The sequence below is a fragment of the Haliotis rubra genome, unplaced genomic scaffold (genome assembly GCF_003918875.1).
Source record: "Haliotis rubra isolate DU_JTF1 unplaced genomic scaffold, ASM391887v1 Scf88, whole genome shotgun sequence".
Lineage (NCBI taxonomy): Eukaryota > Metazoa > Mollusca > Gastropoda > Lepetellida > Haliotidae > Haliotis > Haliotis rubra.
In genome coordinates, this window is record NW_025767612.1 from 2,083,374 (window position 1) to 2,227,552 (window position 144,179).

Here is a 144,179-nt window from a genome sequence, read left to right on the forward strand (position 1 = left end):
AAATTCAATTGATTCAAACAAAATTACATGATCCTTCAAGGTGGTAATGCATGTTTGTCCTGAAGTATTTGAGGTAACATAGTCTATCTTCAGCATTCCCTGCAAAGATCCCTTGGTTTAATGTATTTTGTTGTAAGCAGAGGTGAACCAGAACCATCTTTTACCCAGCAAACAAAGCACAACGTCATGTGTAAAATGTGGTTCCAGGTTCTTTAGTGAAGTTTCTGTGTTGCTATGATACTAAGCAATATTGTATGTTGCCCAGAGAAATATGAACATTATGGCAATAATGGTTACAAGCTGTCTGTCTAAATATTATTCTGAACATTTATGTTAAAATTTCAGGTGGTATGTTTAGAAGCAAAGTTGTAGCTGCAAAGATTTAGTTGGTTACTGCAAATGGTAAACTGCAACTAGTTCCACAGTATTTGATTGGCTCAAAAAGCACATACTGTGTTAAAAACCACACGCCTATTTGAAAACTTTTTGCACACTACTGTTTCTTGACTGCCTGAACATAAAATGCCAGAATCATGTACAATATTTTGTGTTTGATGATAAAGGCAATCTATGAAGTTATTGTTATCCATAAACTGCAAAATACGGTTATAGCAAACTGAAAGGGACAACTAATTTCAGTTTGCTATAACTTACTTAGTTCTACGCATTTCAACTAAAACATACTTCATGTGGCTGGTACAAGAAAATCAATTTGTTATAGGTATCAGTTTGTTATATAAGCGTGTTCATAATGAACATCGTATACTGTATATAAGAACCAGCTTATGGAGGTATAACAAAAAATAGTGAGGCCAAATCATTATTAGCTCTGCTTGTTTTTAATGTATATGACAGTTACATGGGACAACCCAAGCATGTTATCTCAATGGAAGCAAACATGTACACATAAAGATGTTTTGAAAACACAGAAACATCATGATGCACGTAACTACGGCAACAACACAAAGCAGCATACAACGCTAGCAAACACATTCTGAGAGGAATATTTCCACTGGAAGGTAAATACTGTACTCATTTGATAACGCCCTTTTTTCATTTATCCTCATTGATTAAAAACAAACAAAACAAAGTCAATCCGAATCCCATAGCAAGAATCGAACAGGTCATCTTGGTATATTATGATACAAATCTCTCACACTGTAGTTTCTTGTCAATGTCTACTCCATCTTCCACAGGTACATCCTTCAGCCGTTGAACTGACCGTCATTCACACAATCCCATACACACGAGCGCCTGCTGGTATGATAGACACCAGCCCAGGCCCAGAATGCAATCACTATCCATGGAAAGGTATTTGGTCATCATTGGTTCGATCATCACACAAAAGAATTTTTTCTTTTCTTTGGACGGGTGACCACTTTTATTATTGGCGGCTGCATTATCTGGGCCAGGATTGGCCGACCGTGTGTAGCCCGCACTCACACTTCCTGTCGATCACAAGGGGCAGATAACTCTGCAGCACTTTCAGGTTATGGTTTCTCGTTTGTGTGTCATATCACAGATCATCAGCTAGCCCCCTCCTCCTCTTTTTTCTTCAATTCCAAAATCAAATCACGGATTTCATCTCTTTTTTTCAACACTATTTCATCCTTGAACCAGTTTTTTTAAACTTTTCATGGGCAATGAGAAGTCCATGATTGGATCCTGAAAAAGGAATAATTACAAATGATTTAATGGTCATTCATAACTATCATTAAATAGTCACGCAAATCCACAAATATTATCAACTGCACATCGTTCTGTTTCATTAACTGTATGGCTGAAACAATGCCTAAGGGATGTTACATGTTAACTCACTTAACCCACCCATTATTTGTGCTCTGTTGTCACCAGGAACTTTGGCCATATCATTGGCTCTCAAAAGCCAGGAATTAAATACTGTAATCTTGGAGTGCCCATGACTGATATAAGGTGAAACATCGAATGCAATCAGGGCGCTATGATATTCAACAAACGAAATCACTGAGGCTGATCTAATCCATATACTCACATCACACACAAATAGAGACTGTTTGTTTGTTTGTTTGTCGTTTAACACTGCACTTAGCAATATTCCAGCATTATGGCAGCAGTCTGGAGCACCTGGACCAAAGAATCCAGTGGTCAACATCATGAGCATCGATCTACGCAACTGGGATACGATGACATGTGTCAACCAAGTCAGTGAGCCTGATCACCAGACCCTGTTAGTCGCCTCTTACGACTAGCATGGTTGCTGAAGACCATTCTAACCCAGATCTTCACGGTTCCAAAAAAGGCTGCCACAGACATATTCTAACCCAGAATCCCTAATGTTATTTCTATAAAGGACCTGACCTTGAAGAAACTCTCGACATACTGCAGGAGGTAGACACCACAATCAGAGTAGTTGGTCTGTTGAGGCACTTTGACGAACCCTCCCTTCAACTTGTCCTTCACTTGCCGCTTGTCTTTCTTCTTTGTATCCCACTCCACCTGTAGGTAGCTGGAAGAAAACCATCTCAAATATTAGTAAACTAAACTGGGGAACTGCACCAGTGAAATCTGCCATTAAACTGATGCAGAGGAAAACCAACTAAAACATTAGCAAACTAAACTGAGCAATGGATGACAATATTTTAGACACTGAATCTTATAATCGTCTCTCCCATATTTTCAGTCAGGAGGGAAAACAATCCCTGAAAGCCTATGAAAGTATATATCTCATTTAAACTGACAAGAGAATCTTTGTAAAAGACTTACTCTTTTAAAATGCGCACGATAGCACTCCTTGAAGGTCCAGCCAAGGAATCATAAATTAGCACACATGCTCTGAAAAACATAAAAACAGAATCACTCAAGCCTTTACATTTAAAGACATGTTTCACACTGTAAAATAGGATCACTCTGTTGAGCACAGGGCAAGGTAAGATGGACTCAAGTCATTCATATTGATCACACTGATTACACATTCAGTTATTCATGGTCCACTTAATGGCACTTCTCTACATAATGATACTGTTTTGTAATACTAAATAATACACACAAAACATTGCTATTTAACAAACTTTTGTCTCAACAGTACACTGGTGAGTACACAAGTCTCTCCGACAAACTGGAAAGTGTCAGGTAATTACTGTATTGCCAAATTGTATTACTTCTAAGAAAGCAAGATTTGTCTTTTGGAAAATATTCTACACTTGTTGGGTGTTAATATACACTGAAAAGCCTATGGAAGTATCACTACTTCCCCTTATTTAGACAGTATCTAGTGATGTGACAGTTAGTTGTACTGATTGTAGTACATCTTGATCATTGTTACCATGGTTACTTACTGTTTGACTCCAAGACTGTACTCTTTAGTTTCATCTCCGTTGTTCAACACTTCACTGGGATCTAATGAAGTTCCCCGGATCTCCTTCAACACAGCAACATGCACCATGAACCTCTGTGTGACTAAAGCGACCTGTCAAATAACTGCTGGAAAAGCTTTTCCAATCAAACAAATCGTGAGAAAGCTTTCCTATGAAACAAATCCTGAAAAAGCCTTTACTATCAACAATTCGTGAGAAAGCTCTTCCTATCAATCAAATCCTGAGAAAGTTTTCCCTAACATACAAATTCTGTGAGATTTTTCCTATCAAACAAATCCTGAAAAAGCCTTTACTATCAAACAAATACTAAGAAAGCTTTCCCTATCAACCAAATCCAGAGAAAGCTTTCCCTATCAACCAAATCCAGAGAAAGCTTTCAATATCAAACAAATCCTGAGAAAGCTTTCCCTATCAACCAAATCCAGAGAGAGCTTTCAATATCAAACAAATCCGGAGAAAGCTTTCCATATCATTTGTTTCCTAGTTCTTAGATGCTGTATTAAGCAATATTCCAGCTGTATTATGATGTAGGAAGCAAACAAATCTGGACCAGAAGAACCAGTGATTGTTATCATCATGATAATGAGCAACAATTCGTCCCTTTAGAGTGCATTGACTCAACCAAGTCTTCAAACCTGATCAGTTGATACAACAAGACACCACATACAACTCGCACAGGTTGTATGGGTCCTAACAGTCTGTTTGGAGGCAGTACCTTGTTTGGACTGGTGTTGACGGAGGTTTGGCCATCATCTGCATCCATACTTGTTTCCTCTTTCTGTTCCCCCTCCTCAGGCTCCTCCCCCTCCTCCTGCAACAGTCAGTGTCACACTTATTGAAACAATGAAGACTTGTTTGATGTTGCCATCAGCAATATTCAAGCTGTTATAGCACAACACCACCATACACCACACATAATCCACCTCGAAGACCACCTTACTGAGGTCCTATAACATGATCCAAATTATTAAGATCCTCTGACATGACCCACCTTTTACTGAAGCCTTTTGATTTGATGTATTTTCATGGAATCCTCTGAAATGACCCCACTTACGCAAGCCCTTTCATGTGACCCCACTTAAACAAGCCCTTTGACATGACCCACCTCATGCAGGCCCTTTGGCATGACCCATCTAATGCAGGCCCTTTGACATGACCCACCTAATACAGGCTCTTTGACATGACCCACCTAATACAGGCTCTTTGACGTGATCCACCTTATGCAGGCCCTTTGACGTGACCCCACTTATGCATGCCCTTTGACATGACCCACCTTATGCATGCCCGTTGACATGACCCACCTTATGCAGGCCCTTTGACCTGACCCACGTTATGCAGGCCCTTTGACGTGACCCACGTTATGCAGGCCCTTTGACAGGACCCACCTAATGCAGGCCCTTTGACGTGATCCATCTAATGCAGGCCCTTTGACGTGACCCACCTTATGCAGGCCCTTTGACGTGACCAAGCTGAGATCCTCTGACAAGACCCACCTTATTGAGTTCCTCTGAAGCCTCTTCAGTGTTGGGACTCGGGGTTTCTGGATCCGGGGTGCGGGGAATGTACGGAATATGTTCCTCCTCATTCATGTTGGGGAAACAGATGATTGCAAGGAACCAATGAGAACTGAAATACAGATATGTGAATGATGGAGAATGTTTGGAACTCTAACTGGAAACCTGCACTAACAAGATGCTAAAATCACTAACAGCAATGTTCGGGCACAAATTCAAATACACAGTCACCAAACACACTGAACTCCTTTTAGTTCATTACTTTTTTCTGGTGAAGAGTGTCTTTTAACCACACTCCCCCTCACAATATTGCTTGCAATCATGATCATATAGGTATCTTTAACAACCTGACTGAATATAAGCAGATGCACATACTGTTCATTAATTGGCACAATGATGAAGTCCTTCTCGAACAGATCAACATGGCGAGTCCAGGTTTTCACTCGGGTGTGTCGCCGTATCATTGCCCTGTACAAAACACAACCAGATTTCTGTCAGATACCAGGAAGTGGAAAACCATATTTCCTACATAATGTTTGTTTGTTTATTGCTTATCACCATAGCAATATTCCAGATGTACGACATCAACCAGTACATAACTGAGTCTCGACCAGACACCTCAGAAACTGATACGTTGGACAACAATTCACTGTGCCAACAATTCAGGGTATGATCCAAAAAGTCACAGAGCTACCTAAAACATTTGGTTATCCCTTATGACCAGCCTTCTATTCTAGCGCAGAATTACCATATGGCTCCTAGTTTAAGACACATGTGTGGGGTAAGGTTTCAAAATAAGGAAATGGCATGTAGTACTTTCTAATTTCCTTCAGACCCATGACAGAAAGGAGCTGTCAGATCTATCAGTTTCACTAGGAGCAGGAGACTGACTACACAGCAATCAAAACCAATATCGGTATGGCATCGTACTGCTTGCTCTAGCTCAGTAGAGATCTAGGTTATAACTGTTCTCCAACAAACCCTGCTTGTCATATGAGGCCACTAATGGAATCCAAATTGCATATCCTGCAACGGGCTAATGGGCACAACACTGTATGCCCCGAGGAACAGGATTTTATCTTCCCAGTCTCCATAGTCCATACCAATCATTCTACATTCCCTGCCTAACTTGAATGAAAGTTTGAATTGAAAATCTTCAAAGCTGTAAATTGTTCCTGGACAGTCACAAAATGATTTAGTGATGAGGATAACTCACGGTAACTTGGCAACATCTTCTGGCATACTGTTGCGGGCCTGTTTCTGGGTGAGTCTCTTGTAGAAGAAGGAGCTGAATATGTGAGTCCTGCTTCGATCTTCCTCACTCAGCTTCTCAATGAATAAATACCTGAAATGATGCACCATCCACCTTACAGTAAGGCTGAATACAACAATGCACCAGTGAGATATTCAACACATGGCACATTTGTTTCTGGATCTCAAGAAGTGTTTTGTAATCTGCACATCAAACTGATCATGTTGAATGGATCTATCATGTTCACAAGTCATCATTCAAACTCATTTAACATTTGTATTATTTTAAGGTGGCCCCTTTCATTTTTGTTATAAAAAGCTCAAGCTTCTTCGGATGTATTCAACTTAAAATACATCCATGGATATGCTGGGATTCATAATTGAGTGGTCAGTCAGTGGTATTTGGCCCCTGTTGACATACAGATCTTGTTTAAAAGACTCCTTGCAACTATAGTATGACCAGAAATTATTGAGAATTTTAGGAATATGTTTAATTGGATTTTTAATATAAAAAACCTTGACCAGCTATCAAGTGCTTGGTTTCATTCAAGAGAGACAACTCTGTTAATCCTTTTTCATTAGTTTGTGAAGAGTTATCCCCCTTTGTTTACTTGCTAGCAGACGACATTTTCAGTGATCCTCAGTATGGATGATTTAGAGAAGAGGAAGTTGATTTTAGAGTATTATAACAAGGACATCAGATCAGCTAAAGTGATTTCAAGTAGGACAGGCATCCCTTTGTCCACTGTTTATTGTGTTTTGAAAAATATTGCAAATGGATATGGCATTGAGCACCAGGGAGGCGCAGGTAGGCCCAGAAAATTGACTGTCGGTGACAGGAGGCGGCTTGGTATTCTTGTTTCTAAAAACAAACGAAGGAGTTTAGAAAACTTAAGGCTGGATGTGATTGATAGAGGAACTGTGGATGTCTGTAAGGAGACAATTAGAACTGAACTGCATGCAATGGGTTGGCAAAAAAGTCGAGGAATTCCATCACCGATCATGAAACCTGAACAAAAGGAGCGAAGGTTGAACTGGTGCTTACAGCATAGTAATTTTTACTGGGACAATGTGATTTTCTCAGATGAAAGTTCTGTGTGGCTGTTTCCTAATACACTGAAATTCTGGACCAAACAAACTGAAAAACCTTTGTATCAGCGCCCAAAGTACAGACTGAAATTTAACGTGTGGGGTGGCATATCTGTGTTAGGGGCAACGCCCCTCTGTTTTTTTAAGGGAATATGAAGAGTGAGCGGTACACAGATATTCTCGAGGGACATTTACTTCCATCTGCTCACGACCAAAAAACATCGTTCAAAGCATTCACAGGCCTGGTTTCAGACCCAAAATATGACATTATAGATTGGCCAAGCTATAGCCTTGACCAAAATCCAATAGAATATGTTTGGGGACTTATGAAGGAAAGTGTCAATGAGAAAAATCTGACAAATATTGCTGAAATGAAAGAAGAGGTGGTCCGATATTGGGACAGCATGGACCAAGACTTTCTAACTTCTTTGATCAGTAGTATTCCCCGCCGCATTGAAGCCTGCATTGCTGCCCATGGTGACTTGGCAAAATACTAACTGTTCACCTGTCTTTGAATCTCGAGTTATGTTCTGCTAATATTCACATTTAATACGTGAGTAATGGGTGAAAAAAATATCAAAAATTACAATCACTAAATTCTCAGTAATTTCTGGTTGTACTGTATGTTCAGTTTTAGAACTTTTTTGTTACTTGCTTAACCTACTTGAGATAAAAGTCAATGATGACATCATTGAGGAACTCTCCCTCGTTGAGACAGTAGAGGTCTTCATTGGTGATTGTGATTCCACCTTTGGTTGGTGGAGGGGGATAGGTCAGCAATCTGGAAGTACCAGCAACAATGTTACACTTGCTGCACAACTACTGTTGGTATATAAGTGACATGGAGGTGTCAGCAACAATGTTACACTTGCTGCACAACTGTTGGTATGTAAGTGACATGGAGGTACCAGCAACAATGATACACTTGCTGCACACCTGTTGGGATATAAGTAACATGGAGGTACAAGCAACAATGTTAGACTTGCTGCACAACTACTGTTGGTATATACATGATATAAGTATCATGGAGGTGCCAGCAACAATGATACACTTGCTGCACAACTCCTGTTGGTATATAAGTATCATGGAGGTGTCAGCAACAATGTTACACTTGCTGCACAACTACTGTTGGTATAAAGCGACATGGAGGTACCAGCGACAATGTTACACTTGCCACACAACTACTGTTAGTATATAAGTGACATGGAGGTACCAGCAACAATGTTACACTTGCTGCACAACTACTGTTGGTATAAAAGCAACATGGAGGTACCAGCGACAATGTTACACTTGCCGCACAACTATTGTTGGTATAAAAGCAACACGGAGGTACCAGCGACAATGGAGTACCAACAACAATGTTACACTTGCTGCACAAATGTTGGTATAAAAGCAATATGGAGGTACCAACAACAATGTTACACTTGCTGCACAACTACTGTTGGTATACAGCGACATGGGAGTGCTAGCGGCAATGATACACTTGCTGCACAACTACTGTTTGTATAAAGCAACATGGAGGTACCAGCGACAATGTTACACTTGCCACACAACTACTGTTGGTATAAAGCAACATGGAGGTACCAGCAACAATGTTACACTTGCTGCACAACTACTGTTGATATAAAAGCAACATGGAGGTACCAGCGACAATGTTACACTTGCCGCACAACTATTATTGGTATAAAAGCAACATGGAGGTACCAGCGACAATGTTACATGGAGGTACCAACAACAATGTTACACTTGCTGCACAACTACTGTTGGTATAAAGCAACATGGAGGTACCAGCAACAATGTTACACTTGCTGCACAACTACTGTTGGTATAAAAGCAACATGGAGGTACCAGCGACAATGTTACACTTGCCGCACAACTATTGTTGGTATAAAAGTAACATGGAGGTACCAGCGACAATGTTACATGGAGGTACCAACAACAATGTTACACTTGCTGCACAACTACTGTTGGTATAAAAGCAACATGGAGGTACCAGCAACAAAGTTACACTTACTGCACAACTACTGTTGGTATACTGTTGAAAGCAACATGGAGGTACCAGCAACAATGTTACACTTGCTGCACAACTACTGTTGGTATACAGCGACATGGGATTGCTAGCGATAATGATACACTTGCCGCACAACTACTGTTGGTATAAAGCAGTATGGAGGTACCAGCGACAATGTTACATGGAGGTACCAACAACAATGTTACACTTGCTGCACAACTACTGTTGGTATAAAGCAACATGAAGATACCAGCAACAATGTTACACTTGCTGCACAACTACTGTTGGTATAAAAGCAACATGGAGGTACCAGCGACAATGTTACATGGAGGTACCAACAACAATGTTACACTTGCTGCACAACTACTGTTGGTATAAAGCAACATGGAGGTACCAGCAACAATGTTACACTTGCTGCACAACTACTGTTGGTATAAAAGCAACATGGAGGTACCAGCGACAATGTTACACTTGTCGCACAACTATTGTTGGTATAAAAGCAACATGGAGGTACCAGCAACAATGTTACACTTGCTGCACAACTACTGTTGGTATAAAAGCAACATGGAGGTACCAGCAACAATGTTACACTTGCAGCACAACTATTGCTGGTATAAAAGCAACATGGAGGTACCAGCAACAATGTTACACTTGCTGCACAACTACTGTTGGTATGTAAGTGTCATGAAGATACCAGCAACAATGTTACACTTGCTGCACAACTACTGCTGGTATGTAAGTAACATGGAGATACCAGCAACAGTATTACACCTCATGCACAACTACTGTTGGTGTAGAAGTGACATGGAAGTACTGCTCACATATTTTCTTAATTAAATCAGCTGTTCTATGTCAGCAAATAATATGAGTCAGGATAAGGAAAATTATTAAACATTAAACTATTGATTAAAATGAAATCTCCCATAGCCATGGATGTACTCACTTTTCTATTGGCCCGCTAAATCCAATCTTTGGTGGTGGTGAAGGTGACCTTGACCCTGCTGAGTTCTCCTTGTCCTCGTGTTTGGACGATTCTCCAGACATGGAGGCCATTGACTTCTCCTTCAGAGAAGACATGGCTTTATCACAGAGTTTAGATATCTTATCGTTTTTCTTGGGCGTGGTTTCCACAAGAAGCATGTTGGCTTTATCACTGCTGAGGTCCGTGAGGAGGGGAACCTTGCTTGCAGTCAGACGCTGATAGTGCTGAAACAATATGCGAATGTCCTGTCTCTCGCACTCCTCGATCTTGTTGATGATGATCACAATGTATTTCTGAGTTAGATCTGTGGAAAGACAGCATCAAAACAGTGAATGTTGTGTTGAGCAAAACTCAGAAATAACTGAAAAGCTTTCCCCACGTAATTAGTTATCCACCTCCATGTCAGAGTGCTCAGATCTGGCTCATTCACATCATAAATTCCTTATACACTGCTAGGAAGCAAGAAGCTGAAATTATTTTACAAGTCATTTGAGCTAACCTCATCTAAATCGAACAGGGTGGGCTGTTCTAATAAATCCATGACATGATGTTTTGTTTGTTTGTTGTTTAACGCCACAATTTTCCAGCTGTATGTCAACATTCTGTAAATAATTAAGTCTGAACTACACAATCCAGTGATCAACAGCATGAGCATCAATCTGAGCAATTGGGATACAATGACATGTGTTTGACCAAGTCAGCGAGCCTGACCACCCAATTCCGTTGGTGTCAAATACATCAACATGAGTAACAGAGTTGAAAACTCTCAAGCTTACAGAGGAGTTTTAAACTTTTCTTAAAGAGTGTTAAGAAAAATGGGTGAGATTCTGGGCCCTTATTCTCGAAACGTTCGTAGCCCTAAGAATTCTTATCTTTGATCTTAGCCAATGTGTTAAGAATGGGCTTAAGAAGTTCGTAGGGCTATGAACATTTCGAGAATAGCTAGCCAGATTACTAATAACTATTCTCTCAACTTTTAGTGATTAGCGACGATACACGATTGTGATTGTTTGCAGACCATTGTAATGGATTTTCATTGATCTTAACCTCAACCAAGCAATCACGCCTGAAGCAGTCAAAAATGTTTGGATGACAAACTGTGACAAAGCTTGAAACATGTATGGTTAGGAAGATGAATGCATAGCCAGATTGTTATTAGTGTTAACACAATAGAAATGCACAAACCTTCGCTGTCAGGAAAGTAGCCCTTCTGATTGGGCTCCTCCATGCTGAGTTCCTGTCGCAGCCTCTCGACGCACTCCTCGTAGGTGTGGAGGAACATTAGTGGCTGGGTCTGCTTCAAGATCGCCTGACAGGACTGTATTTCATCCACATTCACCTCGAACTGGAACTCTGTCTCGCGGTCATCACCTGCAGCAGACAAACTCTCATCAACTCTTGCAAAAAAAAAGGAATCTTGTGGCTAGACTGAGTGAGGGAAGTGGGATAGTTGTACACCAGTCAACAATATGAGGTGTAAGTTAGAAAGTGGGTTGTGGATCCTTTTGATCCTTGCTTTCGACTGTAACCTGTTGATTTGTTTTCAACACTATCACTGTCATTGCAACAACATGGACGCCTGACTTTTACTCCAAATTTCAAACACTATTCTAGTTCCACCAAGTTGCCCCTAATGGCCAACACCGGTTGCTAGGGACCAGTTCTAATTATGAATCCCCACGGGTGTCCACATTAGCTGCTTCTTATAACCAACATTAGTTGCTAGGGACCAGTCCTAACTCTGAATCCCCATAAGTTTCCAAATTAGCTGCCCCTTATGACCAACATCGGTTACTAGGGACCAGTTCTAACTCTGAATCCCCATGGGTGTCCATATTAGCTGCCCCTTATGACCAACATCGGTTGCTAGGGATCAGTTCTAACTCTGAATCCCCAAGGGTTTCCAAATTAGCTGCCCCTAATAACCAACATCCCAACATTACCCTATGGAACTAGAGCATGGGGTACTGGGCCAGTATTCTAGAAGAGTATTCCCCACTTTGGGCTGAGCATGGACAGATGGAATGTTTATGAGGTAAGTGGTACTCACAGATGACATGGAACTGGAATCCATCCCTGTTGATGGTGACATGCTCCAGTGGCGTGGACTTCATGCAGCCGATGCGGACACTCCTCACGTTCAGCTCCACCGAGATGTCTCGCTTCATCTTGCCGCCGGCAGTAGGCTGGGTCATCTGTCTTATCTTGGGCTTCCTGCCACGCTTCCTGCCAGGTACCTTGCCAGTCTGCAATGTCATTAGCTGCACTTGTGGGTGGACGTGTTAAAAAATGCATCGGCAATGTTTCAGACACCTATTTAAGAAAATACAGTTTGCTCTACCACCGTGTATAGTGTAATAAAGCACACTTTTGCCCTGATCTATTATAGTTAATGCATGAGGATGCTTGCATTTATGTGTCAATATGAACGTCGCATTTGTACATCCAGATGAAGCTGACTGGTCAAGCGACATTCCACGATTGCATTATGGGAATGAAAACATTGCGAACGTTACCGTTTTGTTGTAAATTTGTGAGTCAAACTGAGACATTTTATTTGTCGGAAAACATAAACGTAATGTTTCTACCCCTGATGTTAGCTGAGTGAAGCAACTACAAACCAAGAAACGGGATGCAACGGAGTAGTTTACTTGCGAGGCTGTATGAGGCGATGACAACTGACATGCATCGTGACGTCGGTTACATTGTGACGTCATGCAAAAGTGTTTGATTACGAGGGGGCAGACTAGAATGGCGCAGTGACGCCAATACATTGCGACGTAATGCAAAAAGTGTACATTATCGTCTGATAAAGTACTGTCGGCTGCTTTGATCTTTCACCGAAGCATCTTAGAATTAGTATTCATATTGAAGTGACTTACACATATTATACAGTTGGAAGCGTCAGTTTGCTATTATTTTCATACATCACAAAGTTCAAACCTTCCTGCCCAACATTTGTTAACAAAAGTTTCCATCTAAATGAAAGAGGTCGGTAAATAATCAAGCCTGGACCAGACAAACCTGTGATTCATATTATGAGTACTGATCCATGTAAACTGGATACAACAGTTGATCAAACAAGATACCATATTGTAATAATATTAATGAAGAATATTGGCATTTTGATGTATTTTGTACTCGGTAAATAGCAAAGCAAATTTTGATGACAGCATGAATGACATACAGCATCCTCCATCTTTTCCCGACGACTGGCTGGTCTTCCTGTGGAGTATTTGAAGGGGCTGGAACAAGGGCTGGTGTTGGGGCTATTGCTTCCACTGTTCTGATGGGGCGTGGTGCCTGGGGTGTAGGGCGGCGTTAGAGCCACAGCACGAGTCAGAGATTGGTCTTGGATGAGCGATGAGTTTGCAGCCATCATGGCTCTGGCAGAGGCATCTTCCTCATCGGATGATGAAATGGTCACTGTTTCTGGAATAGTGTGACCAAGGCATTATTCTCTGTTATGTCAGTCAAATGAGGGAGTAAGTGAATAAGCAACGCATGCAACAGTAGTTAAGTAATATTTAGGCATATCACTTTACATGAGAGGACTCTCCAAAGTAATAAAGGTCTCTGACCCGATGGTTGTACACCAGTCAACAAAATGAGGTGTTAGTTAGAATATGGGTTGTGGATCCTTATGATATTTGCTATTCACTGTAACAGTAAGTCAGTCATATTATGCAGAGGTGGAAATAACCCATTGCCCGAAGTCCGAGTCCAGTGTTTTTTTCTGTCGGGCAAGCAAATTTGTATATATATCACACTGTACCGGTGTCCAGTTGACTTTCCAACGTTAATTATGTTGTTTATTTAAAGAATCAACAAGAACACGGACGGTATAGTGGAAAAATTGTCAGGGCAAGTGATTTTACATGTGCCACTGTACCGGAGTACACTACCAATTTTATAAAGTTATTTCTACCCCTGTTATGGCATATCACCTTTACCTGACGTTTACCACTGTTATGAAACTAATGAGGACACGTATACTGCTGACAAGTCAAGACACATAATTGGTGCAAATCTTACATTTAAACCAACAATCATGTGTTTCCACCCAGCTCAGTGATGCAATAGTGATTGAGTGAGTTGAGTCTTTTAGACTAATATTCCAATATCTCAGTTGGGGACAACAGAAACAGGATTCACACTTTGAACCCACCCGGGTAATCGAACCCGAATCGAAGCCGACGCTTTAACCACTAGGCTACCCCACTGTAGATTTCATGACCAATTGTTATGCATGCCATGTCAGCGTGTGAGCTCTGAAGACTTAGCCTTCAGACATGTTCATGCCAGTGAACATGGTCAACCTATGACAATTTTCTACCATAAACAATCATATAGTGGGGAGTAACTTAGTTTTAATGCCACTTTGAACAGTGTTCCACATCACCACATAGCATCATCTTAGTGCACGACACCCATTTCATTACAGGTTAAGTTAGACAGCTTTCATCTGACAAGAGCATCGTTTATCAGATCGGGAAAGTGCAATCGGAAAGTGTTCGCTTACTCTGCAACCTCAAAATGGTTAACATGGTTAACAGCAGTTAGGGTGTATGACTAATTCTGTCTTAATTATCTCATCTCTCTTGCTTGAATGGTATAAAGTTTTCAAAGAGACTTTCCATAGCCTGTGGTATTTACTGTCCTACATCCTCAGCTTCAAGCATCAGGGTCAATAGTAAGTAATATCCATCTACGCAATTGGGAACCGATGACATGGGTCAACCAAGTCAGCGAGCCTGACCACCCGATCCCGTTAGTTGTCTCTTACCACAAGCATGGGTTACTGAAGATCAATTCGACCCCGGACACAATTCAGCACCATGCTGGAAACTGCTTCAAGCAATAGACAATGTTATTACCTGGCTCATGTACTCGAGACATCCGCTGAGCTCTTGGCGTTAGCCTGGCGTATGAACCGTACGTGTTGTTCACTCCCCTGCACATTGAAGTCCACCGGGGACGAACACTTCCGAGTGTTCCCCACATGATAGGGTGGGTGCTTTTTAACATATGGTTTGCTTTGTTCATTGAGTCGGGCTCCATAGAAGGACTTCTTGTCTATAGTCTTGCCGCCATCTTGGTGCTTCTTCATGATCTTGACATCTGTGGGCAGCTTCCTGTGGCATCGCTCACACTTCTCTATGTCCCCACTGGTGTAGCCGCAGAACTTGCAGACTGCAAATCCATCCGCCTGTGAAACAGTGATACCATACAAATAGATAGAAGTTGAAGACATAGAAATTCAAAACATGAGCAAACATCAGTACATGAGTCAAGGCTATTACTCAACCCTATATCTCATATATAATAAAAGCGGGACCAAAACTTCAGTTAGCCAATATGAGTTTAGTTTTAACATTATGCCACTGTGGCCCGGGACACCAGGGCTTCACACATTGTACCCATTTGGGAAATCAAACCTGGGTCTTCAGTGTGACGAGCGAACGCTTTAACCACTAGGCTCCCCCATTGCTCCTAAGCACTTAATAAGCCTGCCTACCCCTGATTGCTTCTTTGGCTTTGGTGGGTCCTGAGGACGCATCATCAGCTGGTCGTCTGTCAGGATTTTGGGTTCCGTCTTTGGAAGATCTGTGCAACAAACAGTGAATGAGTATGGTTTAACAATATTCCAGCAACATCATAGCAGGAGACACCAGAAATGGGTGTCACAAGCTATAAATAAAATATGACCAATCAGGTCAGTGGATTTTTTCCACTCGAAAAAACTCGAAATGGCAGTGTGAGATCAAGTTGATACTGACCGCCATGCTGGACCAGTGGTAGATCTTGGGGCTCCCCTGCCATGTCTGCATTGCTGTGGCTGCCGGGAGTCAACTGCATCTCGGGATGGAGAGGTGGGCTGCTCACAGAAACAGGCGGGAATGAATACAGGCTGGGTGACATATGCATTCATCAACTCATCCAAAATGAGTACTAAGTGACCAATGTTAAAATTGTTTCAAATAATATTTCGTTTCTTTATAATATTCTACACGAGACAATGTACTACTTCATATTTGACAAAAACTGGAATTTGCAAAAGCGCTACAAAATGTGGACAACAGAGTTTAGAATCAGCTTCCATTGCAGTGTCAAATACTTTTTGTATGACATAACTTCCAAACAATCTCATCTCATTCAGCCTCAAACTGGATGCTCAGAATATACCTATCAAACACTGAGTAGTGTATAGGACTCAACTCAAAAACACTCCATTGCATAAAGCACTGTGAGAGTAAAAAGTAACATCCTTGGATTCCATTAGAGCAATGGTATCTCTTGACAACTCTGGGATAGAATGACATGCCATCAGTGAGGTTGAGAAGCAATGACACCAAGTCGAGAAGTGTGAGACCACTGGGATACGAGATGAAATCAACCAAGTCGAGAAAAGTCTGAGACCACTGGGATACGAGACACGGTCAACCAAAGCAGGAAGCTTAACTACATAGGACCACATCGACATACGATCAACCAGGGCAAGAAGACTCACACTATATGGTCACATGAACATGCAATCAACCGAGGTGAGAAGCCTTACACCATAGGGCCACATCGAAATGTGATCAACCAAGGCAAGAAGATTGACATTTTATGGTCACACTGACACACGATCAACCAAGGCAAGTAGCCTGACACCATAAGGCCACATTGAAATGCGATCAACCAAGGCAAGAAGATCGACATTATATTGTAACACTGACACACGATCAACCAAGGCAAGAAGACGGACACCATAAGGCCTCATTGAAATGCGATCAACCAAGGCAAGAAGATCGACACTATATGGTCACACTGACACACGATGAACAAAGGCAAGAAGACGGACACCATAGGGCCACATCGAAATGCGATCAACCAAGGCAAGAATCCTGACACCATAAGACCTCATCGAAATGCGATCAACCAAGGCAAGAAGCCTGACATCATTAGACCTCATCGAAATGTGATCAACCAAGGCAAGAAGACCGACATTATATTGTAACACTGACACACGATCAACCAAGGCAAGAAGACGGGCACCATAGGGCCTCATCAAAATGTGATCAACCAAGGCAAGAAGATCAACATTATATTGTCACACTGACACACGATCAACCAAGGCAAGAAGACGGGCACCATAGTGCCACATCGAAATGCGATCAACCAAGGCAAGAAGATTGACATTATATTGTCACACTGACACACGATCAACCAAGGCAAGAAGATGGACATTATATGGTCAACCAAGGCAAGAAGATTGAATGGTCATCACACTGGCACACAATCAACCAAGGCATCGACATTATATCACGATCAACCAAGGCAAGAAGATCGACATTATATGGTCACACTGACACACGATCAACCAAGGCAAGAAGATCGACATTATATGGTCACACTGACACACGATCAACCAAGGCAAGAAGATCGACATTATATGGTCACACTGACACACGATCAACCAAGGCAAGAAGACTGGACACCATCGGATCACACCATAAGATACAATGTACACAGGCACATGGATCAATCACCACATTGTCTTGGGCAGAATGTACACAGGCACATGGATCAATCACCACATTGTCTTGGCCAGAATGTGTACAAGCTGCCCTCATAAAAGTAGAATACTGTTTGGCATCAACAACAAACTGACCGTGCAAGCTGTGATGTATCCAGACTAGTGTGGCGCCAGATCCTTCCATTGGGCAGGATGTTCTGGGCGTTGTTCTGGGAATACTTTCTCCAAGCATGCTGGCACTGGCCACATTGCCAAGCAAGGAGCTGTGAATAGATGAGGTGAGGTGAGGTGAAATTGGGTTTTACGTCGAGCTTGAGAATATTTCGTTCATATGACGACGTGCATGCGTGTGTATGTGCGGCTGCTTGTACTAGCCCAGACTGAAGCTTGTTTTATAGTGCTAGTCCACTGAGATACCATGCCGCAGTGAAGCATGAATACCCCACTCAGACACATTATACTGACTCCAAGTCGACCAGTCCTTGCTGTACCCATTAATGCCGAGAGCCAGGCAGGGACCAACAAGTACCATATTTTAATGTCTTTTGGTATGACGCGGTCGGGGATCAAACCTGCAACCTTCCGCTCTCCGGGCGGACGCTCTAACCACACTACACCACGGAGGCGGTCTGTGAATAGATGAGTGGAACATCAATCTAGCACTGTGGAAAACCAGTCACAGTTTCACACGTTGAGGAAAAGGGACTAACCGATTGGCTGAGATGAACTGATTGCCTAACATCTTGTTGGAAGCAATTAATGTCTAATCAACTTGGTTTTGTTTTAAATGTCTTAATCTGCCAGAGTTGTATTCAAAGGCTATCTAATTATAATCAGGTCTTATACACAGATATGATACCCCTGTGTGAAGATCTAAGGACTCTTCCATAGAATTAGGAGTCAGACAAGCTTTCTAATCAGTGTCAAGGCTTCTAAATTCTCAAAATAAGTGAAGCAAAAAAGAAGAAAGCTGCGCTATTACAGGGTGTTCAATAAGTATGCCTGACTATCATTGTATGACTTAACTTTAAGCGAGGCAGTTCTGACTTTCGTAAACAGGTCAATCCAGTCTCATTAAAATCTGATCTTGGTCCTGTCTAGTGCTACACATAGATCTATGGACACTGTGTTACAGGTCATGTCAGAATGACATTTAGTGAACTTTGACTAACCAATGAAATGACAAACAAGAAGTCAACTCGAACCAATCAGAAAGCAGTTTTCTGAAGTAGTACAGCACTAGATTCAAACTGATGACTAGAATACCATTAAAAGTATTTAAATAAAGTTCCTCATTTAAAATCGGAAAACTGAATAAAAGAAAATTCTGGAATGTCTAATATATTGGTCGGGATTGCATGGAAGTACTTTGTTTGATGATTGTTTTGAGATAATCAGCCGTACAATCTGTAAATATCATCCATAAAATCCTGCTTTAACCGAAGTGTGCAAGTTATTAGAGGACACATTCCAACAATCACCTTCCAAATTGACACTCTGATGGGTCACAAGAACGGTTTTGCTCAACATGACCAATAATGGGATGATGTCCTAAGTTCTATGTTTGACCGCAGTGAGCACTAAGATACGATTTAAATCTTGTATAAGTGTGTCCAGGAAAATCCTAACATTACAGATTCAACATTCAACAAATCTTACCGTCCTTTCATCACAGTCATGGAGTTGCCATCAGCAGCAGACATGTGTAGCCCTGTAGCATTGCCCTTGAGAGGCCGCCCCTGCATTTGACCTTGACCTCTTCCCCTGCCCTGACCCCGACCACGCCCCCTAGATGTGCTCCCCCTACCCCCTCCAATAATGTTGCCACCACTTGCATTTAATTTGCCCTGAAAGTTGACTGGAAAGAAAAAAGAGGAAAATGTTAAAAAGCACCATTAGGATGCCGTAGGATAAACAGTGACAACATTAACCAATAACCTCATCAGTCACTGACATTTTCAAAGTCATAAAACCACTGAATAAGAATAACAAAACCTGAAAACAATCATTACATTTTTGTTGTTGTTTAACGTTACACTCAGCAATATTCAAGCTATATGACAGCAGTCTGTAAATAATTGACAAGAAAATCCAGTGATTAACAGCATGAACATCATTCTCCGCAGTTGGGTGAGTAAGTGAGTTTAGTTTTACGCCGCACCCAGCAATATTCCAGCTATATGGCGGCGGTTTGTAAATAATCGAGTCTGGACCAGACAATCCAGTGATCAACAGCATGAGCATTGATCTGCACAATTGGGAACCGATGACATGTGTCAACCAAGTCAGCGAGCCTGACCACCCGATCCCAATAGTCACCTCTTATGACGAGCATGGGTTGATGAAGAACACTTCTAACCCAGAACTTTACAGGTCCCATTACAATTAATCAAAATTGCTAACATGACCATTGTTTAAAATAGTTACCTGTTTCCTTCATTGGTTCCAGCCCATTTGCTGTGTACTTAGCTAGGAAACCTCCAGTGCCATTGGACTTTTTGACAAGGTAAACATATCCTTTCTGAAAATTCTGTCCCCTGACAGACAAAGTTTGTTGCGCATCATTTGAGAATGTCTGTTGTCCATCAGAGCTCTCAATCTGATGGGCGATGTTCAAACCCCGCTGTGTCTGGTTCATCAATCCCTGATGCTGCAGAGATGCACTGGACAGATCCTGCTGTTGGTGCGTCGCCGTCTTCATTTGTTGCTGTGAACTGTTCAACGTCTGATGCTGATGATTCACTGAATTGAACATCTGTGATGCATTCAGGCCTTGTTGATGCTGTGAGGTATTCAACAGCTGATGCTGTGATGTGTTCATAATATGCTGCTGTGGGGATCCACTGGTCATGTCCTGCTGCTGATGCGTGTTCATCAAGTTCGGAGAATGCTGTTGTCCGTAATTCTGACCTATATCGCGTTGATCAAAATTTGAGGGGGCGGACACATTGTACCGGACATCTTGAGGTGACTGCTGAGGATAGGGACTGCCCCTGTATACCTGATTAGGAGTTCCAATCACAGGGCTAGATCTAGCCTCTTCACTAGACATTGTCAGTGCCACCTCACCCACATTCTCACCAAAATGAGGAGAGGCAGATTCATATTCTCGTATCATGGACATTCCTGAACTCTGAACTGTGTTTTTGGAATATTTTGTCTTTGGTGGAGTTGCTATCCGGTTAATGAAGCTTTCTGAAGACGCTTGACTAGATGAGCTGTAGATTTCTGGACTCAAAGAAGATGTTTGGTCTGAGATATTTGAGGGGGTAAAATTGCTGAAGCTTGATGGAACAGGGGAACCTGAGAAGCTGTTCTCGCTGGAGGGGTACTGCTGATGGGTGAACTGATTGTGTTGATACTGTGTGGTAGAAGCCTGTTGCTGAGCATGTGCTGTCGGGGAGAGCTGGACTGACGTCTGCTGCAAATGCTGAGCATTAAGTGACGTCTGCTTAATGTGTGATTGCTGGATTGACTGCTGATCACGCTGAACAGTCACCTGCTGAACGGGGGGACTGCTGAAGTGATGGAGTGAAGGCATGCTGAATGGTAGTCGATGGAGCAGAACTTTGCTGTAAAGAATACTGGACATTCGGACTTGTGGCAGCATGGAGAAAGTTCCCTGACTGTTCCTGTGGTGATGGGATATAGTCCATGGGCGTCTCAGTTTGGTATGCAGCTGGCTGGGTAGGGCTGGGGGTGAAGTCAGAGGGTACAAGGTACTGACTGCTTGAGGAGCTAGGGATCGAGTAGATTTCTTCCCCTAACTGAAGCTGGATGGTATTTTCAGTAGTTCCAAGCTGTTCCAGTAAGTTCACTGCCTGATTCTGGCTTGTTGGATCAACTAGCATCACTTCTCTGAAAAAAAATAGACGGTTCAGAGTAGTGAAATGCTGAAACTAATGCAGTCACTAGTCACTAATGTATATCAACAGACTTACAGGTTTACTGGACAATGTATGTACAAGTGTATGTTAGTTTTTTCTGAGGGGGCAAGTTAAAGTAAACATGGTAAAATAAGAAAATTTATTACCCATATGGTGAAACATAACCATCACATTTGCCTAATAACCATTATTTCTGCATTTTGTCGTCTGTGACGTCAATAAACAATTGAACGTGACGTGAATGAAGAGGGCCGTCAGACTTGCTTACCATGTTTTACTCCACAAATGTACGTGAATAAAACGGAAAATAAAGAAATCATTACACTTGAGTAAGTGTATCATATGACATATACAAAACTCACGCACAATTGTGCCAGGGCAATAGATAATTTTGCATGAGTTTCGTATAAGTCTGTTGACACACTCGCTCACGTAATAACCTCTATGTATGGTTTTATGTGGGAGTTTGGATGATGACACAGATTATATTTGATTAGAATTTATAGGTATAATCAGGTATAGAAATCAGACCTGGCCCACAGGACTAGACTATTTTGTGAAAAGACACAGACACACAAGCACCCACACACACATGCACGCACACAACATAGTCCCTTCAAATGTTTAGTAGGATCACTTAACATAGCAACATTTTGGTCTGCTGGGACTTGGGGACAAGAACGAGAAAATGCTTCAAAAACGTACTCTGGCCCATCAGCTGCTTCTGTCTTCATATCCTCCATGGGCTGCGGCAACAGACCCTCAAGTCTTTGGGACTCCCCCCAACTGCCACTGCCAGCCCCGGAGCTGGGGCTTGTCATTCTGCTGACCGAGGACTGAGACTGGAAACTGGTGAACTGATTAGCACTTGTCCATCCTCGATCTGGAGATAATTCCTGCTCTTCTAAAGCTAAGTTAAAGAAAAGGCACAGCATCATACAGCTTGTCGATTTGCACTTTTCTACCATCCATAAGGAAATAATTCTGCTCACTCAAAATTAAAATAAAGAATATGCATAGCATCAAGATAAATATGACAGAAGTCAGTACACTGTAGTGCATTGGCAATCTTCAGACTTCAGCACTACTACAACTTGTTATGAGATCAGACTGTAATTGTATTTCATTAACTTCAACAGGGTTCTAACCTAAGCCTCACAATGCTTGCACCTGTAATTCCTTCACAGAAAAGGTATGCAGAAACTCTTCTCTTAAATTAACAGTCTGCCAGATGGGAATCATAAGGTATAGTTTGTTAGGTTTGGCAAATGTCTTCTGTGTGCAACTTACTCTAAAGTGATATATTCACACTCTTCTCAAAACAGTGGCTGCCTGCCATTACAGTGCATACAGGACTGGTGACAGTGGCTATCAACTTCCTGGTGTTAAATTCTTAAAGAAGGCCATGACTGGTCTATATGTTTAAATTGTTTTGTGTTCATCTGGGAGAAAAATCTTGCACAATTCACACAAAGCAAAAATAACCCAACAAAAGTCCAATAAGCAGAGTTCAAAATTGAGCAGGACCCTTGAGCAAGTTGAGGTTTGCTATCATATTTGAATCAACAATAAGGTAAGGACCCTGTAATGTAACGATGTGGAACCTGTGATTGCCATGCTTAATTCTGAACAATGTAAAATACAGTGTGTACTGAGTGTGATTGGAATATCATGATTATCATCTTAACCATGATCCAAACATTCATCAAGACGCCCACCATAGGGATCCCATTATCACTGATAATCCAGAAAGGTTCCATCCTATTCATAATTGGGTAATAAACATGATAGATAAGACACACTGTCCCATGCTGTGTTTATTTATGTGTGCTGCAGTGATTAATCTACCTGAATGGAACTCACAGTAGAATGAGAGTGAGCATGCCAATTTTGGCAGAACTTTTGTTTCTTAATAAATTTCTTACAAACTGATTAATATCCCTCCAAGCACTAATGAACAGTAGGGCTGGCTATCGATACTGATCATATAGAACAATAATAGGAAGCTAAATATCGATCAATTATTCATAACTATCACAGAAGTAAAAGAGCAAAAATGCTGAAAACATCTTAGAGAAATCAACATATTTTGCATCACTGGTGCATGGATTACTAACAAATTACTAGCGCCTCAACATGATCTAGAAGTAGGTAATGAATAAAGGCCTAACTTTGTGCATTGCTTGAGTGAATTAAAAACATTTGTTACCAACAGCTTATTATGATATTATTGTTGATACAATTTTCATATTGATAATCATAACTAATTCTTTTTGTCAGCCCTAATGAACAGACATTTTGTTCTTGCCACAATCCATATTTTGAAGGACCCAAAATACTTCATGCATTCTACAGAAAATAATTATGGCAGAATGCATTTGGGTTGTCTTACTTTGGGATTATTTGGGTCTTGTTCTCTGTAAAAGCTTGATAAGATGAGAGTTACCATCGTCAATATGTCAATTTTGTTCATAAGTAAGCCCTTCCAGATTAATCTGGACACTGAATGACAGCATTTGTTCACTGACAGCAGTGTACTTTGATATCATGGTCAGGCAGACTTTGGTATAGTTTATTGTCATGACAGGGTGCGACATTTGAAGTACTGTTTGTCCGGCAAACATATTATAAGCCAAACAAATTTTCCAAAGTTTATTCTAATGTTAACTTTTGCATTTCAAGTAATGATCAGTTGCAGTCATAAAATCTTAATTCGCTCTGAAATGCCATGCTTCAACTGTGCATAACACATTCTATTAGTAAACATGGTGAAAATTATCATGAAAATGGCAAATGTGCCGCCATGGTTAGGACACAATTTCCCTTTCTTTCCTTAAATATTGATGAAATACATTTACAAATGCAATCGATTCGATTATTGAGCACTTACCTGTTAAAAGAGACATTGCAGTATATTCATCCTGACTAAGCGCGAAGAAGAAAGACGAATTACAAATGTAAATATTTCACAGTCTAAGAATCATTTCTCGCCACCATAACACGACTCGTTTGTGTGATGTCGCAACACCCATTCCATGGTATTGTAGATATATATTTATAATTTTGTATAATTACAGGCATATTTATTAGATACTCACATTACAAGTTGTGTTCATGTTGTTATATACTTACGAAAAATGTATTTTACGACATATTAAAAAGCTATCCAAACGTTCCCGCCAAATATGAAAAGGCTTGATGCGCACTGACTGCCCAATGAGATTGTGCAGCGCGTTTACCTGCTCTCAAATGCATGGAAAATATGATCTGCCGCTTCACGACTTTCTTTAGTGATTTACATATTGTTTTTTTACTCGAGTTTTCATAGATTGGGAACAATTGGTAGGGGCTGTTGTGTTGTACAGAATGATATTGCATAATATGTTACCGTGCTGTACATAATGTATTTGCTCTCGGTATGTGCCCAATCACCTGTAAAAGTCGGAATGTACAAATGTTAAAGGGTTAATGTCTGGCCTTTTCGCCGCCGTCTTAACGGGTGTCTTAAACCGGAAATTATCATTCCGGGAAATCTAAACCGAGGGTTGAAAGGCCTACTTCTCGGTTGATGTTATCATATGCTTAATTTTCACGAGACTAATGCTAATTAAATATCTGAAAAGACATAATTTTGATATAAACAAATAATTGAATTGAATTTGTAAAGGAATGCCTGTGAATTTGAGATTCGCAACCTGAAGAAATCTAGACTTGTTTCTTCTAGGGCTTCAGCTGGGAGCGGAAGGGAAAATAATGTGGTTCAGGGACTGTGAGACAGGCTAGAATTTCAGTTGGAACAATTTAAAGTCATCGACACTGTCGCTTCGTCAGCCTTGAAACAATACTTCTACATGGTTTTAATGTTTATACAAGAAATATTTAATAATAAGGCTTATACCACGTGGATGATGTATTACTCTCTCTGAACTAAGTTCTTCAAACATTATGTGGCTTTCGAATATATATAACAGTAATGTATGTGTGTGTACGTTTGTCTCACAGTCCCTGAACCACATTATTTTCCCTACTGCCAAGCCCTATCTGCAGTGCTAAAGCCCTAAATAAAGCAAGTGTAGATTTCCCCAGGTTCTGAGTATGGAATTTTTGTTACTATGAAAGTTATATATATTCAGAAACTAAGCGTTAGTCGTGTACGTGTGTGTGTGCGTGCGTGAGAATCTGGAGTAAACATCAGCAACAAAGACAAATAAAAACAAAAGACCCACACAGACATTCTAATGACATAGTATACCATGAGCCACGAAGTCAACGTGGCTGACCAAACACTCGGATTCCGAATAGTTATATATGCGCTACACTGAAGTGAGTGAGTGTGCTTTAGCAATATCACGGCGGGGGTCACCAGAAATGGGCTTCACACACTGTACCCTGGTAGGGAATCGAACCCGGGTCTATGGCGTGACCAGCGAACACTTTAACCCCTAGGCTACCCCACCGCCTCGGTAGACTCGAGACAGTCTCAGGTTTCAGTATAAGGACACCGGTGGAGCGTAACTGTATATTGCTAGTAAACATTCGATTATAATCAAGGAAGTATGGTTTTACTGTTGTAGTATTTTTATTATTGGCTGTTTGTTTTACCCAATATAAGGAAACTATTAAGTATATTTCAAATACCAATAAAGTTTACCGAAAATATACATACCTACTTTCAATCAAAACGTCTATAGTTGGTTGGCTGGTTGGTTAACGCCAGACGCAGCTATATTCCAGCTATATGGCGACGGTCTGTAAATAATGGAGTCTAGACCAGACAATCGAGTGATCAACAGCATGAGCATCGATCAACACAACTGGGATACGATGACATGTGTCAACCAAGTCAGCGAACCACCCGCTCCCGTTTGTCGCCTTTTACGACAAGCATGGGTTACTGAAGACAAATTCTAACCCGGATCTTCGCGGGTCCCAAAACGTCTAAAAGCAGTGTTGAAAACTCGTACATTTCGCTGCCTTCCGGCAAACACTTTAACCACCGCCCCGATCGATAAATGAAATGGGTTTGTATGTTTTTTATGTGACCCACCACGTGAATTTCAGTTGTTTCCGTTCAAGAACGTGCGGTAATGATACCTGATATTTCGAGTCAGCTTGTATATGGTGAGTGAAAATTGTCTTACGCGACGTTTGGTGGGGACACCAGAAATGGGCTCCAGACATTGTATCCATCTGGGGAATCAAACCAGGGTCAACGGCGTGACGTTTGAACGCTTTACCCACTTATTCACCATACCCTCCCTATTTGACGGGATACAGTATCAGAGGACGAGCGTGTGTATAGAGGACTTGTGAACATAGTGAGTTGAGATTATCAATATTACAATTATATTTGGACGTCGCAGCTTAATGTGAGTGAGTTTAGTTTTACACCGCTTTTAGCAATATTCCAGCAATATTACGGCGGGGGACACCAGAAATGGGCTTCACACATTGTGCACATGTGGGGAATCGAACCCGGTTATTAGGTGTGACGAGCGAACGCTTTAACCACAAGGCTACCCGACCACTTTAAGTGGTGAAACCTTCGACCAATGGGATGGTGCTGACAAACCTAGAAATTAATTGGATTAACCCACACTAATTCGAACCCACACTAGGTTTCCGTTGTGTTTAGTCTAAGGGACGCAACTCTGTGCAACGCCTTAGACAACTGTCCCCCACCCGCCGTTCCCCAAGAAATGGTAAATACAGATTCGTATATACAGCGAGTAGAAGATTAGCTATACAACCCAGAATTTTTGTTGCATCTTCGATCATGCAAGGTTAAGGACATCTAATGCACGATCGACACAACCTATTTGTTCTCAACGCCAGAATTCATTAGTCCAAAATGGTTAATTGTTTCAGTGCGAGTCAGCAAAATCTTTTCAGCAAACAATCGGCATGTCCCTTGTAATTATCGGCTATACCAGGGCTGGCAGCCTTAAACTCCGTTTGCTGTTTACACAGTAAGACCCCATATTTCGTTGTTGGATCTTTCACATGTGAAGGTACGTGGGTCAGTGACTACACCGCCAAACCCCGCCAACAAAACAGTACACCGCTTTTAGCAATATTACAGCAATGTCACGGCGGGAACGCCTCAAATGGGCTTCGCACGTTGCTCCCATTTAGGGAATCGAACCCGGGTCATTCGGACACGAGCGAACGCTTTAATCACTAGGCGCGTGTTCTGGGGAATTGGTAGGGAATCCACGCAAACGCGGAGCAAGTGGCCATTGGCTGTTCTTGTCTACTTCTCGTCATCTGGTTTGGTGGGATGTACGTCTACTTTCTGCTGTCTGTTTTGGTGGGATGTACGTCTACTTTCTGCTGTCTGTTTTGGTGGGATGCACGTCTACTGTCTGCTGTCTGTTTTGGTGGGATGTACGTCTACTTTCTGCTGTCTGTTTTGGTGGGATGTACGTCTACTTTCTGCTGTCTGTTTTGGTGGGATGTGCGTCTACTTTCTGCTGTCTGTTTTGGTGGGATGTACGTCTACTTTCTGCTATCTGTATTTGGTGGGATGTACGTCTACTTTCTGCTGTCTGTTTTGGTGGGATGTACGTCTACTTTCTGTTATCTGTTTTGGTGGGATGTGCGTCTACTTTCTGCTGTCTGTTTTTGGTGGGATGTACGTCTACTTTCTGTTATCTGTTTTGGTGGGATGTACGTCTACTTTCTGCTGTCTGTTTTGGTGGGATGTACGTCTACTTTCTGTTATCTGTTGTGGTGTACGGATGTGCGTCTACTTTCTTCTATCTGTCTGGGATTGGTTTGGTGGGATGTACGTCTACTTTCTGCTATCTGGTTTGGTGGGATGTACGTCCACTTGCGTCTACTTGGTGGGATGTACGTCTACTTTCTTTGGTGTGGGATGTACGTCTACTTTCTGCTATCTGGTTTGGTGGGGGATGTACGTCTACTTTCTGTTATCTGGTCTGGTAGGATGTACGTCTACTTTCTGCTATCTGACTTGGTTGGATGTACGTCTATCTGTTTTGGTGGGATGCACGTCTACTTTCTGCTATCTGTTTTGGTGGGATGTGCGTCTACTTTCTGCTATCTGTTTTGGTGGGATGTACGTCTACTTTCTGCTATCTGTTTTGGTGGGATGGATGCACTCTTCTAACCCAGTTTTGTTTGGCAGGATGCATTGCCTACTTTCTAGTTTCTCTTGTCATTGTGAAATTCCTATGTACCTTCTATTTATTTTTAATGACTGTTAAATATGGTGTTGGGTCCACTGATAACACTGTTTCAGAAGCTGTGGATCTTTGTGATGAATCGGACCATAGCCAGTAACCAATATTGAAATGGTGTCTGGTGTATTAATGACAATGTTCTTCGTTACAGTTCTTTTCATTTGCCAGGACACCCAAGCGTATTTTGATATCAGATAAACACAAATATTTGCACATATGCCCATTCAATTTCATTAGTCCAAGTTGTAAGTGAATGTAATGATTGGTTGATTGGTACATAATGCTACTGCAATAGTCCAGTTAAGTCACAGAATAGACAGACGGTTGTTCCTGAGCCACTGCTTACGCTGCCTATGCATGGTGACATGCATTAAGCTTAGTTGACCACAGAATAAACATCAGTTGGGTCTTATGACAAGCATGTTTTTCTGGTTGGTTAGTTGGTTGTTTGACGCCACACTCAGCAATATTCCAGCTATATGGCGGCAGTCTGTAAATAATCCAGTCTGGACCAGACAATCCAGTGATCAACAGCATGAGCATAGATCTACACAAATGGGATACGATGACATGTGTCAACCCAGTCAGCGAGAATAACCACCCTCTCCCATTAGACACCTCTTAGGACAAGCATGGTTAACTGAAGATCAATTCTAACCTGGATCTTCATGGGTATGTTTTTCTGGATTGCTGTGTACAAGAACATCTTTACCTGCTGTACTGATTACTAATGGAACCTAAGATATTCTCTTGAGTTTGGAGTTATTGGTATGTACTTATTATCTGTGATATGGTCACCACTCTATCATCGTAACTTTATCTTTTGATATCTGAATGAGTGTTGTTAAACACTGCACCTCCAATTCCAATGACTTCAGTTCACAAGCTGTAAATCATTGAATCTGGACCAGATAAACCAGTGATTAATCCCACGAGCCATTATCACTATTCCCTCAATGACTTCAGTTCAAAAGCTGTAAATCATTCAATCTGGACCAGATAAGCCAGTGATTAATTGCAAGAGCCATTATCAGCAGGTTACGATGATACCCAATCAACCAAGTGACTGGGCCTGACCAACCAATCATTCAAGTATGGGAAGTCTCAACTTCATCAATTTCGGAGATGATTTATGATCCTGTGGGGGAGTGATTGAGTAGTTACGTTTGACACTGCTTTAACAATATTCCAGTAATATCACGGTCAGCTTCATATGGAAGGAAATCCTGAAGTGACGCAGGACTCAGAAGTTCCCACTTTGGTGAAACCAATGTGCATGAGAATGGGGCTGACAACCCTAGAAACATAATAAGGGCCAACTGGGGTTCGAACCGACTATTACGGACACGGGTAGCCTTGTGGTTAAAGTGTTCGCTTGTCACGCGGAAGGCCCAGGTTCAATGCCCACTTGGGCACAATGTGTTAAGCCCATTTCTGGTGTCCCACTCTCCCCTCCCTATTATAAGCTTGAGTGAGTATGGTTTTACACCACTTTTAGCAATATCACTGCGGGGGACACCAGAAATGGGCTTCACATATTATACCCATGTGGGGAATTGAACCCGGGTCTTCAGTGTGACGAGCGGACGCTTCAACCATTAGGTTACCCCACCACCCTGACTGATGATGGAGTTGCTGGTGCTGATATAAGCTCACACGGCTCCACTGTCCAGGTGAACGAACTAGTGGTGGTCCGATTAATTGAAATAATCGAAGATTGGTCGCAATGACAAAACGACCAAGCAATCGATCATGTTTTCTCATAATCGAACACAAACAATTCTGCAGCACTTGTTTTCATTAACAATATGTTTCACAAGGTTGGTTTTGTCTGTTACATTTCATAAGCACTACAAGCTCGTTCCAAGGCATGATTGAATTTATCTTAAAGACCCCAAGAATTTATGTTCCTAACATACTAGTCATCCTTTAAAGATGTGAAATTTTGCCCCAAACCCCCCAAAGAACTGTTTTCTTTCCTTATTTTTTTGTGCCGTAACAAATTTCATAAATGAAGCTAGCCAATTATTTTCGATGATTGATTGGTTGTAATGAACCAACCATCAATTATGAGATTTTAACCAATTCCCAACACTAGAACTAACACGAGGCATAATGTCTGTATGGAAATATCTACTTTATTCAGGAAACAGTCTCATAATATGTGATTATAGTCTTACAAGGAAACATGTTAATGGCAATACAAACAGGTCTAAACATTTAGTTTCGTGTCACTGTATCAGGCAGTTAAGATGAAAACTTGACATACGTGACTAGGACACAATCAATCATAGAGACAGACCATTTGAAATTCTGTAGGGATGAGAGGGTCAGCTGCTGAGTTCTAGCTCAGGATTCATAATAGTTAATCATGACATTATTATTAAAAAGTGGTTTTCTTATTTTAGAAAACCATAAGTGACAGAAAACCTACTTTGTCTCCAATATTCCATGACCTACCTCAACCTGCCTCTCTCCACTCAGATATCAAATGGTTGGTCAAATATGTGACTTCCAAGAAAACATAAAATCACTTACAAACTTTATTTTTATATGACTTACTTATTGAAAAAAAATAGTTTTAGATATGCTTCATTAAAGAAATGTTCAGTTCAGCCATTAGATATAAATACACAACTAAAAAGCATGGACGGAATGTTGAATGAAATCATTCTCTGTACAATGGATGAACATGGATGAGAAATATATCCATAAATGCAACTTCACAATAAATCACAAAGAATAACAGTATTCACACAATTCAATAATGTGGTTTGATTCTGAAATTTTGCACAGAGTGATGTTCTTGGATGTGACAATACCTCCGAAGTATAAACCATAATTTCATGTCAATATAGGTTGATGTCATTTAAAATGTCAATCTTGGCATTCAAATTTCAAACTTCTTTCCTCAAACATCAGGTGCACATTATTGTATTTTCACAATGTTAATTTACACAGACAAGATGATGGAACTATTCGTACATTACCCAAAGATGTCCTTTCATCCATCGCTGCCAACATGAATGTCAGCCTGTAAATAATTGAACCTGGAGACCAATTCTGACCCAGAATTCCCACATGACTAAAAATTGAGGGTGAGTGAGAGAATGAAGTAAGGGTTGTAGACAGAATAATCAAGCTATATCATAATAAGTTAATGGCCTTATTGTGTTATAAACAAACAAGTGGTTGAGAGAGTAATTTTCCAAGCTTTATGATAAAAATACATTCAAGGATAGTCTTCCATGCATCACCATCCTACTTCTTGCCATAGTGACAACCTGATTCTCTTGATAATCTTTAGAACAGAATACTTTCTACATCAATACTGGGTCCAGTATGCCATTTAGTCTGCATCAAGCCTTTGAGACCTGGGTTGATAATACGGCCATCTTGATTTTTATTTTGGGGTCTCAGCTCAGCGTTCTTTTCAAAACTGGCTAGAAGAATGTTTGCTGTGAAATATACCCATTTTATAATATGCGAATAATTAATGCAGATATATTCATGTCAATAATAAGAATTGTCAGCAGATAATGAATAGGGGACCAGTCATGTATGCAGTCAGGGGGACTGACTACCAAACTACGAGAATACCTTTCAGAATTTTATATACCGTATATCTCACTGGTTTATATAAATACAAAACAAATTAAAACTGAAGAACAACAAAGTGTGTATTTTTCAAGTAATCTTTTATAGCTCCCACCAATGACTGGTCCCTTAGCAGGCACTTAATATAGGGACGAGATGCAGCTGTGGACATGTCTATAGGCACTGTTGAGTCCTTCGTGTTGCAGGTGCTTGGAACATTTGATGAGTAACAATGAGTAACACAGCTAAACACACTCACAAACTCACTATCTCAACTACATCATCATTTTTTTCAAAAACATTGAAATTCAGCAAAGTAAACACAATTTTCAAACAATTAAAAGTTGATAAATATTAACAGATTTTCGTTGTATATTAAGAACAAACACTTAATAACATATTTCTATGTATAGTTGTATCTATGCTACACAGACAGCTACTACTATCAAGACATAGTCTGTAATACCTACAAAGAACTCTCCTTTTCATACATGCAGGAATGTTGCAATATGTTTGACAAAGATGATAATGGTAGGAGAGCGGGTATCTCCATGGATAATGGAGGTGTGTGTGGGGTGGGCTCAGAATACGTCAGTGGATAGTGATGGTGGATTCTGGAGTGGGTGGGGGTGGGGAGTGGGTGGCGACACCTCAATATGTGGAGTGAAAGTATAGGTTGGGTTACATGTGGTTGTGTGGGGCTCTATGGATTCATAAAGACGGAGAGAGAGTTGGGTAGGATGGGTACCTCTCCACAGGTTGGATGAGGGTGATGGAATACTCATATAAGATGGATCACATACCTTAAATAACTTATCCCCCCAAAAAGGGCAACCAACTCCCCACCACTGTTCAACACACACAATGATTACACTGCGAACATTTAAACTGGAATCAGTTCGTCTCAAGGTGAACCATATTATCTGCAGGTGATATGAGATGGCAGCTTACAACCCTGGATTCCAGTCCACAAGGCAATCTCTGGGATCATCTTAGTGGTAAGATCACTCTGTAGAACAAGGACCCGGTATAGTACAAGTCTCATGCATGTATAAAGGGTGGAAGAATACAGCTAGGACACACTGGAAGCACAGTTGGTCTACAGGTGTGTACAGGTGTGTACAGGTGTGCAGGTCCTAATGAAGTAATCAAAACAAGACACTTTACCATAAGCACCACAGTCGGCAAATGATAGCAAAACACATGAATCCAAACACCTCATCAACAATTCATGTTTCCATGGCAACACACAACAGGAACTAAAGGTATAAAATATTAATGCATGTATTTTTATGTGGAAATGTAATATCATTTGATGGTGTTGAATGTTAGATGACAACAGTCTTGTTTTCCTTAGTGTCAACCTGTCTCAGTCACACATACAGAAACATGCTATCTACCACAGTATTCACATCAGGTAGATCCTGTGAACGATCTCTTGGATATTGGAAATAAACATCTTATCCCTTAACAATCAGGGGATTTATTCTGATATACATGATCACAATTCTGAGTACAGAGTTAGGATAACTGATTTTTTTTCTATTTTCATATGGAATTTTCCAGAGTTTCTTGACTTATATCAAACATGTGTCATAAACAATAATAAAAATATTTAGGATATTCTTCCAGCTCTCAACAGACTAATCATTTGTTGTCGAAAACAACTTGGAATTTCTAAAATAAATATAAAAATTGCTTACAATTGTAGGTTCAAGATACCATTTCAGTTAAGGCTGAATACAACTATTGATTTAAAACACTCTTTATTGATGGAAACCACTATATAAGCCCCTGGTAATCCATGATATTTAAAAAACATTTCTCAGAGGAATATATCTTTCTGCCCTCCCAAAATTAATGTTGACATAACAAATATACAGAAAAAATGTTTCTTTTCATCATTCATCAAATAGAAGATAACTGGAGGAACAAATGACTCATGTGGATGCATCATTGAAAAAACACATCTACAAAATAAGTCTCCAAAACTGTTAAATCAAATGTACATTGCAAACAATGAAACAATAATAATTGACTTTAAGATTATGCAAATGTAACAATAATTAATAGCAGAGAGACAGAATTACAAGGTTGACTGATAATTTTAAAAACAAACAATTATCCTTTATGCACATGTTTTACTAATCTAATTGACAAAAACTATTTTGATTGTCAACATAAAGAAAGGAATTCCACCACTGCACACTCTTCATATCCTACTGGTTTCTTGACAGGAACACTTAGGAGTTACATCAAAGGGTATTCTCTGTGGAAATTTCATTCTGTCCTGTATGGTATAACAACGAAACCTTGTTAATCTGGACAGTACTTAAACCTTGTTAATCTGGACAGTACTTAAACCTTGTTAATCTGGACAGAAGTACACCCAATGAAATCAACATACAAGGCCCAGAGTCACAGGATATGTGTTATTTGAGAGGCTAGTCAAATTTAACTGTTGTAATCAGTGTATGAAATATGGCCCGTCCGACAGCCCGAGACTTTCCCGAGGTTAGATTTCAGACAGACGGTCTAGATTTACAGCTAGCCAGCCGGATGGTCTGGTAACTTTTTTTTAGATGTTATATACATGTGTGTCATATCTTGGTGTCTGGTCTGGTTAAATCCATTTTGGACTGGTAACAGCACTGATGTCTGGCTGGGGTTTTGGCTTATTTCATACACTGTTGTAATATGATACTGTGAATTATATTGTAGGTAGTTTAAGATTCAGAAATAATAGCTTCTCAGATTTTTTGGGGTGCCTTTGAAATCAATAATTGGGTAAGAAGAAATCACTAACCTCTTATGAAGATTTTTGTCCTTAATTTTTCAAACCTGTACGAAATACCCATCACTTCTTGTGATAAACAACAGGCCATCAAAACAAGGAACAACAATTTGATGATGTACTACATGTCCAAATACATCCAGGTTATGTATCCTCTATATTTCAAGGGCTTTCATTTCGGTAACCCACACTAAATCCTGGATTCATTCCCATGGTTCTTGATTCTTGACTTTCATCAGCCCCACTGACTGAGTTTGGTTTCACGCCGCTTTTAGCAATATTTGCAGGAGACACCTTCACACATTATACTCATGTGGGGATTCGAACCCGTGTCTTCGGCGTTCATCAGCCACACTACTCACTCTAATGGACCAATGAAAATAAGAGTTACAAATCAATGTTGGATTGATGATAACAACATGGCATCCAATCGCACTGATTTTGAAGGTTTGCAAGAAATTCAACGTCGAAAAAGACTCTATTGATGGAAAGGATGTCTTCAAAATAACAAAATGGAGTTGGCAAGTCCTCGGTTTCCCATTTTCTTTTCTTTTTTTATCATGACATTTGATTGGTTAGTGATATGTTAATGAAATCAAGGGCAGGTAATCAGAAATCACAAGACCCATGGTTATGAACGCAGTTGTTAGATGAATTACATCAAGCTTGATTGCAAAATAACGACAGGCTCATCCAAAGAAACAACCAGACTGCAATAAACACTCAACAGTACCTATATAATATCAGGTCAAGGAAACAAGAAATACATGTTACATATTCTAACATGTAGGGAACATCTCTTCGAATTACATTCTTTACAGCTCGTATGAAACAGTATTTGGAAGCAGCAGAGTAAGCAAGGCAACAGAATGAAGACTCCAGCCCAATATCTCAGTACTATCTATTACAGATTTTACAGATTGAACAGCAATAATATTTTGACAAAAGATACCACATACTGAAACTTCCATATATCATATGATTGTAAAATTTGTACCTTTGACCAGGATGACACAATCGTATATACAGTGATGTTTAGTGATGTTAACTTGTTCTGTTACAATTCACTTGCATGTTCAGTGAATCGAAGCATATCAATTCCTGAATTCAATTAAATATTCCTGATCACAAGAAACGAATATTCATGAATATTTTTTTAATTCAAAAAGGAAGGTTTTCACTTGAATTTGGGTGTTTATTTATCAAAAACGATGTATGCAAAATGGATCTTTCCAAGCCAGGCTGAATAAGAGCCAACGCTCTTATATTTAATGTGACAGTAATGTGGTCACTGGTCATTGAAGTGATAAATTGTGTCAACATTGTCAAACTATGTGAATTAATTATTTTGTTATTATTTCACAGAATATCATGAAATGGCATCATAGTGGATTAGTTGCGGCCTTAATGTTTACCAATAGTACCATTGTCAAAATAATGTGGTTGAATGAAAATTTCTTGAAAAGGATGGTTTCTTGAAAGAAATATGAATCTTTTTGATAGTCAATCCAAGAGTTATCTCCCTTCCTCTACAGACATACTTTGTACCTTTGTTAACAGATATCTAAAGAAATGTTTCATTTCATAACTGCAGAATGGGTCCACAGATCAAGCGATGAAAAACAATGCTTTACAAAATACTCTCTCCAGCAACAATAAGAAAATTCACATATCTGTCACACCTCTCACAAGAAGGCATATCGTTCAGCATCACAATATCACAGATTGGAAGTTGCTACTCTAGTCACCAGTCTACCCCAGTCCCAACACAGCAGCGACTATCTAGTAACACAGCTAGTTCACAAATAAAAATATTCTCCAATCAGAATCATAAACATACAGCAATACCATCCCATTCAGGATTTTTTACAAAACATTCCTTCTATTTTATCACCACAATATCACTGATTTCCCATCAGCTCCTTGGTTTCATGCCTCAGAACCTGACATGTGTTATCAAACCCATGAAGCTTGTGTATTGACAAGCTGAATGTTCACATTTAAATATACCATTCTCATTTTACTAGTGGGACATAAATCACCTCTGGTATTTAACATGTATTTGTCCAAACATTTGTTCAAGACTTCATATAAAATATTAAAATCTCAGGTATTTGGAAATGGTCAAGTTCAAAAACTGTATTATCAAGAGGGAGAAATAGTTTTAGTGAGGGGGTAGAAATAAAAAAAATTCATTTAGCAGGTTTATATACCTTTCCTTGTCAATAATTTAGTCTGTGCTCAAACAAGTTCAATGGCTTGCTCAGCTGAAGGAACAAGCCCTGAGGAGGGTGCTGACCTCTAGCTGATGATTAAAGTGGGTTGTGCGTGGGATATATTATATGCACACTATTCATCAAGTAACAGTGCTTCCCAGACCTTCATGATAAACTGTCAGTGTGTGTCTGAACAAAAAACAAATTCAAAGGGAGGCAACTGTGCAGGTGAGTGTTATTGTACCTGTAATTTGACAACTGCATATGCAAATTTGTTTCTTGCTCCACAATAAATTCTGAATTTGCTACAGTTGGAGAATAATTTTATTCAATAAACATGACCTTATGAAATACAAATATACAAATGACAAAATTTGACTTTTCTCCACATTAATTCCCTGAAATACTTGATCACAGATAGCTGAGTTGATTCTTAGCAAATCTTTCTTAGGAGTTGTTTCAAATTTTATAAGGTATCTCTGTATCATAACTGTTGTCAAAACAACCTCTGATCTAGCACAAAATAGCCTGAAAACAAGAGCACTTGTTCCCACACAATAAAACACCTTTAAACTATTGAGACAACCCCTATCTGTCGCTTGACTGACTTAGAAGGCACCGACTGGCAGCCCATCAGAACCTGTAGCCATAGTAGTCAACGTACTGGAACGACTGGGAGTTGCGGATGGCCCGCAGCAGGCTGGCTGACCTGCGTGAGCGTTTGGCAGAAATACGAGCTGAGCGACTCTTCTGTCTCTCCACCGCCTTCAGTTTCCTGCTCTCTATGTTCTTCTTCTTAACCCACCTACAGAACAAGAAGCACATGAGTGAGAGATGGAGAGTGACAGTCATTGAAGATGAGGTGAGGGGAAATGATGGGGTTTAACGTTGCACTTAAGAATATTTCTCTCATATGACATGAATGAGTGTAAGGTGTGTGGCTGCTTGTACTAGCCAAGACTGAAGCTGGTTTTATAGTGCCAGCTCACTGAGGTACCATACCGCAGTTGAGCATGAATACCCCACACAGACACAATATACTGACTTCGAGCTGACAAGTCCTTGTTGTACCCATTAATGCCGAGCACCAGGCAGGGACCAACAAGTACCATATTTTAACTTTTTGGGGTATGACGCGTCCAGGGATCGCGGCTGCGACCTTCCACTCTCTGGGTGGTCGCTCTAACCACTGACTGAAGAATGAGTGATGGAGACTATAAGTGATGGATACTATAAGTGACTGAGAGTGAGTGAAGGGATATTGATGGAGAATGAAGGAAAGTTATAGTGAGTGAGAGTGTAAGTGATGTCATGAATATCGCTTGTAAGCGGGGTAACATTAAAAATAATAGAAGAGCGCTCAGCCAATCAGAAAACAACATTTATGTGTGAGGTAAGAAAAAGGTCCATATAACACATGCTGGCCAATGGCTGATCGCATCATGACCCGATACAGTGTTACTGAGGTAATCAGCCTGTTCACAGGTTCATGTAAATTATTTAGAGACTGTCATCGCGATCATGATATAGACCATATTGGTAAACCAAACACACAAATTCATCATGTACACAACTGAGTAAGTAAATGGTGAGCCCAGTCAGCATTATTCCAGTTATAACCCTGCATCCAGTACATAATCAGCCTGGCAAACTAGTGGTTCACTGCTTGTCCAATGATCCAAACTTGGGTAGCTCATTATTGCCATCTGATCTTCCTCCAGGGGAATGGGGACATTTCTGGCTCAGAATCCTAGAGGGCCAACAGTGAGTGTGTGCAACATTTGTGTGAGTGAGCGAGTGAGGTTTTACGCCGCTTTTAGTAATATTCCAGCAATATCACAGCGGGGGACACCAGAAATGGGCTTCACACATTGTACCCATGTAGGGACTCAAACCTGGGTCTTCAGCATGACAAGCGAACGCTTTAACTCTACTGTCCTGGACATGAGTTAGTGATGGGTGGGGGTCATGTAATTTCCCCAAAATATCGATCTTCATGAAGCATGGATTTTCATTGGTTGAAATAATTCTTCCAGAGTATACTGTAAGAAATCATTTCAGGCCTCAACTGTTCATTTTTGAACACATTTAATACACACAAAACCCCCAAAACTGTTCATTTGAAGTCATGACTGAGATACTGAGTTTAGTTTACCAACAAAACCTATTCCAGCAATATCAGATGTGGGTTGTTGTTGCCAAACAAATGTCCTCCAAATGTTAAAGATGACACAATGATAAACTTCCTGTTAATGACACAATGATTGATAACTATTGGCTCGAAAAAGGACATGTGGCAACTATAGCATCCTGACAAAGACTTACTCTTTAAATGCTCTGTCACACTCGTCCCGCGACACAGTCTGGTAGCCATCCTTCATCTCCTGGTCCTCACGATGCTGCAGCAGCTTTTCTCGACGTATCTGAACACGCTTCTCCTTCAGCCATACTCGGAATGCTGCCTCGTTCTCTTCCTTCTGAAACAAACCGTGCCATTAGCACAAGAGCATACATCAAGTTTCATACTCCCAAGCAACTCTTGTAATATCTGGATACCTCTGAGTACACATAGAAGACAGTGTTAATGAAGTCCCATATGCAAGCTTCAATGATACAATAAAATTGGGCTTTTATTGTCTCAAACTCCTTGAGACTTTACTGATGCAAGGAATGAGTGAGTGAGTTCAGGTTTATGCAAGCAATATCACTGTGGGTGACATCAGGAATGTGCTTCACACATTATGCCCAGATGGAGATCAAACCCAGGCCTTCGGCTCGATGAGTGACTCTTTAACCACAAGACTACCCCAACTAATACAAGGAATGACTACAATGCAAAGGATCAGTCATCTGTGAACACTATTAAAAACATTTTACCAGTAGGTGTGTATAAGATAGAGCCATTAGGTTCTGTAGCTCACAAAATATTTAGAATATCACAGATGAAATACTACATTTGCACACAAAACACCAGAGGTCTAAAAAGGCTAAAACAAAAACATGAAAAAGACACTTTTTACTTATTCTTTCTTCATACTGACAGCTAATATTTTAAAAACTAAAAAAACCACCTCTGGACCTGCCCCTGGCAATGGTAGTTTTGGTACCACACACTGTCCTCATGAGGAGAAACTGAAAACAGATCTTCATTGTGATAGGCCATTGCTTAAACCAATGTAAGCCCAAAAAGAAAAGCACACATAAAATACAATGGCTGTCATAAGTCATCAATGTATCAGTGCTATAACTGCTATAACTCAAGGAGGAAAGACATGTATAATACTATGGGCATCACAAGTCATCAATGCTATAACTGCTATAACTCATGGGGAAAGACATGTATAATACTATGGGCATCACAAGTCATCAATTCTATAACTGCTATAACTCAAGGGGCATAGCCATGTATGATACTATGGGCATCACAAGTCATCAATGCTATAACTGCTAGGGGAAAGACATGTATAATACTATGGGCATCACAAGTCATCAATGGGCGATAACTCAAGGGGAAAGACATGTATAATACTATGGGCATCACAAGTCATCAATGCTATAACTGCTATAACTCAAGGGGAAAAGACATGTATAATACTATGGGCATCACAAGTCATCAATGCTATAACTGCTATAACTCAAGGGGAAAGACATGTATAATACTATGGGCATCACAAGTCATCAATGCTATAACTGCTATAACTCAAGGGGCATAGCCATGTATGATACTATGGGCATCACAAGTCATCAATGCTATAACTGCTAAAACTCAAGGAGGAAAGACATGTATCATACTATGGGCATCACAAGTCATCAATGCTATAACTGCTATAACTCAAGGAGGAAAGATATGTATAATACTATGGGCATCAAAAGTCATCAATGCTATAACTGCTATAACTCAAGGGGGAAAGACATGTATAATACTATGGGCATCACAAGTCATCAATGCTATAACTGCTATAACTCAAGGGGCATAGCCATGTATGATACTATGGGCATCACAAGTCATCAATGCTATAACTGCTATAACTCAAGGAGGAAAGACATGTATAATACTATGGGCATCACAAGTCATCAATGCTATAACTGCTATAACTCAAGGAGGAAAGATATGTATAATACTATGGGCATCACAAGTCATCAATGCTATAACTGCTATAACTCAAGGGGGAAGCCATTGTAAAATACTATGGGCATCACAAGTCATCAAGTCATAAATGCTATAACTGCCATAACTCAAGGGGGAAAGCCATGTAAAACACTATGGGCATCACACGTCATCAAGTCAAAAATGCTATAACTGCTATAACTCAAGGGGGAAAGCCATGTAAAACACTATGGGCATCACACATCATCAAGTCATAAATGCTATGACTGCTATAACTCAAGGGGGAAAGCCATGTATAATACTATGGGCATCACAAGTCATCAATGCTATAACTGCTATAACTCAAGGGGCATAGCCATGTATGATACTATGGGCATCACAAGTCATCAATGCTATAACTGCTATAACTGCGCTATACTCTCAAGGCGGAAGGCCATTTAAAACACTAAGGGGGCATCACACATCATCAAGTCATAAATGCCATAACTGCTATAACTCAAGCGGAAGGCCATTTAAAACACTATGGGCATCACACATCATCAAGTCATAAATGCTATAACTGCTATAACTCAAGGAAGGGGAAGGCCATTTAAAACACTATGGGCATCATCAAGTCATCAATGCTATAACTGCTATAACTCATGTATAAACACTATGGGCATCACACACAAGTCATCAAAATGCTATAACTGCTATAACTCAAGGGAAGCCATGTAAAATACTATGGGCATCACACAAGTCATCAAGTCATAAATGCTATAACTGCATATAACTCAAGGGGAAAGCCATGTAAAACACTATGGGCATCACACATCATCAAGTCATAAATGCTATAACTGCTATAACTCAAAGCCATGTATAATACTATGGGCATCACAAGTCATCAATTCTATAACTGCTATAACTCAAGGGGCATAGCCATGTATGATACTATGGGCATCACAAGTCATCAATGCTATAACTGCTATAACTCAAGGGGAAAGACATGTATAATACTATGGGCATCACAAGTCATCAATGCTATAACTGCTATAACTCAAGGGGAAAGACATGTATAATACTATGGGCATCACAAGTCATCAATGCTATAACTGCTATAACTCAAGGGGGAAAGACATGTATAATACTATGGGCATCACAAGTCATCAATGCTATAACTGCTATAACTCAAGGGGCATAGCCATGTATGATACTATGGGCATCACAAGTCATCAATGCTATAACTGCTATAACTCAAGGAGGAAAGACATGTATAATACTATGGGCATCACAAGTCATCAATGCTATAACTGCTATAACTCAAGGAGGAAAGATATAATACTATGGGCATCACAAGTCATCAATGCTATAACTGCTATAACTCAAGGGGGAAGCCATTGTAAAATACTATGGGCATCACAAGTCATCAAGTCATAAATGCTATAACTGCCATAACTCAAGGGGGAAAGCCATGTAAAACACTATGGGCATCACACGTCATCAAGTCAAAAATGCTATAACTGCTATAACTCAAGGGGGAAAGCCATGTAAAACACTATGGGCATCACACATCATCAAGTCATAAATGCTATGACTGCTATAACTCAAGGGGGAAAGCCATGTATAATACTATGGGCATCACAAGTCATCAATGCTATAACTGCTATAACTCAAGGGGCATAGCCATGTATGATACTATGGGCATCACAAGTCATCAATGCTATAACTGCTATAACTCAAGGGGGAAGCCATTGTAAAATACTATGGGCATCACATGTCATCAAGTCATAAATGCTATAACTGCCATAACTCAAGGGGGAAAGATATGTAAAACACTATGGGCATCACACGTCATCAAGTCAAAAATGCTATAACTGCTATAACTCAAGGGGGAAAGCCATGTAAAACACTATGGGCATCACACATCATCAAGTCATAAATGCTATAACTGCTATAACTCAAGGGGGAAAGATATGTAAAACACTATGGGCATCACACGTCATCAAGTCAAAAATGCTATAACTGCTATAACTCAAGGGGGAAAGCCATGTAAAACACTATGGGCATCACACATCATCAAGTCATAAATGCTATGACTGCTATAACTCAAGGGGGAAAGCCATGTAAAACACTATGGGCATCACACGTCATCAAGTCATAAATGCTATAACTGCTATAACTCAAGGGGGAAAGCCATGTAAAACACTATGGGCATCACACGTCATCAAGTCATCAATGCTATAACTGCTATAACTCAAGGGGGAAAGCCATGTAAAACACTATGGGCATCACACGTCATCAAGTCATAAATGCTATAACTGCTATATAACTCGAGGGGGAAAGCCATGTAAAACACTATGGGCATCACAAGTACTATGTCTGTCACAAGTCATCAAGTCATGAATGCTTTAACTGAACTGCACAGATCAGCATTTTCAAAGCTGCAATTTTTAATAAGGTTTGTAAACATCCATAATCTCCATCTTGTGTTACATTCAAATAGTATGGTTAAAGTTTTACGTTAATGTAGAAAAAAATACTATTAATGTAGGTTATATGTTTTTCTATTTAATTCTTCATAAAGTATCCTACACAGCCATAAGTTATTGCTAAAATATATTCTATATTTTTTTACTTCTAATACATAAATGAAATGAATAGTGTAAGTATTGTTTACTTTAGTGATGCCTTATAAGCTGATCTATTCAGTGTTTGTAGAATACAGATTGAGACGGAATGCATGACATGTAAATAGAATTTACTGCATTTAATATGTTATTAGTAATATTTGGCAAGTCTGACCACTTAGTTATCGACCTGCTGTATATGGGTAATAACTAATGCACTTATCTCTCCCTACATATATACATCTCCTTTCAATCACATCTTTGAGTTTGTTTGCAGTACATATCCAACACATACTGCAAAATAATTTAGTTTACATCAGTACAATGCAAGCCAACCTGTAACACTAAAAACATCATTGTTTGTCAGTGGTGTCTGAACTATTTATGATTTTGTAATAGTTTTGACATGTGCAAAAGCCTTATTCTGTCTTATATATTGCATTTCTGCTGTCTGTTCTGACACTGATTGGAAACAGAATTCAGAACATGTATTTTTAATGTTCCCAGCCTTTATTATATCTTGGACTTGGGTCGCGGTGTGTCTTTCTGAATCTTTCATTATGTTCTCAGCGCAAACTTGGCTGGGAATCTTAGGTTGGAATGGCTGGGTGGGAAAGATAGTGTAAGTCTTTAAAATATCAAACATATTTTAAATGTAGGATGAAATGCAGGGCTCGACAGAAGTGTGAGGCATGCTTGTGGAAGAAAAGCGGTAAATTATGAATGGGTTGTGTTTGGGTGAAGAATTGAGACTCTGAACATGAAGGCTTAATTCAACTTCCACTCAGTATCTACAGCGGATAGCAGAAATTCAGTATGTGAGATAAAATAACTTGATAAATCTGACATGTGTTTTAGGTAGTGGTGGTCCGATTAATTGAAATAGTCGAAGATTGATCGATCATACTTTTTTCATAATCGAACAACACAAACAATCCTGGAACACTTGTTTTCATTGACAATATTTTTCACAAGGTTGGTTTTGTCTCTTACATTTCATGAGCACTACACACTCAGTCCAAATCATGATTGATTGACGTTCCTTACATACTAGTCATCCTTTAAAGATGCACATCCTTTTGTGCAATTTGCAAAAACATCCGAAAGAACTACGTTTTTTCTTTATTTTTTTGTGCATTAACAAACATAACCAGGAAAATTTGATAAATGATGCTAATCAATTATTTTCGATGACTGATTGGTTGTAATGAACCAATGATTGATTATGATATTTTAACCAACTCCCAACACTAGTTGCAGGAAGTCTTTGATCACCATATGATTGGCATCTGCAATAGAGATGTGTCTAGGTGTTTGTTGAATATACTCCAATACCTATTGCAACATATCTCCTTGTCAGTGAAACAACGTATATACATCTACTGGCACTAGAACAAACAGATAGATATATACATCACATAGAAGCATCAGAGAGCCAACACAAACAGAAGCACAAATACACAGACAGTCAAAATGCCATGAAAATTAAAGTCACTCAAAAGCAGATGGATGAAAGACTAGAGACTGGATAGTGGAATAGGGGAACATTTACCTGAAACATTACAACTATGTATACTCCAGATTTGAAATATAACCTAACAAATAACCATGATGTACTGGTTAAAAGTTCTGATTCACAAACATCATCAACATTTTTACTCATTTTGTTTTACAAATCTGTCAATTTTCAATATAAAAACCATGCTGATTAGCAGATTCACCTGACGTGATCTCCATGTTAACTATATGCAACTTAGGTATTATGTTCACCCTTCTTTTTAAAGTTCTGGATCTGATTCTGATCTCCAAAGGAGTGGATGTTATATTGTCAACCGGAAAGGTATCTAATTAGAAGGCAAAAGTTAGTCCTAGACTATTGTTTTGTGAAGTAAACTCTGTTCAATGTTAACAATGTCAACAGTCAGGCTAGAAGAGTCATGCCACAGATTTGCTCAAGAAACACCCCAAAATGGAAAGGAAGTATAGAAAGTCAGTCAAACTGGGAGGAGGAACATGATGATGGAAACCAGGAAGAAGAACCTCTAGGAAACAACACAGGAGGCAACTCTGAGCCTACCAAGTGCTTGACATAAAAATACTGACACAATATGCACTTGGTAAAAAATAAACAAACCATTCAGGAAAACAACTATTCAGGAAAATAGGATTACATCATAATGTAGTGAATGAATCAGAAATTTAATTCTTATGCTTGGCTGACATGATGTTATATAACCGGACACAGGAGTAAGTTAATCCAAATGTTCCATTATAATATTTACTAGAGCTGGAGTGATAGATCGTATAATTGGTCAGTTGATTGTCACTTGTGTCAGTGATTACCAATGAGTCTAGGAGAGTAATCAATACTCATAGGAAATTAACAATTTAATTTAACTTCAGAAAGTATGTTTATTATTGTTACGTTTGTTAAATCAAGACATAAACAACTGACTGGTAAACCTGCCATGTAAACAACATACTCGCGTGTGTTTCTCAACAGGAAGTATCCTCGATCATCGTAATCATAGCATAATTTGGTGTCTGTTTTGTTTGCACAATGCTATGATTGTGCCCTGTTATTGCAAATAGAGTTTTGTGGTGGGATTTACGATTACAACACTTATTGATAGATTACTGAGCTCTGATTATTGATCTGCATATTATGAGAGATAACCAGCACTATCATTTACCCTCAGTATAAAACATATACACATACACTACGACTATTGAGTCTAGCAACTTCACAGTCATCAAGGTTTATAATCACACTACCATCATAACACAATAGACACAACACAGACAGGACACAAGCACATGCAGCAGCTACGCCTCTAGAGACAGCGGCAACACTCGGCAGTGTACCTGGAACAACGGTTGGAAAGATTGCAGAGCTGGCTCCTCCTGTTCCAGCTGCTTCAGCTGGTTCTTCTGATTGACAAAACAGTTCAGTGGTCAGACATTTTGTATACCTGTATATACCTGTATGCCTTTCAGCCAGAAGCAATCATGTTTGGTTATTGTGGGTTTTAGTAAAATAATCTGTCTCCCCAACCCTTGAGAATACACTAAGAGGAAGTCTACTCAAGTCTAGAATGATTTCACAAGTCATTAGTTCAGTGGTCAGACATTTTGTATACCTGTATATACCTGTATGCCTTTTAGCCAGAAGTTATCATGTTTGGTTATTTTTGTTTTTTAGTTAATCTGTCTCCACTACCCTTGAGAATACACTAAGAGGAAGTCTACTCAAGTCTAGAATGATTTCACAAGTCATTAATTCAGTGGTCAGACATTTTGTATACCTGTATATACCTGTATGCCTTTCATCCAGAAGCAATCATGTTTGGTTATTGTGGGTTTTTAGTAAAATTATCTGTCTCCCCAACCCTTGAGAATACACTAAGAGGAAGTCTACTCAAGTCTAGAATGATTTCACAAGTCATTAGTTCAGTGGTCATACATTTTGTATACCTGTATATACCTGTATGCCTTTTGCCAGAAGTTATCATGTTTGGTTATTTTTGGTTTTTAGTTAATCTGTCTCCACTACTCTTGAGAATAAACTAAGAGGAAGTCTACTCAAGTCTAGAATGATTTCATAAGACTGGATTGAGTCAGCCTGAAATCAAGGACTGTTTTGGGCACCATCTGAATGTTTTCTTGTAGACATATATTTAGATAACATAACTTTATTTCTAAGTTTCATGGTTTTAAATATCCTTCCCTTGTTTTAAACAGGTTATAGAGATATTTTTTCAAAAATGGACACAGGGCAATGTTCATTGGCTGATCAGTTTTGGATAAAGTTTTTGGGAATAGCCAGAATGCATTTTGTGATTTGGCAATTTTTCCAGCAGTTGTGTTATTTTGTTAAAAATGTATCAGTTGGTTAAAATATTGTAACATGTATATTTTGAGTAAACCTGATAAGCTACGAATATTATAAATGTAGGAATGTTTGGTATACATCACACACCTGCACCTAATCTAGATATGCATATCCAATAATTCTGCTGAAATTTCATGATTGTCATTTCCTCTGAGAGAAATCAGAGAGAAAAGCTTTCTAGTCGGTCTATGTAGTACAGACAGGAGTTTTCTGTGTATAATTTAAACATTATTGAAAACAATGTACACAAAATATTAGTTGCCTTGCCATGTATGTGAACCATTGACCAATTAATCAGTTAGACCTTTAAGTTGCTGTACACAGGACCCTGATTAGTAAAGCAAAGATCTATGTACACTAAATAAGCTTAGATCCCATATGAAGATCTATGTACACTAAGCTTAGAAAGTACACTAAATAAGCTTAGATCCCACAAGAAGATCTATGTCTAAATGTACACTAAATAAGCTTAGATCCCACAAGAAGATAGATGTACACTAAATAAGCTTAGATCCCATAAGAAGATCTATGTACACTAAATAAGCTTAGATCCCAGAAAGTCAGTACACTAAATAAGCTTAGATCCCACAAGAAGATCTATGTACACTAAATAAGCTTAGATCCCAGAAAGTCAGTACACTAAATAAGCTTAGATCCCATAAGAAGATCTATGTACACTAAATAAGCTTAGATCCCAGAAAGTCAGTACACTAAATAAGCTTAGATCCCATAAGAAGATCTATGTACACTAAATAAGCTTAGATCCCAGAAAGTCAGTACACTAAATAAGCTTAGATCCCATAAGAAGATCTATGTACACTAAATAAGCTTAGATCCCACAAGAAGATCTAAGTACACTAAATAAGCTTAGATCCCAGAAAGTCAGTACACTAAACAAGCTTAGATCCCAGAAAGTCAGTACACTAAATAAGCTTAGATCCCATAAGAAGATCTATGTACACTAAATAAGCTTAGATCCCAGAAAGTCAGTTCACTAAATAAGCTTAGATCCCATAAGAAGATCTATGTACACTAAATAAGCTTAGATCCCATATGAAGATCTATGTACACTAAATAAGCTTAGATCCCAGAAAGTCAGTACACTAAATAAGCTTAGATCCCATAAGAAGATCTAGTACACTACACTTAGATAAGAAGATCTATGTACACTAAATAAGCTTAGATCCCAGAGAAGATCTATGTACACTAAATAAGCTTAGATCCCAGAAAGTCAGTACACTAAATAAGCTTAGATCCCATAAGAAGATCTATGTACACTAAATAAGCTTAGATCCCATAAGAAGATCACACTAAATAAGCTTAGATACACCAGATCCCATAAGAAGATCTATGTACACTAAATAAGCTTAGATCCCAGAAAGTCAGTACACTAAATAAGCTTAGATCCCATAAGAAGATCTATGTACACTAAATAAGCTTAGATCCCAGAAAGTCAGTACACTAAATAAGCTTAGATCCCATAAGAAGATCTATGTAAGCACTAAATACACTAAATAGCTTAGATCCCAGAGAAGATCTATGTACACTAAATAAGCTTAGATCCCAGAAAGTCAGTACACTAAATAAGCTTAGATCCCATAAGAAGATCTATGTACACTAAATAAGCTTAATCCCATCCCAAGAAGAAGTACACTAAATAAGCTTAGATCCCAGAAATCACTAAATAAGCTTAGATCCCCAAAAGTACACTAAATAAGCTTAGATCCCAGAAAGTCAGTACACTAAATAAGCTTAGATCCCAGAAGATCAGTACACTAAATAAGATAAGCCCTAAGTCATACACTAAATAAGCTTAGATCCTATGTACACTAAATAAGCTTAGATCCCATAAGAAGATCTATGTACACTAAATAAGCTTAGATCCCAGAGAAGTCATGTACACTAACAGCTTAGATAAAGTCAAGCTTAGATCCCATAAAAGATCTATGTACACTAAACAAGCTTAGATCCCAGAAAGTCAGTACACTAAATAAGCTTAGATCCCAGAAAGTCAGTTTATCAATATCACTTAGTCCCTGAACATATATAATTTTAATAGTAACAAATAAATCCATTTAAATGAAATGGAGTTTGGAGATTCAGCCTGGGGAGATCCTGACTTGATTCATTTAGGGATTTAGCATTGCAGGTAGGGTTAGGCAGTTGGGAACATAATGTGGTTCAGGGAATGTGAGACAGACTAATGGCCAAGTGAAAATCAATCCCAGGACAATCCATGGACTATTCCATGACAATTCATGAACCCTTGACAATCAAAATACAAGAACTTTTCAAGGTTTACCATTAATAATACTTAACAATAATGAATAGAATCTCACAAAAAGACATCCATATTTAACCATGAGACAATATTTTCACATTGAAGTCATTTCAGTCTTCTTTAAGGATCAGCAATGGTAAATGGAATATTGATGGGTTAGATGACACACACCATCGCCCTACGTACCCACCACCTGGCAGAACGATAACGACCACCACCTGTTAGTGACATCATGGAGGTGATTCATTCTGATAAGAAAATACACACTGCACATCAGATATAAAAGGTGCAGAAAGATTTAAAGAAAGTAACTATCTCCCCATAAGTTTTAATTCTGTGACACAAAATTAAAACTTTGACATTCATTATTTTTCACACCATGAGCATGTAAGAGAGTATTTATATAGCAAGGCACTCCCGGCACAGTTATCATCTATACTTAGATTCTGTAACTGTACAATGATTAGATTGCTCAAAGAACCTTTGTCTCAGGATTGAGATGCCATGTTTCAAGAATCAAAGAGAAAATTACCATATGGAAACAAATATTTTAGTTTTGTTTTGGACTTAAAAAGACAAACTGATATTTATTCTTTAACATCAGAGAGAAATGAGTCCATTGCATGGCATATACTATCATCCTTACCACTAGCATATGGTACAGCAACTTAAAGTCTACAGTGTATCACCCATTAGTGAGCAGCAAACCTGTTCTTGTAATACCAACATCAAAAGAGTTAAGGGGGCATCAGGTAAATCTCTATCATTTAAACTATACAGACAACTTATATTATCTTCTATTGATATAAACTTTTAAATTTACTTGTACTTTGGGGTACCATTTTTTCACTGTTTCATCCATTTCACAATTTTCTGCAGTACCAAATTTCCATAAGATAAGATAGTTCTTAGGTTAAAGCAAAGATCTATGTACACTAAATAAGCTTAGATCCCACTATTTGAGGAAATTAAACATCTAAACTATCTAATTTGTGGAATGAAAGTTCATATCTTCAAATCCATGATGACATGTTCCACACATCCCAAAGAAATCACTCAAGCAAAACTCTGATATAACCAAATAATGATGTCAGCAGAGAGAGATGTCCAAGTAGACGTCTGCAGGTTACTGTAAGGCTAGTGTTTTGATTGTCTCCCTTGAGACAATCATCTGACAGGTTAATTTGAAGTGCTCAGGGGTGTAGACATTGGAACATATTGTCTTGGGTTTGGAAGGTTGCATGTTTAGAGTGTTGGTAATTACAGGAGACTGGATGTGCAGAGGAACATGCACCATGCATATCAACACCACCAGAGGCAGCAGGTGCATCTACGTTCACACTTAAAAATGGCAAAAGAGTTATAAATTTGTAATGAAATTTCTTACTGTCAAAAGGTCTGCTTCTCCATCCGACCAATCCTGATTCGTCACCGAAAAGCAAATAAGATTCTACATCATGTACTCAAATAATTGCCAGTCCAGCGACTGCTCAACTGAAATAATATGTTACTGTTAATGGTTATCCAAGCATCTGACTGAAAAGATCTTTTGTAGAGGATTTCCCCTCCAAATATACATGTTTTATTGAAGTATGTATTTCATGAAAATTGTTCCAAATATTTTTCAACTAAAAATTGATTTTATTTAAGTAGGTGATTGATGTCGGTATCTGTAATGACTGATCTTATCATTCTTGAACCTAAACACGGAACCATGAAATTCTGTAGATGTGAACTGTGACTTGTCAAGTTAAATAAGGATACTTTGGAAGGCAGACATCAATACAGCAAGTAGAATACTTGGTATTTGTTTTCAGTACTTGAAAAGGCAGCATCAAATTTATAACTCTTTTTGAAACAAATATAGATCAGAAAGATTAGACATGGACAATACAGAAGTGATGACAATACAATACATCAGCAATGATAGCTGTACACACACACTGTAGTGAATTCCTGGGATACAGATCCCAGGAACCAGTTTACATACTATGCAAAATGTACTATTTGTTGTTATTTTATCATTTCAATTTTCTCATTTTTAAACAGTCAAACATTTTAATGGGGATAAAAGACAGTTTGAAATCCTTGATTTTGTCACACATAATACTTTGAACTGTGAAATAATTTCTTGTGTATGGGGCCCACATTTAAAAAAAGAATCTGTCTAAATAGAGGAGGTTGTGCATGGTACATGCCTACAATGAATTTTGATCTTGTTACCCTAAAGTAAAGACAGAAACTTCAATTATATCACAATGAGTCAGCTTTAAGTGATTCAGATACTAAATATCATGTGAAACTCACAGAAATTGCATGGTGAGACCAAGAATAAAGAATTGAGATCCAAACCCTGAACCTGTCTGGCAAAGGGACATAACTCTGTATAGAATGTTGCAAAGCTACTGTCTCAGTAACTTCAGGCTTCAGCATATCATATGATCTGTGGAATAATTCACAATTTACTAGCTACAGCATTTCTGTTTCATTTCTGTCCCACAATTCAGTCATGAGTCATGAGTCACAATATTTTTGGTGAATTGCTTCCCTAAGTCATGCCAGACACAGCAGAACTAACAACAACAGTAACTATCGCAATAGCCCAATACAGACGCAAACAAAACAAAAGGTCACCTTATCAGTTTGTTCCGCTTTCTTTTTCTCCTCCTGTTCCCGCTCTCGCCTCTTTCTGATTTCTTCTCTCTTCTGCTTCAACCAGGCTTGGAATGCTTCATCACTTTCCTTCTGCTCAGACTCTTTCTCCTCCCGTCTCCGTCTATCCTGATCACGCTTGTGATCCTCCATTGCCTTTGCTCGTTGCCGTGACAACTCCTTCTGTTCTGGTGACAGAGCATAAGGTGATTCGTAGGTAAAGTTATCAACTGACCTGCTCTCATTGAAAACCTGGTTTGCTGCTGACTTTGGTCGTTGCTTGTTTTGCACTGGTCGAAGTGCTCGACGATTTGTGTGACCATTCGCTGTAGCTGGTCTTGGCTGTTTAGGAGGAGAAGGTTGTTTTGATTTTTCGTGTATGTTACAATTGTTTACATTCTTCTCATTTTTCTTTGGCCCTTCCTGCTTAGCTGGAGGCTCAGGGTCAGGGTCACAGACATACATCTGTCGTTCGGTAGGAGTTAAATCGTCAGTGTTCACTACCTCAAATTTACCCTCACGTTCTACTACTACAGTCTTTTCTTCCCGTCTGTGGATTTTGAGGTCTGATTAGAGGAGAATTTGCTGGACACAACCTCACTTTCACGAGGACTTGTTGGATTTGATTTTGCTTTTTGAGAATCTTCATCATCGCTGAAGTCTGGTGGTGGGGCGACCAGATCAACAAGAGTCTCCTTGAAGCCGACCTTGTGTGCCCTCTCTCCGGGGTCAGACTCCTGGGCCAGTTCCGCGTTCAGCTGGATCAACCGGTCCTTAACATCGTACTCAGGGGGATCCTCATCTGCAACCCAGCATCAACACATCTTTCAGTCCTGGATTCTGATCCACAACATGATCTCAACACTATGATGATCGTAGTGCAATGTTTAAGTATGGTAGGTATGATCACCTTAGCGCTACAATTACTTTGTGCAAGTGGAACTTGGTCATTAGTTTCATTGTTATGGATAGGCTGCCCTTCATATATTTTATGGATAAGGTCCCAATAAATCAATCAAAAAGCTACATTTTCTCTCGAATTTGATGAAAGCGGCAATGCATATTTATATAGTTATCATATTTTAAACAAACTGTCCAAGGCAACTGAGTTTACTGTTGAACTTTAGTACAAGTATCAAAATCAGCCATTATCCCTTACTTGATGAGTGAGTGAGTTTAGTTTTACACCACTTTTTGCAATATTTCAGCAATATCACGGCGGGCCTTACTTGATGGGAAGGTACAGAAACAGATTAGTGACCATGGTGAAACAATTGACAAGGTGAAATCAACAACTGAACTCTGTCTTCCTGGATTCTATGCACTTGAACAATTGACTAGCCTTGCATGTGTTTATGACACATATCCTGTTATTATCACTGTTTTACAGTGATTCATGCTTATTATATAGTCAAAATCATGGAATCAACTTTGCTCTTGGCAGGGGATGCTTGTGGATGTAACAGGAAAGGGTTTTGTTGCTTTTCTATCATTGACACAACAGCTTCTAAATGACATGTAAAGAAATGTCAGAAAATCTTATCCCACAATGTCTTGGTATAAATGTGACCTTCTGTAAATGTCTTGTCAATCTGGTATAGACACTGCCAACTTACCTCTTATACAGTACATCACTGACAAATCATTTATTATTGGGGGCGAGTGGCAGTGGAGTGGTGTCAGATTGCAATGTATTTAGCAGACCCCTTCATTTTATATAAGGTATATTTCATAGCCTTTCAAATACATGTAACAATTCTTTATAATCCATCTACCCCAACTTCCTGTATATATATAAATTAGTAAATTACTGTCCCTATTGCATATTTTATACATAAATCAAACTATTACTCATCCTTCACCTGACTCGTGGTTTAAGGCACAGGGCCCCGTTTCACAAAGCTGTCATAAGCCTAAGATCTCGTAACATTCTTTGTAGTATTCATACCTCCTATACTGTAACATTGACTTACAATAATCATAGCGCTATGAGAGCTTTGTGAAACGGGGCCCAGATTGGTCACATCTCCATCCTCATTAAACAGCTATGCTAACTTTGTGAGAGATGGAGCCACTGATATGAGAAAGTTTAGAAACTGAGAGTAAGAGTGAAGTGTACGGAGGCGAACCTGGGAAGTCGTTCTCCTGTCTCTGTGCTAACAGTTCCATCATGGCCCGCTTCTGGTCATCACTGAAGGTGTAGTCATCCCCATCCGACGCTGACGTCTTGCTGGTGGGGGTGGGGTACTCCTTCTGACCCTTCTCAATCTCCTCAGTACCCTTCTCTGGTTGGCTGTCAGATGAATCGCTGCTCTGCTTCCTGATTGACTCCTGGACAATGAAAACATATCTGGGGAACTGGCTGAGTTGTGAGCATTGTTTTATGGAAAAATAAATGAGGCTTCAATGACAATCCATGCCAAAATCTCACCAGTAAGTTTTTAGTGCAGTTTAGTGTTATTACATAGAGACTAAGGGCCATTCATAATTTATGACTGTGATTATGATGATGATGATGATGATGATGATTTTAAGGGGGTGTCACCCATTTAGTTCTGGGGAGGTGGGGGAGGGTGGGGCATCAATTTTGTACACATGCACTAGGGGTGGGTCATCAAATTATTATTTATTTATTTTTTACTTATTTTATATATTTTTTTTAGGTGGGGGGTCACTTACTTTGTACATATATTTTAAGGGGTTGGGTCAATTTACATTGTACATAATCCACATAATCATCATTATCATCCCCCCTTTATTATAAATTATGAACAGTCCCTAAACAGAATTGTACCAGGCTCTGGCTTCAGACTACTGGCTAATGTCGTAGACTGTGATGATCAAGTCTGGGACCAGCAACCAATGCTTGATACCCTGGTCAATAGTAATGATCCAAATTGTCGAGGAAAGTCTATAAGCCATGTCACACAATGTAACCATCTAATCCTCATTTTAGAGAGCACACTGATTCAGACAAGGCACAGTTTTGTGACCCTCAATATTCCAGAAAACATGGGGGTGGATGACATTTCATGCCTGTATTTTGAACGACCTTGAAACAGGGGCAACTAAATACACGACTGGTGTTTTTCGCATGAACCTTACCTTATCATCAGCTGCCTTGTTGTCACTCTGAGAGCTGTCCTCACTGGCGATGAAGGAGTCCAACTCTTTATCAAAGTCCTCAAAGTCGTCGTCGTAGTCAGCCTGCATCTGGGAAGTGTCGGACACCTCAATACGGGGCGGCACGGCCACAGCTGCTGACATGTTTAGGCCTGGAAGTACATCCACAACTTAGATCTCATGTACCTCACACATCACTGGGGCGTTAGGGCAAGTAAACTTAAAAATCGCATTACCCAATCTGATTTGTAACTTGCCCACTAAATCTACACTATAATTAAAGACGTTTCTATATACACAAGACAATGTGATAAACCACTATCATTATCATGGGTCATGCACTAACCAAAAACATTGGAATATTATGTTAATCATGTTGTTTTCTTTGTTTCATTCAGTATATATACATCCCTCCATATCACGTCACATTTCTGCTACCCGTGAAGGTCCGGGTTAGAATATTGATCTTCAGTAACCCATGCTTGTCGTAAGAGGCGACTAACGGGATCGGGTGGTCAGGCTCGCTGACTTGGTTGACATATGTCATCGGTTCCCAATCGATGCTCATGCTGTTGATCACTGGATTGTCTGGTCCAGACTCGAAGGGCAACTAAATGATATTTTCCCATATGCTCTGCACATTATTTCCGATGATACTACCATGTAGGGCTGAACAAACCCACTATGATGCGGATATGTTACACATCATACTTCGTAAGGTTTATGAATACTTGTCACAACAATGACCAGTGACCACATCACTGTCAAATAAAGTATAATAAGAGTGTTATCGTTCTTGACTTGATATATTTTATTTTGCATGTTTTCTTTGATAAATAACACCAAAATTCAAGTAAAAACACTTTCTAAAAATTTCATGAATATTCGATTTTAGGAAAAGTTATTATATTCATGAAAGGAACGGTTTGATTCAGTAAACATGCGAATGCATGGTAACAGCACTACTGCAAAGTTATAAACATTTTGAAAGGTTACAAATAGTACTAAACACCCTAAACACGTCATAAAATCAAAAACATACCGACTACAATACAATAAACAAGACAAAATCACATGATTTGATGCAGAAGAAAATGCTTTTTTCTTCAATTCCCACAAAACCAAAATATTCATCTCCTGAATATTCACAATGGATCAAAATCACAGACTTACCAATAAATCAAATAACAAATCGAGTATAAAATTCCGCAACTTTCATGATAGTTTAACCTCCATCTTCGTTGCCCAGAGCCATCTTGACAGTTGGATGGAAACCTGGAGCCAGTCAAGGAATCCCGCTAGCAGAGTAACCACAACAAACATTAGCTCCCTCCTCCCATCCTACGTCCATGCCGTCAATCAACTCATCACCACTACCGCGACAATCAATACCGTTTCAACTTGGCAAACATGACGTTTTTCATTCCCTGGGTGTTCCAATCGATGGATAGATAAGCAAACAAACTGGACATGTCTGTCCCTCCCAACAAACAGGTAGCCTCATTCACACCTTGTTGCCTAACACTCTATACCAGGCTTGGTGCATTTATTGATTCCTCAAGACTCTATCCGATTAGCCTCTAACGTAATCTGCACTTGTCTCTAATCTGGCTATTATCCCCCGGCTTGTTGAACGTCAGCTAAGTATCTCCACTTAATCGCTACATTCGTCACCTAGACTCCTTGGGTGCAATAGGATTTATGTTTTAGCATTTTTTGCTTCTTTCTTTATGAGTTAATTGTTGGTTTGAATAGTACTTCAGCTAATTATGGTATGAGGATAAAAACTGAAAATAATTCAGGTGGTTTATTACCAGCAGCAAGATTATATTATCATCATAATCTGGGACAATAAACTCAGGATCCTGGTGCACTAAAGGGACACAAATTGGCACAGCAATGGTCATGTTGATCATATATTTGCAAAATATGTCAACAAATTTTTGATCACGATTGAACCATATTTGTACAAAACAATTACCAACATGAGTCATCAGGAGGTGACTTATATCCCTTGTTTTGTACAATTCAGAAATGGGCTTTTGTTACTTATAACAACATTTATACCAAACATTTCCTATTGGATAACTTCAGTTCGGGGGGGAAAATAGTACTGGTCAGTGTTTTTCAATATTCCAAACAATGTTTATCACTAATGACATAGGTCCACAAAATCAAGCATGCCATGGGTACATGTTAAACCCAGCCATCTGAGGTGCACAATTCCATGTGCAGAGTTGCCTCCCTTAGGTGTGACTGGAACCTCTGATTGGTTGTTCAAGTTTAGGTTTTCCCCTGATCACTGTTTCCAGGTTTGTAAGCACCACACCCATGCTCATGGGTTTCAAGTGGTAAACATCAAAGATCTCCATCACATTGGGCTGTTACATGTAATGTAACTGAAATATTATGTTCAACTTGCTGACATTTATAATATGATATCATAACTGACCAAAATTTCATAATTCCAAATTTAATTCACAAACTTATAACGAGCAGTAAGTGGCCAAACATCATGTTTTTAACGATATTATGCCTGATAAGACAAAATGTAATAAAGATTAAAACAGAACGTCATAATACACCTTAGCCATGCAGTGTTCATGAATGGTGTTTTAAAGTAACAAGACATTGGGTCCTGTAAGTTTCAGATGTCTGTCTGACCCATTGAAAATTCACAGGACCCATAGACTAAAATTAAATAAACATTTCAGATTTAACATTTCTCATAATTGGCATTGAAATTATTAACAAACATAAGATTTATAAACAGCAAACAAGTGTCATATGTCACATATAACAACTTCAGTCAAAGTCACTGTGAAATATACAGCCAGACACTGGGGTCGGCGGTTGTAGACTTCTATCGGACCGTTGGCGAATCTGTCGGATTTGGCAGAGGGTCAGACGCTATTCGTGAACACTGAGCCATGTACTTGCCAAAGGGAGATAACTCCTAACAAAAGTCACATGTTACCCTTGCCCGTGACAAGTGACTGGTTTTATGATTTTTGAACGGAGTTTTACATGTTTAATCAAATAGGTATATAACATGATACCCAAGAAGCTAGCCAGCCTTTCAAACAAGTAACTGAAAAACAATTCAGAACAAATCCCTAGCAATATGACAGTTGTGTCACAGTTACAATAAACTGGCTTTTGACATTGATCTGACGAATTAGTTGCTGCAGTGTACTGCCTGGTCCACAACTGAAATAAAGGCATGATGACCTATGTTTATCCATTTCCCTCCAAAACAAACCTACATTAGTTCATATTGTAAACCTATCTGGATCTCTAATCTTCAAACATTATGCCTCAGTTAATGACCCTTATATCTTTGCATGACAAACAGTATCATGATGTCTGCCTATAGACTACTGACTACCTAAAACTCCCATTAAATTTCCAGCCTCAAGCTGGCAACCCATATATAATACTACACGTACAACTACCTACAACAATACTTGATAAGAACAATCAGTTGACAAATAAAAGGTTGTTTGACTTGTGGAGCTTGTGGCAAGATCTGAGACAGATAACACCGGTATATTTGAATATATTTATTTCACCTCAGTGAGCAGTTGGCCACAATGCAATGTCAGACATGTCTGAACGTGACTCCAAATTTCTGTCATAGAAAGTCATTGTAATGTTTTAGAGAAATCTTGCTTGCCTTGTTGAGTATTTGGCTAGGGTCTACTGCAAACCAGGATGTTCATTAAGAAAACACACCAGGCTAAGCAACCACATGTTACAGTCAAAGTGTAAAATCACACAAATTGTAAATTGCATGAAATTTTCAGTCAATTTGTATATTGTCTGATTTACTCAGTCAGTTCGTAAATTGCCTCAAAAATAAGTCAATTTATTTGACAGATTGACATATATACATCAATGCATAATCCTATAGAGGTACTGAAATTCTAATCTGTTCTGCTATAGAAAGTACATGTACCTTTGAAATGTTCCCATAATTCCAAAATGCATGTTCACATTTTCTCGTGGACGTTCCAGACTCCAAACCCACATGGGACTCACAGCAAACAATAAAGTTGACATGATTGTGATGTGACGGTAACCAAGGTCAACAAGATATAGTTTAGAAACAACATTCACAACCCATTATTCACGTCACACAAGTATTAAAAAGAACATGTATGAAACTATTACCACACACATTTTACAAGCAAGATTGTAAATTGATTCTCCTCCAATTGCAATTGTCAAAACTGAAAATGAAAGCACACACCAATACAATACACGCAAACCTCATCAGCCTGGGAGAATTGATTGTGACTCTATTGAAATGTCTTTTCAAGTTGCTGCTCTAGCATACAGCTTGACAATAGGTCTGGAACTGGGGAACTCTCTCTTGCTCCAGTCCAGTTTTAGTTATGTGTTCCAAACAAAACTCGGCTTGAACACGGTCAGTGGCCTTCATTCACATGTGTAACAAAGCACAAAGAGAACTGTTTTCAAGCATAGCAAACTCAAATGTTTTATTCAATAATATCTGATTGGGTTATAGGTGGTACCTTAACAACTGGTGTTATGTTTTGATGGTACTCACACCTAAATCTAAAAAGCAAAACACAGCCACCTAAACATACAGAACACTATCCCTGCTGCACCTAAACATACAGAACACTATCCCTGCTGCACCTAAACATACAGAACACTATCCCTGCTGCACCTAAACATACAGAACACTATCCCTGCTGCACCTAAACATACAGAACACTATCCCTGCTGCACCTAAACATACAGAACACTATCCCTGCTGCACCTAAACATACAGAACACTATCCCTGCTGCACCTAAACATACAGAACACTATCCCTGCTGCACCTAAACATACAGAACACTATCCCTGCTGCACCTAAACATACAGAACACTATCCCTGCTGCACCTAAACATACAGAACACTATCCCTGCTGCACCTAAACATACAGAACACATCCCTGCTGAACACTACACTAAACATACAGAACACTATCCCTGCTGCACCTAAACATACAGAACACTATCCCTGCTGAACCTAAACATACAGAACACTATCCCTGCTGCACCTAAACATACAGAACACTATCCCTGCTGCACCTAAACATACAGAACACAGAACACCATCCCCTGCTGCACCCTAAACATACAGAACACTATCCCCTGCTGCACCTAAACATACAGAACACTATCCCTGCTGCACCTAAACATACAGAACACTATCCCTGCTGCACCTAAACATACAGAACACTATCCCTGCTGCACCTAAACATGAACACTATCCCTGCTGCACCTAAACATACAGAACACTATCCCTGCTGCACCTAAACATACAGAACACTATCCCTGCTGTACCTAAACATACAGAACACTATCCCTGCTGCACCTAACATACAGAACACTATCCTTGCTTTACCTAAACATACACTACACTATCCCTGCTGCACCTAAACATACAGAACACCATACCTGCTGCACCTAAACTATAAACACCACTATCCCTGCTACACTTAAACATACAGAACACTATCCCTGTTGCACCTAAACCTAATCTTGCCTATTACAGCTAATTTTCTTACTTTACTAAGCATGGAAGCAAATGTTATCTTTAAAATTAAGCTTTGATAAGTCCTGACCATAATGTTAAACATTTAACTGTTAGGGGGTCCGTGATTCAAATACTGCAGAACATAGGAGCAGAGCTCAAGTAGTCCAGTTCCCCATTCATCTCAAAATGGTGGGACTCCATATTGCCAGCGGCACCTAAACACATAGACTTAGGCTTAGTCTCTGAATATATATAATTTTGATAGTAACAAACAAGTTTCGGAGATATGGACAAAAGCTTTTGATACTGGTGAGACCTTTAAAACACGATATTGAGTCATTGACGTGTGCGTAATTGTCCGGTTTTCGATCATGTCACCGTATTTCTGTGATGAACCTTTACATATTATATAGTAGGGGTGTGAATACTAAACCGGGGCCTAGTTTATCGATTTTCTGACCCGCAGTGGGGGCCTATGTTCACACATTGTGCCCATCTAATCATAAAGAGACATCATCTCAGCTGATACCCAAGTTATAGTCTGTCAAACATTTGACACCACTCTACCAGAAACGTTCGTTAGTAACATGGATAGATTTCAACCCCCTACATCTAGGTATACACTTTCACACAAACGTGAAACATTAAACATTAAATACCTTATGTAGACGTAAGCACAGCTGTCGCCTGACGTTTGGCCTGACTGCTGTTCCATAAACAGTGATAAAGAGATCTTCACACTTCAATCCACACAGACAATCAATTATGCAACACGAGTAACCTGATGTGATACGCTTTGTAATGCCTGAACCTGTAGTATTGATGGGAACAAAACTCCCAACACCACTGCTGCTTCTGCTACCATGGAAACCAATCACACTCATTAGGTAATGCCAACATACGGACATAAAGCACCAATTCTGTGCGATGGACAAGGATAAGCTTCCGCACCGAGACACAAGTCATGAATTAATCATCCAAATGATCGACATGGTGTCTAAACGATTGTATCTTCATCCAACAATTACTTGATCAATACTCTCTACTGCCACCAGTGACCAATGTTCTGGTGAAGGACGTCCATTTGGGAGATGAATATTGTCTTTACTAAACCATCGTTCATAATGGATTCATAATGGAAGTTTCGTTTATTAATGTACATTAAATAATACAGTGATCATGTTTGCTCATAACTGATTTATTTTGTCTCCAAACAACGTCAGTGTTTTCATCATTCTGCGTGATTACCCAAGATGCATTGTTGTCATGAGTCTATTATAGTTGTCGACAGGAAACAACACGCCCATTGTCGCGTCGTGATCATTGTTGCATCACATGACTTCCTGCTACGGTCCAAATGAATCCTTGTAACTAGTATTTACAACTATACTGACATGTATAATTCAGTAACACTGAAATCAATTTTATAGATGCTTTTTGATTGGTTATTCTGGCAGACATTTTTCTTTCCAACTTATAACTCCAATTTACAGGGTCAATGGGGATCCTGATTCACGGATGAATATAGGTCCCCAGAGTGAGTGTGTGAGTGAGTTTAGTTTTTTTTTATGCCACGTGTAGCAATATTTCCAGCAATATCATGGTGGGGGACACCAGAAATGGGCTTAATTTTTTGCTGGTGAAAGAGGCGACTATAGGGAATTGGTGGTCAGGTTATGAGACTCAGTGGATTACATGTCATGGCATATCAACCGTGTGGTTTGATGCTCATGATACCATCCCCTGCTGCACCTCAACATACAGAACACTATCCCTGCTGCACCTCAACATACAGAACACTACCCCTGCTGCACCTAAACACACAGAACACTACCCCTGCTACACTTAAACATACAGAGTACTATCCCTGTTGCACCAAAACCTAATCTTGCCTATTACAGCTAATTTTTCTTACTTTACTAAGCATGAAAGCAAATGTTATCTTTAAAATTAAGCTTTAATAAGTCCTGGCCATAATGTTAAACGTTTAACTGTCCACTTCCCCATTCATCTCAAAATGGTGGGACTCCATATTGCCAGCTGCACCTAAACACACAGAACACTATCCTTGCTAACCAGCTTAAATGACAGCTGAAGACAGGCACAAGATCCCAGCATGAAATAAGGGACTGGATCAGAGCTTTCTTAACAACAGTATCGCTGTTACAGACACAGAAAAAGAAATTTGTAAAACATCCATGCAAGTGTATCATACAAACAGTTTGGAAAATTTCAACTTCTTCAGTATCAGAAACTGAAGGGATTCACTGGATTCACTTCCATGATATATCAAAAGACATTCATTCTCATAGAGGCAATCAAATATGAAAAAAGATTTGAGAACATTAAACTTGACATTATTTTGATTTCAGTTACCAATTGTTAGTATAGTATCAAATGCTAATGTTAAATAATGGAAGATTGTTTTGTGACATTAGGCACATTCTAATTTAGTGTGAGTGAGTGTAAGTGAGTTGGGTTTTCGCCACTTTTAGCAATATTCCAGCAATATCACGGCAGTGGGGACACCAGAAATGGGCTTCACACACATAGGCCCCTACTGCGGGTCAGAAAATCGATAAACTAGGCCCTGGTTTAGTATTCACACTCCCTACTACCTATAGTTTTGTATACTTCCAGCATAGCAACTTCGGTCTTTGGCGATTTAATAAAACTATCAAGTGCATCCCCATGGAAAGCACATGTACTGTGATGCCTCCAACATACATCGGAGATATGGACAAAAGCTTTTGATACTTGTGAGACCTTTAAAATACGATATAGTCATTGACGTGTGTAATTGTCCGGTTTTCGATCATGTCACCGTATTTCTGTGATGAACCTTTACATATTATATAGTAGGGTGTGTGGATACTAAACCGGGGGCTAGTTTATCGTTTTTCTGACTGACGCGGTGTGGGGCCTATGTTCACACATTGTGCCCATCTAATCATTAAGAGATATCATCTCAGCTGATACCCAAGTTATAGTCTGTCAAACATTTGACACCACTCTACCAGAAACGTTCGTTAGTAACATGGATAGATTTCAACCCCTACAAATAGGTACACACTTTCACACAAACATGAAACATTAAACATTAAATACCTTATGTAGACGTAGGCACAGCTGTTGCCTGACGTTTGGCCTGACTGCTGTTCCATAAACAGTGATAAAGAGATCTTCACACTTCAATCCACATAGACAATCAATTATGCAACACGAGTAACCTGATGTGATACGCTTTGTAATGCCTTAACCTGTAGTATTGATGGGAACAAAACTCCCAACACCACTGCTGCTTCTGCTACCATGGAAACCAATCACGCTCATTAGGTAAATGCCAACATACGGACATAAAGCACCAATTCTGTGCGATGGACAAGGATAAGCTTCCGCACCGAGACACAAGTCATGAATTAATCATCCAAATGATCGACATGGTGTCTAAACGATTGTATCTTCATCCAACAATTACTTGATCAATACTCTCTACTGCCACCAGTGACCAATGTTCTGGTGAAGGACGTCCATTTGGGAGATGAATATTGTCTTTACTAAACCATCGTTCATAATGGATTCATAATGGAAGTTTTGTTTATTAATGTACATTAAATAATACAGTGATCATGTTTGCTCATAACTGATTTATTTTGTCTCCAAACAACGTCAGTGTTTTCATCATTCTGCGTGATTACCCAAGATGCATTGTTGTCATGAGTCTATTATAGTTGTCGACAGGAAACAACACGCCCATTGTCGCGTCGTGATCATTGTTGCATCACATGACTTCCTGCTACGGTCCAAATGAATCCTTGTAACTAGTATTTACAACTATACTGACATGTATAATTCAGTAACACTGAAATCAATTTTATAGATGCGTTTTGATTGGTTATTCTGGCAGACATTTTTTCTTTCCAACTAACTCCAATTTACTGGGTCTATGGGGATCCGATCACGGATGAATATAGGTCCCCAGTAACCGATTGCTGGTGAGTGTGTGAGTGAGTTTAGTTTTATGCCACTTGTAGCAATATTCCAGCAATATCATGGTGGGGACACCAGAAATGGGCTTCATTTTTGCTGGTGAAAGAGGCTGACTAAAGGGATTTGGTGGTCAGGTTATGAGACTCGAGTGGATTACATGTCATGGCATATCATCTGTGTGGATTGATGCTCATGATATCACTGATGGTTTTAGTTTTATTGTTTACAGATCACACCCAGCCACAGTCATACAGCTTAAATATGGAATTTGTCTTACTCAACAAACTATGGTCTTAAACATGATTTTTCAGCATAATCTTACTCAACACTGATTCAAGAAAAGTGCTGAATATTACAAGAACCGAGGAGTATTTACTAGTTTGGTAGTTTGAGACAAGAATAAAGTTGTAAGGAACGGTGATTCAGTGATACATTTTACATTGCAACCAATACTATCCAGCTATACCAACATGAACCAAGTAAACCAGTGGTTGATGGCATGAACAACAATAGTAATAGCAATAGTAATTAAGGCTGGTTATATGGCGCTCATATCCAGGCACATTGCCTGCACATGCCTGCTACGTACATTACTATTCCTGGTCATAGGACACTATCATACTTTCCGATACATTTTCAACTCCCTGGGGAGCATACAGCCATGCAGCCCATTAGGCGCAATGAACTAAACACTCACATTGCCAGCACATCCTCGCGGGTACCCATTTTACAGCTGGGTGAACTGACACGATGTGGATCTAAGTATCTTGTCCAAGGATACTACGCAAATGTGCCCACCTCGGGACCCGAACCTAGGTGCCTCCACCAGGGATCGAACCTGGGCCTTCAGCGTGATAGGCAGACACCTTACCAATGTACTCCTGCGCTCCACAACAACCCATGCAAAGGTACAGGAACTACCAAATGTGCTTCAACAATTCTTATGACAAGCATGAAGTACTGTGGACCATTCACCCTTCCCTAGGATTCAGATGTTTTTGTTTATTGTTTAACGCCAGACTCAGCTGTATTCAAGTTATATTGGGACGGTCAGTAAATAATCTAGTGATTAACAGCATGAGTGTTGATCTACACAAAAGGGATACGATGACATGTGTCAACCAAGTCAGTGAGCCTGACCATCTGATCCCGTTAGTCGTCTTTTATGACAAGCATAGCTTGCTGAAGACCTATTCTAACCCAGATCTTCATGGGTTGACATAGATGGAATGTAAAAACTAGTAGTAAACAATGTAAACATCATAAAGTTATGAGTGCAACTAGTATGAAATTTATAATGGAGTAGCTCGATATAAATTCATAGTGTGTCCCCCAGTTATGTACCTTGAGCTGATCACGTATACTAATGTATTTTGTTTAAAATATTAGATATGAAAACATCACCGGATAAAATTGAATACCTTTAATTTTTTTCAACTAAAATGATCTTTACATCATACTGAATTTGAAAAGAGAATGAAAAAAAATCACAGTAATCAAACAGTAATCATTAATAATGTTCAAAAACATTTTCTTTCCAAAAATATTAAAACCTTTGAAAACATCATGCTAAGGACCATGATGTGAATTACATGATTAACGAGGCAAAGTCGTCCTGACCAACGAGGTTGTATCATCTCTCGAACAACAGTAGAAGCACTTGACATTACCCTAGCAACTACAGTGGCTGTCATGGAAGATCTGAGAAACAGTGTTTGCTAGACACTTGTAGTATACATGCCCCAATCACGCCTATCACTATCACTGATATGTCCAATATATGACTTATGACTGTTGTCATTGGACCTATATAGTTTCTGTGTATCTCCTTGTCCTTGTTGATCAATTCTTGAGTAAAGGTTGTGGATAATACGGCTTGTTTCTTGTACAAACTTGTCTTCCCATGCTAAACATACCAATATCCTTGTAGGTCGTATCGAGCCCACCTGTGACGGGTGTAAAAACCTTGGAGTCAACTTTGTGTGCAGACTCTTTCAGTGTTGTCACAACCCCTAGTGTACAGTAATTTCTTATGTAAATTTTACTGAAATTTTTATTGAAAAGAATAGAGTGGGTGAGTGAGTATGGTTTTACGCCAGGAATATTCCAGCAATAACACGACTGGGGGACACCAGAAATGGGCTTCACACATTGTACCCATGTGGGGAATCGAACCCGGGTCTTCGGCTTGAATGCTTTAACCTCAAGGCTACCTCACCGCCCCAGAAACAAATAGGAAATCTCACCTGATTGTCTTCATATCAAATATATATAAACATAAATCATGGGACTTTATAACTGATGCTTACTTGTGACGTCACGGTTACTGATTATATCACATCAATAGGCTTCTTACATTGTGATGCAACTTTACTGTAGCAATATCTCACAGGAGATATCAGTTCATTTCACGCTAATTGTATCTCCTGTAGAAGCCACCTTTGGATTATGTAAGTTTTTATCTTCTGAACAATGACATCACAATCAACTGACATCACAATTCTCTCTACCACCGAGGCCGGTTAGCTGTACTTTACACACTAATGGCATTGGTTCGAATTACATTTTACAAAAGTCGGAAGAATGATTCTGGATTACAAATAGAAACTCACTCTGCTGTCTTTTGACATCAAATGTACTTGTTAATAAAGCTAAAAAACCTCAGCATGTTTGAGATTTTGAAAGTTGTAACAAATTGTTTTGATATAATTGATTTAATGACATGTTGTGAAATTCTCTATATGTTTGTCGTTAAAATTATAAATGTAAATAACAGTGCAGCACAAAGAGATATGAACAAAAAATTAAAAACAATCTACTGAATTTAATTTATATTAACACTCTGAATTGAAGAATGCATTATCATACCTACTAGGGCTGGGACAGGTCCAAATTTTCTACCCAGGTACCCTACCCCCTATTACCCTACTCTACCCGGATACCCGTTATGTTAATTCCTGATATCAAATTTGTAAGAGATGGCAATCTAATCTTCTGCTCGGAGGGGTTGGAAGGGTAGCCTTGTGGTTAAAGCGTTTGCTCGTCACACTGAAGATCCGGGTTTGATTCCCCACATGGGCACAATGTGTGAAGCCCATTTCTGGTGTACCCCGCTGTGATATTGCTAGAATATTGCAAAAAGGCGTAAAAATACAGTCACTCACTCAGCTCGTAGGCTACAATTTTGAGTTTATTCAATATCTTTACCATGTATTATATTCAAACCAGGTGACTGAACAATTATGTCTAAATCTTACAGTCACACAATCATGGGTCTTAATTTACTGTGTGCTTCCTGTCATTGTGGAGTTGTAGTGACAATGATAAACTGGATACAGACAGGTACCTAGCACCAACATTTACTGTATCGGCATCAGCAGAAGTAGTGACAATGAAAAACTGGATACACTTTACAAGCTGTCATAATCCACCTTAAGTTACTGTGTGCTTCCTGTCATTGTGGAGTTGTAGTGACAATGATAAACTGGATAGTAGCTTAATCCACCTTAATTCACTGTGTGCTTCCTGTCATTGTGGGATAATTAACTTATTAGGTAATTACCATGATTACAATTATCACTCTTTACAGCGTGAACTCTTTGACTATTTGCAAACAAAATATCAGAGTATAAACATCTGTGTACAGTTACATGCTAACAAAAAAATAAGTAACATGTTGGAACATATCAATCAGTGTTTAAAACATTTCAGACAACTCGCTCAAACATGGCCTCTAGCATAATTTTCAGTAGATTTTCGTGTTACCATATGGACTACTTTTGCACTCACTGGGCAAAACAAAATTTTACTAGACTCAGGCTTCGAAAAAGTGGCTAAAGTCACAAAGATGCGGTATATGACCAAGATATTTTATGGATTTAAGCTTCTATATTCTTAAATAAACAATAAAGAAGATTAAATCCATAAAATATCTTCTAAAAGACATTATACGGCATAATTTTGAAAATGTCACAACACATTAATTATAGTCTGTTGCAAGTGCTGGAGTTGCCATGTTTCACAGACATATCAACACATCATAAATTTACTCCAAAAATATGAAACAAAATGCGCCACCCGTGTGTGAATTCATATTTTATTCCTGCACATATTATTCAATTATTGAATAAACAAACTGTTTCAATACTCTGGTTTGAGCACTCTTTGGGCTAACCAACTGTCTATTTATAGAAACAAAATGTAAATCTGATTGCATAATCGCGACAGAACAAGCCTTACCCAGTCATGTCAGTTACACATAAACTGATCAACAGCAATGGATGGACCACGAAAAGTAAGTATTACGAGGTATGTACAGTGACAGAACTGCATTATGGTAGGCAGTGGCAAAAATAGTACAATAGCTAATTCCATAATTACCTGTGCTTTCCAAAATCACAACTAGTATCAAGATTCATTTCCCTTTCCAATGAATTTTGATTTGCATCACAAACATCTAACCTCTGAACTTTATCTCACTGCCAAGAGAACACAGACAGTTCAATACCATGCCAAATAGGATTAACTCCCTGTGTCTGTCGCTAATTAACCTATACCTACAGCTAGTACGGTACCTTCCATCTACAAAACTCACCCATAGCTTCAGCTAAACCTCCACCAGTAGTGCAGATGCACAGTATGAAACCTAATTAACTAACGAAGTAATTCCGTCAAATCCCAGCATAATACTGTTAATGAAAGCAGTCGACTGCCCGCTATCAACACAGAATCACATTCCTGACCCTAATTAACCCAGCCAGCACAGTGTGGTATTACATTTATTGTGAGAAACCATCCACTACTACTGCCACTAAATGTAAAATGATTTATATGCAGGTCTTTGTGGACACAGATGTGTTTTTTACAGCACTGTGTTATATAGAAATAGTTCTGCTCTTTAGAAACCTAGGGCGTGATTTATTTTCACAACAGTGGGGGGTTTGTGAGTTGTAATGTATGAGACATAGTTGAATAAAAGCGACTGAACTAGTAAATAATGGTGCAGCTATAAAGCATATGACACAATACCAATAGCATAAAGGTAGAAAGTTTGTTATAAGCTTGCTGAAGATGGGTGACCCTTAGGTATGTATTTGTGCCAGCAAGAACACTTTTAGATCAATTAAAACATGAGTACTGAAATTTCCCAAACCCACCCACTGATGATGAGAAACACAGACAAAGTGGGCTCATAATGGGTTTGATTCCCCACATGGGTACAATACATGAAGCCCATTTCTGGTCTGTTCCATGGTGACATTGCTGAAATGCTGCTGAAGACGGCATAAAACCAAACATAGATTGTTGCCAGATATCAAGTGGTTGAGCACACATCAAAGAAACTAAAGCATCTTCAATAATAGTTATTAGGTAGCTACATGCCTTTCCACACTGCTGTGTAAATTATTGCCCCGCCCTCCCAAAATATGTACCTGTAGAGATCCGGATTAGAATGAGTCTTCTGACAGCAACACATGCTTATTGTAAGAGGCGACAGTGGTTGGACAGGCTTGCTGACTTAGTTAACACACATCACTGTATCCCAGTTGCGTAGATTGATGCTCATACTGTTGATCACTGGATCATCAGACTTGATTATTTACAGACCACCGCCATACAGGTGGACTATTGCTGAGTGCGGCGTAAAACATCAAAACCAACCAACCCAAAATATGTAATATTCACAAGAAAAAAAGGGCTTGTCATGCCAAATTGTGGGTTTGTTAACACGCTGCTTGTAACAATTACAACCAGACTGCTCAAGAATTTTGTCAGGAGGTGCTATTTCAGCAGGACGCTTAAAACATCAACGCTATATTTGAAATAGCTCGCCATCACTTTTGTTGTTTGTGTTGCACTAAACTACACATGTGCTATGCACACACCTTTAAGAAAGTGGTCAAATGTAACATATGTTATATTTGGGATTACACCTTTTCAGTAAAGTACAGATTCTAGAACAGGGTTGAGTCTGATCCAGGATTCGAACCCACAATCAGAATGAGGCACATAATCGGATGTGACTGAAATCCAAAAGTACTATAACCTGCTTTACTGAGAAAGTGTAATTCCAAACATAACACATGTTACATATGTGCTATATAACTCCCTAGTAACTATGGGTAACAAGGAAGTACAAGTGTATCACCAGTACCAAGAGAAAGTCAAGGGTCCTTGTCATAACCGTAATACTGAAAGTGAAACACTCACAGATCCTTACATTTACATGGCATATGAGACAGCCATATGTTATATTGTGGATTACGACTTCACAGTAAAGTACAGATTCCAGTACATTCTGACTAACGGGATCGGGTGGTCAGGCTTGCTGACTTGGTTGACACATGTCATCGTATCCCAATTGCGTAGATTAATGCTCATGCTGCTGATGACTGGATTGTCTGGTCCAGACTTGATTATTTACAGACCGCCATAACCATATAGCTGGAATATTGCTGAGTGCAGCGTGAAACTAAACTCACTCACTCACATTCCAGTACACTCTTAGAGTCCCAGGATTGGAACCCGTGCTTTCAGAGTGAGGCAACACCTGTACACATAGTCAACCCACTCTGCCACTGCAGCTTCCCCCAGAAGGACATTTGAGAACTGGTTACAATCTAGATGACACTTTGTGTACCCCTCTGACAAATGTAAATTGGCCTTACTACACATTGCTGAAAGATATAAATACACAATGCCATTTAGAAAGTGGTCAAATGTAACCATATGTTATATTTGGAGTCACACTTTCTCAGTAATCCCAAATATAACATATGGTACATCCAAAATGGGACTAAACCCCGCAAAAGTACAAGATTCTGTACCTTACTGAGAAAGTGTAATCCCAAATGTAACAGGGCGGTGGGGTAGCCTAATGGTTACAGCATTGGCTTGTCATGTTGAAGACCTGGCTACAGTCGATTCCCCACATGGGTACATGTCCTTTGAAAAGGAGCCACACATTTGCTGGAATATTGCTAAATCGCATAAAACAATATTCACTCACTCACAAATGTAACACATGCTACAATATTTCAGTTATTTCACAATGTGTCAGCTTCATGTGAGAGGAAAGCCTGAAGTGTGAATCCATGGGCACAGGTGAAACCACTTCAGTGAAACCATGGGCACAGTTGAAACCACTTCAGTGAAACCATGGGCAAAGGTGAAACCACTTCAGTGAAACCATGGGCACTGGTGAGACCACTTCAGTGAAACCATGGGCACAGGTGAAACCACTTCAGTGAAATCATGGGCACAGGTGAAACCACTTCAGTGAAACCATGGGCACAGGTGAAACCACTTCAGTGAAATCATGGGCACAGGTGAAACCACTTCAGTGAAACCATGGGCACAGGTGAAACCACTTCAGTGAAACCATGGGCACAGGTGAAACCACTTCAGTGAAACCATGGGCACAGGTGAAACCACTTCAGTGAAACCATGGGCACAGGTGAAACCACTTCAGTGAAACCAAGGGCACAGGGGAAACCACTTCAGTGAAACCATGGGCACAGGTGAGACCACTTCATTGGAAAAAATGGGCACAGGTGAAACCATTTCAGTGAAACCATGGGCACAGGGGAAACCATTTCAGTGAAGCCATGGGCACAGGTTTGATGCTAGTCTTTGAACAACATTTAGAAGTGAAACACATAAAGGAAAGAATTTATATATGTCAACTTCTTTATTGTGAGGTACACAGTGTTTCAGACTATATTCTAACTCCTCCATCTTTCACCTGATGAAGGAGTAAGCATATACTACAAAATCTTGTGTCAACATCAATAAATTCTTATATTTTGATTTGTCATATTGAAAATATTTATAAGTTCAGGTGAGCTACATGGCCTACAACAGGTAATTTCAGTTGCTGTCACTGATACTCCTGACCATATGTACAGACCTGTGCTGGGGTACTGTATTGGGTACCGAATATGAAGAAAGAATGAATGAATGAATGAATGAATGAATGAATGAATGAATGAATGAATGAATGAATGAATGAATGAATGAATGAATGAATGAATGAATGAATGAATGAATGCCTTTAGGTTTTATGGTTTGATGCTGGCACAAAACACATTAACAAGATATATGTTTCTGGCATACCTAAAGTGTCTAAGTAACACAACTCAGCTTTGACTTTTCTATAACTGTGACGATGATGAGTATGATTTCACGCCGCTTTAAGTTTTAGCAATAGTCCAGCAATATTCCAGCAATATCACGACAGAGGACACCAGAAATGGGCTTCACACATTGTACCCATGTGGGGAATCGAACCAAGGTCTTTGGCGTGATGAGCGGATGCTTTAACCACTAGGCTACCCCACTGCCCCCTTTCTATAACTAATGGAACTACAAACTAAATGAAAGAACGCAGTCATGACAAAGTAAAAACAAATATATCTTTCAAACCAGTCAATTTGATTTATTCTTTATCTGAAAACCTGTAAGTCAGAAACGAAATAAATCGATTATGACCTCCCTTTAGAGTGTTCAGGCAATCATCTGATTTTTATATATCTTCTACGTTTTATTCAACCCATTCACAGTCTCGACACCCTCCACTAATCATTCATGTGATGTCACGATGCCCTAATAATGAACACAATTAACACATCCTTTATGCAATCAATACATGTTTCAATGGGACCACCATACAAGTTATGTTAACGAGACACCTGATATCAGTATCAGACAATTCCAGCAACATTAACCTCAAGTTACTCATAACTAATGTACTTACAGACTACAATGAAAACGCACAATGAGAAAAGATGCGTGACTCCTCTGACAATAAAAGTTCTTGAAGCGTGAACTACGATATTGTATATTATTCATTACAGTTTAATGAGGGCAAGATGACATATGGAATTGAGAATATCAAACAGAAAAATACAACAAATGTATTGTAAAAGTCATTTTACTATTTTAGTACAAGGCTATGTATCAAATGGTACTTAGACCCAAAATGTTCTACACACTTAAACACATGAACTCAAATATCAAAGCATTGTAAAGCAAAGATTCACACACACTCAAATGATTGGTCAACTTGGGTAAATACATAATTCGTTAAATATCTAAATCTTTTCTGACCTTTTTTGATCAACCAGTATTCTAAACATGGTACACATATCATTCAGGTTCTAGCATGCAAAATCTGGGACTGAACAAACTTTACAATCCAAGAACCAGATACTGGAGTGCTAAAATTCTGAAGAAAGAGTGTGAAAAGCTTTACACTACAGGAAAAGTCCACTTTCAGTCGCCTCAGCGTTAACTTTTAGAATCTAACAGTCGGTTTTCTCCCCGAGAGTGTTTGCCTCTGCTTGTTATAAACATGAGCAGGTGACACGACAGTTGATAATAAGGAACTCAGTTTCAGTGGTGAGGTTCAATTTCCTGATCAGTTTCAGGAATATCTGATAGAGTTACATGGAAATGCTGTGACAATATTTGATTGTCTGATTATTATTGCAACCATTGCTTGTTTCGGAAGGTGACAAAAGACTTGTTGCATCACTCTTATCATGATCTTCACACTGAATTATTCTGTCCCATATGTTTGAAATCGTCAACCAATCAAAATGCCTCTTTTCAACATCAGGCACAGATCCACATTCAAATGATTGTGTTCCTGGCTTAATTGACAAAACAAATACATATGGTAATCTTTATCTCTACACATAGAACAACGCCTAGCATAATGGGAACTACAGCTGAAATTGTGATGCATCATTGCAAGATTCCTATTTTCATTTACAAAGGTAGTGTTCATCTCCAATGACACAACATAGTTTTGACTGGGCACATTACATGAAATAGCAGTTATGCAGTGCTTCAGCCAGGAGTTAAAATTTGAGTGTTGCCAATTGGCACCTTAACTACTAACATGTGTGCCAATGCAGTTGAGACTTTTGCCATTCACAGTAACCATGGTATAGAAGACCTGTGGATTATATTAAATGTTGTGCCAAAGGGTACGCTCTAGCATTGAAAAAATGTGCCACTGCATATTTTTTAGTGTCAATGGCGCAATGGCGCTTGCCTGGCTGAAGCGCTGGTTATGTTATGCACAAGAACAATACAATATTACTAGGCCTTTATGCCACGTTATCTAAAACATGTGTGTCTTAATAAGTTAAACCAGATCCAAATAGCAAACTGGCAGAAGAGCTGACACATAAGACTATGGTGAAAAGGATGAGAACTGCTTTGTCCATAATGCGATATTGCCTTAATAAAGGGAACAACACTTCTCTCATTCCTCATTTTAATTATCCCATGGAATAATCAGATGCCAGTTTGTATCAGCAGCTCCACAAAATGGGCCTCACAGACAACAAAGGAAATCCCATCAATTCCTTGCAGATGATGCTTACAAGAACAAACCCTTTCACCTAGCAAATTTGTATGCATGTAAATTTTTATGAAAAATTACGTTCTTCAGTATACAGCAATTATGTGAACCTACACATTTAGGAACTGCGACTTTCAAAATAGCAACAAATGTTATTTTTCAGGCAAACTGCATATAATACAACAATTAAAGCTCACTTCTTGAGATCCATGTATTTCCATACAAGTCCTACATCTGTGTATCATTCAGTTGATATTCCAGGGATTGGGAGAGCCAGGGGCCATGGGTCATTTTGCACATTAGAATAAAAAATGGCCCATTAAAATTTTAAAGTTTACTATTGATACAAGGGCATTGGCCCATTCTAAATTCAGAAAATGGCTAATAATCCTGAAAATGGCCCATTGTCAAAGTTATCTATCCCAATCCCTGTATTAATTTAAGACTTTATTACAAGTATTAATTAGTGGTGGCAACACTTTGATTACCTGACAAAGACTACACAAAGTCAGTAAAGTTCACCAGCACCTCTGAAGGAGTCAAGAGCATACAGCAATCAGTAGCTCACATTTAGTATTGGTGTAAACATGTCTGGAGTAACTTTTGAAAGTATGATTGATTTATAAATCCAGGTCTGATATGATGAATGCACTATATCATTACATGTTATGTAATATGCATGTTGCAGCAAGAGGAATGGTTAGCTGAGTGGCAAAAAACATGCTTCAAGGGATTATCACTGATAAAACATTGATTGATTTATGACTGTTATCTTGCAAAGTGGATTTGTCATAAGTAAGTGTGTATATATGTTGGTTTACTAAAGCAGATTACACCAATACACTTCACCCAATACTGACAGTATTATAAAAAAACATTGGTTTTTGTGCGTCAAAAAGACCAATGGTTACACATTTAAACAGTTGCCAAACATGTTTAGTATCAACAATGTTAAAAGTGAGTTATTCTTTAAATTTCCTCAATCTAATTAACGAATATCCTTTCATCGTGAAAACAGTACATAGACTGAATGAAAATCTGCAGGACTGAATCTTTTATGTGATCACCTTCTTAGCCAGTCTGTGTTTCCCCGGGCTCAGTCAAAAAGAGGGATACTGGAGGTATATATTTGACCTTTTCTTCCTGAAGCGAGTTATTTTATGAAAATGTATAATTTCGTAACAGCCAAGGTGTCGAGTTTGACAAATTAATCAGTATACTCACGGTTGCCACCATCAGTGATCTTCTACTGCAATCTAATCCCCTAGCGCATACAATGATCCGCCATTAGTTGTTTTGTTGTCGGTACCTTGGAAATGTCAGCGATACCAAGTAAAGCTGCGCGCACATGCCGTGTTTTCGTATCCTGCATAACATACTATTAGTTGAACAACTACATACGATAAAATACCGGTATTTGCTATTTTTACGAAAATAATTCCTATAAAAATTGAAGAGAGGTATTTTAAAAATATTTTTCTGGTCCCGTGATTGTCTGTTTTAAATATTCGTGACTATCGTAAAACAATATTCATTCACTCATTTCCAAACAACTCCACAATGTGTGAAGCCCATTTGTAGTGTCCCCCGCCGTGATATGGCTGGAATATTGCTAAAAACGGCGTCAAACCATACTCACTCATCAAAACAACTCAACCTATATCAGACCATCTGTGACTTAGATTTTGTCCCGTGTTTGTTTAAAAAGTTCAAGAATTAAAATGTACAGCTGCATCTGGACAATAATCATAGTATGGTGACTGAGTGAGATTTACGCCGCTTTGAGCAATATTTCGGTTATATCACGGTATGTTAACTTGAAATGAGAGGAAAGCCCAAAGTGATCCAAGTATTTGACGTTTACCACTGAATTGAAACCCACGGGCATGATCTCATGCTGGCGATCCTAAAGCCATAAACACAACGAACGGACATTCAAACCCAGGATGATCGGTTTCTGACACGCCTAAGGGACACAACTCTGCATAACGAGTACCGACGCCTTCTTGGGGTAAAGGAAATTGGTTCCCGACCTGGACGACATTTTAAAGACACAGGAACAACAATTTGATCATTTGGTGACATTTTATCTGTCACGCATTTACTTACTGTTTTCCAGACAAATGAGAAAAACTCGCTTTTCATTCAGTTGAAAAAAATACATCAAATCAACAAATTGGGAAAGAGGTAATGGTTAATCGGCGCAATAAATTTTATTTTAAAAATTCATTTGTTTCCCCAAATTTTGTCTCCCATTATAGAGCAATATTATATACCTCGTCATGTGCAAAGCTTGGAATATATATACCAAGCCAAGGAGGAAACAGACGATGAAGAGAAATTAACGGAAAATGTGACAATTTATTCCATTCCTTTGGAAATGTTTCATCTGTGTGGATATATATGACTTTTTTCTCATGCATTGGCAGTGGCTAGTGGTATGTTCGCAAAATGGAATAACACAACATTTTTCGCAAAATGGAATATCCCTTACTTCATGTATACCATTAAAAAAGTAAGGGATATTCCATTTTCGAACGTATTTTTATACGTATTTTTTTCAAATGTATACATTATTAAAAGTAAGGGATATTCCATTTTGCGAACATACCACTAGCCATGCCATGCTAAGAGAAAAGTAATTATACCTGCCAATAATGGTTGTCACCCCTTCATGCCGTGGGAGGGGAGGGGTGACAACCATTATTGCATGAGTATATATCCACATAGATGAAACATTTCCAAAGGAATGGAATATATTGTCACATTTTCCGTTAATTTCTCTTCATCATCTGTTTCCTCCTTGGCTTCATCATTTTGCATTTATCAGTCTTGTACATCCAAGATGCCCTACCTTTTTGGAATGGTATATATTAGGAACGCTTCGTTGTCACTTCACCCACAAGTGTTTAGCGCTTGCTTAGAACCTCTGTACTAACAGGATCTTCAAATAATCATCTTCATGTATTCATATCATACACTAAGGTCTAGAAAACCGATAAAACGCTGAACAGTAAAACTGGCACGCGAGTTAAATAGGGTGTACTAGCGAAAAATGTGTATTACATTTACAACTTCCTAGACAATATTTTTTTTTCATCTGATAGATAATGAAATGTAAAAAAGGGTTTGATTAAATGTAAAACATTCACTCCGGAATGATCTGTCATATCAGGGATAATCTATGTTATATAGTCTCCCTGGTCATATGTATAGCTGTTTCAGTGCTGATTTTATTGAGATGACATTTCGCAGGTCACGGAAAATTACACATTCTTTTCTCGGGTATATTTCTTCCATGTCCAGTTATATTTTACAGCTGAAATCAAACAAGACAGGTAATATATGCTTTGGAGTTTTTCTTGTTATTGAAACACTAAAAAACCAAACAGCCCCAATGTGTATGTTTGTTGACTGGTTGGTGCCGGCAAGCAATCCTAAACATGTAGAGCTCTGCATGCCACGTCCAGACATACACTGCACAGCTATGTATATTTCAGCGCACAGACATAATCTTTGGTTGCCTTATTATCCCTGTACTTTTCTGGTGCTCTGAAATATTCTTCTGCGGAGAGTTTTGTTTATTCTATAAATACTGCATTATCATACATTGATCAGAAGTCATAAAGGCGATCGTTTCTGTTAACAGTAAGAAACGTTATTTATTTCCCTTCCGGGACAAACTTACTGTTCAGGTTTAGTAAAGGGGTGAAATACGTTTATTTGTGTTAAAAATGTCAAACCACATCATGCTTTCTACGTTACACTTTACTGTATTCGATTAGTCGTACGATAGTAACATACGATAATAAATCTGTTCCATTTATGTTGTTTTCATAAAATATTGCACATTTCAATAGAAAAAAATGGCTAAAAATTGATTCTACGTTTTACAGTAACATAGTTAATAAATCGAATTATCTTTATTCGCAACTATCATACATCGATCCGAGTAGCTCTGCTCAATGCATCAACGTAGGCAACATGGCGGGAGCAACAACGTGCGTGTTTTTAGGCTTGAGCCTGGCTTTGTGTTTTGCTGTTGCTTTCTCGGCTGATGAAGCATGTATGTCATATGCAGGAGGGCATGTGTATCCACAGGAAACCAGGCGCACAACAGGCCATGCCACTCACTGGAGTCAAGTTGTCAGTAAGTTGAAATATTGAGGCGTGCGTTCGCCGGCTCCGGTAAAAGGTCTCTTAAAGGAAGCATTGCACGTAACAAGGCACGCCAGTCACGGCTGAATAATTACCGGGCGGTGATTAGATCATTGCAGTTTTACGTCAGTTTACTATAGGTTCACGTTAATACGAAAGTTCTCCCTGCCTAGCATGACAAGTAATTAGGTACCAGAAAGTAAATAACAATATGTTCGTTTGGGTGGATATTATTTTATGTCATGTTATGTCGACATTGTCGTGAATGTTTTAGTTAAAATGATGCGATGTTCTTTGTAGAAGGAAATCCGAGAGTGATAAAATTATTAAATTGTTTCAAGTCTTTTATTGGGTAGGAGGTGGAGGGATGCGCAAGATTGGTTAACTCGAAAATGATTTCAGAATGCTGTTGTTTCTTTTATGAATTAGAAATTGTTTGAATGTTCCCATGATTCCATGCTTACATATGTATATCATTGCTGCATATGTATATCATTGAAGTTACCAGAATTGTGATTGTTCATATGTAAATAGTGGTTATATTACAATCATGTAAGTGGTTGTTATATAAGAATATTGTTATATAAATAGTTGTTATATTAAATTTTTGTTATTAGCACCCTTTATTGAAAAACTTGGACCAACTTTTTGCAAGAAATATGCCTTGATAAATCTGATACTGGTGCAAGTTAAAGCCACCAGCTGTGGCCATGGTTATTGTACGTATGGCCCTGCAAGTCTTGTGTATTGAATATTGCTAACGCCCATGGACATGTTAGAGATAGGTATCACTTTTTATTTCAGCTGTCATTGTCAGCTTGGAGTAATAACTGCAGATACTTATCAAAGGCAATTAATCCCAGCTTTATACTTTGATGCGTGTAACATCGGTTAATCATGCTGTACCATGTGTCACTGTATCAATGTTTTATTGATTTTTTTGTTTTGTATGAGAATGTTTCAGTTGCAAAAGTTGTGATAACAGAGCCATTGTATTATGGATATGTTGGATACAAATGACTGTTTTCTGTTGGCAGTCTTCTAAATTCACACTTTTCCACTATTCTGAGGCTACCATACTAAATTATGTATACTAACCCTTAATCTCTGAATATATATAATTTTGATAGAAACAAATAACCCCATTTAAATTGAAAAGGAGCCCCAGTGAGATGGGATATTCAGAACCTGAGGAAATCTAGACTTGCCTCATTTTGGGCTTTAGAATTGCAGAAAGGGCTAGGCAGTAGGGAAAATAATGACAGGCTACTGTATGACAGGCTATAATTATGCAGAGGACAACCTGTAGTATATGAGGGTTCAGTTTTTGCTGCAAATTGGAACAGAATATAACTGACAGAAAGTGGAGTATAGTCGGAAGTTAAATGTGGGGTGTCTTGTTCGTCAGTCCACTGACCCTGCTAAATATGATTTACTGTGTACACACTGATAAAACTAAGGTATTGATGTTTGTTTCCAGTCTCGAAGCCAGCCCCAGACTGGAATGGTACAGCTGTGATCAAAGGAGAGTTTAAAGATATTAAGCTCTCAGACTATAAGGGGAAATACCTCGTCTTCTTCTTCTACCCACTGGACTTGTAAGTTCATTCACTATGATATGAAGTGGAAATTATCTGACTGATTCTTATATATCAATCAGATTTGTGAAAGAGTACATAGCAATGACACAATATATTTGTTGAAAAATGAATGCACTACAGTTGCCACAAGTCAAAGTAAACTGAAAGCTGTCCAAAAAGTAGTATATGAAGTCACTTTCCCTAGAGTATTTTCAAAGAAGTGTATGTTTGACAGTGTGATCCATTTCAAAGTGGTCCATCAAATTACTTTTTAGTTCAACATGTGCAGGGATGTAATTTAACCTGAAACATTTACATTAACATATTCAGACACAGCTGAGAAGCCTGATATTCTACTACCGGTATTTCTAAGGATACCATTAACTAGACAAACTGAACCAGGCTGGTGAGGGAGTGCAAAGTTGCACTCTGGTGTGTTGTTATGCACTGTGTAGGTAATGAATGTTCTGCTTGTTTAACTGTATCTTCTCTGTGGCAGCACGTTCGTATGTCCTACTGAGATCATCGCCTTCAGTGACCGGGTAGCTGAGTTCAGGAAGATTAAAACAGAAGTGGTAGCATGCTCGGTGGACTCTCAGTTCACTCACCTCGCCTGGTACGTAACATCCTGTGTTTGTTTAATTCCCCACTCAGCAATATTCCAGTTATGTGACGTCAGTCTGTCAATAACAGAGTCTGGACCAGACATAAGTAATTATGTTATAACATAGTTTGATTCTGTCAACAAGAGACAGGAACCTGTAATTGTGTTTGCAGTTTTATGTAAGGGAGATAATTCTGTTCAGGATCAACACTCCACGTGACCAGGGCGGTTTGGGTGCCATCAACATTCCCCTTCTCTCAGACATCACACATGACATCTCTAAGGCTTATGGCGTCTACCTGGAGGATCTTGGTCACACGTTGAGGCAAGTAACTTGACTGGATTGGTTAGTTCTGGGGGTCTGGTGAAATATGGTATCAATTTCAAAACACCATGATTCCCGCAACTGAAAATGAGAAAACAGTTAGACCAGTCACCTAAGGATCCTCAAGAAATGACTTCAGCCAAAAATGTTTTACTCTTGCCTTTGAAAGTTTCAAGGTCGAATAGTCAGCATCAACCACTTCTGTAGCTTGGATTATATTATAATGAATAAATATAGAATCAAAGCCTAGAGTCTATGATATCAAGAATTGTTGATAAAAGTCACAAACTGAAATTAAATCATTAAGATGAAGTATTTATTAAGGCTGTAATGATTCACTCGCATATTCGGTGAATCGAACCGTAGCCCTTCATGAATTCAATTCGTTATTCGTGGTCACCAGAACCGAATATTAACGAATATTTACCATTTTTTAAGGGAGCACGTTTTACTTGAACCCTTGTGTACTTTTGGAAAGTGAGATATGCAAGAATGGAATATGTACTAGCCTTGCAGTAGCACAAGTCATGTTAGTTTGCCAAGGCCGCACATGGTACTGTTAACTATAACTATTACATACCAAATTTGAGTGTCATGAGATCACTGGTTACCGCTGTGACAAATTAAAACTGTCAATATGGGCATTCCATATTGTACATCAATCACTTAACTACAATATTGTATTCGTGAATGAATAATTCGCTACCCAATATTCATGATACGTATCATATTCGCCACATAGTGTATTGGTTGCAGCCCTAGTATTTATGACAATCAATGAATGACGGCCAGGGTGCCTAACAGTTAATATGTTCTCTCAAGTCTACATAGATTAGGTTTGATACCCTATCATTCTTATGTGAAGCCAATTCATTGTAACTGTTGTGATGTTACTTCTGACTTATTGCCCAAACCAGTGTATTTCTGACTCTGTCATTAACGTAAGACGAATGTGTTATTCAGAGGCCTGTTCATCATTGACAACAAGGGAGTCCTTCGCCAGATCACCATGAACGATCTCCCCGTGGGCCGGTCTGTGGACGAGACCCTTCGGCTTGTTCAGGCCTTCCAATACACGGACAAACATGGGGAAGTGTGCCCCGCAGGCTGGAAACCAGGCAGTGATACGGTCAGTAACTTATAGTGATGGGGAAGGGAGGTAATCCTGCAAGCAGACAGCTAGGCAGTGATACGGTCAGTAACTTATAGTGATGGGGAAGGGAGGTAATCCTGCAAGCAGATAGCTGGGCAGTGATACGGTCAGTAACTTATAGTGATGGGGAAGGGAGGTAATCCTGCAAGCAGACAGCTAGGCAGTGATATGGTCAGTAACTTATAGTGATGGGGAAGGGAGGTAATCCTGCAAGCAGACAGCTAGGCAGTGATACGGTCAGTAACTTATAGTGATGGGGAAGGGAGGTAATCCTGCAAGCAGACAGCTAGGCAGTGATACGGTCAGTAACTTAAAGTGATGGGGAAGGGAGGTAATCCTGCAAGCAGAAGGCTAGGCAGTGATACGGTCAGTAACTTACAGTGATGGGGAAGGGAGGTAATCCTGATTGCAGACGGCTAGGCAGTGATATGGTCAGTAACTTATAGTGATGGGGAAGGAGGTAATCCTGCAAGCAGACGCTAGGCAGCTGGCCAGGCAGTGATATGGTGAGTAACTTATAGTGATGGGGAAGGAGGTAATCCTGCAAGCAGACAGTAAGTGATACGGTCAGTAACTTATAGTGATGGGGAAGGGAGGTAATCCCGCAAGCAGCAGATAAGCTAGGCAGTGATGCAACGGTCAGTAACTTATAGTGATGGGGAAGGGAGGTAATCCTGCAAGCAGACAGCTAGGGCAGTGATACGGTCAGTAACTTATAGTGATGGGGAAGGGAGGTAATCCTGCAAGCAGACAGCTAGGCAGTGATACGGTCAGTAACTTATAGTGATGGGGAAGGGAGGTAATCCTGCAAGCAGACAGCTAGGCAGTGATACGGTCAGTAACTTATAGTGATGGGGAAGGGAGGTAATCCTGCAAGCAGACAGCTAGGCAGTGATACGGTCAATAACTTACAGTGATGGGGAAGGGAGGTAATCCTGATTGCAGACGGCTAGGCAGTGATACGGTCAGTAACTTATAGTGATGGGGAAGGGAGGTAATCCTGCAAGCAGACAGCTAGGCAGTGATACGGTCAGTAACTTATAGTGATGGGGAAGGGAGGTAATCCTGATTGCAGACAGCTAGGCAGTGATATGGTCAGTGAAGCAGTGGGAAATGTTAGATAACATGAATCTGTAACTTTGGTGATAGGGGAACGGAGATAATCCTGCAAAAAGAGAGCCGGGCAGTGATACAGTCAGTGCAGCAGTGGGACATGTTGAATAACATGAACATGTAACTATGGTGATAGAAGGGAGGTAACCCTGCAAGCAGAAAGCCAGACAGTAATATGGTCAGCAGAGCAATGGGAAATGTTGGATAACATGAACATGTAACTATGGTGATATTGGAAGGGAGGTAACCCTGCAAGCAGAGAGCCAGACAGTAATATTGTCAGTAGAGCAATGGGAAATGATGGATATCATGAACATGTAACTATGGTGATAGGGGAAGGGAGGTAATCCTGCAAGCAGAGAACCAGACAGTAAGATGGTCAGTAGAGCAATGGGAAATGTTGGATAACATAAACATGTAACTATGGTGATAGGGGAAGGGAGGTAATCCTGCAAGCAGAGAACCAGACAGTAATATGGTCAGTAGAGCAATGGGAAATGTTGGATAACATGAACAAGTGACTATAGTGTAGTGCAGCCCTGGGAAATTTCAGATTGTGAACTTGTTAATGACAATGAATTTAAAGGTAGTTAAGAGTATTTACTGTGAAGTGATCTCAGTCATGTGTTGCTTTTCTACTCCACATGAACATATGCAAATAAAGGAGAACTGAACAAGGTTGTCTTATGAAGTTTTGGAAACTAAATGTGACTCTCCTATTAAATAGTGCAGGAACTAAATGTGATTCTCCTATTATATAGTGCAGGAACTAAATGTGATTCTCCTATTATATAGTGCAGGAACTAAATGTGATTCTCTTATATGAATGCAAGAAACAAGGCTAGGTACATATATCCAAGAATGCAGGAATGAATGAATATTTTCAGGAACAAGAAATGCTTTAGTTTTATACAGACCACAACTATTGGTCCACAAGAACAAGACTATAGTGTATCTTACTCCAATGAACAAAAATCCTGCACTGACAATGGTAATGTCAGTACCAATTCCATTGTATGTAAAAGACAGATAAGTGACCCAAATGATTTTAATTGATCGCTAATATTGAATGATAACACCAGGTGTTTGCAGTAGTGTTGGGAATTGGTTAAAATCTCATAATTGATAATTGGTTCATTACAACCTATCAATCTTCGGAAAAAAATGGTTAGCCTCATTTTTCATATTTTACTATCCAGGTTGTTATTGCAGATAAGTATAACATGATGCAACTTGCTTCTTTAAAGTGATGACTAATATATTATCATGAACATGAACTTCCCAGTGTCTTCAAGAAATATTCAGTCTTGACTTTTCAGTTAGTGAAGTGAGTATTCTAACAATTAAACATGTTTCCAGGCCCTGACAACTTTGAATATATGTTCCATCGTCAAGTGTTTCAAAGACTAAACCAGTAGTTCCAAAATCGTTTGTGTTCGATTATGAGAAAATGTGATCGATTGCTTGGTCGTTTGGTCACTGTGATCAATCTTCGATTATTTCAATTAATCGGAATACCACTAGTTTGCAGATAGGTGGAGTTTTTCTCTTGCTTAGGCGGATCCAGAAGGGGGTGCAGGGGTGCGCGCAAATTTAAGCTATATTGGTTTTCTTCTTTTTGTTTTTCAGATCATCCCAAATCCGAAAGAGTCCCAGAAATATTTCAGTAAACAGAAGTCTTCTGATGAGCTATAAACAATATGTCTTTAGATTTTAATTTTAGTCTCTTTCTGTTCATCTCATTTTGTGTCACTGTTCAGGAGCTTGGGAAAGTATGAGTGTAATTTATCATGTCATCTGTCTGTCACAATAAAGACAATCGAGAGGCCACGAGAAACACTTGTGTTTCCTGCAACTTCTTATCCATCATCTTCGTGACCATAGCTTCAGTGAAATTTGTTATTGATATCTTTTGGAAAATATTTCTTTGTTATTTATGTTTTATATGGAATTTTATCCATCAGTAGTTGTATGAAGTCAAGTTAGCGCCAGTTTAAGCAATATGTTGGCAGCAGAAACGTGTTGACAAATAATTTATTCCATGTACATACATTGTCTTTGTGAAGTCTGCTTAAGATCATGCTCTGTGGATATACTATGCAACATATTGCAATACTTTACCTTGCTGAATAAATTTTTGAAACTAGAAAGTCTGTCAGTTTGTATGGTGAATGGAAACACAAGTTGTTCAAGGTTTTTCATGATAATAAACAGGCGTCTTGTTGTTTTTCACGATGTGGATTTGGGCGGGGGTAGCCTAGTGGTTAAGGCATTTGCTTGTGACGCCAAATGCCTGGTTTCCATTCCTCAGACGTACAATGTATGAAGCCTGTGTGGTGCCTTTCACTCTGTTTATAGTGGCACATAGTCCTGTGTGGAACCAACAGGTCACCGTCAGGTCAAGTTAATCAAATGTTGGTTGCTGTGAGTAGACTGGTACTTGGCAATGTTCAGCCCTTAACCCTGAAAAGCTGCAGGCCCAAGGACCCAGAACCATAAAAAGTTATGGGTCCTGATCAGAATATGTAGGCCCTATATTTTGATATGGAAATAATACTCTTAGATGATGGGGATGAAAAAGCTGTCGGCCATAAGGACCTGCAGAAAACAAAAGCTGTGGGTCCGAGTGGTTTTCAGTCGGCTTCCGGCATAAGGACTGACGTTAATTTCGAACCCTGTTCAGCCTCTTGATGTTTCAGTCCTGACATACACAAGAGATCATGCCGCATGTGGCTTCTTCTGGTTTTGTTAGCAGTGAGCCTCTGTACTTCCAGCAGTGAAAGCTGGTGGGGTAAGTACTTGCTCGTCAGGCCAAAGATCCAGGTTTGATTCTCCACATGGGTACAATATGTTAAGCCCATTTCTGGTGTCCACCATCATAATATTGCTGGAATATTGCTAAAAGCGGCGTAAAACAACACTCACTCACTCACTCCAGCAGTGATACCTGGTCAGATGAGGCTGTGAGTGAGTGTTAACCTTCTGGCCCCTCATTGTCACCCTGTGGTGTGATTCCCAGGAGCTGTGTACTCTGATCCATTGGCCAGGGTAACAGCATTGTTAAGCACTGCTGAGGAAACTGGAAGCCAGCTGTTTCGTAATGCATTACAATGGCAGGCACTGATCAGCAAAATGTGCAGAACAGCTTCACCATCTACCAGTTAGTTGTAGCCAATGGCTAATTTATTGTTTTAGTTCACACCAATATCAGTTTTCCTCATGGGGTGTGTTGGCAGAGTTAGGTTTGGGCGAAAATATAGACCTCAATCTATTATGTTCTTACTTGAAATAACTTAAGGATGTCTGACTGCATATTTATTCATATTTATGTACTGGTATGTGACAAAGCATACACAAGTATATACATATGAAAATCAAGCACTTTTTACTTTTTACCAAGTTGCTCTCCAGCTATATCGGCATAGACAGTACACATGAAAATGGTACAACAGAACATCAGACTAGGTTCAACTACGTGTCACCATCCATTGTGGGGAAACGCTGCATTTATATTCAGGACTGTCCTTTCATGTTGGACTATACAGTCCTCTTCGGTAGGTTCATAACATTTGGTGCTCTTTCAAGTTCATTGGAAACTGAAACTTGGAATGGTAAATACCGTAGACACCCTTCTCTTTAGTATGTATGTGTCTAGCAAGGTTTCACAATGATTCTGGACAGATGATGTTTAGTGAGTGAGGGAGTTTAGTTTTACGCTGCATTCAGCAATATTCCAGCTATATGGCAATCGGTCTGTAAATAATCAAGTCTGGACCAGACAATCCAGTGATTAACAACATGAGCATCGATATGCGCAATTGGGAACTGATGACATGTGTCAACCAAGTCAGCGAGCCTGACCACCTGATCCCGTTAGTCACCTCTTACGACAAGCATGTGTTACTAAGATAAATGTTCTAACCCAGACCTTCACGGGTAGCTGATGTTTAAGACAACGTTAACCTTGAAGTGAAACATGCCTTCTTTAACCTACTGTAAACGAATACAACAAAGAGATCTCAAGGAGCAATATTTGAAACACAAAACTTGTTGATGCAAAACAACAAATAAACGCCAGGTCAGTGAAGCAATATAAATGAAAGACCGACAGAAAGTCTTGTAATTTATTGAATATGACTGTGTAATCAGGACAACATACAGTCAGCTGAGGAGACAGAATTAAATATATTGTGGCGTCATTTACAAAACAATATTCTCTCTGTTAAAGTGATATCCAGGCTATGAGTTTAAGCTATTGTTACCTTTTAAACTTGTGTATTTACAATGCATGTTAGCATAAAAGGTCATCATTATTATACTGGAACATATCAGTAGAAGTATATGTGTTGTACAGATTGCTGCAATTGTTCCTGGAAGCGGTCATTCTTTACAATACTATTCATAATGTTTACACAGTTTAGAGAGATTAGCACATTTGCAAGTCACACTGAAAACCTGAATACCATTCCACACACAGGTACAATATTAATGAGATCATTCTTCATGCTGCTGCTCAGTGCTGTGATACTGCTGGAATATTGCTAAAAGTGATGTCAAACCTGACTCGCTCTCCAATAATCAGCATTTAGATATTTACTGAAAACAAAAGTAAAAAGACATTTCATACTACATTACGTTCGATGGTCCAAAATTATCACCACCCAAGAATCTGGTTGCTTCTGGTAATTTGGACAGAAAGTCACACAGACCAAGGTATCCACATGTACTGTATACAAGTACCATGTAACATGTTATTGCTGACACTATCATTCTAATAAATGTCCCATCTGTTGGTTGGGGCACCGACATGTTTCATGTCAGGACAATTGATTTATGCCAGTATTAGTTCTTTAGCTTAGTGTAAGAACTCTTGCTGATTGACATGTTGATAACAATAGACATTCTGTAAGGTTGAAATCAAATGTGTCGAGGTGATAGTATGTAACAAATTACAAAAACATTGCTAGCACGGGTGGGGTTCGAACCCACGCGGACATACGTCCATTGGATCTTAAGTCCAACGCCTTAACCACTCGGCCACCGTGCTTCCGGTGAAGACGTGGGGTAATTAATTGTTTTGTTGTAGATGATTATGTATCGCCGTAGTAGTATTAACGTTTTGACGTGATGTCAAAGGAATATGTCGTGTTGATTTACAAAATGTATATCAGTGACTTTGGGGGAAATCAGCGACTTTTACTCAAAACCAGATCGTTTTTCGCCATTTTACCAGAACTCCGAACTGCGTTCTCAGCGTCGCAACACTGAGAGCTGATGTAAATGCGCTGCAAAGAGCTCGCCTGACTTTCGTAAACTGACCCAAACAAATGGTTACCAACATGGCGGCATCATTGAGTTTATGGACTTGGAGCAGTGAAGTTACCGATGATTAGCTCATAAAGCTGATTCGGATAACCAAAAACACAATTATCATCGATAAGATAAAAACTAACGGACCTTGTGCAACTAAACAGATTCGTCTAACGGATATCTGCCTGATCGGGCTGATGTCTTCTTCAGATCTTAATTTGACAAGAACTAACACAGCAACAGATAATCACTAATGTTCAGCCTCATGGGAAACTGTGTATCCTGTATCAAGAAACGGCGCGAACCCAAAAGGTATTTATTTAAAATCTTACACTTTGGACCTCGAGGAGGATTTAATGTAAAACTTATCACTGCCTACTACATGTACGAATTCAAAATAGAAGTCTGATCGATTTTAATTCCATAATTAAAATCAGTTTTCTCATTACAGGTTCATTAATAATTCTTGAATTTAAGATAATTGTTTTAAATTTTTGTGTGTGTAGTGTTCAATTCTGATAAAAATGATATAAGTATGCATGCTATAAGTTCAGTCATGGGCTACTGACTGTGACTAACATGTTATTCCATCTCAGAAATAACCCTGTTGTCAATCAGGTTAGAAGAGATCAACACCACCCTGTGTGTGTTGTAAGAAGAGACTGAATGGTTTGGGTTGGCCTGTAATTTGGGCTACTTCTCTGAATCAATAACCTACATGGTCCTGTAACCGCAGCTTATGTATATGTTCATGCAATAACCATGATAACAGAAATATCTCGAAAATGGTATCACATTTGGGCTTGTATATACTCAATAGTGTTTAGCATAAAATGGATATTTATGGCTGGTGTTGGTGAGTGCAATGTTAACGCACAAACATTCAAGTCTAACAAATGATTGTATCACAATCATTGATTACTAGTGATTAAATAAACATGATCATTGTGTCCAATGTTTCAGGCCAATCACACTGGCTTTCTTGGGTCTCGACTGCGCTGGCAAAACAACAACAACGAAAGTACTGATCGGAGGTGAGATGACAGAGTGAAAGTTTTTAAAGTAAAATTTCAAGTGACCATGAACATTTTGTTAAATACAGTGTTTATTCATATCTTTCATTGTATTGTTCTGGTTGAGGTTATGCTATTTACTAATATTTAGAGACTCAGGTGATGTTTGATTCTGATACTGAACTGAACTATGTGTTCTATTGCACACTGCTATTATACATTGTACATGCAGAATAGACCTTTTTCTTCAACTAAAATAATGTTGACCTCAAAAATTGTTTTCAGATAATACTATTTTATTACACATATCTTCTTTTCAAATTGTAGATCATATGCATAATATGGAACACTTATCAAATGTATATGATATATTTTTATCTATAAGTTCCGCAAAATCGAAATCCTAGATTCTTTTAAAACTGTTAATCTTGGTATGTCTAATATACATGGCATTATTTTGATGATGTGTGCAATTAATAGTGTAAATGGAGAGATACAATAATCAGATCAGTTGAAACATGATTACTATTCTTAACCTCTCATTCACAGAGCCATATGATAAAGATGTCGCCCCAACAGTCGGTTTCAACTCTGAAAAGTTCGTATTTGACCAGTTCGACATCACAATGTATGACCTTGGGGGTGGACCACAGATTCGAGCCATGTGGACAACGTATCTCCCCGAGCTATATGGAGTGGTGTACATTATTGATTCAACTGCAGGAGAGCGCCTTGAGGAAGTGAAGGAAAGTTTTCAGAAACTGATAGAAAATTACCACATATCAGGGAAGCCAGTATTGGTGTAAGTAGCAGCACTGTTTATTGTTTTGTTGTCTTGGTAGACGGTGGCCGTACGTTTATCGCACGATTCAATGGGCCGTAGTCTCTACGATTTTGTCAAACCACGAAGTTTGACAAATTTGAAAAAACATAAACCGGTAGCCCATATGTGGCATTGCACAGGCACTGCATGCAGGTTGCACAGTGATTGTGTGGTAAACGCACAAGTTTTTGGAACTGTAGGATTGTGGAATATTTCCACGGCTGCGCGACAATCACTGTGTAACCTCTGTAAGATATCCGTGCGATTTCTGTGCAACCTCCATGCAGATTGGCCTTGGCCGCGGTCACCCACAATGCCTAGAAAATCGTATGGAAAATCGTAGATTACTTTATGTGATCAAGGTCTTAAGTGCAGCTAGTTTATACTGGTGGCATATGGACAATACCATGGTGATGAAAATCAATGCATCTCCAGGAAAATGGGAAAGATGTTTAGTATTAAGGATTCCAGATGAGAGGTGGATTGGGAAACTGGAGACAAATACTTTTTTGACTTCACCATATCACAGCATGTATCATCTAGTTGCAAATATTACCATGGTTACAGTCCTGTGTTGACATGATCTTCTCTCCAGGCTGGCCAACAAGCAGGACAAGGAAGATGCTGTGGATGAGGTGGACATCTGTGAACAGCTTGATCTCTCCACCTGGGTCAACCTTCACAAGACTCCTTGTAGAATTGTAGGTCCCACATTTCTGTAGTTTCCCATAAATTTTACTTGTTAAAGGCGATGGGTTGCCTAGTGGTTAAAGCGGTCGCTCATCACGCCGAAGATCTGGATTCGATTCCCCACATAGGTACAATGTGTGAAGCCTATTTCTGGTGTCCCCTGTCGTGATATTGCTTGAATATTGCTAAAAGCGGCTTAAAACTAAACTCACTCACTCACTAGGTGTTAGATCATCAGAGCTCCAGATAAGCTGCATATTTGTGTAAAAATACTCATGTTAAAATTTGAAAAATGTAAGTTAATAATATACTCATTAATTGTGAAATTTGTCAGGTTTATTTTTGTAAGTAGCCAACTCAACCTATTTGTGTAGTGGTGATTTTCAGAATTCCGTCTGACCCAAGACGTTTGCTTTCAAATGTGGGTTCCATCCTCTTTTTCTTAGAAGGAGAGATGCAGTGCATGTTTTGATGATATTTTAATTTTTATAGAATTATAGCAGTTTAAAAATTTGAACATGGAAAAGTTTGTTCAAGCAATGACTTGAAAACGTTTGGTTGGATCGTTTCAATTTGGGGACCACCTTCGCTGTCTAAAGGAAAAGGTGCAGTTCAAATTTTGCTGTTGATATTTTTTAGTTTAAGAATTACAGCAATTTAATTATTGGAACTTGCTAACATTTTGTTGCATGTTTATGTTTAAAATGATGATCAGTGCTCCAGATAAGCTTTTTAATAATCTAGGTTGGATTAAACATGTCAGCTCATTCAGTGAGACAAGATACCTGTGGTTTTAAAATCTAACTCTCGAACTGGTTTTGTGTAGGAATCCTGTTCGGCTGTCAAGGGCACGGGACGCAAGATGGACCCCGCAATTAAAGAAGGAATGCAGTGGCTGTGTGATATGATTGAGAAGAACTTTGACTCCCTGAAGTCCAGGGTAGACAAGGATGTAGCCGTGGAAAAGGAAAAAGAGAAAGTAGAGGCAGCTGCTCGGAGAGAACGTGTTCGCAAAATACGAGAAGAGAGGTAAGCGAACCATCCATCGCCGTTGAGGTATTGTGAGTTGAAATGCTGGTGTGTCAACTTGTTCTCTCTGTAAGCTCTTGATTGGCTGTAGTTATAATTCTGTGCCATTCTAGTCCTTGCCATAGGTTTCAGGGATTTTTTTGTTTTTCTGACACTCTCATTTTCAATTCAGCAGTATTGTATATAAAGAGGTTCTGAGGTCATTGGACTGTCTCCATAGTCAGAGAGGAATGTTGTTGGTTCCACCCCTAATCATGTCATGCCAATAGATGTTAATAGATGCTACTTGTTGTTACCCAGTCCTGCCTTAAGGGATAAGACAAGGACTGGTCAGCATGGAGTCAATATAGTGTGTATTCACATCACCTGACCATCTTGATGCCTTAAGGGATAAGACAAGGACTGGTCAGCATGGAGTCAATATAGTGTGTATTCACATCACCTAGACCATCTTGATGCCTTAAGGGATAAGACAAGGACTGGTCAGCATGGAGTCAATATAGTGTGTATTCACATCACCTGACCATCTTGATGCCTTAAGGGATAAGACAAGGACTGGTCAGCATGGAGTCAATATAGTGTGTATTCACATCACCTGACCATCTTGATGCCTTAAGGGATAAGACAAGGACTGGTCAGCATGGAGTCAATATAGTGTGTATTCACATCACCTGACCATCTTGATGCCTTAAGGGATAAGACAAGGACTGGTCAGCATGGAGTCAATATAGTGTGTATTCACATCACCTGACCATCTTGATGCCTTAAGGGATAAGACAAGGACTGGTCAGCATGGAGTCAATATAGTGTGTATTCACATCACCTGACCATCTTGATGCCTTAAGGGATAAGACAAGAACTGGTCAGCATGGAGTCAATATAGTGTGTATTCACATCACCTGACCATCTTGATGCCTTAAGGGATAAGACAAGGACGGGTCAGCATGGAGTCAATATAGTGTGTATTCACATCACCTGACCATCTTGATGCCTTAAGGGATAAGACAAGGAAGGGTCAGCATGGAGTCAATATAGTGTGTATTCACATGACCTGACCATCTTGATGCCTTAAGGGATAAGACAAGGACTGGTCAGCATGGAGTCAATATAGTGTGTATTCACATGACCCCCATCTTGATGCCTTAAGGGATAAGACAGGACGGGTCAGCATGGAGTCAATATAGTGTGTATTCACATGACCTGACCATCTTGATGCCTTAAGGGATAAGACAAGGACTGGTCAGCATGGAGTCAATATAGTGTGTATTCACATCACCTGACCATCTTGATGCCTTAAGGGATAAGACAAGGACTGGTCAGCATGGAGTCAATATAGTGTGTATTCACATCACCTGACCATCTTGATGCCTTAAGGGATAAGACAAGGACTGGTCAGCATGGAGTCAATATAGTGTGTATTCACATCACCTGACCATCTTGATGCCTTAAGGGATAAGACAAGGACTGGTCAGCATGGAGTCAATATAGTGTGTATTCACATCACCTGACCAGCTTGAGGTCATCGGAGTATTCTGCTGAAGCATTTTAGTCTAGAAAGCCACCATCTCTTTGATTTTTGTCATTGTGTACAACAACCTGATGATTCTACTTTTTTAATCATGTAATAACGTATTAATGATTAATATGGAACAGATTGTTTGGGGATAGATTGCGAGAACCTGATATTTTCAGCATGTGTTCTTTCTTTGGAATTTAACTCTAATGTAACCATGGTACCTGGTAATAGCAGTGTTTATGATCTCTACTGGTTAGCGAACAGTTATCGCCGCGTAACAGTTATCGCCAATACATCAGTATCGCATGTGCGCACTTCCGGTCAATTACAATTCCGGTATTGTTTCCTCATGGTATTTGACAACAATAAAGGACAACAACAGAAAATCCTTCACGGTTAGTAACATAAGAGAAAAATTAAAGATAAAGTTATGAACAGTATAAAAATTTGTTAACTAAGTCGGGGGAATGTCTCACGACCTATAGAATAGCAAGTTCAAGTTCACAAGTCATTAATTGTTCCATTCCCTATCAATCTACTGTAAAAGAAACACTCAAATAGTCACACAATCAATTATTCAAGGTTACTGAATGCTGTAAATACATGTATTAATTCACGAATGGCATGAGAAATTCTGAATGGCGATAACTGTTACAGTTAGTTGTGAGAAAACATCTATTTATAATGCCATGATTCCCTTCCGCCGCGTTATATAAAAACATGATCGGCGGCAGTGAACGAGCTGGACACATCGGTGAATAGCTGATTAAGTATCATAATTAATTCTGTTAATTGAACGAACTGCAGAGTAATTTTGTAAAAAACGCTAAAATATGGTAATAACTGTTCAGTAGCCAGTATATTTTGTTTGTGCTAGAGGACTGTTTTTGCCCTTTCATGGTAGACATGGAAGGATTTGAGACTACATCTGTCACTGAGTTGTGTCTGCTGCAGGGAACGCAAGGAGGAAGAGGAGAGGAAGAGGCTGGGTATTGAGAAGGAGGAGAGTGAGGGGGAAGACTTCATAGATGGAGATCCCTTCAAACGCGTCGATGTAGAGAAACTCAAGGAAAAGGTATTGTTATCACTGTTTATTAAATAACAGCTTTCTTTGATAATGCTGTTCATGGGGATTTTGGATTTTTTCACTATTCTGGCATTTATTGTTTTAAGTTTGTAGGAAAGTTTGTGTCAAAAGAGGACTTAAAATATAACTGCCATCATGGCACACAAGGCGTTTTTGGACAAGTTTATTCTCAAAGAAATCACTCTTTGTGTCAACAACAAAATGAAAATTCATTAACAGGTTAAACTCAATCACTTTCCGTACTTTGATTATTAGGAGAAAAATGTTACCGTTAGTCTTTAAACCCAAGGTGCTGCTGTACAAAGTAAACTTAGTATAGGACAGTCATAAGTCCATGAGGTATTTCAGTTAGATATTAGTCCTACTCCATATTGTAACACCAAAATGTACAGACAATGGAGTTAAGTTACAAACATTGCTATTGGACACAAAGTTTTGACTTAGATTGAGATTGTCTTGTGACTTATACATGGATCATGTTGACATGATAATGCTTTAAATGGAAGTTATGTTACAAGATCCTTTTGAACTAACACAAATGGAAACTAAACAATGTCCTGCAACACATGTGATACATCAGTTGTCATGTCTGAAATAAATGCATCCATGTACCAATTATCTCATCCTAATTGCACATAACCAGATGGTGTAGCTTAGCTGTTAAGGGTTCTCGCTCATTCTGAAGCCCGCATGGCTTGTGTCCCCGCTTGTGATACTACTGGAATATTGCTAAAAGCGTTGTAAAACCATACTTAATCAGGCATGAACATGATCAGTTTAATGTTGGCTCAGGGATCGACATTGACACTTGCCCTCGAGCACATAGTCAGTTCATCTAAGGTGAAGGGGACCTGAGGCTTGTAGGATTAAAGCTTGTGGGAAGCGTTTGTTATCACTGTTAGATCTAGTTAACAGTTTCAGGTTCATTTTCTAAAGCTATACATCCTTTCTGTTATTAAAGGAATCTCAGCTGAAATCTGAGAGACGGATCTAGAGTCAACAGATTGGTTTCGTTGTTGTTAGCTGTGTTGATGTTTGAGAGTGATTGCTAGGCAGTCTATATATTACTTTGTGCTACTTACGTACTGATTATGTAGTCCTATATCATGCAGTGTGTACTAGCATGAGTTGTCTGTGCTGGCCATCTATCACATGAACACTCTTGAACAATGATAACATGTATTTTCACTCTTGAACAATGATAACTTGTATTTGTATAAACCATTTCGAATTATGGATTGTGAGTGAATACAAAATGCCATTTGCCAAAGAAGACAAAGTGTGGGTTCGAATCCCGGATGGGACTTAACCTGACAAAAGTACTAGAACTGGTACTGAACAAGTGTGATCCCAAATATAACTTTGATGTGTTATATGCAAGCCAGGGGTGTTGGCAGGGTCTGCTTCTAGCCATCATAAGTATTAAAGAAAACAAACGGGTTGTGCTGAGGCTTTGTGTCTTGATTGCGTGTCATCTTATCAAATGATGTGGATCATTGCTTACAACATGTAAAATAGTGATAATTGTCTAGATCAGACTCGATTACTTTCATGTAGCTGGAATATTGCTTAGTGTGGTGTTAAACAGCAACCACAACCTTTCACAAGATCATCATGTTGCCATCCTATGTACAGTTTTCATGGGATTGGCATGAAGTCCAATACTGATTAATCTGTTCTTTAATCAGTTGTTTCCAGTGTGTTGTGTGACATTTAGGACTGGGTGTAATAGACTGTGTTGATGAAGGACAAAATATGTCCCTAAAACCTAGTGAGCATCCAGGAGGAAAAGGTCTGGCAATATGTTCCTTAATCAGTTGTTTCCAGCGTGTTGTGTGACAATTATTACGAGGTGTAATGGACAGTATAAACATACTACAATGAAGGAGAACATGTCCCTAGAACCAAGTGAGCACCCAGGATGGAAATGGTCCCAGCTCTGTGTTGCTTGTCCAGGTGGTCAGACTCAATGGCCCTGTTGATTGTGCGTCATTGAACCCTGATGATGTGGACCATACTGACAGCATCAGCTCTGATACACACTCTCACTGTATAAATGATACTTGTGTTACCAAGTCCTGTCTGCTTGGTTGCAGGATATATCACATCATCAACAGTATTAGAGTTGGAAATGTCCATTTGACTTAGGTGTTTTATTGTAGTGTGAATAAATAAGTGTGATATTTGTCATATTCATGATAATTATGATTTGTCTTTCATTTCTAAGATGAAAACTTTGATCTTTCTCTGTTATCTGTAAAATAGTAAATGCAAATAATGATTAATAGATAAAGGACATCAGGGGTTATCATGAGGTTCAGTGTATTTTTCAAATAATTTCAAAAGGGACATAACCTTGATATCAAGTGCAAGTGGTAAATTCCATTTAAAGCCATAGGTTTTATCAGAAGAGTACTCAAAGAAAAGAGAACGTTTTTGTGCTCTCTCTCTATTTCATAAGGCTCACACCAGAGCCGACTGAATGTTCAACCTTTTGTTACTAAGTCAACAGTTCCTTTTGTCTCACAATTGATACACTTTCAGGTCAAAGCTGTTTTACTTTAAAGTTTTGTTTTTGTAATATTGCTGTTACCAAGGTAAATGTGAACTCCATAACTCAGTATTCACTACACATGCTTTATAGACACCTGTGTTTTGCAGAACCAGCTTCATTCATTCTTCTGTTTCTGCTGTGGTATGAAACACAAAACGTTTCGCCATGATTATTGTTGCACACATATATTATGGGTCAGTACATGACTCTTTTAGGCTTAAAAACTACTTTTTAGAATACTTGTTATTTCAGATAATGTCAGATAATAACATGGGATATATCTTTAGGTCCAGTCTGTTTCCCCTTCATAGATAAAAAACAGCACAAAATAGTCAAGGGTTGCAAACTGTCAAGGTCTTTCATACAACCTCTGCTATGTTAATTTCTGACTTTATCATCTTGATGTTCCAGGAAGCTAAGATGAAGGAGGAGAAGAGACGTCTCAAAGAGCTGAAGGCTAAAGGTGAAGGTGACGTGACACTGACAAAAACTGATGACCTTGAAGAAGCAGACTATCTCCGAACACCTCGGTCAAACCGGCCATTTGGGTTAGCTCCCCTTGGTGACAAAGCTGCGGAGGATAGTGATGAATTAGTGAGTCCGTCCACAAACAGATCACGCCGAGTCTTGCCCCCGCTACAGCAACCATTGGGAACAAAGTTTATGACGACAGTGCCGTCAAGAAGAAGAAGAAAAAGAAAGTTAAGCAAAAGAATGCCTATTCTGAAAACGCTGAGTATGGAAGTGAATATTCTGCGACTGGAGAAGAAACAGCCAGGCTGGCCGAATCACAAAAGACATTGAGGTCTGTTTCGAAAATCTCAGTGACAGCTAAATCCTTTGGAGATGAAAATGGAGATGATATTCGTACATCTAGTCGTAAGTTAACTCCCCTTGATGGTGAGGAAGGAGCATATACCCCGAAAGAAACAAAACGAAAAAAGAAGAAACTTTTAGAGGATTCCCAGCGGAGTAATGGTGGATTTGAACTGCATGATGCATCGGAGTTGTCTCCCATCCCTCGTCCGCTCCCTTCACCCCACACGACTGTAGATACTGGTAGGTTAACCATCTCTCTTATCACAGCTGCTTTGTGCTGATGGGATGTAGTGTATATGGCGGAGGTCTTTTGTTATGTTGGAATAGACTGGCTTATTTCTCACAGATATTTTGTATTATATTTTTGAAAGAAACCTTGAAATCATCTCCTCAGTGTTTGTGTATTGTCAACATGTGACCCATGTCAATTGAATATTTTCAGATGTACAATAAGGTAGGTTGCCATGGTTCCAACCTACAGGGTAACTGTCTGTTATTTCTTTCTATGTCTATTTTTGCCAGAGGTGCCAATATGTAGAATTTAGGCTTAATAGCACTTAATGATTACCATAAGTTGTTTCCATTTTATGATTATGATTGCTTTAAAAATGTAACTTAAGACAAAGAGCAAGTGGCCAGGACCTTTGTTGTATGGTCAGTTTGTTGTGTCTATGTTCCATTTAAACATAGTTTATTGTGTGGGTGCTCATTTTGGTAGATAATTGTAAACATGAAAAAACATTTAACATGTTTGAGAAAATATTTACCATGATGTATAATGAAGTAAGGTTGGCATCTCTGGCGATTGTGGGACAGATTACTTGGTTTTGTTATTTGTTGACCATGTTTACAGGAATGTTTCAAATTAACCATGAGTAAGATGAGTTGGGAAACACACTGGCTGTTAGTCTTATATTATAATTAACAGCAAGTTGGCATGCAATTGTTATTTTTCTTAGTCATGACGTTGTTTTCTGTTAGTTACATTAGTATACATATATATGGTTCAGTCCTTTCTGACAGGGGCACCAAGTCGTCTAAAGCATTACAATTTACTGAAATTATCAGACCAGAAACTACTACACCAGATCTCTATGGATGCAGATTCCATTTCAAGTTCAGTCTGATTATGTTTCCAGGTTTATCAGTGCTGTATTTATGTTCAAGGGTTTTACGAAAGTGGTGAACATGCAAGACCTGTACCCTTCAGGCTCCCCTTCCACACAAAGCTAACACTTACCATAATACTGTCCAAAGTGGTGTTCATGCCAAATCCTTCACTTATCATGTATACAGATGGTCGCCATTCTGTCATCTGTTGATGCTCTTCTGCAGTGTCATTCTATCCCATCAATATCCATGGTGTAGTGGTTAGAGTGTCGCCTGGAGAGTGGAAGGTTGTGGGTTCGATCCTGTCACATATCCATGACTTACAGCCACTCACTCCATCCATTGCTCCTTCATTCTCCATCAATACACTTGGGACTCAGTCACCTCCATGACTTACAGTCTCCATCACTCATTCTTCAAACATTGGGACCGCCTCCGTGGTGTCGTGGTTAGAGCGTCCACCCGGAGAGCGGAAGGTCGCGGGTTTGATCCCAGGCCGCGTCATACCAAAAGACGTTAAAATAAGGTACTTGTTGGTCCCTGCCTGGCGCTCTGCATTAATGGGTACAACAAGGACTGGTCGGCTGTGATGTGTCTGAGTGGGGTATTCATGCTTAACTGCGGCATAATATCTCAGTGGACTAGCACTATAAAACCAGTTTAAGTCTGGGTTAGTACAAGCAGCCACATGTATACATGCATGCATGTCGTCATATGAGCGAAATAGTCTTAAATACGATGTTAAACCCCATTTCACCTGACCTCACCTCTATCCCAAGCTGGACATGGGGGTAGCCAAGTGGTTGAAGCTTTCTTATGGTTATGGATAAGCCTTGACACATTGGTATTGCTAAAACAATGTGTTAAGCTAAACTTTTATCATGTTTATTGTGTCCCTGCCTTGATATATTTTATGAGTAATGTAAAAAATATTGCTAAAACCTACCCTAGTAAAACTGAACTCAATGGCATCACCTACCAAGCTTAAAATGGCATTTCATGTTTTTTATATTCTTCCTACCTGTGTGTAATTTTTCCTTACAGCATAGATCATTGCCCATGCTATTAAACATTGGTTTGTGTGGCCCAGGCTTGATATTTGACAGGCTGCAATCATACACCTATAGCATTGCTGCCATCTTTGTGAAGCATCGTTGAGTCAGTCACAGTTTCATGAATAACTCATCCAAATTCTGCTGACTCAGTTAGTCAGTAACTGTGCTGAGACATTAAGGTCTAGCTAACACTACTTGTTATGTCATTTTAAGGTATTGATAATGGATCCGACTCGGAGATTAAGAAAATGAAGAAAAAGAAGAAGCCTAAGAAAAACCAGCTTTCTCCTCTGCAAAATGACCTTGATCTCTCACCTTCAACAAAGGCAGACTACTCCAGTCGTAACTACCCTTGGGACAAACCAAACAGTTACTTGGATGGATCAGATCAGGAGGAGAAACCTGCAAAGAAAGACACAAGTAGGTGGTGTTTGAGTTGTTTCATGTTCCCTGCTCTTCATGGTAATACTGAATGGTTCTTGATAATGAGAAAAAAATGAGAGGAAATGACAGTTCCATTGCAGGACATTATATTGATGCAATAGTATGTTCCATGATTTCATACCTTTTTTAGTAAAAAACAAAATCTAGTACTGTTTTTGCCAAATTTCCAGTTTTACATGTAAGAGGCGTATACAAAGTACATCAATAAGACAACCAGTGATCTCATTTCCATTGTTGTGGAAGCCTCTGTGGCTGAGTGGTTAGATCTCTGGCTATCTTTGTGTGCTGGCAATTTGTTGCCTCATTCTGAGAGTTTGGGTTTGAATTCAGCTTAGGACTCTTGCCCAAAAGTTCTATTCTCTTCCCACAGAGGTTACTTGTCATATCTTCCTACAAACCACTGTTCTAATACGGACATATTTCCTGGTTCTGGTAAAATCCCCTAGCAGCAAAATATCTCAACATGAATTATCTCCCTTCTTTCTATCCAATCAGAACACGTGTTACATCGACTTAGATCCAACTTGACTAATACAAGCAAATGTGGGGTCACAAATATCCTTCCTCTGCCGGGGACTTGTGTTGATGTGACCCACAAGACATTTAATGGCTAGCTTGTCTGTTGTCAACAAGGGCAATTGATCAGCCATTACATGACTGAGTTCTGTCTAGAAGAAACTTTTGCGCATCGTGCAGGGGAAGAGGTTCTAGTTTTCCCAAAGAATGTGGAAATTACCAAGGCCTTAAAAAATGATCACTTTTGAAACTACGTTGCTGATTGCACAACTAAATCTGATTGCAACCAATCACGAATCCTGAACACTCACACCATGAAAGGGCTGTATTAGAACAGAGGTGCGTAGGAAGATATGACAAGTAGCCTCTGTGGGAAGAAAATGAAAGGGTACTAGAATTTCTAGTTTACTAAGAATGTGTAATTCCAGATGTAATGTTTATTACCATTCCAAGAAAATGTTATTTACTGTACAGCAGGTCCAGATCAAACTAGTCTCATTAAATATGATCTTAGTGCATGCTAGAAAAAGACCTGAAGACATTACCTTTTGAACTTAGTGCCATACAGCTTGAGAAAACTGCTTTCTGGTCAGCTAATGTACACTTTCTTTGTCATTTAATTGGTCAGTCAAAGTTCGCAAAAAGGTTCTATAGTGTTTCTGTAATGAGGTGTCCATGGTGGTAGCAAACGATTGTGACTAATTTTAATGAGATTGTCGGCTTTTGTAGCAAAAGTTGTACAGATTCCCAGTGTGCTTCCTCACCTGTCATATTCCTCCTACAGTTGGTCCATGTATTCAGCAACCCATGTTTGTTGTAAGAGGTGACTAACCGGATCGGGTGGTCAGGCTCGCTGACTTGGTTGATGCACATCATCGTATTCCAGTTGCATAGATCAATGCTGATGATGTCAATCACTGGATTGTATGGACCAGAATATTGCTGAGAGTGGTGTGAAACAACAAACAAACAAAACATGTATTAACAAATGTAGTTGTATCATTGTCTGACTGTTATGGCACCATTCTTATGTAATTTCGTTTTCTATTTGCAGCCGACTTTGGGCAAAAGTGGGGTTTGGTTGATGAACTCCCCGAAGTTTGCGACTCAGCGCTACGAATGAGACCCAACTACGACGATGACGATGATATCGTGTTGTGATGATCGTGTCACAATAGCATTAGCATATCTGTGATGTCCGGACTTGTATATCTTCATGTGCACAATTAAATAATACATCCAAATATTTTTGTACAAATACATAAAAGATTTTGTATATTTCCTTGTGAGATTTGACATGATACATGATACACTGATACATACATGATACACTGATTGTGACTATCACAAGCAGCGATGTACCTTTGTACCGCTCCTACCCTTACTGAAAGCTACTCAGGGTATCACATAACTCACTTGACTGCTGGACATGTAAAATGTTCCAGTTTTTGTATCCAGGAATTTGTTCAATATTCTCTGAAAAAATTCTTTTAATTGCCAAAAGTTGATACACATGTATATTGAAAAGAAAATGTTTTGGTGAAGTTTTGTTTAAGTTGGTCAGACAGACTTCAGATTAAGTTAGGACTAATGCTTGAAGCAAGCATTCCTCGCAAGTGATCTCCGAGTTGTGTGTATGTATGCTAACTCAAATGTAATAATGTAGCTGTGTTGTAATGTGAGCTCATGTGCAGTGATGTTGCTGAAAAACGCTTCAAACTGGCGTTAAACCAAACATTTGAAATAATCAAACTTTTAAGAAATAGTTTATTAAGAATGTTGGTTTTCTAGATCATTTTGTGCCAGATCCAGTAGTTGTTTCTTCAGGAAATCCAATGTACTTAAACATTTTCAGGATAATTTATTATTTGTTGCAGTTTTTGTTTTATTTAAGTTTGATTATTAAAAGACAAGAATGTCGTTGTTTATTGATGTAGGACACCTGCCTCAATGGTGTATGTATGTGTTCATCTTGTATGTGTTCATCATGTGTGTGTTCATCATGTGTGTGTTCATCTTGTATGTGTTCATCATGTGTGTGTGTTCATCATGCATGTGTTCATGTATGTGTTCATCTATGTATATGTTCATCATGTATGTGTTCATCTTATGGTGTTCATCGTGTATGTGTACATCATGTGTGTATGTGTTCATCATGTGTGTGTTCATCATGCATGTGTTCATCTTGTAAATGTTCATCATGTGTGTGTGTTCATCTTATGTTTGTTCATCATGCCAGTGTTCATCTTGTATGTGTTCATCAAACAGTATATTCATGCTGACTGAAATGTTGATATGATTATGCTGCACACATCTTGTAATTAACAGATTGTTGTCTGTAATTATCTTGATTATCTTTTAATGTTATAGCCAGGATATATCTGTTTGTTCAGATAAAATTTTATGATTTCTGTATATTTAAGTTTGTGGTAATACTGTTAGATCTTAACATGCTTAATACTTTGTGTTGTGGAATATATTTTTATGTAAGGAAATGTTGTCATGATAGTCTCTACGCAAATATTCACCCTTTCTGCATGTGATAAATACAATACTGTATGTGGTATCTTCTCGTAACTCATACCACAGCAGTAGCCGTCCGATATGCATTGTTGATATGGTACTATTTTTTAATATTCATATAAATCAAAACATTGCAATGAAATCTACATGGTTTTGTGTAACTTGTCCAAGTGTTTTTTAAGTACATACATGTTCCTAAGGCCAACTATTTTTATGTACGTTTTTTTCATAATGGTTGGAGAGCCAGTGTTGCAATGTACTTAGTTTCTCACTGGGTGGTAATGATCTGTATGTATATTGGTCTGATACAGATGTTGATACCAGCTTCATCTGTAGATGCAAGGATAGATCACTTGTATGTTGGTCCGAGACTAGTAACAATTTGACTGGACTAGTTGTTATATTACCATGTCTTGTTATTTTACATAACCACAAGTCCGAAATGGGCTGACGACTAGATGTGTTTGACCATTGGTGTCTATGTCCGTACATGGTAAACAGCTAGTTATAGTTACTGGGACGATGTTAAAGTTAACTGGGGAGGTATGATATCAATTTGTCATGTTGTTGTGACCAAATATCTAGATCTTGTTTTGTTACTTTACAGATGAACGTGTTTGATTTGATTGACAAAATGTTTTATAAATGTTAATTTATATTTACCTATTTGTTTGAAGAGTATTTTAAAGCAATTAGACATCATTTTTTTAACTCTCATTTTCTCATCTTGCTTATTTCTACCAATACAGTGAACTGCAGTTATAACAAACATGCTTATGATGAAACTGATGGCTATAACAAACTGCACTGTCCCGGCTACTTACTGTATATTTTAGTCAAAATACATATAATGAACTACAGATACAACAAATTCAAAAGGACCACTAATTTTAGTTCAGTATATCTGTAGTTGATGGCATTATGTGTAGAATAAGAGACAGCCTGAAAATGTGATATTGCATATCAATATCTTCATACGAACCTCTGTTCTAATACGGCCCTTTCATGGTGCGAGTGTTCAGGATTCGTGATTGGTTGCAATCAGATTTAGTTGTGCAATCAGCGACGTTGTTTCAAAAGTGATCATTCGCAAGGCCTCGGTAATTTCCGTATCCTTCGAGAAAATTAAACCTCTTCCCCTGCGCGATGCGAAAAAGTTTCTTCTAGACAGAACTCAGTCATGTTATGGCGGATCAGTGGCGTCTCCATCACCCTCTTTGACAACGGACAAGCTAGCCATTAAACGTCTTGTGTGTAACATCAACACAAGTCCCTGGCAGAGGGGGGATATTTGTGGCCCCACATTTGCTTGTGTTAGTCAAGTTGAATCTAAGTCGATGTAACACGTGTTCTGATTGGATAGAAAGAAGGGAGATAGTTTGTGTTGCGATCTTTTGCCGCTAGGGGATTTTACGAGAACCGGGAAATATGGCCATATTAGAACAGAGGTTCGTAGGAAGATATGACAAGTAACCTCTGTGGGAAGAGAATGATATTCTGAGGCTTCATACAACATGACAAAAGGTTGTATAAGTATGATAATATATGACAGGCCACACGATTCATCATTTCATCATGCAAGTGTGTAGTCTGTGTTCCAAAGTATAATGATTATCAGAGTCAGCTGTTGTCTGTGGTATATGTCATAGTAGTGTATGTTTCCCTGAGCAGAATCAGATTGTACTACAGGTTTTATACACAGTAGTTGGTGTAATTGTTTACATAATGTGGGATACAATGCATGTATTTTTATGTATTTGTACATATCTTTGTAATATAACATGATTGACTACTTTGAGAGCACTTTAATCAAGTCCGTCCATGAATACGCAATTTATGTTGTACAGCATGTAAGAATTATGGTTTCTTTGTATACTATTACATGTGGTCAGCGAACGATAGATTCTTTCATATCGCTATAGTTGACACATGCCACGCCAGATTAGTTGTGATGTGAATGAATCAGGTACTTCTTTTGGGTAGTATGGAAATTTGATGTATCAAGATTATATTTTGGTGAATGTTTCTAGGAACAGTACTATAGAAGTTTGAGTGTATTTCTCATGCCTTCAATGTATATGAGTATATCTTGATCCAGATAAAATATGAGTGTTTCCACGCATATTGGAATATCAGATAATGTTTGCACATTTTTCATTCTGAAGTAGATCTGACGATCTTTAGTTTGTTTGATTGGCATTTTAGAAGTTATTAATAATAAGAAAGGTAAGATACTTTATATATAACAGCTTCTTTATTATACATTGTATTATGATGCAATGTTAAGGTAGGTTCTTTTACTGTTGTCAAGCAAGAGTCACCGAAACATCGCATCATAATAAGATAGAGAATTTCACTGTTTATAGTAATTCTGTAGGGATCAAAATTGCAGTAATGAAGTCTTAATCAATTCATATGATGTTCATATGTGAAGGATTTGGGTGCAGTAATTCACTAGAATGAAGTCTGTTGTATTTCCCAAGGAACAGTTCATTATTTTTCTGTTGATATGAATAGCACACAAAAAAGGAAGGAATAAAAACTAATGCATTTCATTAAAACATTCTAAGAATGTTCTATTTGAGTAGTGTTAGTTATGCTTGTTGCATTGTTCTTGAAGAGTAGCCTTGCATGTGAAGAATTTTGTTATGGTGAACAATTAGCATTGTAATTTGGCAGAATAAGAAAGAAAATATTTTTCATATTCCATGTATTTTACTTTCCATCATCTTGGGGTCATCAGAATGTTTTGAGAATGTCTTGCCTTAATTTGGAATACTCCTTGATGTGAAAGTTGATGATGTTGTGAGGACAATGTTAACTTTTGTATTTTGTATTTCGTTAGTGTGAATATTGATTCCCTATGTTTTCTTGACTCATGGATATCTACAAGACACACAGTTATGTAGAAAGAAAGGTAATGCAAAATTTGATAGTGGTCATGGCATTTTACACATCATAATGTTTCTATTCAGCATACCTTGCCACCAATGAACATTACTGGATGTGTTAAAGGCAGTGAATATGTCGTTCTGCTTGTAGGGAGAGTATGTGTATCTCTGTATTACAGTTTTGTATTTTATGTAGACAACAGCACTGTCACAGGTCAGTATTCATTATATACTGGACAAAATAAGTTAGGGATATTTGTATTTTTATGATTGATATTTTATCACTGTGTCACTGAATAAATAGATCATTATTCATAATTTCATAATCTGAACCTCATTAATGATAATAATATTAGTCCATTTATCATGTGCATTGCTCCATGCACAATGCATGCTCGAAGCACCCAAACAATCTGATTATCATTACCCCGGATAACCTGTTTGGCACTAGAGGGTTATAGTCACATGATTTTTTTCCACCGGGTACCCATTTTCTGCTGGGTGAACAGAGGCAGTTTGAAACAAACTCACTTGCCTAAGGTGAGACCACATGTATCACATGTTCTTTGTTATAAAACTCATTACTCTGGACTTCTTCTCTAATACAAACCATCTGTGGTATATTGAGAAGCTTAAAGATAGTTGGATAGCCATGTGGTCCCAGTGTTAGTCAGTCACGAGTTTGGATCCAATAATCATAAAGCTAATCTTTTATGTCAAAGAGATTCAGTCCTCGTGTAACAGATTTCACATGTGTACAATTTGAAAGCCCTAATCTTAGTGTAAGTGTTGGAATCTGGCTAAAAGCAGCACAAAACTTAATCACTCATGCACCATCAATTTCACAGTGAAATGATGGACAGTCTACCTGTTTGGGGTGTTTTTACCTGTTTATGACATTTGTTTTACAAGTACTTACTGTATAATGAGGACATTAGGGCAGTGATACTCAGCTGCTTAAACATTTAGAAAACAAAGCAACCTGGTCACAATCTTATCCTTATTAGTGGACTTTTTCTCATTGCAAACTGCAGTTTGAACAGATTTTTGTTGTTTTCAGGTATTCTTTAAGGTTCACAAATATTTTAAACATTTTGTTTCTAATGTTAGTGAATAAATATTATTTATTGTGACATCTCTGTTGTTCCTGTTTGAATCTGGGATTTAAAGAACTCTCATGATTTATATTACATAGGGAGTTGTATTTTCATTTAATTGAATGGATTGGGTGAGCTGTTTGCTCATGCTGTCAACCGCTGTTTTGCTTCGGCCAGACTGGTGTATGTACAGGCAGAGAGATGTAGCAGGAATATTGAGGCATCAAACAATGTACAGTTATATATGTTACAGGATGAATTCATTGAAATGGGAAATAGGAGCACTGAGAATAATGATATTATTAATAGTTTGTTTGTCAAGTGTATAACTCAATATGTTGATCACTGCATTGTCTGGTGCACACCCAGTTATTTACAGGCTCAGACATAAAGCTTAGAATGCAGCATTAAACTAACAAACAAACAACTCCACAAACATTGTGTGCTGGAAGGGCAATATCATTACCTCCGGTTGATGGGATCAGTGTGCACTCAGTTAGTGCACTCATTCTACCGGGTACCGACCGCCTACGTGGTGTAGTGTTTAGAGTGCCCGCCCGGAGAGTGGAAGGTCGCGGGTTCGATTCCCGACCGCGTCATACCAAAAGACGTTCAAATATGGTACTTGTTGGTCCCTGTCTGGCGCTCGGCATTAATGGGAACAACAAGGACTGGTCGGCTCGGAGTCAGTATAATGTTCTGAGTGGGGTATTCATGCTTCACAGGGGCATGGTATCTCAGTGGGCCAGCACTATAAAACCAGCTTAAGTCTGGGCTAGTACAAGCAGCCGCACATACACATGTATACACACGCATGCACGTCGTCATATGAGCGAAATATTCTCAAGCACGACGTTAAACCCAATTTCACCTACCGGGTACCCCTTCACTGCTGAAAAATATCAGTTTCCTTTGCATTTGTTCTTCAGCTTTGACACATGCTGGTCTGTGTTGGGTTGTCCCCAGTTACCTCACTGAGGTGTAAAGCTGAGGATCTGGTGATATCAGAGACAATGTATGTGTGTCACAGTTACTCATGCTTTCGATCACTGGCCAAAGCATATGGGTTTCTTGTTTGTTTTAAATCTGACCTTGATATTGGTAAAACCGATGCGTTCTTGCACGAGTTGACAGAAATGGAGTTTTTGTGACTGTAAGATTTAGCCGGTTGTGTCGGCTGTTCCTTGGACGATAGTAATTTTCGTTCCTAGGCGTGCCAGAATCCGTGATCCACTTTCGTTTCGGTAAGAGCTTTTGTTTTTCAGCACCATTTCCATGTTCGTCGGTTTTCACCAAAGTGACAAACATATTAGACCTGCATCACTTCGATATTTCCACAAACATGAAGCAATATTACCCTGCCATATGGATAAAATCAAACGGCCTTAATCCTAGTCGCTCGCTCCCGCATTTATTTCCGCCGAACCTAATGTGCAGTATTGTGCACCATGCCATGCATAATTTGCCGAAGTAATCAGCTGACCAGTTACATTGTCCCAACGCACATTCGCCCGAGAATTCAGTAGTATCCATTACATTAGAACCAACATGCATTATTTGTCATCCATCACCTGTATCCGTTACGTCAGCATACAGATATTAATTTTGGTACATGATATGATTAATGAATACCTTTTCAATATCCCCTGCGCCTAATATTGACTGGGTGAATGGTGTTTTGTGTGTATGTGATTGTCTTGTAAACCTTCACGTGAGAGTGAGTCAGTGAGTTTAGTTTTACGCCGCTTTTAGCATTATTCCAGCAATATCACGGCGGGGACACCAGAAATGGGCTTCATTCATTGTACCCATGTTGGGAATCAAACCCGGGTCTTCGGTGTTGCGAGCGAACGCTTTAGGCTACCCCACCGCCCCCTCACGTGAGACGTTTAATTAACCGTATGTATGTAATAGTAAGGGATATTGAGCACAATGAAACAGTTTGGATTTGAACAGCACTGATTAATGGGATTAATACTGGAAAAGGATTAGAAGTCAGTTTCATGTCCAATATGTACATGTAGTCCTAAATGCCAGCATTGAATGTGTATCAGAAGATTTTAGGAGTATTTGTCATGCATTAAGCCTGGTAAAGAAATACAGAAAAGTACATCAACTGAAGCATAGATTTTGTGTTCTAGAAATACACTTTGCATTTTGTTCAGAAATCAAAAGTAGATTTTAGGTATAAGAAATATTCTAAGCATTTTACAATCCAATGAAGATTAAGTGGAAAAGAAGTAAGAAACATTTATGTGCCCAATAAAAATGTTTTGCATTTTACATGAAATCCAACATTGATAATGTCTAAGAGTGAGTGAGTGAGTATGATTTTACGCCCGTTTTAGCAATATTCCAGCAATATCACGGCGGGGGGACACCAGAAATGGGTTTCACACATTGTACCCATGTGGAAAATCAAACCCGGGCCTTCGGCGTGACGAGCCAACGCTTTAACCACTAGGCTACCCCACCGCCCCTAATGTCTAAGAATTCTTCCCTGCAGTCAAACATGGACCAATGACAACAAGCATATCATGAGACCTCTGTAAACGGAGTGCCCATTGCTCGATGCAGACTGTCCTTTATGAATCACTATAAAATAGTGATGGTACCGGGGGTTCTCGAAAAGATGAGCGTATCCTGCCTCATCGGTGGCAAAACACATTAAAAGGCAAGTCAATTGTTCCCCTGAAAAAAATAGGGAATTGAACATCGATTATCTTTCTCTCTCTAGAGCGTCAAATTTGGAAATAACCTAAACATGTCTACCACAAAACGTTGGGCAAGATTTGCAAAGGATTTGAATGTTGTAAAGCTGACCAAATAGCTCTTGAGCAAGCCTACGAAGAAAGAGCATGCTCGAAAGTACCTCAAACGTTGTGGAACACAGACACCAAAGGCTGAATATTACAATGGATGTTATGCTGAATGAAAAGATAGCTATTGGACAGTTGGTGTCATCCCCTTTGTCATTCAGGCCTGTACAGAGTCCCTTGTCATCCTACATCGTCAGACATAGACCCTACCATGAAACAGGCAATGGGCCTCAAACATCTCTTATTTCTAGGTGTTCTTTTCATTTATAGATCACGTTTTTTTTAATTCATTGGGTTAATTTTATAGCCAACATACCCATTTATCCCGGACATGCTACGCATTTTCCATGAGATCAAACATGATATTTATTTGCGCAAGAAATAATCAATACTTTTTACACGAGATGAAACAAAAGTATCATTGGCCTACAGAATACGCAAAGCATTTGACATTAAATCTGATATCATTGTATCCCCCGTGATAAATTGAAAAAGAAATTTCATACTGTAATCAATAGCTCTATTGGTTTCCGGACGGACATGCAATTTTATCACATGTTTTATTCATGTCGTCAATTTTGTTATAACAGAAGGTAACACACACACACACACACACACGCACGCTCACACGCACACGCACGCAGCACGCACGCACACACACACAACACACACGCACACGCAGAGTTGCACGCATCGCAGGCACCTTGACGCACGCACGCACGCACGCATACGCACGCACACACACTTTATCAAAGAAATTGTTTGATTAATAATAGAAAGTATCCTTATTATTTTGAGAGAGAGAGGGGGTATATTTCAGCTGTATGGAGGCGGTCTGTTAATAATCAAGTCTGGACAATCCAGTGATCAGCAGCATGAGCATCAATTTACCCAACTGGGACTTATACAGAACTAACACTCAACGTACGAAAACATAAATACATGTTAGAGCAGTCATTGTGATTCCTTAAACTCTCATTAGCCAAGTGATTGTTGCTCCTCAACTCGCTATTGATCTTGCCATGAAAGTTAAAATAGTTAACAATGACTATGAGCTCTAGGTGTGTTGCGTCACTCGTCGCCAATAACAGAACTCACACTCACGGAGTAATAGAACGAATTCAACCCTCCAACTATGTCGCTATTGTAACCTACACCATACTCTGTGCATAATTTATCATTGGTCTATTCAAAACCAGTTCAGCGATTTCTTTCATCATAATTATTTGTAATGTCGAATCTTCGATCTTGTGCCCTCTCGCCAGAAGCGACTCGGAGTATTCGGCATTTATATTTGAATGATTTATGACAATATGACAACAGTCATAAGCATGAAATAACACTCCGTCATGGAGGCATGCATTGACCTGCCAAACCATTAGGAAGATCTATATTTTAACAAAGTGAAGTAGTATTCACTCAACACACCTATAAGGACGGGCTCGTTTTGTGAAGGGATAAGGGTATAAGCTCATGGTTACAGCCATCAGGAGTCTCAGATCGCCTGGTCTTCGCGGGTGTGCTGGTTTAGTCCGTGTGGAGGGATCACTTTTGTTTCCGAATATCTGGAGTTTCTGCTTGCTTAATGCTTACAAATACCTGGATTTAACAAGCTTACAGAGAACGGATTAAGGAGGAGCATGCCCAACCCCGCTGCTCTGTGACAGGCGACTGGGCCTGGTGTGGAAACGTGTCGTCTGCTCCTCTCGGCAGAAGTGTTGAGTTGTCGGCTGGATCAACTTGTACAATAATCATGGATGAGTCGGATACCGTGGCAACCAGAAGCCAGACTGACAGCAACATAGAGGGAGATAAACGTCTGGAAGATAATGTAACAGTAAACGGCGATGACCTTAAAGGTAAACAAACTGTCTGCCAAATGACAAACTGTTGTTCAGTGCTAGTCTTATGACGAGAAGTAAATCTTAAATAATTTAATTTATATATTTCCTATAATGAAACGCTTTCCTTCATCTGGATAATAAGATCATCAAACACACCAAGTTCAAAATGTTCAAATGTGAACGAAAGGTGTTTGGTTTATGAGTGAGAACAGTATGACAATAGTTTGACATCAACATGAGAGCGTTGACATCTCCACTTCAAACGCGTACCAATACCCGTATTATTATTCTGAAACTATAAAATAGCTGGCATTTCAATTAAACAGTTCTACCGGATAAACATTCTTAAATACAGACAAAATATCTTTTGAAAAATATCCCATGTTCTTCAGAAAGATGACAATTGACCGCAAACTAATCCGTCACTGGGGTAGGAAAATGTGTTATTTTTAGCATGCGGACGTGTAAAATCTACAAAAGCATTCAATTATTATTTATTGATATTATTAGAAGTGTTGATGTTAAGATAGGCATGCTCTACGACGCAGGTAAGTGTTTGCAGAGGACACTAATTGGTTACGTGGCTATGGTGTCACGAATGTTTGCGTTCATAAGACGGCAGCAAGACTCAATGTTCCCCATTAAATCTCAGCGTTCCTGTCAACATACACCCCGGTTACTCGCCATGAATCACGGCCGATAAAGCAGATCGATAATGATCCGTTTGTTCAGACAGGTGTGTTAGTGTTACTGTTTTGGAGCCATGTAAAGGTGTCTGTTCCCCTGGACAAAGAACGACGCAGGTGCTCTTGGTTCGATTCAGCTTGCATAACCGTATACTTGGAACAGGGAGCTGTGGTTAAGTCGGGACAGGCTAGGTGCGAGTGAACGAATGTTGATTAATGTCGGGTCAGCAATTTTTCAACTATATCGAGGTCAGACCGACAAACAGTTGACAGATGACCCACGCCGTCAGGGTACGGTGACATGTAATCATTGAGTGGTCAACTGCACAAAGCGATCTTAGCGCTAAGACGGTCGTATTATTATTTATTATTATTATTATAGGATATTTATATAGCGCACATATCCACGCACTAGTGCATGCTCAAGGCGCTGGTATTTTTTCCCTCGATATTTGGATGTCAATCTCAACGGCACATCGCATTATCAATCTCAACTCTCTGGGGAGTATACCAATACTTTAATATAGTGAGGAGTGAGTGAGTGAGTTGGGTTTTACGCCGCTTTTAGCAATATCCTAGCAATATGGTCTTCACACATTGAACCCATGTGGGGAATCGAATCCGGATCTTCGGCGTGACGAGCGAACACTTTAACCACTTGTCTACTCCACTGCCCCACTTTAATATAGACTTACGACAGTCGTATCGATGAGATCACTTTGTTCAAATGGATCCTGCTCATGCACTGTAGCCACCCGATCCTCAGTTTAGTCAGCGCCAACTGGCATAAGCCTATCTAGAGTGTGGGAGTTCATCATAGATCATCATAACGCTAAGGTCGCTTTGTGCATGTGGGCCAGGTCTTACGATATAAACTGTTTATCTTATATGGTTGAGTTTGCAAATTAGAAAAATGTATCTACTCTACATTAACATTACATTGTATACCGTCATTATCCAACCCGTTTAGCCTTTCAGAGTTGCGGGGGCGGTGGGGTACCCTAATGGTTAAAGCGTTGGCTCGTCACGCCGAAGACCCGGGTTCGAATCCCCACATGGGTACAATGTGTGAAGCCCATTTCTGGTGTCCCCCAGCCGTGATGTTGCTGGAATATTGCTAAAAGCGGCGTAAAACCAAACTCAGTCAGTCAGTCAGTTCAGAGTTGCGTGATCTTTCCCATTACGTGTTACTAGCTAAGCGTGTAAGGTGCGGCTCTCATTCCCAGCAGGATGTTTAAGCAGTCGACTAATCACTTTAGAATTACAACTTCAAGGTCGCTGGGCCATGATCTGTGGCCAGTAGGATCTATGGGAGTTTACCACCGTATAATTGCCCATTGTTGTTTAATGTTGACTGTGGTATACTGATCCTCTTAAAGTGCTCCAGTCAGGTCATGTCAGTAGATCATGTATGCCTGCAATATATCTACCTGCACAAAACGATCCTATCCCCTCAGTTGTAATGTAGACTGAGGGGAAAAGAAAGTACCGGTATACTAAGATTTTAAAAATATAATTGGTAATTAAAATACATAAAAAAGCCTTCATAGCTGCACACCCGTGAAGATTCGGGTTATAACTGGTCTTCATCAACCCATGCTTGTCGTAAGAGATCCGGTGGTCAGGCTCCTGGAATTAGTTGACATATTTTATCCCAATTGCGCAGATCGATGCTCATGCTGTTGATCACTAGATTATGAGGTCCAGACTCGATTTACAGACCGGCGCCATATAGCTGGAATATTGCTGAGTGCGGCGTTAAACAACAAACAAACAAAAACTTCATAGATGCATAGCGCTTAGTCTCTGAAAATACATAATTTTTATTGAAAAACAACAACTCCATTTTAATAAAAAAAGTGCCAAAGCGAGACGGGATATTCAAACTGGAATAAATGTAGACTTGCCTCACTAGAGTCATAGCTTTACAGTAAAGGCTGGGTGAAGAGGCAATGATATGTTTCTGGGTCTGTGAGACTTAAGGCTCATTGTGCACTTCCAGCCGGTAGACGAGATTACCGGCGAAACGCTTAAGACGATTGTTATTAATTAGGCGTAATTTGAGCCTTACAAGCTGATTATTAATTACTCATATATTAGACAGAAGTTGGGATATAGGAACAAAACGCATTTCTTTAGACAATAATTCGATCTTTTACTTAATGGTTTAGCTATCCCCATTGATTACGTATACATATCCCCATGTAAATCTGTGGGTTTAGTATTACCTCCGGTCATTAAATACTCTTAAGGTGATGCTTGCGACATTTGTGGGGCTTGCCATTCACATACTCTGCGTTCACTGAGAGAAACGTAAGTTTGATTGTTCTATTGATAAGTCAATGTTTAATATGTTCAACAAACGTATATTAGTTTATTGATAACTGAATGATGATTATGTTCAATAAACGAATAATTATTTCTTGATAAGTGAATTGTTATAACGTTCAATAAACATCGTGTTAGTTTATTGATACTACAACGCTGATTACGTTCAATAAAGACATATTAGTATATTATTACTTATTTTGTTAAAAGAACACATTTGTTAATTGATAACTTAGTTCTTATTATCTTAAAAAGACATTAATATATTGATAACTGAGAGCTCATTATGTTCACTTAACACCCATTAGTTTATTGACAATGAATTCCGATTATGTTCAATAAACATGTTTTAGTTTGTTGATACTTTAATCCTGATTATGTTCAATAAACGTATCCTTATTTCGTGATAACCGAATACTAATTATGTTTAATAAACACACATCAGTTTAATTGATAACTGATGGCTGATTATTTTCAGGAAGCACATGTTGCTTTACTGATAATTAAAATGCTGATTTTGTTGATTAAACATACATGAGTTTGTTGATAGCTAAATGTTGATAGTGATCATATGGAATACATGTATAGTTTTATAACTGCTGAATATTCTGTAAACACTAAACCATGTTGCAAATCTGGGTAGCTTCAAGTTCTTAAAACCATATAGAGATAGAAAAGGACGTTACACCTCCTATTTCCTTCTTCTCTCTGACTACTGTATATATACTTGTTAAAAAAGATTTAGGACTGTCTGATTCTTTCATATTACGGGACCGCCTCCGTGGTGTAGTGGTTAGAGCGTCCGTCCGGAGAGCGGAAGGTCGCGGGTTCGATTCCCGACCGCGTCATACCAAAAGACGTTAAAATATGGTACTTGTTGGTCCCTGCCTGGCGCTAGGCATTAATGGGTACAAGGACTGGTCGGCTCGGAGTCAGTATACTGCAGCATGGTATCTCAGTGAGCTAGCACTATAAAACCAGCTTAGTGCAAGCAGACGCACATACACATACACACGCATGCACGTCGTCATATGAGCGAAATATTCCCAAGCACGACGTTAAACCCAATTTCACCTCACCTCACCTTTCATATTACGGTGGGGTAGCCTACTGGTTAAAACGTCCGCTCGTCACGCTGACGACCCGGGTTCGATTCTCCACATGGGTACAATGCATGAAGCCAATTTCTGGTGTCCCCCGCCGTGATAGTGCTGGAATATTGCTAAAAGTGGCGTAAGACCATACTCACTCACTCATATATATAGATATGACGGAATTAGGTGTACCTTAACCTTCAGCGTTTATTGCATACATATCAGTATATTAGTAAATATGATTAGAAATAACGAGGCAGATTTTCAATTTTTAAGTTTCATTTGAACCTAAATAACATTTTAAAACATCTTCTGAAGACTTTGGACTTCACCAATTAACTACAAATACATTTCGCATCTTCAAAGATAATGGGCGTTTAGAAATGCTATTTTTTTCCTATGGGTATTTATTGTGCAAATGTTATTTTACGTTTATTGAACATGTGTTTACATACCAGTTACACTACTGTGTCGGAGCATGTATTAGTTTACGTGTTACCTAACGTCCACGGACGTTCTAGCAATATTCCAGCAATGTGACGGAGGGGGACGCTAGAAATGGGCTTCACACATTGTACCCATGTGGGGAATCGAACCCGGGTCTTCGGCGTGACGGGCGCGCGCCCAGGATACCCCATCGCCCCCGACGAACGTGAGATGTACCACCGTGATTTGTAGATAGAATACTAGGTGCTACTTACATTTGCTTGTGAGCTACTGCCGCAGTTCCATTCTTTGTAAAGGCCATTTGCATGACAGAATTATCCAAAACTATCCAAAGGCTTCAAGTTGTAAAGACAGTGTTCAAAAGAATATTGAACGTGGTATGCATTGACAATCTCCAGTGTCATATTAGAGTTCTCTACACGTGTCTCCAAGCAAACGTTCCAGGCTAATATATTTTATACATCAAAAAAGAACATTACCAAACATGTTTGAAGTGACAACCCCGGCGTTGTAATGACGGCCATAACCTACAGGGAATGAGCATTAAAATCCCTCTCTTAAAACTCGCTAAGATATCAACTACCCCAGATCCTATAGCTATGGGTCTGCGAGCGCATTCCGAATACTTATCCGGTTCAGTTAAGGGCAGGGCATCACGGCATTGCAACACCAAACACCATTAGTCTTATACGAGATCTCTTTATCAAGTCCCAAGCGCAATCTTCCAGTGCTATCCTATTGGACCTGTTTATACCTGCTCCCAGTGACAGAAAGTTCAATGAAGGATCACGTGATATGCGATTGCTCCGCTGCAGCAGAAGACAGTGGGCACTGTCCTTGGTCTGTCGTGTGAAAAGACGTGTTTTTGTTTGAAAATCCCTGGATTATCTGTCATCTTGTGTTAAGTAACAGTGAGGTATGTATTAAAACGTTTATCTATGAGGTGTGATATATGTCGTATCGAATAGCTTTAGGTTCTGGAGATGGAGAAATGTCGTCTGCTACGACCCTCGGTTTCTGTCGGCGGCAGACGTCAATTAAGATTAATGGTCACCTCATGGACGTGCAATCGATTAATGAGTTTACGAAAGGTGTTAGGGTTGTCGGGTGGCAAGATATTGGAGCATAAAACATCCTTATGTTGCATTCAAAGCAATAAAATGCTTGTTATAACAGTTCATTCTCGGTGGGCTTTTAACTCTTGGTGGAGTATATTATAATGAAATGTCTCTTTGATCATGCAGATTTCACCATGACCCTTGCATCGTATTATAGTATTGTTTTTAAATGATCAGTCGAAAAACTCAAATATTCATTTGTCTATACATACTTTGTATTTGTTGTCCATATTTAGTTCGGTATTTACGGAAACTTTTACAGGAAACATGGTCTATTTTGTTTTAATGGTTGTGATGTAGTTATTTCAGAACACATCATGACATATAACTTTGTGAAATCACTAAAAACTTCAATATGATACGTTCCTTTACGTTAACATGTCCCATCAGCACACGCTGTCTTTCAGCACATACGATAGACCCAACTTATATAAGACAGATGCATTAATATGTATGGGGGATAATACATGTGTGTTCTTTAACAATCCCTTGTAATGTGCATAATGTATCTGCGTCAGTGCATGTTTTGAAGGTATCCAATATGCAAGGTATCACCCCACAGAAAGCTAAAAAGCTCTGAGCCTCGTTCCACAGCGATATTACCGCTAAGATTATCGTTAGCGTATGTTAAAACATTACAGATACGAACGCTAGGTCCCCATTCCACAAAGCGGTCGCAGGTAAAGGTGACCTTAATTCCTATACTTTAACATAGAACGACGGTTGTCGTAACGCTTTTGTCGCTATATGGAACGAGGCCCTGGTTTTGATTCTAACAAGACAAGTGCCCCTTGAAAAAGGCCATGTAACATTAAGGTTCATTTCGTCAAAAGTTGAATTTGACAGAATATTTTGAATTTAGATACCATCTGTGTGTCATACCGACAGTAAACAGAAAGTTTGAGTGAGTGAGTGAGTATGGTTTTACGCCGCTTTTAGCAATATTCCAGCAATATCACGGCGGGGGACACCAGAAATGGGCTTCACACATTGTACCCTTGTGGGGAATCGAACCCGGGTCTTCGGCGTGACGAGCGAACGCTTTAACCACTAGGCTACCCCACCGCCCCAGAAAGTTTGAGACTGGTATACATTTGATAAAATCATTTTAAGACTTCGATGTGCGATCATACACTTAGACAAAAACACATGTGTATAAATGTTCTTATCACCCACTCGTGCACAAGAAGTTGCTAAAAAACATATACTGTCTGTACATATGTACGTTGAATTGTGCCCCCTGTCGAGATCTCTGAAGTCGTTCTACACTAAAGTGGTTTTAGAGATTCAATGACAGTTTCCTTGTCAATTTAGGCTTAAACAACGTTTGATGGATCACCAATAGGTACAGTGTGTCAATACCATACAAGTATACGATCAACCAGCTCAAAGGGTTTGTTTGACGTTTCACTTAAACTCATGGTAAAATTGTCCGAGCGCTATATAACAGCATGAATACGAAAGTAATGTCGTACATAATGGACTGTTTACCAAGTCTTGACAACAGCCACGCTGGAATTCAGGCATTGTTTGATCAATCAAGCATACGTTCAGTTGCGAAATCTTACACGTTTCCTTGTGTGGGCCCGTCATGCATGAAAGTGGTTTAAGACAAGGGCTTTACTGAACAAGACCAAGCCCATTGCTGTTGCCACAAGCGAATGTATGATGTTATTTCTATATATTAAAAAGGAGTGGAGAAGTAGTCAAGTGGTTAAAACGTTCGTTTGTCGCGCCGAAGTCTCGGGTTCGATTCCCCACATGGGTACTAAGTGTGAAGCCCATTCTGGTGTCCCCCGCCATGATATTGCTGGTATATTGCTAAAAGGGGAGTAAAACCATACTCACTCGTTCGCCCAGTATATTAGGGGAGGAAGTTGCTTCATGATTGGATACCCATTTTCAGCCTGTTTCCAGACGTTGTGGGTTGTGTCGTATGTGATGCTGATCGTTTCTGTGTAGTGGGTGATTTTTAAATTGTTGGCTTGATGCACAAGTGAACTAGTTTTTGAGTTTGGTTTTACGCCGCTTCTAGCAATATTCCAGCAACATCACGGCGGGGGACACCAGAAATGGGCTTCACACATTGTACCCATGTGGGGATTCGAACTCGGGTCTTCGGCGTGACGAGCCAACGCTTTAACCACTAGGCTACCCCACTTCCCCGAGTTATGACATAAAGTGGTGTTTTATCGACATAATCAAACTTGCTTGGACAACCTATGCACTATCTCCCTTTAAGCTAAAACGTGGATTAATTATGTCATATAAAAGAAAGAAATGTTAAAAGGCTGGTTCCAGTGGATGATAGTATGAATGTCTACCACAGAATCTGATAGGTAACAGAGCGTTAATGTACATTCATCTTGTCTACGGCAAATCACAAATGTGTCATTTAAGAAATCGTTAACTATTCTTCTTTTCCAGCGTATTATTAAGGGAAACAAATTGTGTTGTTGAGATTTACAAACTTCAGCAAGTTATAAGGTTAAGAAATATATGCAATACCTTTCGTTGCGAATGGTGAATTTAGTAGTTTAGCAATGAACCAGCCTAAAACTTTAGCGGATATAACAATGGGCTTCACACATTGTACACATGCGGAATCGAACCATTGCCTTCGGCGTGACTAGTCACCACCTTCACCACTAGGCCACCCCACACCCACATGCAGTAATATGTATGACAGAAGGTTAAAATGATCTAATTTCCTACAGACAATTCCCTTTGTCCATCGTGTCACTACCCGTGAAGATTCGTGTTAGAATTGCTTTTCAGTAACCCATGCTTGTCGTAAGAGGCGACTAACGGGAGCAGTGGTCAGGCTCGCCGACTTGGTTGACACATGTCATGGTATCCCATCGATGCTCATGCTGTTGATCACTGGATTGCCTGGTCCAGACTCGATTATTTACAGACCCGCCTTATAGCTGTAATATTGCTGATTGCGGCATAAAACTAAACTCACTCACTCACCCACTGTGTCACCGATCACAACATTTACTTCAAGAGAGTTGAGCAAACATATTTGATATATAATCCTTAGGTAACCCTTGTCAGTAGACAACAGAACAATCACAGACACCGCACGTCAGCACATCATTCACTCTCGGGGTCTTCTATTAATAAGAAAGTTTTGGCTGTTGACCTGTCGGCGTGTACAATTGGTTATTGGAAGTCGGTTCGCCGTAGAGTGTTTATCTGGAGCCGCTGTAGTTATTCCCTGGTTGTAAATCCCATCAAGGGGATCTCGTATATAATGGCAACAAGGCGGCGCTCCTTCTCACAGCTTCTGGACATAGTGTAGCAGTCATTGTGCTTTTAATGAAATCATTCACATGGTTGGTTTGCAGGGTGTGTTGGGCACTGTGATTATAATGAAGTTATTCGTGACTGGCATCATGCACGTCGGTTTTGACAAAAGTAAAATGGACATCAGGGTTGTTAGATGTCATGAATAATTGTAAATCATAGGATAATCCCTGAATGTTCTCCAACTTCATTTTAATATTGGGACAGTCACAGTTGGTGTGTCTGTTCTGGTGGTGTTGGTTTGTTGGTTGGTTGTTTAACGCCGCACTCAGCAATATTTCAACTATATGGCGGCTTTCTGTAAATAATTGAGTATGGACCAAACAATCCAGTGATCAACACCACGAGCATCAGTCTACGCAACTGGGATACGATGATGTGTCAACCAAGAGCCTGACCACCCGACCCCGTTAGTCGCCTCTTACGACAAGCATGGGTTACTGAAGATCAATTCTAACCCAGATCTTCACATGTCAAGTTGTGTTTGGAGAATTTACATATAACACACTGGCCACTGGCCAAACAATAGGGTGTGAGAGGAGAGTGGGAGGGGCTGTGGTATTCCAGCTTGTTGAATAATATTTTACTATTTCTATTATAGTTATTTTTGTTAAATTCTGAAACTCCTTAATCCAATTGTTGGGTTTACAATTATTTTCTTCAATAAATATTAATGTTCCCATCATCCCAGCTATTTACTGTTTTTAGTCTTAGTTAGAGAGCTACGGTGGCCGTTTGGACCACGTTAAGGTAACGACCCCCAGTCACGGAGTGGAGCTCTTAATCTAAAGTCCTGTTTGGACGAGGTGGATCATAATCTTAATCTAAATCACAACGTTACCCCCAGCGACGACTTAATTACCCCAGTCCTGTTTTGGACGAGGTGGATCATAATCTTAATCTAAGCACAACGTTACCCCAGTCCTGTTTTGGACGAGGTGGATCATAATCTTAATCTAAGCACAACGTTACCCCAGTCCTGTTTTGGACGAGGTGGATCATATTCTTAATCTAAGCACAACGTTACCCCAGTCCTGTTTTGGACGTGTTGGATCATATTCTTAATCCAAGCACAACGTTACCCCAGTCCTGTTTTGGACGAGGTGGATCATATTCATAAGCACAACGTTAACCCGGTCCTGTTTTGGACGAGGTGGATCATATTCTTAATCCAAGCACAACGTTACCCCAGTCCTGTTTTGGACGAGGTGGATCATATTCTTAATCTAAGCACAACGTTAACCCAGTCCTGTTTTGGACGAGGTGGATCATATTCTTAATCTAAGCACAACGATACCCCGGTCCTGTTTTGGACGAGGTGGATCATATTCTTAATCTAAGCACAACGTTACCCCAGTCCTGTTTTGGACGAGGTGGATCATATTCTTAATCTAAGCGCGACTTTACCCCAGGTGAAATTTCGCTATGGTTATTTTATGCAAAGAGACATTGAAAGCGTTCACTTCTCTTAAGGACTTCCAAAGAAAATGTATAGTAAGTAAACGACGAAAGTGTCTACAGCTAGCTATACGATCGTTGACGTTCTAGGCATTTACTTTGCAAGTCCTTAAGAACAGTGATTGTATTTAACACGTACCTGTTATCAAAAGGCTCGCTAGTCTGAAACGCATAATGTTATTCCTGAAACGTTTCTGGCACAACTTTGGGATTTATGATAGCCCTCGAGAGCGAAAGCCCAATGTTGTACTATGCATTCTTGAGGTCTACTTGAGCACGGTATCCACAGAAGGCAGGTAGCTGTCAATGCCTGCTTCAGATCTTGTAGGAGACCAGCAGTTAAACACTCTCACTTGGGGTGGATATATGTAAGGCGCGTTCTCATTTTAAGGGGGTCAGTCCCCACGTTTAGAATATCACTGGTCATATTTCATCAGCCTGCCAACTCACCAATCTAATAATTGGGCATAGTTCAAGGACTGCATAGTGTCTGTTTTGTGAACAGTATTTAGGAGATGGACCTCTTTAAAGAAATGTGGTTTTAGTTTTGTTATGGCTTCAATATATTTCATGTACATGTTCAGTTATACCTGTTTGTGTCAGCGCACTGTGTTTCGTTGCATTTGGGAGTGAAATTTGGAACCTCCAAGGTCTCCCGTCCTTAGAAGTCTCTAGAAAATGCTCTCCCCGTTGAGCGCTCCTGGCACTAATTGTGCCACTTGTCGTCTGCTCGGCTACAGGTGGAGGTCAAGGGTTAACGTCACGTCTGCGTTGTGTCCTGTTTACACGGGGAACCAGTGTTTCTGGTGGTTGTTGTATTGGTCTCGTGTATCACCTAGAAACTGCATTTCCCGCGGCGGCTACTGCTGCCATAAACTGCACTGTGCTGAGAGACAGGCTTCAGTGTCACGAAGGTGACTCCAGATCAGTTGTCCAGACAACACTGCTATGAAGGCTGTTGGGCATTGTGCCATTTGCAAGAACTCTGGAGTAACGGAACAAACTTGACTTAATGATTCATACATGGGTATTATATACGAAGCATATTTCTAGAGCCGCCTGTCGTGAATTGGTTTGGAATTTGAGATTTATCTAAAGACTTCCTCATTCACTACTCCTCTTCCTACTACTACTCCTCCTCCTCCTCCTCCTCCTACTACTACTACTACTACTACTACTACTACTACTACTAAAGATTCACTCATTCGCTAGTACTTCTACTGCTATTGTTGCTGTAGCTACTGCTGCTAGTGCTTCTGATCTAGGAAGGAATACCCCAGCAACATCCCCAGCAATCTATGCAACCACTGGATTGTCTGGACAATATTCAGAGTTGATCTCTGTACAACATTCTAACCTGTTTTCACTTGCTACCTGCCGCTGCACTGTTCAGCCTCTACTACGAGAAGTGGACGTGGTGACTTTTAAGTGAGAGACAATGAAGCGAAAACATGCTGTATAGTATATTCTAGTTTGATACACACTCCACGCCAGTGTAAGTAAACTTAGGCTCAGTATTATTCGTTACACTGATATACTGAGTCTAACAAAACCGAGTAGAAGGTCGCGTCAGCTAACCTTTGAGCGACCTATGACCGTCCAATCAAACGCGAGACGGCCGAATGGATTTAACCCAATAAGACATCGACTACTTGTTGGGGTTCGGCGTTTTTGGATTTTCTCTTCCTGGTCGCTAACAGATCTATCAACAAACGAAAATCCGCATAAAACACAGATATTTGACCTGCAGTATATACGCTTATGGTTTCAAATGACATGGTATTACTGTTTGCTTATATTTTCGCAAGATGACATCTTTGAATATTGACAAAAACGCTATTTTCAGCCACAGGGGCGTGTCACGAGCGTTAGAAAGACATATAGGTATATAGACCCTACCCTAGTACTATATAAAAGGATATAGTACTAGGGTAGGGTCTATATACCTCTATGTCTTTCTAACGCTGTTTCTAAGCGTGACACGGCCCTGAGTTTTCAGCGACTGTGTACCACTCGGAAGCGATCGTGCGGAAAATAGCATTCGGAATCGTTCGAGTTTTTGAGGTAAAGGTTCAAACGGTATGTGCGAATGTTAACTTTCGCGATTTGGTAAGGTGTTGTGATTGGTCAGTCCAAAAGGTTAGCTGACGCGACCTTCTACTAGGTTTTGTTAGACTCAGTATAGCAGTGTAACGAATAATACTGAGCCTAAGTTTACTTAGACTGACTCCACGCCGATGAAGAGCACAAGAGTTCGTCCTTGGCCGTATATTTGGGTTCACTTAGGATTGCGTGAACAACGGAAGACATGAAAACACAACTCTAAGTATTTCAAGGTAGAGTTTGTGCAGTGTGTGGTAACCAAGTGGTGAAACAGTTTGCTCGCCATGCCGAAGTTCGGGGTTCGATACCCCACATGGGTACAATGTGGGAAGCCAATTTTTTGGTGTCGCCCATGATGTCCTAGGTTGGACGACCACTATACCGGCAAATTGTCACTCACAGATACCATACCCTTTCCAAGAAATTTAACGTCCCGGACAACGTTTTCGTATTCTTTACAATTGTATCTGTTATTGATTCCATTGCGTGATTTTCTCCATGTTAATTAACCTTCGCCCCGAAACCCAGCATGTGCGCTGATGCACACACGTTCCCAATGTCTGGTAACGATTTTGTAAATAATATAAAACCACATTGTCCCAGTGTCGTGTTGTGCACAGGTGGCAATATTAACAACGTGCAGCTTATCAAAGTTTTACAGGGTCTGAGCATGGTGCTCTTTAGTTCATCATCAAACTCCCTTTTCCAGGCGTGAAACATACTCTGCAACGGTTCTCACGAATACTGAGAGTGAGAGATAAGTGTTTTGACGACTTCTGGCTTTTGATATGATTAAGTTGGGACTTTCTTTGTGTTAGGACCCTTGAAGATCCGGGTGAGAATTGATCTTCAGTAACCCATGATTGTCGTAAGAGGCGACTAACGGGATCGGGTGGTTAGGCTCGCTGACTTGGTTGACACATGTCATCTGTTCCCAATTGCGTAGATGGATGATCACGCTGTTGATCACTGGATTGTTGGGTCCATATTCGATTATTTACAGACCGCCGCTATAACTGGAATGTTGCTGAGTGCGGCGTAAAACTAAACTCACGCACTATGACTTAGTATATAGGGATGGTTAAAATGAGTCATAGAAAGCCTTTTTGAAAACCTTTAAGTGAAAATCCCTCGCCTGACCAGCGATGAATGTTGTTTCTAAAATGAAATAACCTAAATAAGCATTCTAAAAATAATCCAACTACAAAACAGCTTATGCTCAACTATTAGAAACACGCAAGTTTCAAGAAAACGTATCAGTTAACCTTTTGGCATATATTTCAGCCTGATCTTTATATTTGGTGTATATCAAAAACGCCCCAGTCTCATACTGTATATCAAAGGTCTATTTGGTCTTTGATTATACAGATCCTGTAGGTCTTGGCATTGCTCTACAAAGGGAGCAATTTTAGGTCGATTGCATCTCCCATAGTTTAGACATCTGACTATCATACAACTTAGAACGACTAGTGGAAGTGTGACCATGTGCGTTCTTGGTTGAGTAAGATTAGCTTACGCCGTCTTAAGCAATATTCCAGCAATATCACAATATATTCTGTCCCCACACCAGAAATGGGCTTCTCACATTGTACCCATGTGAGGAATCGAACCCGGGTCTTTGCCGTGATCAGCAAACGATTTAACCATTAGGTTACCCCACCGTCCCCTTGAGTACTTGAATGATTTATTTATTTGTTGTAAACATTTATTCATCAAAAGAAGAAACAATGGCCATGGGAAACATTGATCCAGCACATGTAATAATACTCTAGTAATATCTGGTATTTTAGTAATGGCGGCAGCAGACTTGTGTAATACTGATTTAATCTCGGGTAGGAATGAACTATTGAACGCTCGTGTGTACAAGCTGACGGGTATGTTCACCGCTGTAGATTGGTACACAGACCATACATATCAGAACTGTGCGTGTCGCGTGAACCTTATACATGTTTATCTAACAACCATCAGGGAAACGTTATGCATGAGGATATTACATGACGTATACCTGGTTACAACATACCTGTACTTTAATCAGTGTGTTCATCTGTGAAATCATTTAGACCTTTATCAGTCGGAACACGTGGATCTGGGAAATGTCACAGTAATCGATGATTTTACTGGTGCTTTATTCACTGACTGTGTGCTTTGTCCGCGTATTTTGTTTTCTTCGTTGATGTTGTTGAATTGCAGAAATGTACATGCATTCTCATTCCCTAGTGTAATCATTTGTTTAAGATGCAATATAAAACGTACACTTCAACATAAAGCATATAGGGTAATCTTCAAGGGTCATCTACAACCAAATAATGGCACACTATATATCGTCACGGATAAGTAGAATATTTTTAGGTATTTTGAGCATCCCTTTTTATAAATGATATATGTACCCCTCGTTTCAAGGTTAGAAAGTAGTCAAATGTAAGTCATGTTATGTTTTGGATTACACTTCCTCAGTAAAGAACATATTCAAGTACTTTTCCTGGGTGTAGTCTCATCCGGGATTCGAATCGACGCTCTCAGAGTCAGGGCTTAGATTTTCGAAGCTCTCTTAGCGCTAAGATAGTCGTAAGTGCCATACATTAATATTAACTTACGACTATCTTAGCGCTAAGAGAGCTTCGAAAATCTAGGCCCAGGCACCTAATAGCCAGCACATAGTCAGCCACCTAACCCACTCACCCACCACGGCTTCTACAAAAGGGTGTTTCGATGTAGAAACGGAACTGTTTGAAGAGTGTTATTCTCGAGTGTATTCTTAAAAGTCTCTGACTCTTTCTACTAATTCCGTGGACAATGACCACTATATGAGACCCTTTCGAGAAACAGAAAGTGACCGGTTTCAGTTGATCCACTTTCTCAAATGCTACTGTGCATGTAAAATTATATTTACAAATGAGATCAGTTAGAATTTCTTTAGGGAGTGTTATGTACATGTATATCTATCTATATGTGTTACGACACAAAAGTGTCAGTCAACAAAATTGTAAATTATTTTACTTTATAAACTGTAACTAAATATTTGACATGATCGGCCTAAAAAGAGTAAATGTGGCCACAGGGGTTTGTTGTTTAGTCCTGGGATCAGTCATTTAAACCTAAACGGCAAACGTCGACACAGCTATTGTGCTTGAGGTAACTCGCTCTGACTAGAAGTGTTCAAGTCAACAATACTGTTCATTCATGTGGAGGAAACCGATCCGTTTTGGCTACCAGCCAAATACAGGTGCTGTAGAGGTATACATACGGTGCTGAGGGCGAATATTTAAGCCGAGTGCAGTCACGTGACCTATACATAACCACATCTGTTTGTGACTTTGAATTAAGTTACAGATGCGTTTTACATTCTTTTCAAACGGCCAGCATTATTATCTGCAGTTGGACTTGTTACTAGTGTTGGGAATTGGATAAAATCTCATAATTGATGATTGGTTCATTACAACCGATCAATCATCGAAAATAATTGGTCAGCATCATTTATCAAATTTTTCTCGTTATCTTTGTTACTGCACAAAAAACAAAGAAAAAACATGTAGTTCTTATGAGTCTTTTTGCAAATTCCACAAAATGCATGTGCAAATTTAACATCTTTAAAGGATGACTAGTATGTTAGGAACATATATTTCCTGGAGTCTTTAAGATAAATTCAATCCTGACTTGGAACGAGCTTGTAATGTTTATGAAATGTAACAGACAAAACCAACCTTGTGAAAAATATTGTTAATGCAAACAAGTGTTCCAGAATTGTTTGTGTTCGATTATGAGAAAACATGATCGATTGCTTGGTCGTTTAGTCTTTGCGACCAATCTTCGATTATTTCAATTAATCGGACCACCACTACTTGTTACATATGTAAAACTCTTAATCCAAGCTTACAAGCAAGTACACATCAGTGACGACTTCATGGCAACATCAATTTATGCTTCCCGTCGAGAACGGTGGACAGGTTACAACATCTCTGAAATCGGGCGTGTTGTATTATATTTCAACATGTGCATCGTATGTCACCGATACAGCCAGGACAATACAATATAAATGAACGGGCTCAGCTATATTTACATGCCGTCCTTTTGTTAGATGTTAGCAAAGACAATGTAATACACGATCTTGTAGACTGCGCTACATGACATGTAACACTATCAAAGCTGAAAGCTGAATTGGGTCTGCTATAATGGACCATGGCTACAGATCATGCAATATTTCATAGCTAAAAGCTGAACTGGGTCTGCTATAATGGACCTTGGCTACAGATCATGCAATATTTCATAGCGGAAAAAGCTAAATAGGTCTACTATAACAGTACAGGGCTACAGATCATGCAACATTTCATAGCTAAAAGCTGAACTGGGTCTGCTATAATGGACCATGGCTACAGATCATGCAATATTTCATAGCTAAAAGCTGAACTGGGTCTGCTATAATGGACCATGGCTACAGATCATGCAATATTTCATAGCTAAAAGCTGAACTGGGTCTGCTATAATGGACCATGGCTACAGATCATGCAATATTTCATAGCTAAAAGCTGAACTGGGTCTGCTATAATGGACCATGGCTACAGATCATGCAATATTTCATAGCTAAAAGCTGAACTGGGTCTGCTATAATGGACCATGGCTACAGATCATGCAATATTTCATAGCTAAAAGCTGAACTGGGTCTGCTATAATGGACCATGGCTACAGATCATGCAATATTTCATAGCTAAAAAGCTGAACTAGGTCTGCTATAATGGACCATGGCTACAGATCATGCAACATTTCATAGCTAAAAGCTGAACTGGGTCTGCTATAATGGACCATGGCTACAGATCATGCAATATTTCATAGCTAAAAGCTGAACTGGGTCTGCTATAATGGACCATGGCTACAGATCAAGCAATATTTCATAGCGGAAAAAGCTAAATAGGTCTACTATAACAGTACATGGCTACAGATCATGCAATATTTCATAGCTAAAAAGCTGAACTGGGTCTGCTATAATGGACCTTGGCTACAGATCATGCAATATTTCATAGCTAAAAGCTGAACTGGGTCTGCTATAATGGACCATGGCTACAGATCATGCAATATTTCATAGCTAAAAGCTGAACTGGGTCTGCTATAATGGACCATGGCTACAGATCAAGCAATATTTCATAGCTAAAAGCTGAACTGGGTCTGCTATAATGGACCATGGCTACAGATCATGCAATATTTCATAGCTAAAAGCTGAACTGGGTCTGCTATAATGGACCATGGCTACAGATCATGCAATATTTCATAGCTAAAAGCTGAACTGGGTCTGCTATAATGGACCATGGCTACAGATCATGCAATATTTCATAGCTAAAATCTAAATTGGATGTTGTATATGGAAAAAAGTAGACTTAATCTATAGGGTAATTTGTCAACGTCTTTAATCTGTTAATCTGCATTTGTCCTGATTAGCATAAGTTCCGGGTGATTATATACTACATAACAGGCAATACCATATCTATAGTGCTTATACAATAAAATGCAATAATCTTTCTTACACAAAACAAAGCATGTCTCATTATTCACCGTTTACAAATCCCTGATTCAATTATAAACCAACATGCAAGAAATACATTAATATCCAACTCGACATATGACTCGACAGCTTAACGGGTTATAAATCTTAATATCCAGGGTCACGTGACCTGTCAGTTATGAATAAATATGATATATATATTTTAACCGCGTATCATTGTTACTTGACTTGGGGCTTTATTGATCAATAGAGACATACACGAGCCGGACATACACGGTCATGTGATAATGCATATGTCTCCCCACTTAACGTCTTACATAGGGTGTATCGACCTCTGCTGGCTGTCAAAGGTCTGGCCGGCCCTAACCGAGCACAGAGCATACGGCACAGGCTGAAGGAGAAGTACTTCCTCCATCCAGCGTTCACATTTCGGATTATCCCATATTTCGAGGCATCTTGATTTCGATGCTGACATTTCTTCACGTTATGACGTCCCTGATTGGTAAATATTTTTACATATTTACATGTGAACGCAGAACAATATAGCGTATGTTACATATTTATATGTTTTGGGCGTGGATTTTAAAACAATTGCTTCTAATACAAAATTTACTTTCTTGCGTCAAAATTAAACATTGTTATGGTGGTGAAATATACAACAAATTGTGATGTAGATTTAACTACATTTAGGACCAGATCTTAATATGCATGTATCTTAAATTTAAAAGCTATACGTGAAATGCTGCTGCTCTTAATTTAAGGTCGGTAGTCTTCTCGTGTTTTCGTATATTATTTATATTGCTGCCAAGGCGACATTATGCCCGGGAGGTATTTCCGTTTGAGAAAAATTCAAAATTCTGATTTCAATCTTATCTTTGTAGGCGCTGTTGTTCATTATTTACGTAACATGAAATAGTTTTAAACATTATCGACAGCAATGCTGTTAGTCATAAAGGTAATTCTGTTGGATGCATTCTTGAATTGTGGGTACATACTCTTGACTCCATAGAGATCCTTTCAATCATTCATGCGTTATTAACTGTCTGTAAAAGGTTTGTGGTAAATGACAAGCAACTAATGTTTTATCATATTAGGTTTGACATAAAATTCGAAGCGATAAATATACTGCATTGAATGTCAAGGTGTGATATCTATATTTGCACCAGTATCTAGGCAACGGAATAATAATTCAATAAAAACAAATATATATATTTGCAGTGAGAAGGGGCAGATATGTGAACAGGCACTTGTGAATCAATGGTTTGATATGCCCTAATTTTGCGGACGTATAGCTTAATTAAACAGTAAAGCTAGGTGTTTATAAGTCGATAAGAACTCAATGGTCCACCCGCGTCGCAGACAATAGTGCCACAGCATCAACACGACAAAGAAGATTATCGATTAGTATGCGTACAGGTGGATGGCAGTCGGGTTATCTACACCGGTGTTGTAACTCATTCATTCACGTCACGATGTTAATCTGACATCACGGCATGGGCTTCCGGTGTGCTGGTGGGTATTAACTACAGATTACTGGGACATAATTTCATATTAACGGAAAGGCACAGTTAACACTATTAATGCCTGACGGTGTTAATCACTGAATAGTATTGGCCTTCTTCTGTATGGGAAAACGGATTTAAGCTGTTTCATGCTTAATAGCCAACGCGTAATATGAACAGGATTATTGAAGCACAACTCAATTCAAAATCCAGTCCCTAAAAATAATGGTAAACCCGGAACTGATGGAACAGCTTTAGGATTAGGTTAGCCTCCAAGTGAGAGCTCTAGAGACCCTCCAGTTTAAATAATCTGAATGAAACCATCCAGGCAGTGCACTAGGATCCTATTGTGGCGATAAATCAATCGCCTCATGAATGTCACCCGTGAGGTGGGAGGATACTCCAGACACAGACGGCAGAGTCAGTGGTGATTCCTAAGTTCATAACCAACCCTTTTCTCTGGAAAGAGCTTGCTAATCTCAGCTTCAGTATTTGTGAGATGGCAGTGCCCGATCGTCTGTTTGTCAGTTTACTGCTCTTTTGTTGTGTTTCCAACAACAAATCACGCATTTGTTTAATATTCAAGCACTTGCCCGAAATCGGAGGTGGTGCTTCATTGATGCTCATTTGCAGTATCATTGCCAATATGCAGCGGAGTAGAGACAACCGATAAGTAGTATAAGTGTAACGAACTTCGGATATTACGAACAAATGTCTACACTCCCTTCCATTCGCTTAAACATGTTTAACTGTATACGAAATCTATTCTGTAACTGCCATTGCGTCATCAAAGCCTGACAGCTTCTATGTTGCTCACACCATTGACCACTGGTTTGTCTGGTCAAGGCTCTAACCATGAAAACTGTCCACACTTTCCCCTGACTCATGCAGTCGGTAATGTTGTTAGAAAATGACTTAAGATTTTTGGTTTCTGAAGAAAGACTGGTAATATCATGAATTTATATGTAAAGGACTATGTGTCACACTGCACGAACTTTCCAGTCTGCAGTTCTTGTAGCTCAAAACATGAGTTGATGGTTCGTTTACGTTCAGTGAACAACGGATGAGGTAGCCCAGCGGTATTTACGTTTATTGGTACGCCGAATGTTCGATTCTCCACATGTTTGAAGATGTAAAACCTAACGCTGGTTCCCCCGATGGCAGCATGTAAAGCCCATTATTGGAATATTATTAAAATCAGTGTCAAACCCACCTCAGTCCTTCTATACATGCAGAGCCAATGTGCCTTGCTATATAGTCGCACCGAGCGACCATCAGTGTTGGGCGTTATATTACAACCACCTTAACAGCTGCCCACTACATTAACCTGACTACACGAAGTTTAGAGTATGCCAACACTGACATCCAAGACTCGATCACCTTTCATTTGTTGCCAACAATATTTATGATGCTGTATATCAAACGAGTGTCCAGGCAGGCCAGGTTCAAATTGACACTGAGGCGGTGGGGTAGCCTAGTGGTCAAAGCGTTCGCTCGTCAGGCCGAAGACCCGGGTGCGATTCCCCACATGTGTGAAGCCCATTTCTCGTGTCCCCCCGCCGTGATACTACTGGAATATTGCTAAAAGGCGGCGTAAAACTAAACTCACTTACTCAAATTGCCACTAACACCGCTATTATTGACATGACTTGTACAGGCACGCCTTGATATGGCTTCACTGCTTATTACCACGTGTTCAAAGACGTACACCATGACGCGATAAGCACCTAATTGCAACACCAGTAGAGTTAATTACTGACCGACATTAGCATGTAAATTCATGAGAGCTGAAACAATGGGATGACCTGTAGGCTACTTGAGTATCATGTGACACAAGCCGTTATCCAAGTGAGTGAGTTTAGTTTTACGAACTTTTAGCAAGATTCCACCAATATCACGGTGGAGGATACCAGAAATGGACTTTACACATTGTACCCATGTGGGGAATCGAACCCGGGCCTTCGGCGTGACGAGCGAACGCTTTAACCACTAGGCTAACCCCACCGCCCCCTGTTATCGGACACTTCCAAATAGACTGAATTTTGTCAAACAAATGTCACGTGTAGTTAATTAGAAAGCGTTGTTTTCATGTCAACGTGTATACACGTTCTGAAGGGTAGGTATACTGAGTGAAACAAATAAGGGAACACCACTTCATCGCAGTGTTCCTTTATTTATTCTCAGATTCTCACCCACAGTTCGATACAAAGTTTGTGAAGAAAACTGGAAAAGAATAAAGAACACTTGTGCTTTCATGTGCTCTCTTATTTCTTTCCCTCAGTATAGATTCGTGGTCTAATGAGTACACTTTTCCTCTTCAGAGGACGGCCCCAAGGCGAACGCTGGGGAAACTGCCTCGTCCGAGGCTGCGGTGTCAGAAGGAAAGGAGGACACGAAGACCGAGGAGGAAGAACTTCCCGCCATGGAGAGTCGACCTGCTGCCGTATGCAGGTACCGGTGGTCGAAGACCGTCCCCACCACGTCTGCTGAAGTCATCTTCTTCTCATCCAACAAGCCTGTAAGTACGGCAGACTAGGGTCTTCAAGAACCGTATCGCTGATCTGGCCGTTGGTCTATTTTAAACTATACAATAGACACAAGATACAATAATTCTTATTTAACGTAGGTTATTCGGGTACAAATTACAAAATTATTCCTTGAGATGCTACATTATTCCGACAAAAAGGTTGGTTGGTTGGTTTAACGCCGCAGTCAGCTATATCCAGCTATATCTCGGCTGTCTGGACCAGACAATCCAGTGTGAGCATCGATCTACCCAATTGAGATACGATGGCATGTGTCAACCAAGTCAGCGAGTCTGACCATCTGGTCCCGTTAGTCACCTCTTACGACAAGCATGGGTTGGTGAAGATCAATTCTAACCCGGATCTTCACGGGTATCCGACAAAAAGGAGTCAAGATAGTCATGGCAGCGATCGTAAGATAGGCAGAGGTAAAGACTTTACAGTTTAAACCCTGAATAGAATCGGCCCGGAACACCATTCCACAATATCAGGAATGGTAGAGGATCCCTGTGTTAAATACAGACGGCTGGTCAGATTCAAAATCCAGTGCATAAATATTATGATAACCCGGAACTAAACCAACTGGAATACCAATTGGGATTTCCAGTATAAAACCTGAATGAACTGACCCAGACACTGGGACCCCTTCCTTGTTAAAATTAAAGTCTATAGACATCTACGCATCACGCCAATATATCAGCACCAATTGCTTTTGGCAGCTTCATATTGCATGTTGTTAGTGCCGTGTTAATCTACATGAGGGACCGTTCATAATGTATGGCTAGGCCCTGCCTGTCATGTACAAAATCAACGACGACAAACCCCCCCCCTTAATTTTTAAGCCACAATTTTAACAAAATTGATGACCCAGTATATTATTTATTTCCAACAATGAATCACATCATTTTTGATGAAGCACATATTTGTAAAGTGGTAGGTGCATGATTAATGTTCATGTGTATATATTTGATAAATCGCATATATCACCGGATATAAATCAACGGTCATTTTGAAGGCTATGTCATACTGCCGGCACATATTGGCGTGAACCTCACCAGAATATAAATGTTGTGTCGTGTGTTATACCACGTCAGGAAGGCGGTATGTCACCCCTGTGCTATTAGACACAGTGTTAGATAGATCCGTGAGGATTTACGCCCTCGTGATACACTACCCACTCGGTATTGTACTGGGTGGATAAAGTGATTACTGCGTACCTCTTCCCACCCTGTATCCCAAGAACGGGTTTGTTATCTGCGATGTAGCACGATAGTGATCACCGTGTTTATCACCATACCCAGACCCGCGCGCAATATACCAAATAGTGTTTAGTGCTACATTTAGGGCGGTGGTTAAAGCGTTTGCTCGTCACGCCTAAAACCCAGGTTGGATTCCTCACATGGGTACAATATGCGAAGCCAATTTCTGGTGTACCCCGCAGTGATATTGATAATATTGCTCTTGCAGTCATTCATATGTGTTTGGGGCAACACCCGTTTGCAATCAACGAATACAAAACTTTATCGACAACTGTAAGTATATTATAACTTTGATTGTGTGGGCCTTCTCTATAACTGTTGACACAACAAACTATTTGTCAAACCAGTCCACTGGAATATGGTGGCTCTTTAAATCCAAATGGGTCTACAGGAAAGTCACTATTAAACTGGTCTCTCTCTAAACTGTATCTCTTCAAAAATGTAGTATACCTGCAACGGGTTATATTATGGCATTTCCCTATTACTTATGTAAAGAACACAGAAAATGGCGGAATTATTATTTACGTTTTCCTCGGCCATGTAAGGTATAGATGTATGCAGCGTCTGTAAAGTAAACATTGAAACTTTAATTGATTGCATTTTTATCGACTGTGTAAAGATGTATGCAATGGCGGTTCAGAACTAAAGTAAACATTGAAACTAATGATTGTAAAGACCTGCGACTGTACACCGGCAGGCTCCGCTGACTATCGTTCAACCATAACAGATACCCGTTTCACTGATCAAATACTCTTTGTATGTCGTTGCCGATGATGGAGTTGCTAGTATTATATCTTCGTCGTTATTCAGTCGCATTTCAGGTAGCAGCGTTACCACAACGGAAATACAAAGACAATGGTAGGCTATTGTCATCAATTATACACGTGAAGGAGGGGGTATTGATATGTCATCGGTTTTATTACAAAGAGAAGATATGAGGGTATGAATTTATAATAAGTCTTCATATTATTTAGAACCGATACCAGATCGTTAAGGGTATTAATATTTCATGATGCTCAACGGCTAAAGCTTAACTATCTTGGCTAACAAAGCCTTTAAGAATCGGATGCATACGTGTTCGGTGCGCGGTTGGACTAAAAATCACAGTTTCCACACATTTTCTTTTAGTCTAAAATAACTTGAGGAAGATTGAAAAAGATTAACAATAAAATGGTTTCAATCGTAATCCAATCTCGCTGGATTTTCAGGGTTACGGGTAGCGCATTTGTCTTGTGCTTCGCAAATCATTGTACAGAGTTGCGTCCCTTTGATGCAGAAACGCCAATGATCGTAAGCCCGAGTGTCCAAGACCCGTGAAGACCGGGTTAGAATTTATCTTCAGCAATCCCTGCTTGTCGTAAGAGGCCACTAACGGGATCGGGTGGTCAGGCTCGCTGACTTGCTTGACACATGTGATCGTAGGCTATCCCAATTGCCTCTATGCTACCCCGCCACAATATCTTCTTTATCACGTTTATACGCCGGTCCCCTGTCGTGATATTGATGGAATATTGCTAAAAGCGGCGTAAATCCCAACTCACTCACGTTTATGTGCCGTGATGTATGTTCAAAACACTGACCAGTAGCTAAAATCACTCACTGGTGCCTCAGCTGTGGATCAGGAGATCTCTGTCAACCAGTATCTTAAACTTTCATTTTCAGAAACGGGATGCTATCCAGTCTAAATGATAATGAGAGAGAGAGAGTGACTTTAAATTGTTGTGCCTTGACACTCACTTGCTTTGCTCTGATGGTTTCCGGAATAGTTACTCGTAAGGGTCCAGGGAGGGACGGATAAAGCTTTTTGAGAAGTGTGTGTGTGTGTGTGTGTGTGTTCGTGTGTGTGCCTGCGTGCCTGCTTGCCTGCGCGCGCGCGTCATGATGGCGACTATCGTGATCGGGTGGTCAGGCTCGCTGACTTGGTTGACACGTCATCGTAACTGAATCACGTAGATCGATGCTCATGATGTCTATCACTAGATTTTCTGGTCTAGACTCGATTATTTACAGACAGTCGCCATATAGCTGGAATATTGAGTGCGGCGTAAAACAGCAAACAATCCACAAATGTTGTGCAAGAGGTGTCGGTGTATCGAATATGACAGAAAATTCGTTTCCTCTGCACATTGTTGGGTTGTACAGCACTATATGTACGGTTGATCATTCACAGTATGAATATTATTAATGGGCTATGTGTTATTTGTTTATAAAATGTCATATATACCATAATATGTCATATATACCTTACATACCATGTATCATTGTTATGCCCTTCCATTACATGTCGGTGGATATGAACGAATAGTGTCCTATGTACAGACTATGGTATATGCATAACAGACATTTCTGTACTTGTCTCCAGAACGAACCAGTGGTGTTGTCGTGGAATGACGCGCAAGCCGTTTTCTACTCCGTGGAGATGCAGGTGCCGAGTGGAGATTTCCATGGCAACCTGGTCGTAGAGGGCGCTACCTACCCTGTGGAGGATCACGATGTCCGACCCTACACATTCGAGGTCGACCTCTACATCAAAGACGGTAAGGCGTTTAGTACATTTCCCTTTAAACCACCCATCCACCTTCCCTTATAAATAACAAACTTACGTACAAATTACCACTTCCCCTAAAATAATCAAAATCAAGACAAAACCAAATAAAACACAACAACAAAAACAAAACAAAAACAAACTACTTCTGGTGTCAACGTGATACAGAATCAGCCATTTTGTTCGACAACTTAAACCTGTTTATATACATATAGATAATTTCATGTCAACTTTAAAGAGTTATCACAATACGTAGATCTAAAACTTCGAGGAATTACCAAACACATGAAACACGTCATAAGGTTAAACATGTCTCATATGGACAGGACACCCTCGCCTGATAGGTGCATGTCTAAAGCCAATTTGGCGGCAGGTTAATTATGTTGGGGATCAGGTGCTATGGCAGGAGCTTCCAGTTCTTCTCTCGTTCCAAGCCGGAGATGATATATGTCTTGTCATCATAAATACTTCAAATACTGATTGCTGAAATGTTAATCATTATAGGAACTGTTCATTATTGTATTTTCAATCATTCGCATGGCAGCGTGACAACACTACCGGGCAAAAGAAAGTATACACCCATGTTAGATAAGAACGAATAATCAAGAAATAGTTTGTGGATGGCGTTGTATTTGATACGGGTAGCATAAGTGTCTTTTCGAACTTCCAGGGGCGTAGCTACCAATATATAAAAAGCCCGGGCTTACGCATGATTTCTGCTAAAGATCACCATGAAAGTTGGGCAAGCCCTCAATGCTATCTATAAATATAAAGCTTTGTAACCTCTCGGGCTTACACGAAAAAATTGGCTTGCCACGCGCCTGACTTCGGTTTGCAGTATTTTCGTGGACTGTTTTCAGCCCAGAGTAACGTTGTAATTTTTCGTCAAATACAGCTTTCAAGTATACATTGTATACCTTTTAATCCAGCAGTGAAGTAGCCACTGAGCTAATAGATCCACGATATAACTACGGTTATAAAGATTTATCACAGTTCAATTCAAGGGATAAAGAGAATGGCGGCTAGACTACGGAGAGTTTCCTCTAAATTTCGCCAGCTTGCATTTCCTCACCCCGGGAATAATAGGCTTTTATGGTGTTAACTACATGGCGATCCCGGCTTACATTAACAGAGGATATATTTAAAAGTCGTTAAGTTAAACCTTTTGAAATATAAAGACCAAGTGAGTACTTAGCAATCTTAGCCATGTCGATTAAAATAATTCCTACATTTGAGTAGGTAGATAGGCTTAGGTAGCGCATTTATCCAGCTTTCACTATCCCCGACAGGTACAAATAATTACATAGCGGTAATGTGGTGTTCAAATGCATTTATACGAACATTGAATCAATAATCAGCTCAGTGACTAGACCTGGGTCCCTGGGCGATATTTGATCACCAAGGAATAATCTACTCGCCATTGTACAAGTTCGCCCTGAAACCTCAGTTCATTAACGGTACATACAACCTAATTAGAATATCAATGGGCGCTGATTACGTGACACCGTTTTACCAATCCGATTCCGTTTCCTGTACTGAGCAGTGGTACTTTTACAGCAACCGGCAAGCACATGCCGTGACGACAGGCGGTAATTTGTAAACAATCTATTTGCCGTGGCTCGATCACAAATAGCTGAGCTATCTCATACAATCGCTGTGGAAGGAAGGTAAGGCTTGTTGCGAAAAAACGTAATAGTTCATTTGTAAAGTGTGTGTTATGGTATCACTCTGGTGTCATTGTGGAAACATCGCGTATATGCGCGTAACTCGCGTGTTGGAACTTGCTTAGTTACAACATGTCGGCGAGGTGGACAGTGGTCGGGTTTACTTAAATGTCAGATTGAACTTAGCACGGACGTGGTCACGTACAGTGGTCAGTAAGATGAAACGGAGAGGTATTTTTGTGTGCATGCTTGTGTTTGAAATATTAATCAGGTTACACGTTCGTTACGCTAACACTTCTTGTGATCGATAAGTTCGATTTGTGCAGCTATTTATATCTGCCTATCTCAGTAAAGATAACCCACTGTATTGTACATAACAAGAGTGGAAATTGAAAATGGCCAGGGATTTTAAGATACCCAGCGTCTACGGTGTAATGAATTAACTATATCTTTGAGGTTTGCTGCAGGAGCATTATTTTAATCTAGGAACAGACTTAATATTTTATTGCCTACATTGAAATTATGGAGAAAACCAGACCCTTTACTTAAACCTTTTTTCAAGCTCTGTTCAATGACATGAAAATCTCTAAACTTATGATATTTCAAAATATACTTATTTCCCCTATTTGAAATTTTAACTGCTCTTTAGCATGATGTTTGTGAAATTAATTTTTTAGCTCTTATTGTATATTTTACTTTACAGAGAGTGGAAATATTGGCTTTAGGATATACAGAAGTAGTCTGATTGGCTACTAAGTATAATGAAATTACAACTTTTAAATAGCCATTTCATTTCTTAAGTATTATTATAAAAACATATTTACCTGTTAAGTAGACACATCTGAGGTGGTGACGAACATTTAAGTTTGTCCTGGTTTGGTGGAACCAAATAATACTTTGGTAAAATACTCTCTCTTCAACCTGTATAGAAACACAGATTGTGTTCTGATTCTGTTACTGATTATATGCAATATGGACCAAATCTTAAATATATCAAAATGCATTCTGAATTCCAGACATTATTGAAGATGTGGTCAAGGCAAATGAAACACAATTAGTAGAAGCAAAGTTTCAAGAACATCTCCAAGCCAAACACATAGACACGTACCGAGATATTAACACAGATCTTGCAGGACTGCCCAAGATGGATGGTGGTGCAGAGAATGGTATCCATGTGACCTCCAAATATGAAGATCTAGTCCGTCAACAGATGCTGCACAAGGAGTCTTTGGATACTAGCTTGGAGCATGAAGTCAACATGACATTGAAATCAGAACTTTCAAATTCATTAAATGGTTCAGTTCGGCATACACCAATTGGGGATGTGGCGACTGAACACTATGTAGACAATGAGGACACGGTGCTCAGTAACCATAGCAACCATGGCTCAGTTCATGGATCGTCTCAAGGATCTGCCAGACAAACTCTGCAGTGGGATGCAACAGACGGAGGCAAGCCCAGTATTCTCGATGAGCTGGATATGGCTTCAGACAGGTCTCATCATAGTTCAGCAAGACAAACTCCACAAAGTAATGCAGCTGAGGATATTCTGAGAAACAGCTACTCTAAGCCTTCTTCGCGACCAGGTAGTGAACATTCTGGTAGTTACCACAGTTCGAACAGACATACTCCAACTGCGGGCGACATGCTCAGCGGAGAGGTGTACCAGTCAGGGGGAAGGTCAGGGTCACAGTCCTTAGAAGGTTCACTGCGGCAGACACCAGTTGACGTCAGCAGCAGACCACCATCCAATCAGGGTTCACTTCATGGGTCTTCCCACACACCTTTGACTGAAGCTGTGGATGATATTCTGGAGAGATATTCAAGAGGATCGAACCGAAGTAAAACTGAATCTATTGAGGATGTTCTTGAAAGCCCTTCTCGATCAGCTCACAGCTCTGTCAGGCACACACCACAGAGGGATTTATTGAAAGAAGACCTCAGTTTGCCAGGTTCTCAAAGGCAGACGCCACAGAACGAAGCCATCCTAGAATCCTTCAGAAGCAGTCATGAAAGACTTTATGGAAGTCAGGAGATTCGAGGCAGCACTGAAATCTCAGTTCGACCTGGCAGCGCTGGTGGGAGTCAACACAGTGGTTCCAGCAGACCACACAGCATCACAAGTGAACAGGAGCTGTCGCAGTACCTCGACTACCCACGAGGTGACTTAGGGCCGAGAAGAGCAGCATCACTAACAGGACTGCACCAGAGTGACCCACTGCTGCCACCGATATTGCAGGATCGCCCCGGGAGTACATCCAGCATGCCGCCCCTCTCCACACAGGCCCTGGACAGACACCTCTCCACTCCAGACAATCACATCCGGCTTCCTGCAGGAGGGGCTTCTCCTCATATCAGAAGTCCTCTTGTCACGACAAGGTCAGGGTCTGCTTCCAGAGCAAGTAGCAGAACTGTTACGCCTGCATCTGTGTCAGGTGCCCTGACAGAGAATGGATTCAGAGAGGCAAGTATTCTGTTTTCTGTGATGGAATGTGGTTCAGATCTGTTTGGGTTGACTGGAGAATATATTGTGTATATGATATTTTACTTAGTACATTGTAACATGTTGTAATGTGG

General features: G+C 39.5%; 7 protein-coding genes and 1 non-coding gene across 13 annotated transcripts in view; 4 read left to right on the forward strand and 4 right to left on the reverse strand.

Moving 5' to 3' along the window:
- Window positions 1-817: 817 nt before the first annotated feature.
- On the reverse strand, window positions 818-15,395 carry LOC124263370 (sentrin-specific protease 6-like). Its single transcript, XM_046697983.1, is given in 15 exon segments — window positions 818-1,625; window positions 1,627-1,665; window positions 2,338-2,485; window positions 2,743-2,811; window positions 3,315-3,397; window positions 4,069-4,164; window positions 4,847-4,979; window positions 5,243-5,335; window positions 6,084-6,212; window positions 7,872-7,988; window positions 10,162-10,504; window positions 11,386-11,571; window positions 12,251-12,446; window positions 13,388-13,632; window positions 15,078-15,395. Coding segments are annotated over 15 exon segments (2,160 nt in total). The 5' UTR covers window positions 15,262-15,395; the 3' UTR covers window positions 818-1,526.
- Window positions 15,396-15,718: 323 nt separating this feature from the next.
- LOC124263371 lies at window positions 15,719-24,603 on the reverse strand. Its single transcript, XM_046697984.1, has 7 exons — window positions 24,500-24,603; window positions 22,315-22,519; window positions 20,150-21,580; window positions 19,382-19,580; window positions 17,858-17,985; window positions 15,981-16,078; window positions 15,719-15,807 (listed from the first exon to the last, which is right to left on the reverse strand). The coding sequence occupies exons 3-6, from the start codon at window positions 21,330-21,332 to the stop codon at window positions 16,050-16,052; spliced, it is 1,539 nt and encodes a 512-aa protein (XP_046553940.1). The 5' UTR covers window positions 21,333-21,580; window positions 22,315-22,519; window positions 24,500-24,603; the 3' UTR covers window positions 15,719-15,807; window positions 15,981-16,049.
- A 13,124-nt stretch (window positions 24,604-37,727) lies between these two features.
- On the reverse strand, window positions 37,728-71,618 carry LOC124263322 (coiled-coil domain-containing protein 181-like). The gene is given in 10 exon segments (XM_046697903.1): window positions 37,728-38,226; window positions 39,747-39,898; window positions 47,001-47,066; window positions 51,696-51,728; window positions 52,943-53,494; window positions 53,497-53,762; window positions 55,090-55,291; window positions 56,066-56,235; window positions 67,947-67,951; window positions 71,615-71,618. Coding segments are annotated over 8 exon segments (1,605 nt in total). The 5' UTR covers window positions 56,228-56,235; window positions 67,947-67,951; window positions 71,615-71,618; the 3' UTR covers window positions 37,728-38,054.
- Window positions 71,619-79,944: 8,326 nt separating this feature from the next.
- Window positions 79,945-87,141, forward strand: LOC124263323 (peroxiredoxin-2-like). The gene is made up of 6 exons (XM_046697904.1): window positions 79,945-80,147; window positions 81,636-81,753; window positions 82,235-82,351; window positions 82,542-82,664; window positions 83,628-83,793; window positions 86,560-87,141. The coding sequence occupies exons 1-6, from the start codon at window positions 79,982-79,984 to the stop codon at window positions 86,623-86,625; spliced, it is 756 nt and encodes a 251-aa protein (XP_046553860.1). The 5' UTR covers window positions 79,945-79,981; the 3' UTR covers window positions 86,626-87,141.
- A 2,383-nt stretch (window positions 87,142-89,524) lies between these two features.
- Window positions 89,525-99,888, forward strand: LOC124263393 (ADP-ribosylation factor-like protein 13B). The gene is made up of 7 exons (XM_046698010.1): window positions 89,525-90,552; window positions 91,204-91,274; window positions 91,803-92,055; window positions 92,672-92,777; window positions 93,593-93,795; window positions 96,266-96,386; window positions 99,364-99,888. Exons 1-7 carry the CDS (start codon window positions 90,494-90,496, stop codon window positions 99,754-99,756), a joined length of 1,206 nt encoding a protein of 401 aa, XP_046553966.1. The 5' UTR covers window positions 89,525-90,493; the 3' UTR covers window positions 99,757-99,888.
- Trnal-uaa lies at window positions 89,895-89,977 on the reverse strand. The gene has a single exon. It is a non-coding gene; the product is annotated as a tRNA-Leu (tRNA).
- A 325-nt stretch (window positions 99,889-100,213) lies between the features above and the next one.
- On the forward strand, window positions 100,214-104,923 carry LOC124263394. The gene is made up of 3 exons (XM_046698011.1): window positions 100,214-100,253; window positions 102,150-102,356; window positions 103,951-104,923. Exons 1-3 carry the CDS (start codon window positions 100,214-100,216, stop codon window positions 104,055-104,057), a joined length of 354 nt encoding a protein of 117 aa, XP_046553967.1. The 3' UTR covers window positions 104,058-104,923.
- Window positions 104,924-113,644: 8,721 nt separating this feature from the next.
- LOC124263354 overlaps window positions 113,645-144,179 on the forward strand; it is a 48,012-nt gene continuing 17,477 nt past the window's right edge. For 2 of the 6 annotated variants that reach the window (XM_046697944.1, XM_046697947.1), the window contains exons 1-4: window positions 113,645-114,085; window positions 135,931-136,127; window positions 139,756-139,930; window positions 142,619-144,066. In XM_046697944.1, the coding sequence (XP_046553900.1) occupies window positions 113,980-114,085; window positions 135,931-136,127; window positions 139,756-139,930; window positions 142,619-144,066 (1,926 nt within the window). In that variant the 5' untranslated portion in view covers window positions 113,645-113,979. Of the gene's footprint in view, window positions 114,086-119,431; window positions 119,542-132,431; window positions 132,610-135,930; window positions 136,128-139,755; window positions 139,931-141,502; window positions 141,606-142,618; window positions 144,067-144,179 lie in introns of those variants that run through there. The other 4 variants (XM_046697945.1, XM_046697948.1, XM_046697946.1 and 1 more) reach the window with 4 other exon arrangements.

Coding starts and splice junctions, on each gene's coding strand:
- LOC124263393 (XM_046698010.1), top strand. CDS start 90,494: ATGTTCAGCCTCATGGGAAACTGTGTATCCTGTATCAAGAAACGGCGC. Junction 90,553..91,203: donor AAACGGCGCGAACCCAAAAG/GTATTTATTTAA, acceptor CCAATGTTTCAG/GCCAATCACACTGGCTTTCT. Junction 92,778..93,592: donor ACAAGACTCCTTGTAGAATT/GTAGGTCCCACA, acceptor GGTTTTGTGTAG/GAATCCTGTTCGGCTGTCAA.
- LOC124263371 (XM_046697984.1), bottom strand. CDS start 21,332: ATGCTGCCACAAGTCCGAATGTCCAGTATTCTTTACAGCAAAGTTCTG. Junction 17,986..19,381: donor ATGACTGTGATGAAAGGACG/GTAAGATTTGTT, acceptor ATCTATTCACAG/CTCCTTGCTTGGCAATGTGG. Junction 16,079..17,857: donor GATACATCACAGCTTGCACG/GTCAGTTTGTTG, acceptor TTCTGTGAGCAG/CCCACCTCTCCATCCCGAGA.
- LOC124263323 (XM_046697904.1), top strand. CDS start 79,982: ATGGCGGGAGCAACAACGTGCGTGTTTTTAGGCTTGAGCCTGGCTTTG. Junction 80,148..81,635: donor TCACTGGAGTCAAGTTGTCA/GTAAGTTGAAAT, acceptor GTTTGTTTCCAG/TCTCGAAGCCAGCCCCAGAC. Junction 82,352..82,541: donor CAGTTCACTCACCTCGCCTG/GTACGTAACATC, acceptor AATTCTGTTCAG/GATCAACACTCCACGTGACC.
- LOC124263394 (XM_046698011.1), top strand. CDS start 100,214: ATGTACAATAAGGTAGGTTGCCATGGTTCCAACCTACAGG. Junction 100,254..102,149: donor CCATGGTTCCAACCTACAGG/GTAACTGTCTGT, acceptor TGTCATTTTAAG/GTATTGATAATGGATCCGAC. Junction 102,357..103,950: donor ACCTGCAAAGAAAGACACAA/GTAGGTGGTGTT, acceptor TTCTATTTGCAG/CCGACTTTGGGCAAAAGTGG.